Raw genomic sequence first — 117743 nt, 5'->3', positions numbered from 1 at the left:
TGTTTTCCTTCAGTTCAGAATGGTTGTTCAACCTTGGTGAAGGTGTGAGCTCTAGTTGATAATAAAGGAGTTGGCAATTACTGGATTGTTATGGGCATATAGCTGCATACTGATCTCCAGAAGAGAAGAAGAAAAAAAAAGAAATCTGCTTCTTGTCCCAAACACCAGCTGCCGTACAGTTCAAAGAAAGTTTGCCTGCAGTTTTGTCAACTCTAGCAGAGGAAAACTCAAAGCACTGTGAAACAAAATTATCAAAATATATGAAATATATACGCTTTAGGTATGTAACGTTATACCGGACTGTTCTTTCCAATATAACGAATAACAGACCATCGTATATTGGCTCTGTGTGCCATTGCAATGTTCCTACACTTCCCCTGTGTTTTATACACAGCCATCGTGCCAAATGAATTCCTATTTGCATCTGGTTTCCATACTGAGAGAGAATGGAGACGGATCTCAGAAGGGATTATCTAATTAATCCCATTTTTTTTTCATGTGGGCTGCAATATACACCGCAGCCCGCTATAAACACATAATTTGTTCGTTACCTGAACAAACAAAATGTGTTTGATGGATCGTTAACCAGAGAAAGATCTCCAGTTTAGAGTCTATGGTACTTATTTGAGCGTATAACCGTTCTGTACCTATAGGGCATTTCATATTTTAAGGTAGGCTACCATATCATATTCTGATTGATTAATATTATGAGTAAAATTTGGTGGCAAGATTGACATTTTCTGTAATATATAGGACTAATAAAATGTGTTGAGGGGGAAACATTTGGAGAGATGCTTCTCTAATGACAACATGTGTTGGCAACTAATACAAATAGACTTCATCATGTTAGATTATTCATTTAGTTTTTTGTCTCAGTTTTGTTTCATTTCAAATTACTGAAAACATTTTTTGTTTGCATGCTTATTCTTTGCGATATTGGCAATACGACAACTCTTCTTTCTAATATTTACAGGCGCCCTAAGAGGATAACCTGCTGTGCTCAAACAATCAGATTGTGTTGACTGCATTTGTTCTTGTTTATATGCTTGTGTATTCCAGCTGCTAATTACAGAGCGGGAGGTCTCGGCTCATGTCTATCACTTTCTGATTAAGGAGGGAATCTGTTTTCCCCTATGGCCCTGAGAATAGCTGGCATCATTTCTGAGCATTCGTGCCGTTTTGTTGTCATTAAACAGGGTAAGTAGAGTGTCCAGTTATAGCAACACAGACGCTGAGATTAGTATGTGATCTGATTCCTCTCTTGGCCTCATTTGCACTCTGAAGCAAGGACGACAGGAGCGGCGGTAGAAAGAGGGCCGCCACTGCCCTCTGGTGGTGAATGTGGAGTCCCAAATCGATGTGAGGAAGAAGAAGGAGGAGGAGAGGAAGGAGGAGGAAGAGGAGAAGGAGATGAGGAAGAAGAAGAAGAACTCAGATGTGCTCATAAAACTAGTATATATGGTTCTAGGCAGCAACCGTGGAAATGGTTCAAACGGTTCATCTAAACCTGCGATGTTAATGTGCTATCACTTGCTACTGAAGACACACTATTTTATTAAAGCACCGACATAAAAATGCTTTTTGGGAACAGCTGTAAATCAACATAACTGCTCTGCCATACAGTGTTTCAGTGTTTTTTTGGTACATGTTTTACTGCTCTTTTGCAAGTCCATTAATTACAAGCATACACACCCCTCACTTGACAGCTGAGCATTTTCCAAAGCATACCTTTTTCTTTTCTTTTTATAAAACTAAAAGGGGGATTTTTTTTTTAAACCAATGTTATATGGCAGGGTGAAAGCTGCTTTTAGACATTCACATGGGACAGATCACAGAATCACAGAAATCACGTCCAGTTTTACGTTTGTCAAAGCTGTTATAATGGAAAAATAACAATATAGGTTAAATAATTTTGGAAGATCGTGTGACAGATACTAAATGGACCTTGTCTGCTTCATCAACTGCATGTGTTTACCAAGGTCAAGAATAAACCTTAAATCTCAATTTCAAAGTCTGATCCATTATTTATTTGTTTAATCCATTGTGAGTCCGACAGTGTTATAGGCAGTGGTGGAAAAGTATTCAGATCCTTTACTTCAGTAAAGGTATCAGCAAAATGTACTTCCAGCATCAATCGGGATACTGCTGATGTTAAAGATTGTGTTTATCTTAGATAGATAGACGGAAATAATTTGTATTTTTTTTTTTTTTCATAAAGTGAATTCACCTTCCTTGAGACTTTTTTTTTTCTAGTTGGACATATGATGTTATTCTGTTCCCTTTTCGAACAGTGATGAGTGCAGAAAGCTGGAAAACATTGGTGACTTTATACTTTATACACCCCACTCTCATGTCCCCCCCCACTCGCCTCAATTTCTCAGTTTCATAGCTCAGTTTACTGAAGTTCTCTGTGGTGCTCCTTTGTTGGCCTGATGTGAAACTACACAGACTTTCAGAGAACTCTCACCTAGTTATGAATTGTAATCAGTTTCATCCACATCTCCATTTTAAACTAATAAAATATAAAAACGAAACAATTTTCTGCAGTGTGCTGAACTGACCTGTTTGGTTTTATCGTCTCAGTCTGAGATTGAACAGAAGTGAAGCTCTGTACCTCCTCCTAGTGGAGACATTATGTCATTGCATTTGTATGCAACCTTCCAAGGAAAAGTATGCTAAAATAGTTTAAAACTGCAAAATAAGATTGTAAGAATCTCAAGATATCAAGTTGATTTAAGTCTTCAATTTTAAATCCTGAAATTAAATAAACTTTGTTACAGTTTTTACTACAAATGTGTATGTTGTATTTCAAGATAAATCTGTACACAAATATTAGTTGAAGTTGCATCACATGTTGCATTTATTCAATTTTTAACCAGGAGAGATTCTCATTGAGATTACAATTTCTATTTAAAGAGCATCCTGGCCGAGACAGGTGGACACACAAATAATGCAAACACAAAAGTAAAACGCATAACATTTAAAAAAGGAAAAACAAAGGTCAAATTATAGAATAATAAAATATCGCGCATTCAAAGAATTATTGTGTTGAATTACTATTAACATAGACACACTTTAAATGTCCAACCTGACATTAGATTAATTCACTAAATGACAGATTCAGATTAAATCCTCTCCTTGTTTCCTGTCGGCTCCATTTGAAACAACAGGTACACTTCCAAACACAATACATTTGGGCCTGAAGGGTTGAATCCAGACTCCATAATTCCCATGCCACATCGAATTGACGAGTCAGCACTAGCCTTTAAAGCGTGATGTCCGCGGCTCTCTTGACATTCTGTTTCCCGTTATCTGTTGTCCGAGAAGACGACGGCGCACACGTTCCTTGGACAGCTTGTCCTTGGACTTCCTGACCAAGAGGGAAATCTGGAAGTAAAGTAAAAATGCTTTCGGAAACTGCACCAGCAACTTAAGTCAATTTAATTTGTAAAAACTCTGTAAAGAGTTTAGTGGTTAGTGTTTTTTGGGGCCATGTTTTATGCATAAACATGGCATAGAACTCACATCTACAGTTTACAGAAACCCTGTTTATTAAAAATAATTAATACAAATGAACCAGTTTGGAATAATACCCACACATAAACTGTTGTTTGAGACCCAGGAAAAATGGTAAAATGTTCATGAAGACGAATGGCTACTCACAAGAACGATGTAAAAGGAACAAACGTTCATGAAAATTGACATGATGCTGAACAATCCTTCCTCTTTGATGACCTGCAGGTGGAGAGAGACAAAATAATACAATGGTAGCGCTTAGTTAACAAATATGGGGACCAATGACTCACATGGATAGAAAGATAGATATGTTGTTAGACAGAAATAAAGATAAATAGACAGACAGACAGACAGATAGATAGATGTATTTCTAGATAGTCCTTCTCACCAGCAACTTGGACTTCAAGCCGAAGCTAATTTGGTCCAAGATGATGGCTCCACTGCTTTTGTTTTCGTGCCCGGCATTATAGAAGTTATAGAGCAAGTTTAATTTAACGCAGACGTCAGCAGCGGCCCCCGGCACCATGGGGCCCAACACCGGCGCATTGCGGGGAGGGGTCAAAGAGCACATTTGCCCTTCCTTGGTCATGTTATAGGCCACATTGTACTCTCTAGTTAGAGAAAATAATGTACATACAGTGGGTCATGTTAGTGATACATGGATATCAGACTGAGGAAATAATTGAGACATGTGAAGACACATCAAAACCTAAAGTTCTAAAAACAGGATAGGATTTGTTGTGAAATGTATTATCAAGTCTCTTGACAATTATTATTATCCGATGCTCTCGTCTACAGACATGTGAGTGGGAGGAAAAGTTTTTTATCATGGTATTGTTTTGATATATTTCTAGATATATTATATCATACTATATATTTTGGTGTTGGTCAGCCAAAACAAGCTATTTGAACATCAATTATATTGACAATTCATAGACCAAACTATAATCAAAAAGTCAAGAGAATAATTGGTAATTGTAAGTGCAGGCCAGAGAGAGAGAAAAAAAACAAAAAACTACTGCAACTACTGGAAGAGCAGACCAAGTAATATCCTTACGTGCGAATGTCCTCTCCCAGGAAGCAGCATTCACGTAGATGCTCGCGCGACAGCTCAAATGCAATAGTCCCGAAGATGCAGATGATAAGCAGGTGGAAGAAGACCATGTCTGCCATCGTGGACAAATAGTCCACTAGCACTGTCACCGTGTTACGCATTCTGCACAGAGGAAGAAAAAAAGATGCCGTCAGACAACTTTGATAGTTGACCTTCTTATTTCTCCCGAATTAACTGTCATTTTATAATAAGCGGCTTGGAATAAAAGTATGTCTCAGCATTTCAGCATCGTTCTGAGTTTAAAATGGTCTAATTTCAGCTTCAAGCATTTGTTTGGCAATTAAATCAAGATCAGAGTTTAAAATAGCACGTGCTTATGGAGTTATCCTTGGCGTAGCTTATTAGACTTCTCACAGTTCTTCTCGGTCGCTTTGTCAATTTTATTTTAAACAGCTAATTAATTGGTTCATTATAACTCATTAAAACTGTAGAAAATATTACATTGTACATTTGCATTGCACACTTCATTCTGCAACCTGACACATAAGTTAACTACTAACGCTAAAGCATTCAATTAATTTACTTAAGTAAAAACAAGTAGTAACATAATAATACGTCATTACGAAAAATATATAAATAAAGCATGCATTGAATTTATCACACATTGCAGAAAAAAGCCCCTGAGTGTAACACAAAAGGTAGATACAACCATATTCAATAAGTTGACAGGTCTACAGTCACTGTGGGATCACCATGGCAACAAGTGACAGACACTAGCTATATATATATATACATATATATATATATGTATATATATATATATATACACATACATATATATATATATATATATATATATATATATATATATATATATATATATATATATATATATATACATACATACATACATACATACATACATACATACATATATATATATATATATATATATATATATATATATATATATATATATATATATATATATATATATATATATATATATATATACACACACACACACACACACACACACACATTTATAAACACTATATAACTTAAGTTATATGAATAACAACTACTATTGCAATGGGAGTAGATCTGATCATGGAGTCTCTAAAAATATTTTTTAAGTCAATTACAATCATTTTAAAATTAATATTTAGTGTCAAATTATTGATTTCTTTAGTGAGCCAGTGAACAAAACGATTAGCTTTCCATGCTAGCTCATTACAATTAAAGTAACCTAGGTTAGCTATATTAACTAGCTAAGTTAAATGCTTGTCGAATTAATTGGTTCATTATAACTCATTAAAACTGTAGAAAATGTTATATTTTGACCACACTGTGCATTGCACACTTCATTCTACAACCTGACACATAAGCAAACTACTAATGCTAGTCCTGAAAGATTGTTTATTGCACACGTTAGCTGGTAGACAGCTCGAGGCTAGCGTTAGCTTGCACCAACTGCTGTTTAAAGACCAACGGTTTGAGACTAGCATTCCCTTGCATCAACTGCTGTTTAAAGACCAACTGGTGCAGGCTAATTTCATACATTTTTTCAATAACAAACTGCAAAATACATTACAATACATGCATTGTCAATCCAACAAGCCAGTACAAACATACTTACCGGAGAAGAGTCTCTGGTTTGGCTTTGATCAGAGAAGAAGAGTTGATAACTGGCGTTCGCTTGCAAATGTTCGGGTTAAAATGTCTGTTTGAGTTAGGTTAACTGAGCTGACCTTCACAAGAAATGTCTACAAAGGCTCAAACGTTGGTTTTAAAAAACGCATTTCAGTTTCACAGCTCACATTCTGGAAATTAAAACATATTACCAGTTGCCAACATATTTGGAACTTTTATTTTGAAAAATGACCGGAATCATCAGTCAAAATCGAGGCAGAATATCCTGAGATCGCCAAAAAAGCACTGAAAACCCTGCTTCCATTTCCAACATCCCATCTTTCTGCAGTGATAGCAACCATAACAGATTTCACAAAGGGTGAGATTCACAAGGAGAGTGACAGTCTTCGCTATATGCTTTCAGATCACTGCGTTCAGTTATATAAAGTTACAAAACAATATAAACACTTTCAAATTGAATGCCAACATCACACAACACATATATGTATCGAAAAAGGTTTTAGAATACATAATGCAAAACAGCTCTCAAAACTACAGAGAAGCTGCCAGAATAAAACACATATTTAGAGTTTATAGTCTATTATTGTGTGTTACACATTGGCAGCGCTGCCTGACATACATCTCTGAAGTCTTAAGTTAAGACACCGGCGGTAAGATCACACTTGGCAGCAACACTATCATACTAAAAAGGTCTATATAGCCAAGAATACACCGAAATAATACTGAGTGGCTTTCAGAGTTGTCTGTCATTCTCTTTAACTGTGCGTATAAAAGGAGAGGATAATAATTGCAGGTGGGGCGTCATTTCCCAATATGTCATCAGACCAGCAGACCGATGATGACTCATCAATACAATGTGTCATACATTCAGAAAAATCACCAGAGGATAAGCTGGCAGATAGCAGGTGTGATTGCACTATGAGAATGTGCAGCGGGGTGTTGCTAAAAGAAAAGCACCGTCAGTATTTTTTTTCCAGATGTCAAATCTCCTCCAAAGAAAAAGTGTTCCGCGAGATACCAAAAACAGTCCATGTGCACGAGCAGGAGAGGTGAATGAGACGGTTAGTGAGTAAACAGATGGCGCGTAAACGCTCAAATGTATCTAAAACGCAATAAGCCGGACAGCTGGAGCTTGCAATTAATGTCATACTGCATTGCATTCCTTAATTTTGGATAGATAGCCATCTTTTAACAACTTGCATCATGTCATCTCACAATAAAAATGTCAAAACTGCTTTAGCCAACACAAATAGCTTTTTGAGGTATGATACAAATACAGGCATATAGTGCCTCTCTAAATACTACTTTTAGGATTTCAAATAAGAAAAGATAAACAAGCACAACATTTCCCAAACTTTCACATTTTTTTATTTTTATTTATTTAAATGACAACTTACCTGAACAAGGCTGTTTTTGCGTTGCATTATGGGATGCACAGTATATCCGTGATAGGTTCATTTCTCATAGCACCTCCACTCCGTTACCCAATGAGTTTGCGTCGGTCTTGAAGCACGGTACGTGCGCGTGCCCGTGAAGTGCGGAGCGAAGAGTCTCTACCCCGACACGTGTCACGCTGACATAGTTTTGCGATTATTTGCGTTGAGAACTGAACGGTAATCAGAAGAAAAATCACCTCACATTTCTTTTGTTCATTAAATAATGTTCCCAATAATGTCTTCTTCACGACGCCCTTTTGCACTATAGTTAAGGTAATGTTAAACTAACTAACATTATATTTAAATATGTAAAAATAAATTGTATTTTCTAGCTAGCTAACCAGCTTCAGGCTATTTGACGAACTCAGCCAGGTTAGCTAACATGGAAACAGCTATTTTCTGTCGTGATGTTACCAGCGTACTTGCGTAGTTAAACAAATCAAGTTGAATAACGCCAAGTGGCAAATATTTGCAATATTTAAAAAACTGCTCTACCCTGTTTTTTGTTTGTTTGTTTGTTAGAGCTGAAGCTAAAGTTACCTCAGCTTCCACTCTGCAGACATGCTTACTGCCGTGCGGTGGATGCTGTCCAAGCTGGTATCTCCATTGTGGAGGACCGTGGAGGTGGATGAAGGAGGAGGCCTTCTCTCCGGACCCCCAGGTATGTGCAACGTTCCCACAAAGTATAACGCTGGTGAGATAAAGTTCACCGAGTTAGCTTCATCTTTCTGTGTCGCTACGTGTCTAAAACCCAACAACAGATAGCATGCCAGGTCATTTGTTTTGCTCGTCAAGGCACGATCCGCCACCTGCAAGGCAGCGTGGTAACACAGCTGTGCCTCGACTATGGCATGATAGACGGCGCGGTCTATTTCACCAATGAAGAGGTGTTGGGCGGGATGCCACTGAAGGAAGGGGACTTGGTGAACTGCATAGCAGTACAAGATGGTGCCCAAGGTGGATGGAAGGCTATAAGGGTGACGATCCTGCTTCGCTCATGCATGCATTTGTAAACGACATACAATCTATATATTCCTTGTCTTGTTGTCTGTTAAGTTGTTTTTGTGGGTGTTCTCCATCTATTTCTATCAAATATCAGAATCCAAACGTCGATGCATTTTTCCTGTCTTGTTACTCTATGATACTCTATGATGGAAAGTGTCAGACATGCACCCTTTAATCCTGTTATTTAGGTGGAGATGAGTGCAGATGCTTGGGAGGAGGGTGGAAGCGCCTCCCTCGACGATGACAGTTTGCAGCTGCAGCCTCTCATTGGTACAGTCACATCTTTTGATGGAGATAGTGGCTACATAAACCAGACCACATACTTCCCTCGCTGCAGTCTATGGGAAGGTACTGATTCTCATTGTACTTAACACACTCAAATTGAGAGCCTCTTGGCCACATGATGCAACTTACTCTGTACAACCACATTTTTGACTTATTTACCGCTGTTTATATATTATTCTTTTTTACAGTTGATGTTTGGTTAGCTCTCAAACTGAGAGTAGATTAGACAAAGTCACAGCCTCACCAAAATGTAGTAGCACTTGGCAGAAGGCTGATGTTAAATTTCCTACATTATTGGCAGGTTACGAGCCAATGAAAGGAGACTGGGTCCAAGCAAAATATTGTATCAATCCTACCAAGTGGACCACCCAAGCACGTTCTGTGGTCCCTTTACGGTACCGCCGCCTAGACCAGGTAATTTGCATCAATGAATTTCTTGGACTTTACCCCCACTCATTACAACTTAGTACTTTTTGATTACTTCAGTTGCATTTGTAAAAGGCTTTGCACTAAATTTGGATAATATTGATGCTTAAAGGCCTATTCATGTCTGTCTAATACGGTTGAGTTATATTAATACCTTATTTGGTTATAAATAAGTGTCACAACTTATTTCATTCCGCTCCCCTAATCTGAATGATCCACTGTCTCCAGGTGCAGGTGACCAGTCTGTATGGTAAAAATGGAGTGGTGGATGACAGTGTGTTCTTCAGCCTGGACTCTCTGCTGCTGCCTGCCCACTACCAGCCTTTGCCAGGGCACCTTGTCAACCTTGTAGTGGTGGAGAGCAGTCAGTCCTTGTACTGTTGGAGGGCCTTGTGCATGGCCCCCTGCCTTCAGAGGTATTAGACTTTCATCTATTTTTATAGGTCTGCAAATAAGAATTCTTTTCAAATCTTAAAAAGTACTGTAGAAATGCTAATCTGTATTTCAATGTCTTTTCTACTTTTGTATTCCTGTTGCAGTGGGAATATCTCTGCTACACAACTCCCAGAGGCTGAACTCAAAAGCATTTTGGAAAACAAAGGGGGGCTGGATGTAACAGACTATGGCCGGTTTGTGGATCTGATGATAGGGGAACAACAAGAGCTGGTGCTCTGGATACAGTGAGTGACCAAAGAAGAGAGAAAATATTCACATTCAGAGTAAAACTACATACAATAACTAGTTACAGACCTCTGTAAGATAATAATAATAATTCTTATTATTGGCGTTGGTTATTATTGTTTTTAATCTTTGCAACCACCATTAAACTTCTTGCCACCAGAGGTCTTTTGTTACAAATATCCTAAATTTGAGAGAAAATAAGACAACTTTTGAATACCTGTTCCAGAAAAAGGGATTATTTCCAACAGTAGCGCAATACAATGTCTTGATATTTTTCTCACAACAGAAATAAAGGTTCAGAGATCCACAGGCTGAAGTGCTGTGACTTTGCTGGCTGGGACTCAGAGGAACAGTTCACTTTGGTTACTGTCAAAGACTCCACACCACTGGGACAGAAACAGCAGCCTTTGCAGAAAAACTCCTCTGAATCTGAAAACCGCTCTGAATCTTCAGAAAAACAAGTCGATGACGCAAAAGAGGTACACAAAGAAAATGGTGAGGTGCTGAAGGAGACTATCCATTTCCCTGGTGTAAGGAGACAGGAGAGAGATATGGCAATTCCACCAGGAGAGAGGTTGTCTATTGTAGTAGCCTGCCAAGCAAAGTAAGTGTTGTTGTTGTATTGACTCTTGTAGTGACATTAGTGTAAATGCCAGAAGCTGTTGGAGGAGTAATGGATCAAAAAGATAAATGTTTAATGGGAAGTTTGTGTCTCCTGTTAGTATGTTGTCTCTCTTTACAAATACATTCCATGTGGGAAATTGCTCAGGAGCCTGGGAAGCTGTGCTGAGCTGCTGTTGCTGCACTTCTCCTCTTTCACCATCGGGAGGCGCCTTGAGGTCACAGTAGGCAGTAAAGAGGAGAACCTGCTGCAGCCCTCGATGCCCTACACCTGCAGTCCCAGAGATGTACGTCTGGTCTCAACAGTGCCGACTAACGTGATCACCGTCTCTGCGGCAAAAGACACCCCAAGGTATCCGCACAGCTGACTTCTATTGCCTCCTGAAGAAGAGCACCAAGCTAGTAATGAATGTCCTACCTACCTTACAGCTAATTGATAAGTTGATACATTACATCAATAATGGGTAGATTTTATTACAAATTTGTAATTTGAGGGAGCTTCCAAAAGATTACAAAACGTAATTATTTGTCACTTTTTTTAATATTGACTTTCCCCCCTGTAGGCCTTTCAAGCGGCGGCTCCCAAACTTCCTATCTAACTATCCATTGCCCCAGGCTCTCAGAGACTGTGTGGAGGGACAACGCGACGTGCTGGTAGTTCAGCCCTGCCTCGGAGAGGTGAGTTTACCCATGATGAAGTGTAGGTGATCGTGTAGAATAAGGTTCAATTTGCAGATGAAGAGTCAGATTAGGGCTACCTGCACAATATGTATGTTGATCAATAGTGCATTCAAGCACTTTGGATAAGGGAGTCTACTAATATTTATTTACTTTATAAATAGATGATTCCTGAATCAGCATCCTAACAAAGGAGTGTGTCTCTGGGACTCTTAATTTCACTAGCAGGGTTTATGATATTAAAGAACCATCTTTTAGAGCCACACAATTGGCTCCAGTAGCTCTCTACTGTTCTGTCTTGTTCTCAGTGATGAGGCAAAGAAAAAAATGTTGACTTCAGGAATCAGCTGAAATATCACATTGTCCTTCTCCTGCTTTGCCCGTTTGCTCAGGCGCTATCATCATCCAACATGCGTTTGCGTTTCTCGGTCCTTCTCTGGCTGGAAGAGCTGCATGCGGAGCAGGAAATGAGAGAATTCACCATCATCGGGGCCCTTCTCAGGAAAGGAGGGAACTTCCTGCACCTAGAGGTCCTTGGGTTGGCCGAAGGCAGACCAAGTCTCAGTATAGGTGAGGAGGCCTTCGTGGTCTTTCTTTGTTGAATTATTGCAACGGGTCATGTTTTTTTTTTTTTTTAAGAAAACACAAAGGGTTTTGACAAGTTTGCTCTGCAGGTGACAAAATAGTTTTGAAGAAACCACAGAGGGACGGTTTGGTCGTGGAGTACCATGGTTATGTCACAGAGGTACAGAGATATTTGATACTGTGAAGCATTTTTTCAATGTTCTGCATTATCAAACAAAAATACATGCATTATATTTAATCAATGCTCTTTTTTTTAATCTTAGATCAATGATGCTCTTTTTTGACTCTTAGATCAATGATGAAAATGTGAGTTTGAGAGTAAACTCTGAGTTTCATCGCAGCTACCTCGGAGAGCCACTTGATGTTGAGTTTTCTTATAACAGGTGAGAAAAAAGTAATGTGCACTCATAGTTAATTTAGAAATAATGCATCATAGTCTTAAAATCAGTATTTTGACTGCTTGCATCACCAGAGTTACCATGAGACGGTGCCACAACGCACTTGAGCAGACAAAACAGTTTGGGGAGAGTAAGTTATGGTTTTATTCAAATTGCTTTAAGTCTGTGTGCCTCCTTACATTTTTAACATGATAAAGATGACTGATTTATTTTTCAGACAACTCAACTGTACATATAATCACATGCAATATGCAGTACTCTTTGGAAGGCACAATTTATTTTTGTCACATGAATGAAAAATGTTTGGCAATTCCCAAGCTGCCGTCTCATTTAAAAAGCAGTTAAAGTTGTACTACAGAAGGATGTTGAATAAAACAAGTTGTTTTAAAGAGTCAATTAAATGTCTATGCAGCATCTTCTCGCTGACATTGAGGTCTTGATAGCAGCAGAGTTTAGTTGACAAATTCACAATTTGAATATTTACAAGGGTAATTAATACTCTTTGATTTACACATCTGTTTTATTTCACATAAGCTTTTCATGATGGATTAGACCAAGAGATTTTTAATTGCCGTCATTTTCACATTGTTGTGCAGTTCTCTTCCCCTCTAGAGTGACTGTTAGGACCCCTCAATGGACAGGGAAGTGGATAGAGGAGCCAGACCAGAACAAAACAATGGAGAACATAGAGGTGAAAGACGGAACAATTCAAATATATTAATGTCATTCATTTTAGTTTTGATTAAGTGTAATTGTATTTTTAAAAAGCAGGTTCCAACCATGGTAGATGGAAACATTTCGAGCGTTTCCGTCAACATGACGTCTAAGGCCACACAGACTAAAGGTACGCAATTTAGTTTTTGATTTGGTACAAACTATCTGTTCATATCAGATAACATTAAGAACATCAATGACAAATGTGTAATCTCTTCTAGATGGTAGTCAGCCATCTAAACCCATCCCCAGCATGGGGAACTTCTTTAACACGGACCTGAACCCACCTCAGAGAGAGGCAGTGAAGAGCATCCTGGCAGGGGAGTGTCGTCCCCTTCCTTATGTGCTGTTTGGACCTCCAGGCACTGGAAAAACCATCACTCTCATAGAGGCCATACTACAGGTACAGAGCTGCAAAAACTATAGAACATGTCCTTTTTAAATAGGGTTGTATTCATTCAAAGTGTATCTCCCAACAAGCCACTTTTGAAGAAACCCTTTAATTTTGATGTACACAGATAAGTTCCTAACTTTAAGATTGTTGTATTCAGGGTTCTTATGGTCATGGGAAATCTGTAAAAGTCATGGAATTTTAAAATGGTTATTTCCAGGCCTGGAAAAGTCCTCGAAATAAATAAAATCCCAAAGGTTTTGGAAAAGTCATGGAAATTTGTTATATTCATATGTTCATGTCGTTCATTTACGAGTTTGAAATAATTAATATGCTTTTAAAAGAAAGACGCTCAAAATATAAGCAGGCATACATACAGGCATCTATATAAATGTTTATTCTTTTAATCAAACTATTGTCTCATTCATTTGTGTCATTCAAGGTATGCTGTATGCTATGGAATTCTCATTGTTGAATAAAATGTAGTATTTAAACTCTTTCATGTTTACACTGAGATTTCACAAAATGTTTGGTCATGGAAATTTGGTTTAAAGTCATGGAAAAGTCATGCAAATCCATTGGTCAAAATGTGTATGAACCATGTGTATATGCGGCCACAGGAATTAGACCAATAACACAATGTATCTATCAGACAAATACAACTAACAAGGTATAGGTTTATATTGTGGTAAAGTAGAGTACGGTGTATTTGGCAGAGATGGTACTGCAGCGGGCCGAGAATTCTCCATAGTGCTTGAAAGTATGACTATAAAACATGCCTTTGGCGTCTGATAAAAATAAATGCGGTGGTGATGCCTTTTTGTGCAACTAAATGCTTTCATTCACATGATTAGTGTCGAATGAAATAGAAATAAAATAAAGTTGGCATTCGTGTCACTTTAAAGGTATTAGTACTGTAATCCTTTTGACTATACCCATTCCTACATCATCCCTTTGTCATGGCTCTCAAGATTACTCTGTTTGATACACTTCTTTCCACCTCCCAGGTTTACCACTTTCTGCCCAGTAGTCGGGTACTCGTATGTACTCCTTCCAACAGTGCTGCTGACCTCGTCTGCATCCGCCTACATCACAGTGGTTTCCTGCATGCTGCAAGTTTGGCCCGTGTCAACGCATCCTGTAGGCAGGAAGAGGTACTTGACAGCATCAGGAAAAAGACATTCACTGTGCAGTATGCGTGATCAAAGGGAAAATATGCATGCTCCTCTGTGCAGTTCGATCTGTACAGATGCCATCGCCATTTGCCACCAGGTTGGGTGGTACAACTGTCAGTAAATCCTTTGAATAATTGATGAGGTTGTGATAACATGCTCTGTCTGCATCTGCCTTTAGTACATTGCTTTATCACTTAAAATTTGTGCCATGTTGATTTTTTTTCTTTTCTTTCTTAGTCCATCCCAGAAGTGCTGAGACTGTATTCAAGGGCAGGAGAGGACATCCGTCATGCCTCTTTTCACAGGATCGTGGTCAGCACCTGCTCCAGTGCTGGCATGTTCCATAATATTGGACTACAGTAAGACCTGGGCTATAGTAGGGATATGTGTACACAGTTTAATTAAGCAGCTTTTGTCCTGTCTTCTTTCTCTCATCTCAGTTCATTACCTGTGGATTTATTTTTCCTCAGAGTGGGACATTTTACCCACGTGTTTCTGGATGAAGCCGGCCAGGCCACAGAGCCAGAGTCCCTGATCCCTATGAGTTATGTGTCGGAGAGAGACGGACAGGTCAGCACAAGTGGACAGGCACTGACTACATGCACATCTTAAAGACCCTGTCCAGTGCTTCTGTTTTGTGCAGAACTGGGTATCGGATGTAATTTGCACGAGTTGTTTCTAGTGTGGATCCCAAAAAAAAACTAAGCATTCTTGATTGATAATGACTTTTCTTCCCTCACCTGCTTAGATAGTGTTGGCCGGTGACCCCTGTCAGTTGGGTCCAATAGTGAAGTCCAAGCTGGCCACTGCCTTCGGCCTGGGGGTGTCTATGCTGGAGAGGCTGATGGCCAACTCGCTGTACTCCAGACACGACTGGGGATACAACCCGAAGCTGGTTGGTGAACTGCAAACATTTAATTTTTTTAGCAAATGTAAGGTGTTCTTTTGATAGCAAGTATCCTATTTACATTAATGCAGATAATATAAAGCTGCGATGCGACATTTATAGCATATCTTTCTATCTTTTATTTTTCTATTAATTGTATTACCATTGCTGATACCAGTTAGTTGCCAGTGTATCAATATTAGCAAATAACTCATTTTATAAGAAGAATTCTGTGGAGAATATTTGCATGCACTGTATTCATAATAATCATAAAGCTGGTCTTTTACTATTACAGGTCACTAAGCTGATCTACAATTACCGTTCTCATGAGGCCTTGCTCACGCTGCCCTCCAAGCTCTTCTACAAGAGCGAACTGTGTGTTAAAGCACCAAGGGCCATAGTGGAGACTCTCTGCAAGTGGAAAACCCTGCCCAAAAAAGACTTCCCACTCCTCTTCCATGGCGTTAGGGTGAGTGGTCTTTAAATGTATGGACTTAAAGAGCATGCTTCTACAAAGAGCACCAGTTATGTCTGAAAAATGTATACCTGTATACATATGTATGTTGGACTTATTCAAGTTACTGGGAAATTCCACTCCCATATTTATGCTCTGGATTTTCCTGTGCCCTAGGGCACAGAAATGAGGGAAGGTAACAACCCATCATGGTTCAACCCAGTGGAGGCTGTACAGGTCATGCTCTACTGCTGCCAGCTGGCAAAGAAGCTCTACAACCCTGTGGTCGCCTCTGACATTGGCATCATTGCCCCCTACAGGAAACAAGTAAGACGGCACGGTTCATTCGCAAAATGTGTGTTGTGTTTTCTAATATCAAAGCTTTATTACATATTAGTTACAAATGTGAGATGTTCTTTCTTTTTCCATTTTAGTACAGTGGGAGAAAAGCTATTTCTGTGTAATTTCACATTCAACTCCAAGGTAGCTTAAACGGCTTCTACTTTGCATGTTGTAACCCTGCAGTGTCCTCGTTTTTTTATTATTCTCCAGTGTGAGAAGATTCGAGTGCTGCTGGGTAAAGTAGGCCTATCTGACATCAAAGTAGGCTCCGTGGAGGAGTTCCAAGGACAAGAGTTCCTGGTCATCATCATGTCTACGGTAGGCAAAAACAATGTTTTTTGTCTCAGTCCAGATGTGTCAAATGAAGAGGAGATTGATAAAATTCTGAATCCTATTAAAACTATTAGTTTCGGACAAATTTGAGAAAGGTGGGACATCTGTGTGGTTCAGTTTAGCCGTTTAGACTCAATTTGTTGTTGGCACCACCATGTGGTCAGTCAATGTAGTTTTCTTTGGGTGAGAGGAGTGTCGCAGTTTCTGAGATCCTGATCAATTAAGGGCAAAATAGTTTTATTTTGATCTTTTACTAATATCATTTAAAAATATGTTCATTATTGCAGTCTGTTTTTTTTTTTTTTTTTTTAAATCTTTTAAAAAAAAAAAAAATTAAAAAAAATGTATCCACCATTAGCCTTAATCACAGCTTGAACTCAACTGATCCAACAAGCAAGACAGCTGACGTAATAGTTAATGGATTTATCAAACTTTGCAGAGTACCTTGTGGTTAAGTATATTTACTTCTCAGTATGCCCTTTTTTCAAATCTTTAGAAAGATGTTGCATAGGGCTTGGCTCTGGTGACTGGAGGTAAAGACGGCTAAGGCATCAATCATTTCGGTTCCTTGACCTTGTGAGCAAGATGTTCACATGCATTAAAATGTTATGGATCAGGTCTAAATGATGTATTCATGAGAAATTCATTTGTTCTTTGCCTAACTGAAAAAAGAAACGGTTCCTTTTTATTTCAAATAAAGGACCGTAAAAACATTTGAAGCTTCCAATTTACCACTTTGACATGATGAGAAGGCCACCATGAACTTTTTTGTGCCTAAACCTCATCATTAATTTTCTTTCTTTAGCTTGCAACTAGATTTTCACAAGTGTAGTTTAGAATTAGCTAGTGACGAGGGTGTTATTGCTTGTATGTTACTTTTACTGTGGTTACATCAGTAAGAATGGGCACTGCCCTATGTTGTGAGGTATTCTGATGGTAAAATTGCTTGTGCCGATGGGCCATTGGATCATATTTCGCCAATTGAAGGGGTGTTCGAAGATTGTTTTGTCCACCCCTATATATAATGATCTCTGGAATCTGCACCCTGCTGTGCAGTTAGAGAAGTTTCTGGTGGAGTGGCATGTCTCCCTGCTGAGCCCCATTGATCAGCAAGAGTGAATATTCAATCCTGAAGTACAAACCAGCCTCTCTTTTCTCCATATGCCTGCTCATCAAACTTTGTGCGCCACAAGAGTAGTAAACGTTATGGATAGGGCTCTATCAATTTTAATTTCTTTACATTTGAAGCTTGGGATTGAGGTTTTAAGTGCAGCTTCAAATGAATGTTGTCGTATGTAATGTCATCACCCTAACCTATGATTCTGTATTGGTGGTTATATAAATGTAATTCATGGCGCTGTTGGATTGCGTGCGTCTCTTTTTTGTGCGGCGAGCGGAAACAACAGCGACTGTTTTTAGAAGGCTGAATGCCAACAAAGATGGATTGACGCAGATATATTTAGATTAAGGGAGAGTGACAAAGAAAGGGGAAGAGAACTATGACACACTATTTAAAACGTTCCCATAGTTTATTCCATATTTTGGCAATTGCTTAGTTCATTTAATTCTCTTATAATATAGGTGCGCTCTAATGAATCGGTACAGAGTGATGATTTGCAAGGTGCGCTCGGCTTTCTGGCCAACCCCAAGCGCTTCAACGTGGCCATCACTCGTCCCAAAGCCCTGCTGTTGATTGTTGGAAACCCCCACATTCTCATCAGGGTGAGTGACAAAACCCCTTTGATCCTCGGTTTTATTAAACATGTATTTTTGTTAATTAAGAGCTTTAAAATGCCTTGATTCCTCCCCAGGATCTTTGCTTCAGGGCTCTACTGCAGTACTGTTTCATCAACGGGGCGTATCTGGGCTGTGACCCCCCTCCCTCCCTGAGAGACTCTGAGATGTATGTAAATAAATGTGTAAATATGTATGTATGTAAACTTCATCACCCATCATATAGTCCTCATGCATAATGGATATTTACACCCACTGGCTGCTTTATTTAGTACACCTGTACAGTCGACTGCAAGCCAATAAAACTGTTCTGACCCAAGGTCTGCTTTTAACATCCTTTTAATATGAAGTTATTTTGAGACTGTACAATGAAAACGTGCGTAACCCAAGTCATTTGGATTGAAAACTTCATGAATCAATGAATTAGACAGGTAATACCACGTATACCAACTGTAAACATACTTTTGTTATAGTAATAATTAATCTGCTTGCTTTTAGGTTGGTTAATTTTTATTTTTTTTATGGAAAGTAGAAGCGACTTTATTCAGCATAGTTTATTGTGTGATGGAGTAAATGCAAGGAGCTAAAAAAGACCAAGAACATAGACTGTTCTGTTTTAAACACCTTTTTTTTTTTTTTTTTTCTTTCCTCACAGTGTTGCAGAACAGAAAAGGACTGCATAAGAGATGACGTAATCATTGATGTCCCTTGGCTACCTTTACTGTCCGTGTGCTAAGCCCCCCCCCCCCCTCCCAATTCTTCTCTCTTTTGACTGTTCGCATAGTGTAGCTGTCTGGATCAGTGTTAACGGAATTTGTGTGTAAAGAAAATGTTGATTCTGTCAAAGCAAACTTCCATGCGGGGGGTATAAATAAATAAAGATAATGTTCGTGTACACTGCACAATTATTTCTGTGTCCTGTGATTATTAAGTTGATGTGATTGACTGTGCGTAAGATTTTACAATTACACTACCTCCCATATTATGGTTAAATTGTTGTGAATTGCGTCATCGTATTTAAGCATTGTTCATCTGCCAAGGCTGCGCAATTATGCAACAAATGATTTGAAAGCGCTGGCCTGATTTTTAACAGCAGCTGCAGCAACTTGCCAGTGCATTTAGTATCAGATCTTTATTGAGAACGTGAAATTAAACAGAAGTTAATGTTTTTAACTTTTATGAAGTTGAGTGCCTCACCCAGTGTTAGTGTACCGAGTTGATCTACAGCTGTCTGTAGTTTCCGGGGGGCAGGTTGTCTGCTAGTCTCGGCGTAGCAGCGTCTGCCCACAAGGCCCGGAGACTGGATGTGACAATTGAGTGCTACTGACAGTCTGCACAGGGCTGTCAGTCCTGCTGGAGCCCAGTGGGGGACTCTTAAGTTAATGAGTCTCTTACGTGCCAGGAGGAGACAGCTTTCATCTGAGTTTACTGTGTTGTAAGGCAGGCCAGCTCGGACCCCCACCCCCTGTCTTTGATGTGTGTCTCAGGTGTTCACTCTGCTGCCCCTCTCAGCTATGAGAGACCATACTTATGAAATTAAATAAAAAGCTTGGATGCTAACTTCATCTGTGAACATCTTTCTCAGCTGGATATTGAAGCAGGAAGACTGGAGTTGATGTGACATGTTTGAAGTTGTCAGTTGACACCACCTGGACTCTGTGCTCGTACAATATTGAAATGTCTCTATACAGTCTTGCATACACTTTCACCTTAGGAGGAAAATGTTTCACAAAACTGAAGTCTTAACTCTTAACATGTAATGGTAATGTCCTGTTTGCTTGGTGTAAACAGGCCGTCGGTGTCTTCTTTGTAAATATGACTCATTCGGCCTGCTTTTTCACTAAACGTATATTAAATTGAGCAGGAGGACGTGCACTAGCAGAGAAGATTCCTAAATCCAGCGAATATATTGACTTCGGACATGTAGAGGGAAGCCTAGAAAAGTCATGTTTTGGTCCGGAGTATAGCGAGCTAGTAATGTTATAAAGGGACATGTCGACTAGTGTTGTTGAAAGTTCATACTTAATCTTAAAATAAGACTTTTTAAATTTCACATATATTATTTCTCAAATGTTTTACAGCCAATCAGAATAACTTGATTGCTCAGTACCAAAATGGACAAGGTTACTGTCAGGTTTGAATGGTAGAAAATGTTGTGATTTTACTTTACTTACAGCAAGTTGCAGTACTTCTGCTGTCTATCTTCGAGGTGAGGCGTGTTTGACAGACAGGTGCCCGTCCCTTTATCTCATACTCGTATCACCTTCTCATTAACTAAGGCAGGGGCAGGCAACACATTACCAAGACAGACACTGTGTCTACAGGGCAGCCATTAGGCCCAACAACAGACCCCTGCTGGGCTCCTGGCAAGGGGGAGCTTGTTAAATGTGTGGACCTATTGTTCTCCTAAATTGGTCTATGACTCTAATTGCCCAGTTAGTCCCCTCTTACGGGCTGTACTCGTCTACCCGGACTGGAACCAGCCTCCACTCATCAGATCAGGCCGTAAAAGTTGGCTTAGCTGGGGCCGATGGAGGGCTCTGGCTGGCTGCAAGAGAGAGCAATCTTTGCTGCTGACAGGGCTGGCACACAGGCCCAAAAATGAGAGTAGGACCAACTAGAATTGGGTTTATTTTGGCATGTCTGACTCCGCAATGAGCATTGGCACGCTGGGCGGGATAAAGACTTCCTGATTCATGAGGGGAAAGTCCTCAAAAAAAAGGCCCAGAGGCATCAGCCCAGATCTAAATCTAAATCTGGAGACAGACGACATCTAAACAAATCTGTTGCTGCTGTTACGTCGTCCTATTGTTAAATTAAGAGGCTTGAGTCCACGAGACGGAGGGAACGGGACAAATTAGCACGTATGTCTGTGCCCCTGGTCTGGATCTCAGGACGAGATCTCTGGGGTCTTGAATGGGATGTTGGCACATTATGACTGAGGGTGTGTACGTGTCTGCCTCACAGCAGATGTTGCTCTGGTTAGTTATGTTAATGAGTACCATGCAAATTAAACACTGATATATGGTTGGTAGAAACATGTATGTTTATGTCCTCATTGCAGGAACTTGTTCTTTAGTTTAACACAGATCCGTGTGTGGAGAGCCATGTACAGCGGTGGATGATGCCGGGATTGCTTTGTTGATGATGCATGCAACCGATAAGCCAAAGAGGGAGGCTAATGGTATTTTGCATGTGGCTGTGAGTTTGTGTTATTGGGAGATCAAAGCCAGGTGAGCCAAAAGAGACTCTACTTTGCTAATGAGAACTGGAGGCTCTGCCGATGAAACCCTCCAATTAGAAAGCGGGGACACATGAAAGAGCCTGGCAATATGAAGGAGACTGCCTGTCTGTCTCCAGAAACCTCAGTTTCATTTCTAAAGGAACTTTCAGAGAGGGATTTTTGCAAAACCTCTTTATGGATTTGGTGGTTTTTATATATCAGCCAAAACAAACCCCCAAAAAAGTGATATCATTTTCTATTTCACTTACTGTGCTCAAAGCAAATACGTTATTGGGAGTGGTCAAAATAACATTCACTTTTGAGGTAGCTGATTCCCTATTGCAAACACTGCAAAGAGTGTCTGCCAAGTAACAGCATATTGGTATTTGAAGACTAAGCCTTTTTAAACTTCTTTTCCATGAGGTGTTCACGCTGGTTTTCTACCTCCTGGACCTATAAAAGCAAATGAAGCAGATTCTGTGACGGGGCTTCAGTCAGTGAAAGCTGGGCAGTGATTGCCCATTGTGCCCCCTCCTTACTCCCCCTCACACACACACACACACACACACACACACACACACACACACACCCTCTCCAACTGCTTATTACCCCCCGTCTGCAGTCATCACAAAACAAGCCGTTGTCTCCAAACGCATCGTCTCTGCGTCTTTGATAGGTAGTTGATAACAGACTTGCAGGCTGATGGGGCTGGCTGACCTTGCTCTATATAAAGCAAACCACAGCAGCTACAAAGCCATTCAAGGACAGAAGAGACTTCTGACGAGCAGCAACCTCAGTAAAAATCTCATCCATCTACCTCGTGGACTCTCTGGATTTTCTTCGGCATGGCTGTGTTCTTCACCGCGGCTCTCCTGACCATGGCGCGTCCTTCAATGGCGTTCGACATGGGCCAGTCCACTCGCTGCGTCGCCATCCCCGACCAGATGAAAGTCTGCAAAGACGTCGGATACTCTGAGATGCGGCTGCCGAACTTCTTGGGTCACACCGACCTGGAAAGGGAAGTGGTGCCACGTTCAGAGGACTGGAGGCCTCTGTTGGAGACTGGCTGCCACCCTCAAACCCAGGCCTTCCTCTGCTCCCTCATTGCCCCCGTCTGTCTCGACACGTAAGGAGATCTTGTTCTTTTGTTTGTTTATTTCCTGTGAAATACTCTATCATTATTGCAGTCATTTTGCATTCACTGTGTAACATTTTTATTTTGTTATTCTCTCCTCCAGATTTATTCAACCATGCCGTAGTCTGTGTGTGGCAGTGAGGGACAGCTGTGCCCCGATGCTCGCCTGCCAGGGTCAGCAATGGCCCGAGGCGCTTGATTGTGACCGCTTCCCCACTGGGGAAGACATGTGCCTTTCTCACCACACAAAGTTCAACCACTTTACCAAAGGTATGCATGGACCACAGACTCATTATTAGAACTCTATTTCACTTTACTGCCTTTTCATTCCATTAGAAGAATGACCTACCAAGTGCTCGCTCTTTTAGATTTCCTATAATTACTGTTCATTTGTTATCGCAGACTTACCCAAACCCGCTTGCCAAAACTGCCCGTCTGTGGAAGAGGCTCCTGCAATGAAAACAGTCCTGGATAGTTTTTGCCAGCATGACTTTGGTAAGTTTCCGAATTCTTTCACTACACTGCGGTTTGTTGACGTGCATGCTGTATGTACGGGCATGTTTTTGTTCATTATAACAGTGTGTAATTTTCCAAAACCAGAGGATTAATTCCTATTTTTCTCTTCTCCTCAGCTGTGACTGCCAAGCTTCATCGCCGTCGCCTACCCGTGTGTGAGCCAGAGTACAAAATTGAGGGCCGAGTTGAGTTCATCCGCCAGGGACCTCTCCTGCCTTACGACACGCAGCACCTCCTCCAGCAGTGGCTGCTCATCAACCTTCGCTGTGCCAACGTCCTGGTGCGCCCCGGACGCTCACAGCTCTACGTGCTGACCGGTTCTGTACAGCCCGACGGTACCCTTGCTCTCACCCGTCTCTTCCCTTGGCACAAAAAAGATGCAAACATCGCAGTGGCCACTCGCAAGTGGAAGCACCACAGGTGTTGAATGGATTGACGCTCGCATGTAAAAACTGGAGCTCTGAATCTGTGTTTTAACTTTGTTATTTGATTCCCCACTTAAAACACGTACGATTTAAGACAAGATGGAGAGTTTCTCGGGCATTGGGTGTTGGTGAGAGTTTGTGAAGCCTCGCCAAATGGGTCGAAGAACAGACATCAGCACCCTTTGCCTCCCTCTGCAGCTCACTAGCTCATCCCTGCTCTGACAGCACACAGTAATAGAACGCACTAAAACCTGTACATAGTATTAATTAATGTAAATCTATTGTAGATTCTATTTTCTTTAAGGATATTGCTGTATTTATTAAATCCTTTTTATGTGTATGTGGTAAAAGATGACAATAAAATGTTACAAAACTATACCGTTGTATGTGTAATGTTTTATCAGTAACAATTGTGTTGACCGTACTGCTTAGCCCTTTATCGTCCCGTGGCAACAATGGGGTTCTTTATAGAGTCATGAGAGTGAGAGGGTCCTCTAAATATGTGGCCCTCTTTACTGATCACTTATTCCTCCACAAGGTGGCACACTAATGGAGAAGCAGAGCACTGGTTCTCTATTATAGTGACAAGCCCCATTTTTCATTGCAAGTATTAAAAAAGGGCTCAGAGATGATGTGCAACGCGATATAAAAATAATACATGCACGCATTCATTTGAGGATTTTACCCCTTTTTTGCTTGGAAACTTAACTTAATAATATTAATATTGTGCATTGCATTTATATATTAGTCCTGGCATGATATGGAAAGTGGCTCTGTAGAAGACAACTGTAGAATGATTAATTCTCTGTAGATGACCTGTGGTCTCTAGCGTACGATGTAGCGCTAATGAGAAGACAAATCACTCACTTTACATTACAATAGCCTTGTTTTCACCACCGGGCTGAACCGCTCTAGCTCAGGTCGTTGAACAGTGGGCCAATTCTATACTTTTATGATTCTATTCATCTTTATGTAGTGCTCCTGACAGATTATGTCTTGTAGTTTATAATAAATGTGAAAGGGCTGAATGCTTTGAAAGATTTGAATATTATATAATATAAAATTATCTCAAATGTATGAGTTTGTATTGATTTTATTTATCATACTTTGTATTATATAGATCAGTTATATCAACCTTAGGTTGAGTGTGGGCAGCCTGGTGGATCCTGCATCTGTTTTTGTAGTTTTTTTTTAAATTTCTTAATTTTTTTTCTTATTGCACATTTGGAAATACAAGTTTTTATCTTGTACGCCATTAACAAATATTATAATTAAATGAATGAATTAAGCCAATTTATAATTCGTAGTCCCTTTTCCGCCTGGATTCGCTTTGTCTGAGCTCCATTGAGTAGTTACCGAAGCGAAGCACGTGACGTAGAAAGAGAAGAATCACATTGTTAACCACGGATTTGTTTAATCATCAACGTCATCACAGTAGTTATCTTCCGCAGTAGTAGCTCTGGTGGGAAAAGAGCTCTACTCATCATCTGGTCCTCCACCGCAGGAAAAGAACCATGAAACAGGGTAAGCTGGCACAATGATGAATTTAATACTCAAAGATTTTATTTAAATGTAGTGCTATGGTTTTGAATGACTACACCTTCCCCTCCCCCCTCAGCTTTGTTTGCTGTTCTGTTGTACCTGGAGCTTTCCACAAGGGTTGTCGCTGCCCCGATCTGTGCCTATGGGCAGACTGGATGCCATGCTCCTTCCCTGGTTGATCTCTTCGACAGGGTCATACAACAGTCTGCAAGAATGCACGGCATCTCCAGTGATCTGCACTCTGAATTTGTGAGTTCTTTTATTTCAACTCTGACATCGATCATCCATCACCATCCATCAACCTTTGGACCGCCATTCACCCACCATCAATCACCGTTGTTCGTGTCGGCTATTTTTCAAAGCCCTGATATCACTACACGTGATATGTGTGTTTGTCCGAATTGCAGGAGCAATTTTTCTTTCCCATGAAGAACCTCATAGGAAAGCGAAGGTGCCACACACATGGCATACTGACACCAGGCGACAAGGAGAATGCACAAAGGCTAGGGGTGAGCATTCATGTTTCTAATATTAGCGATGTCACTGCATCCTGTCAGAGATTCATAAAGTTGTACTTTACCGCCTCGTTATTGAAGCGACTCTTTCATGTGCAGAGAGAACAATTGACAGAGGTGATCCTGAGGCTGCTTGGGGCTTGGGGTGACCCCCTGTCTCAACTCCACCGGAGCATGTCTCAGGATCAGAATCAAGACTTCAACCACTACAGCTCCAACAAGGCACTGGAGATCAGTGGCATGGTGCATGATCTGAGGGAGGGAGTAGCAATAATGGCTGAAAAGGTAGCAATCCACTTTGTTGTGTGGTCATATCTAACGGTGATTGTTATTGATTGTAAATTAACTCTTGGTTTCTATCTGTCACATACTAAAATATTAAATGATGTAACCTCAATGTTGCCTCTGTTTAACCCCAGATGAAGCGGTTGGGAGTGCTTGGTAACACTGTGGGTTATGTCTCTCCTGGGAGTCTGGTCCATTCTTCTGCCTTCTCCTTCCACAAACAAGGAGAACTCAACTCAATGGACCATCATGACCTCCTCTACTGCTTCCGCAGAGACTCCAACAAAGTAAATAATTATCTCCGTATCCTGAAATGCACCACCCTTCCTGGACTGGACTGTTAATAGTGATGGAGAAGCGGTCTAGTGTAGTATCTTTAAATTTGTCTGAATAGAAATGTCTGTTTATTGTTTGCTTTCAACTACACGTATTGTTACTTAGATGTAATGTGTGCTTTTACTGTCGAGGATTGTCCGTCACTCTTGCAGTATTATTGTGATAGGTGATACAAAAAATATTCTTGCTTTGAGCATTAAGCATTAAATATGAATAAAAAAATGAAGTAAACCTTTATAGTTTCGGGTAATCTTTTTGTTAAAGGGGAACACAAGCTATATATATATACATATATATATATATATATATATATATATATATATATATATATATATATATATATATATATATATATATATATATATTATAGTGTTTTCAATCACATGAAAATGGTTTAGTTCTCGGGAGCCCAACACAGTAGGAATAATCAAAGTGGGAATCAGGATTCACTGAAACACTTTATTTACAGTTGATCTATGTGTTCATGCTCATGCAAAAAAAAAGAAAAAACATATTTACAAAATATACCAAATGATTTGACTTCACTTTTGGATTATGAGCAGAGCATTACTATAAAGCTGACCAAAATAAAAATAAAAAGTCTGGTATGTAAATGCATGAAAGGAAGTGACTCATGTGCATTTAACTGATTACAATTACAGTGGACATTTTTCCTGGAAAGACTTTTCGGTGTAATAACCAATAAATTGCTTCCTGAAGCCGGTGAAACGGAATAAGATGATTGACACACCAGTTGAACCGTATAATAATTATGATGGGACAAGACAATTACATTCATTAAAAAATGAATATTATCAATGTTAGTCTTCACAGTAGCCCTCCCTCCTCCAGTAGCCTTTTTTTTTTTTACAGGTTTTTGTGGATTTGAGAGTCATTGGTTTACTTTCCACTCATTACTATCTCTCATGTATCCCAGGCGCTCTTCTGTGGTGGTGATCTCTCATTCTTTGAGTCAGAGTGTTTCTGCGATGGTTCTTCCTCCTCCTGAGCAAGACCTTGGGCCATGAGCTCATCCATTGGGGAGCGAGTGTTATGAACTTCCTTTTCCTTACAGTTCCTCCACTTCATTCGGCGGTTCTGGAACCAGATCTTTACCTAAAGCGTCAGGAGGATGGTAAATGGTTATCAAGATGGCTAAAGATGTACACCGATCTTTTTACCTGTTTACGGTCTTTTAGGATTAGAGATTAATCAAGCAAAAATGAGGTAATTACCTGAGACTCCTTGAGACTGAGATCAGCTGCCAGCTTGTTCCGGTCTGTCTTGCTGATGTATTTCTGTCTCCGAAAAGTTCTCTCCAGCTCTTTCCGTTGTTCTTCAGAGAACACAGCCCTCCTCAGGATCCCTCTGCGGGACTTAGGACTTATATCAGCAGACCACATTTGAATATTTGCTCCCTCTGAAACATAAAAAAAACATATATTAATGTCAGTGTGTTGACCCCAGCTGCTATATATCAAGATCAGTGGGTATGGGTCATTGATGAGTAGCTATGATTGGTGGACTGGGGGAAATAAAGTGTAACTTCATTGAAATGAGGGTACAAGCATTGGCCAGGGGAATACAGAGCTTGTGTGAACTGAATTTTAGATGAAGCAGCCCATTATTGGCTCACCTCGCTGTGGATAATTTTCCCAAGTGTTTCAAGATGGAGACAATCTTGATTTAAATGGCACAACATCCAATTCTGTCCACAATCAATATGCACACTTTACCAACCATCCCACATTTCCTACCTTTTCAACCCTGGATCATGCCTCTTTTCATCACACTTGCTTTATCACTCACTTTTGATTCCTCTTTTTCTATTTGTCCAATTTAACAAACTGGGGGTGACTAAAGAGAATGGAAAGCCACTTCAACTGAGAAAAAAGGAATTTAGTGAACTGTGAGGAGCAATCCCACGGTACTTCATTCACAGGTGCAGGCACAACAAAAGTCAAGTGGAACAATTGATCCGATCTATTCAAAGTTGCCTTTTTAATCTGTACGACAAATCTGCACATAGACCACCTCTAGGGAGCACATAACAGGTTTGGACATGCTTCTCACTTCTCTATTGGGACTCAATGGCTTTCACTTAAATAGCTGATTACCAGGTCATTCCTGGGCAACGTGTGTGTCTACCCTAGTGGGCCAACCATAGAGCCCTGCGGGACACCAACAATAGAGCCGTTCAATGGAAATGCCATTACTCGATGGCTCAGTGGCCCAACACTAAATCTTTTCACTTGCAGGTATGAAGCCAGTTTGTATGAGAAGATGAGCTCGAAAAAGTCTATAAAAGTCACTTTCATTGAATGCTTTATGTCCTAGTCAAGGAGTCTCCAATGGGTAGGAATGAGAGTTGAAGGACAGGAGAAAAGAGGGGGGTTTGAGGACCAAGCTCTTTAGCCACACAATGGCCGGGGGATGTTCCGGGACCAGCCCTCTTCTGTAGAGAAATGAGCGAGTTTTTTGTGCTTAGCGGAGTTCATTGCTGCAGTGAAAAATTGCAGTGAGGTCGCGTGTGGATGGTGGAGTGAAAGTGCCAATTGGTCACGGCCAGACTTGGCATTGTTGCGTTGCTGGGCACTGTGGGAAAGTGTCAACCTACTAAGAGGACTCCAGGGACCTGTGGGATGAGGGGATGATATGTTTTCTGATTTGTGCTATTTTTCCACAACATTTGACGAGCATCCTAGATTGCGGAAACTAATAACTTCCAAGGTTATTGGAAGTTATTAGTTAGAAGTTACACGTGCTGTGGGATAGTATCAAAATAAGACAGCTGTGCGTCTTAATTAATTTGAGTGTGATACAACATTAGTACTCAAGTTATATGAACTTAAACATTTCAAAACATTTTGTATGTGCAATTACAGGTTTTCTGGATGTTTTCAAATTTCTTGCGGCCTGAAAATGTAACTTGAAGCTATCGGGATTCACAACCAAACATATTAATGCTGAGGGAGTGGTAAACTTAGTATGCAGTAGGAATTCACACCTGGTAATTATAACCCTAGTATGACAGAAGACAGATGTTTATTTGCTCTGCATATTTGCGCGAGTAAAAGTGTGTTTTTGCAAGTACAAAATAGGGGGCCCCGGGGACTCTGAAAAGCCTCGCAACCCACCCCTCTTTCCCATCCTAAACTGCCGTGAATGTTTATGAATAGAGCCGTGCAGAGTTGAACGGAGAATTAGCTCTTTGGCATTGCATCAGTAATTAGCTGTGGAAAGCATGGGAGACCCTGCTGCTAATGCTTTGAAAGTAGCTGAGGCATTGCTGATGAGGCATAAAACACTCACTGGAGAAGACAGGAGGGGGGCTGGACCCACCGCAGCATGCCAGCAGATACGGTGGGCCCCGCAGGAAAACACTGCTCAGTACACCTGCAAAGAGAGACAGGAACAGTCAGATATGGGCATGTGTTAAAAAACAGGTGTGACAGGTGCAATAAACAAGGAACAATACCTGGATCATCGCCATCTTCTGAAGGCATTTGAAGTCCTATTTTGTCAATTTTTTGTAATCTATATCTTTACAGCAGTGCTAATATTTAGCTGATGCATCCAGATTTAACTATGTTCTTATGTATCTAGATGTATTTGATTTGAAAACCAAAGGAAATTGTTTGTAGCATAATTGGGCTCTATTAATGAACACGCTATAATTATAAATTGCATATAATTGTAAAGTTTGCACAGGTTTATAGTAATTTAATTTATCTAATCTTTGCGGTCATTATATATATATTTTTAATATGACTTATTAAATGTTTTGTATTTTGTTTGTATTCAATGTCATCAATTGTTTAATTTTGAAGGAACCAATTATTTCAAAAGTTAAATTTCATTAGTGAGTGAGCCTTCCCCATCAAGCATATAAATTATTATAACCCCCTAAATTAACATTCCAAGTATAGTTCATAATTTAAGTAATAAACCTGGCCTTTTTCGTTGTTCTTTACTTTGGTAGTACAAAGCAACATGTGCTGGGAACATTTGCAAAATCAAAGCAGGGATTCAATTAACAGTAACATCTCTTAAAAAGTAACATATAATCTATAAATTAAATGTTAAACCGATGAATAATTTCAAGGCTAAAAATTAAGAATATATTAAACGATATTTATTAAAAAAATAACAATATTTATCCTTTACATAAATATAACGGGTCATGAAGAAGAAATAAAATCGCTTGCTTTACGACACACTGTAACATTTAAATTCCATGACAATATAATCTTTGATTTTCTTTTTTTTAATTCTGCTTTCATACAAAATCAGTTTACCTGAGTGTGGCAAAAGCGGTCCTACTAACTCTTTCCCCTGACTGTGGGCCTGGCTTTGATAGGCTCCATGCTCACAGCCCCAGATTCTCCTCGGACGTTCACACGGCGCTCGTCTCAGGTGTCCACCTGCCGGCCCTTCCGGACGGACTGAAGGTGTCTGTGACTGCAGCAGATTGTCAATAAGAAAACTCTTTCCAGAGTTCCCGAAGCCGGGTAAAGCAGGAGGAGAGCCAGCCATATTCCTCCTGGTGCAGCTCTGAACTGAGACCATCCTGTTCACACAGTGACCCGAACACTTGAGTTCCCTCTTCAGCAGTCACAGCTCAGTGACACTAAATTCTCCTTTAATCCCTTCTTGAGTGACCAGGCCAACTTCATTAAACTCTGAGGAAAACAAAAGTTCTCTGCTCTTCCTCTTTCGGGCCTGCACTTTGCTACAGGGCTGTGTCGTGATTGGCCGAGAGGCTCTAATGTTCTTCTCAATTCAGATAAGGCTGGGGCCTTTCTGGAGTGGCAGAAGGTGGGTCTGGCTCATTCATTATGTCAACTAGCCTATTAAATGATAGACACCAGAGACAATGAACTGCTGGCCAAAGTTTAACATGCACCAAACAGTCTTCTCCAGTAGTAAATAGTTTTCTCTTTTCTCCAGCCTCCCATTGTGCCTCATTCAAACCCCTGAGCAGTTCATTTGCAATGTGCTTTTTTTTCTGTTTCATTTCAGAAACATTGCTCAGTGAGGGTTTTCTTGATTGTAAAATGATCTAAAAAAACAGACCACCTTAGCGGGAATAAATATGGGTTGACAAAGTAATGTAATCACATTTTAAGTCATTTTCACCTCAAAGATGAGCAAAAGTGCAAGAAGCTCATTAAAAGAAAGCATAGAAATGTTACCTTACGTTGCCTTGATTGATTACTGAATTATCTTTGTGAATTACATTTTAATTTCAAAATCAATTTGGTGGGCTTTTTTCCAATTGCAATAATAGGAATTATATCAATAGTTCCATCACAACTCTGATTTTACTTTTATTCTAAAATCATTAAAAAGAAAGTTATGAATATTTTCAACAAGTGGACGCAATTCAGATATTTTGACATTGTGTCTGAAAGAGCAATGTTTCTCTAACATGACAGAGTTATTTTAATATTGCATCATACAGCCAAAACACCATGTCATTGACCTCATCTGTTTAAAGATGAAAGACAACATTCCAAACCGTTACGTCTTCCACTTTTAGGTGAGTTTGTACTTGCCAGTCAGACAAAACTTATTAACGTATTTTACATTTACAGAGGGGTATGATAGCTCATGGGATTCTGTCTCGGTCAGCATTGAGAGATCCATGTAGCTCCACAGGCTTCAGACTCAGTCACCTAACTATTTATTCAGTACCAGTTGTCAGTATTGTTGAGGCATATTCTACACATTTGAAGGTTGCAACTGTAAAAAGAAGAAAAAAGATGGTCACACAAATGGACAAACATGCATGTAGTGATGTTTTGGTACAAACACGTCCAATGAGAGGCTTGTGTAACCTTTCACACTGCAACTAATGAACCTCAGCATTAGGAAGTCCAACAAGAGGGGCGACAGACCCGGAGTTTAGGCACAGTAAACAGGCATATCCACACTGGTCGGAGGGGTGGGTGGGGGGATGTGTGTGTGTGTGTGTTTGTGTGTGGCAGGGAGCTCCAGTCTGCGCGTGTAGATACCTCATGCTGAGCATGGAAATTGGCCCAGACAGCTCGGCCTATTGTGTGATGGCCAGGGAGCCAAAGGTTGCTTGTAATCAAATTTGAGGTTTTATTCCTCAGACTGGTGGAGAAGGCATAGCGCTCTGTCACATGATGAGTGTTAGCAAGTCTGTGCACTATCTACTTTTGTGTAGCGAGTGTGTGTTGACATGCTCCACATGGACCAGTGGCTGTGATAGTCCCCCACGGCTTTTTGTCTGGTGGAGAGTCATTTGTTTATGTGACAGAGAGAAAACAGAAGGGAACTCCTCTGGCAGCTCGCTGTGCTTTTATTAACTGTATTCATTTACACTTTGAAAAGGACCCTGATTGTGGTCAAGGTATGTTTTATGCGATAACATTGGAAATATATGTGTTTAGTTTATTCTTACGATCTCACTTTCTTTTTCCACTTTAATTAGCCTTTCGGCAACAAATAAGAATGTGCAGCAGTTCTAAAAGTTGTTTTACGAGTGCTCCTGAAAAGTAACGGCGCTCCTGAAAGCATGATTTATTCCCGTTAGAACCATGCATTTCTCTGTGATCATGGACATTTTAGGTAGAACCAATCTCACACGACTTCTGTGCACATTTTAAAAGCCATCGCTAAGAGCGTATCATCATTAAGATTCACCACTTCGTAATTAGCCAGATTCCAATAGAGCTCTCCGGGAGAGGGAGGTATAATTAGGCTATTCTTAAACAGTAGGTCTTGGAAACACCCTGAAGCAAGTTCATGTGAATTTATTTGATGTCCATCTCTTTTTAGAAATGGAGGGAAAAAAAACAGGGGTCCCTTCATTCAGAATCCTCACAATAGCCCTGTTGAAAGCTAGCACTCTGCAGACCGGCTGAGATCCCCTTTCTCTCTTTTTTAACCCCACTAAAGCTCTTAAAAAGATACCGGCCCATTGCACACGCAATTGATATTCCACCACTCGAACTTAATATCGTGAATGGAGGGCCAAGCTCTATGAATCAGGAAGACAATGCGCTTAGCTTAGCAGCAAACTGGCACTTTGTGTGCGGTGTCTGTGCCTCAGAGGAGGAAGTTTCTAATGTGAGCCTCACAATTGTGTGTCTATAGAGTTCTAATGAGCTTCTGTATGCCGAGTGAATGGCTGCTGGCCATTCACCATGAGGGCCCAATGAGCCAGCTCACTGCACACATTCACAATAGGATCCAGGGGCAATGGGAGTGGCTGTGTTGAGCAACTGCACTGCGTGGGCAGTCTATAAAAGATCAACATACGTATAGCCATGCTTCGATTTAGAGTCCATATTAAGCCGGTAACATTTAATAAACATCTTTTTAGCTCTGTCCTCGCTAATCTGGTGTTTTTCTGCTTCAGGGCAGGGGGAGCCTTTCCATGACTCGACCCAAAGTGGATACATGTTAATATGCCTGCTTGGTCTTTTTGTGTGTGGAGAAAATGGAGCTTTGGCAAAACAATGACGTAAGCCTGCCCTCTCACTCACATGGGGGGGTAGTGTGAGGGAAAAGTTAAGAAAAACTCAAATATGCATCCGCATATGATCTCTGGAGCATGTTAAGTCATTTACTTGTTAGGGACAATGCTCATTGACTAAAAGAAAATAGATTGAAAACGTCATCCATTGTCCTTGACCACAGTTCATTCTTTACATTGAAAGAAATAATTGATTGAACATGTTTTATTTTAAGAATGAATTGACTTCATTATCAAGACATATAGCCCTAATATTGCAATATTAAGTGAATCAAGTTTCACCCTTTTCTCTTCATCGGCATTCATCAATTCTGGTATTCATGTATTCCAGGCTTGATGACATTACATCAGGCTACAGATAAACCCTTTGACAAACACATAGTTTAACCTTTGAGGGAGGCCCTGCAGTACAAAGTATATTCATTTTTATATTCATCCTCTACCTTGCTCCTGCAGTTACTTTGTGTTGCCCATATCTGAGGTCATTAAGTATTTAGCCCCGGCATGGTCCAAGGGCGACACTATCTGTTGTACCTCAGTATTGCTACACGCTGATGTTGTCGCTGCAATGCACCACCATGAACACAAGGTGGCACCAAGAGAAGGAAAACCATCTGTTTTTCATTGACGTGAATGCAAATTTGTTTTATAATGTTCCAGGAAATCTTTAATACTATAGTTGTTTTAATTTGCCCACACTTATTTTTTGTAGTTCTTTATATTGCTAACCATGTTGTTGTTTCAGGGTATTACACTTATTGTATTGTTGCAGGTTTATTTTGCAGTCTTCCAGTGACAACACAAAGTTATATACAACTTGTATCTGCGTAGTGACATCAACTTACATTCAATTCAATTTATTTTATTTTATGTAGCCCAAAATCACAAATGACAAATTTGCCTCGGAGGGTGTAAGCACATGCTTAACATTGAATCGTGATGTTGTCAGTTGTTGAATGTGGGGACTCTCGGTTGTCAAACTTTTCTTTCTAAAGTCATCATAACGCGTCCAAATGGTGAGAATGAATATTAAACACGAGCAGACAGATATAATGAATCATTAGAGCGTGTAGCTTTTAATATGATTCTTAATTGTCTGATTTGAAAGACAGGCAAGGTCAATTATGCAACAAACGTATCCCAGGAGTGCCCTGCAGGAACAATAGGGACAGTTTTTCTGCAGATCATTTCAATCCTGGCACAGCAATTCCATTTTGTATATGGCATTAGTATGTCTATATCGTGCTTTCATGGCCACAGCGAATAAGCCTCTGAGAGATAATGTATCACCCATCTGGATCTTTTAGAATACGGACTTCTGCTCTGCTAACTAACTTGTGTGTGTGTGTGTGTGTGTGTGTGTGTGTGTGTGTGTGTGTGTGTGTGTGTGTTCATAGCAGGAAAGTAGGCACGTGTTCGCATTATGTACATTTATCACTTTTCATTCTTGGCTGGCTCCAGTGCTTTAATGGCGCTTTTTTTTTCTTCTGATGGCACTTTAGGAAATGACAACTTGTGGGCATTAGAAAGTAATTGCATTTCCTGTGCCTGTACCCAGAAGGAATATAGTATTATTAATAATGAATAGAGGATTGGGGGCCCTCTCGTGCAGCAGATGTGATACTCTGTGCCGCTGCAGAGCCATTGCCTGCCTTTGTTTTTTAATGACAACAGCCACCCATTAGCTGCACACCGTGGACCTATGAACAGGCTGTGTGAGTGACACAGGCAAGGGCCTATTTGTCAAAGCACATCAGTTTTACATGAATCATAATTAAAGCAAAACATGTTATTGGCATTAGTGAAAATTGGATTGAAGGGGAAGGGAGGATTGATATGACAAATGAGTTGGTGTTAATCTGGAGTCCTTGGGATGGAGTTAAGCACCACACAGGATCTAGAGCTGTCCCTATAATCGTATCTGCTGGCCTCCGATTCAACAGACGAGCACAGCCAACAAAACACTTTCCCAGCGATCCCGGGATTGGCCGGGGTTTGTTGTGGACTTGGGATCGCCTCTGAACAGGCCGTTACGAGAAGGCTGTCCATGTCCATCTGGCAGGAAATTGATTAGCATTCAAGGGAAATGCAACTGTTTCTCTTCCTCTTTAAAAAAAACAACAACATCACTAGCATGGCATGGCTGCTGATAAATGGTCACGTTTCACAATTGGTTCCATGGATGAAGAAGATGCAAAGCTCATTAAGAAATATTCAAAGCACAAAGCATCTGCGCTCTATGGAACGGCATTAACAAGGCTGAGTCACACAGATAGCCAAGCACACATTTTCATACCACCTGCCAAAAAGCCAAACTTCAACTTTACTGGACAACTTAACAAAATGAAAGAACAGCAGTTTACGGGAGGTCATAACTCTGACCGTAGCATATATGGCTCACTCGTACACCTAATTCTTTGAGACAGTTGGTATTCTCTCAGTCATCCTCTGTGTATGAGGACAGATACGAAAGAGGAGTATGAGGCCTTCTACGTCAAACTGGAACAACCATTCATGAACTCCAGCACTTCTGGGCCATTTTATATCCTCTGACTTTGAAAGTGGACATGTAGTATCGCAAGAGAAAGTATACGAGTGAAATGAAATGCTTATATTTTATTTATTTATATTGCACTGAACATCACGCTTGTGTATGAGGCGTATATCATAAAGATACACATATTGCTGCAACCTCATTTGACCAAGGATAACTGTGTGCTCTATCCAAATAAAACAATCTTGTTGGTCAATTCCTGACAACTGTACAATGACTCCCATCCCATGTCCCCTTCATTAGCCGCTTTGCAGTCTATTTATGCACTCAAGAAAGCACCATACGACTCAACTCTGGGTAGCATTACTGTCAGGGGCCTCCTTGAAGACCGTACTCCTGGAGCATAAAATAGGATTGAGCACCATTAAATCATGAAGTTTTGATTTTTTTTAAAAACCAAGGTCAGACTCAGGCACAGACATCATTTCATTATATTCTTCACAGGCGCCCGGTGCTCTTTCTGCTGACTCCAGTACTGACAATGTTTCCCTCTGTAAAGTTTATTCTTTCATTAAAAACAAAACCAAGATATGCAAACTGGTTTATTTTCAAGTTTTTCTATACAATATTTAAAGCATGCAAGGTACAAGAACACTGAGAGCATTTCAATTTCGATTGACAGAGCTCACAGTGTTTACCTGGTATTAATAATTGCATGGCTATACCTGAGCTCTCCCTCTCTGTGTGTGTGTGTGTGTTAATGTGAGTTTCTCTGTGCTTTGTTTAAGTAGCTGGCCGGTCATGCCTTTTTGTCCATGTTTGTGCACACGAGTGTGCTCCACTGGCTAGCTCACGAATGCCTCTGTCGGCACTGTTAGCACTGTTAGCACTGTTAGCTGCGAGCCGCCCGCTCAGTCGTCATTATGTTGAGAGCCTTGTGGAGGCACTGTGATCTGGGGATTTTCCTGCGGTGTCACACAGTATGCCATGTCTATAAGTCTGAATGTTGTATCTCCTATTTTTAACTTGAAATATTGTCATGAATATTATGTTATAGATACATATTTCACATTTTAAACAAATTTGCAAAGTATGTGAAAGTGTTATTCTCTAGGTCCCTTCAACATCCTTATAAATTATAGCAATGTTACTACGGGAAAAAGCTTTGTATTTGACTGATGGTTATTCCAGTTTGTTATGTTTGCTGTCCTGAGATTTCTGCATGCATTTCATCAAATAACCCCTTGATTTAAATCAAAGTAAAAGTTGTTTTCTCATCAAATATGATTGGAAACTTAATTATTCATATATGTTGTATTATATGCTTCCCTGTCGACAGATTGCATTATTGTATGTATTAATCTAACCTTTATTTAACCAGATAACATCCATCCATTGAAATAAAACCTCGTTCACCACGGTGGTCTGCTCTACTGCCGACCTGTGAACTGTACACTAGTTTGGCATTTACCTGGAATGAACGAACTCTCCGCTGTCTCTGTTTTAATTATGCTAAATCACACAGTTGTTTCCAGGCAATGATCGTAGGACAATCATTCTTCACCATCAGCGATTGAGGGGCACTGGAGAGACATTTGGCAACCAACAGGCGTGGTTGCAATCAATACGAGTGGCCCTGATTTGGATTCATCAAGACTTTTTTCTTCTCAGGCCACAAGGGGGCTTCATTGTCCTTCCTTCTTTCTCTCTTCACTCCTCGACGGCTCTCCCTCCATCCCTCCCTCCCTCCTCCCTTTCTCTCTCTCCACTCCTCCCTCAGCGGCCGCAGCTCCCATTCACGCTGCTGTAGGAGCGTCTGTTCAGCTGGTGAGGCAGCGGCAGGTCGCTTTGTGCATCCCTCTCTTTTAGCCACCTGTGCCGCTGACGGTGCCGATGGCGCAAACCTTGCGTTACATGGAGTAATTTGTACGCTGTTGCCCTTGTTCTTCTTCTATCCGGATTTGCTCATTTTTGTGTTGCCGTTGCATCATTTGGGCATCTAAAGTTGTGATGATGCCTCCGCTCAGCATTGGGGATTGGTAATAGCCTTCTGCGCGAGGGTGACACGTCATTCGCATGTTGATTGAACAACACTTGTCTCTCGGAAGTGGACAAAACATGGACTAATTTTCTTTTTTTTTGTATACATTCACCATGGGATTATCACAGCTATTTCTGGTTCTTGGCATATTTTGCGCCTCCTCAGGTAGGACACAGGGCTGTCACTGATTTCAGTAACACTGATTTTTCTCTTGCAACATGTAGACGACAAGATAAGATACAGATAATGCAATTCTGTATTTTGTAAAGATAATTTGCCAGCTGTGCTTCACATAAATAATCAGACCTACTTGATCTAGCAGCTTGCACATAGTACAGTAACCTCCCATCTCTTCTCCTGACACCAGCAGGTTGATGTGTCTTTACAGCATCACAGGTGTCCTTGCCCGCTAACAACAATGACACTCTTGTTTTTGTGTGTGTGCTAAATAGTTGTAGGCTATGGGGTCGACCCTGCCCTGCGCATCAGCGTGTTTGATGAACTAACGCTTGGAGAAGGCTTTGATGGAGTTACTCAGGTCCAGGGCTTTCACAGCGAGTCGAGAGCTTTCCACTTCCAAGGTACAGTAACACACACACACACTCCCTGTATTTGTGTCCGGAGATGGAAGATGAAATGTGTCCAGACGCATGTGAAGCAAAGCTGTCCGAAGTGCTTTTTTAATGAAAAGTGGTTGTCATAAACACCACTGTCCTTTTCCCATTTTGTTGAGACAACTTGTAAGCCAAACAGGATGGAGCCCATTTAAACCACAGATCAGCTCCTCCAGTGGGGTGCCTCGTTGGAAAATCTCAGATTATCTGATAATACTGTCGCCCTTATGCTTGTATTTGATTCTTAACTGTCCGTATCACAACTGTGCAGGAGACTATCAGCAGCAGCATGCGATGGATTTGCGGTCTTCTTAATGGGACTTAGCTTTGGGGGCCCTCAGACTGCCACCTGCCTGAACAATAGGCAATGTTAGGTCTACATGAAAAAGTGGGGTGAGCGGGGCGAGCAGAGGGGGAGAGATGGGTGAATCACGCAAAGAATCATAGACAGATTTAGCATAATCAGATTAGGCAGGGACAAAACCCCGTGTTCACGGAGATGTATGTTGCGAGTGAATGGGCCCCTCGCTAGAATGTACCCATTGGGGATCTTCTGGAGTGTTAAAGCAGTCTGAACACTGACACTCTGTACCCAAACTATGAATGAATGGGTGGATGAGTGACACAGATGTCCATGTTGTCAGTTGTGCGGCAGTGTGTGCGTAGGCTAAATTAATGATGTTATCTATGGCATTTAGTAAATGGCACTGTGGAAAATGGAGGTGTCAAAGCTGCGGTCGTATTTGACTTTTATACGCACCGTTTCGCCAGTGTTACGTCTTTATCATTTTTGATGTCAGACTCATTACAATCGAAATGAGACCGCTAACAGCCCCATCACGGGGATGGAGATGTCTATCACGACCCAGCCAAAAGTATCAACAGAGGGAATTGCTTTTGGCTCCCAAGATCAGTGGCAAAACCAAAGGCGTTCAAATCTTCACAAGTATGGCTCTCAACACCGACCACATCATGTCCCACAGTAACAATGTTGTTTTGGGACAGACGAGAGAAACACCACAATCGTTTGTCGACATTTCTCTTCTCCCCTCCTCGTTCCTGATATCTTCTAATCTCCCCGCACAGCCGCTGAGACAGCAGCACTTCTGCATGGAGCAGCAACTCCAGCACCTCTGTGAAGGCAGCCCATTTGAAGTCCTCTGTGCAGACAACACTCAGAAGTGCTCGACACAAGCAGGTAGCGAGAGGGAGGGAGAGAGAGACTACAAGGAAGACTTGGAGGAAGAGAGGGAGAGAATGAGACACAAACAAAGACAGTGAAAGAAAGAAGCTCCCACGGCTTTTGTCAGGGAATGAAAAAAATCACGCCTGGCACCTCGCCGTCATTACGCACTCTTATTTCCCTGCATTACCTTTGCTAGTTACCCAGGGCGGAGAAAGCGGCGCGTTATTTATGGCAGAGCTCGCCTCCATCCTTCATTTGGGATGTCTATGTTAAGTCAACGGCGGTGGGTGAGGGGGAGGCAGGGAGAGGCGCACCGGCAAAGCAGACCCAGGCCCTGCTGCTTGCTTGTGATCCAAAATAGACAAGGAGAGGCACATACTGTAAAGATGCAGAAAGATTGAGGGAGATAGAGAGAGAGAGAGGGCTGAGATACAAAGAGAATGAAAGGAGAGAAGAGAAACGCGGAGCAGAGCTGTCTGCCAGCTGTTTGATAGACTGTGCTGATTCCACATGTACGGATGCTTGGCTGGCTGGGACCAGCAGATAGGCCCTCGGTGACATTCCGGCGCTCATTAGATAGCAGGCAGAACACATCCACGGCCGTCCCCTCCACTGCCTGCCTGCCCGCCTGCCCCGAAGGGAAGGCTGTTATCTCTGGGTGCTGGGTGGAGGCAGGAGGAGGGGCAGCTGCTGAGAGCTGAAAGAGAAGAAGCAGGGGGAGAGTGTAGTTCACAGTAAAGAAACGTGTATATGTGCACGCATGGGGGATAAGCAAATGTGGTGTTCACATTTGCTGTTCACTATATCTTTGTAGCACTGTCTGCCACAGTGTGTGTGTTTTTTTGTGTCTGAGAAAGAGAAGAGCATTGAGCAGTGGGGGGGTTGCTATTTAGCGCAACCCTGCTGATGCTTTTGTAGGTAGCTGTCAGCGCTACATTGCATGGCATTAACAGAGGTGGACCTCAGGGACGGGCATAATCGAGAGGGAGAAAAGCCCCTGGGCTATGCTTCTCTTACGTCCTGCATGATGCCAGGTGAAGCTCAGCCACGCCACTAAATCACCACCATCATTAGCACTTCCCCCACCGTTTTTAATATCTCGACATCCAGATATCTATCTGTCTCTGTAAAAAGCAGCACGGGGGGCCACACCCAGGAGCCCTCCCTTCCCCCAACACACATACACCAACACGGTCTGCCTCTCCGGCTTCCAGCGCACACGGACCAAACTCATTCGAAGTGCAAACAGCACGATTGCTGGAAGCAGCCTTTCAGCAGGACTCCCCTGTAATTGTATCTGTGTGTGTGTGTGTGTGTGTCAACCCCGTCCGAGGCATACTCCTGCTCAAGACTGTTTGAACACTGCCAGTGAGGTGCTTCTGTGTATGTTGTGGTGATTATGTCCCTGAATGCAGCGACACTGAAGTGTAACAGGATGGAAGAGACTCATTTATAATACAGCAACACTACGTGTGTGAAGGAGGGAGGAAGACGGAGGGGGACTGTGTGTGAATGCGAGTTTGTTATCCTGCATTCATGTGAGTGTCACAGATAAAAAAGTGTTTGCATAGGAATGGTAACAGTGTGTTCCCACTGTATGTGGCTGCACTTGCTAGTGATCTATCTACACAATACACTGGAGTATTGGGCTGTTTAGAGGGATGTAATCTAATGGGTGGGAGAGCGGCTTCGTTCTGTCGAGGGCCAAATTCAAGCGTCTCTATCAGAGAGCAGCTCCACTACTTTGTCCTGCATTGTGTTGAGCAGAATTCTGAGGGAGCTGTTTTGTAGCGAACTCCACATTCAAAGGAAGGACAAGAAAGCAAAATGAGAATTTGCCATCCAGGAATCACTACGGTAATTATCAGTGACAAAAGAGATCAGTGTATCATGCTAAACTTTGACGCTCTCTTTATGCTGTAAGCTTTGAATAAGAGCCACCGCCACCAAAGGAATCACACAGTAGATCTCCCATGTTAATTTTTATGTGTCATTTCTCTCATTGCGGTTTGTTGCACAATGCACTTTGAAACGCGATGAAATGTAGAGAAATGTGCTAGTATCATGTCAATAATGACACAGAGCGAATGAAAGCTCTGCTAATGGGGTAAAATGGGCACAAACAGCCTGATTTGTTTTTAGCACAACAATCTAGGCCTTTAAACAATTAAAATGATTACGAACACTTGAGTGATTTTTGTATCATCCCTCCATAAAATTGGGTGACTAAAAAAGAGTGAAGCCGAAGATATTCTGACTGGATCCACAAACAGCACTAAACGCTGCCCATAATATAACTCAATGTTGTCGTTCCACATACCTTCCTGGAAATGATCACAGCTTTACGTTTCCTAGCCGCCAGTTTGTAACAAAGCTTTTCCGTTAACGTTTGTATTCTCCAAACCCGAGATATGCCACTCCCTCTCAGAGCTCTCCCTCCAAAACAACAGGAGTTGTTGGAATCTCCATTACGAGAAAATGTACTTTCACTTCTAGTATTATTGGAGATTTAAGCAAATTTTGCTTAGATATAAGCACAGGTACTCTTGTATATTTCAAATTAAAGCCGCTTGAAGCTATTGTTTCTTCAATTCAGCTTAGTTAAGGAATAAGTATCTGAAAACAGAGATATCTCAATAACCTTGTGATAGGATATTAAGCCATTTTCACCCTGATGGTAAAGAGCTTGAAGGACAGGTTTCCTTTTCTTTTAAGTTTATCTGAAAAAAATACTGACATGCACATTATATCAATGAACCGTTGGTTGCTTCAGGCCACATTGAAAAGAGATCCCTTCAATATCAATGTACGAAATCCACAGTCCTTGCTCTGTGTAAAAAATCATTCCAAAGTTGAGCTGAAGCTAACATTTCTGCAGTCTGCATCAGTCAAATCAGTTGGGTTTTCCAAAGTTACAGACTTTTTTTAGTATGAAATCCCCTCTATGTGCCTCCTCAGTCTCTTTGCTGAGCCGCAGCTGAGGGATTGTAATACAAAGTGATAATTTGGTTTTAAAAAAAAGAAGACACTTTTGAAAAATACCCAACTTATTGGGTCTGACTGAAGTAGTCTCACATTAGTTTAGGCTGAATGCTTAGTATTTTTGCGCAGAAGGAAGAATTCAAAATTGCATTTGATCCTCTCATCTCTTACATTAAAATTACTTTCATTGCGTTGGGGCTCGTATGGTCGATAGTACTGTTTTAGGATAGACCTAAACAGGAGGCTTTAAAGAGTGCGGAGGCTCATTGTTTCAAGAATTTTCTATCATAATTGATTTTTTTTCTTGGCAACATAGTGTAGCAATCTGCCGTATTCTTATGGTGGAGCTTTGACAGACATCAAATGTTCATCTTGTTAATAATGATAAGGCAGGTGGTATTTTTCAATACCACTTCCTTCCATATATGCTGCAGTCCTTTTTTTTGCAGCATATTCTGTTGCATTTCCCCAAAAAGTTACCCAACCTTTCCCAAACTGTTGACTGACATTATCCCCAACTCCCTGTGGTCAAAGTCTGCTGTGCTTGCTGCTTTCTGAGGCGAGCCTGATCCTATGTTCCACACAGGAGCGCCGGTGACCATGGAGATATGTCTTTCCCTCCAGGGCAGTTATACAGTTGGGTGGCTGTAAGGCTGTCATTAGCTCTGTGTACGTGTGAATGTCAGACAGGCGGTCACTGGGGAGGCGATCTGAGAATTGGGGAGAAATTGCTGGCCAAAGCAGTCCTGGAGGTGCCCTTGGCTCGGTTTTGTATTTGTTCCAGGAGAGTGGAGACACGGTGGGGGGAGATGGCCAGCCGAATGCAGATTGACTGAGCGGGGTGGAATATTCAGGAGCTCTAAGAACTACTAGCTTTCGGGGATAGTCGCTTGTGTGTCTGCATCCATCTTTGTGTTCGCCCATGTTTTTGCATATCTTTGCGCCCGCAATGGGTCTGTGTGTGTCTGTCCGTGTTTCCTACTACACCTGTTTGTGTATGTGCGCTGTGTTGACAGTAATGAAGGGTTTGGAGTTTGCTGCCGGTGGAGAGTTTATCATTACTCTAATCCCTCTGGAGAGATATCCTCTTGCCTAAAATCTCCCACGCATATCCCTCTCTGCACTCAGGCCGGCAGATGAAATGTGTTGTTTGAAATATGCTCTGTCATTTTTCAAATAGAAAACATTAGGTAATAAGAAAATAGACCCTATGTGTTCATTATTTATCACTGCTGATAAATGATTGTATCACTGTGTTTTTCAGGCGCCTCTTGTCTCTATGTGTGTCGTGCGTCTCATGGCTCACTCTTAACTGGTCGAGAGATGACTTATTTGCAAAATGTTGTTGAAGAGTTGTTGCAAAGAGGTAGGCGGTGTTATTTTGTCCTGGCAATTCATTAGAGACCAAAGAATGAAAGTCCTCATTATTCGCATTGAAAAGTGTCTGTGATCGTCTTATCTAATTTCAGTGTTACTGTTGTTAGTACAATTAGATTAGAATTCAAAAACGCAATTAAAATAGAAATAGATTTTGGCTTTGTTTGAAAGGGGGTGGGAGCGGGACTCTACCGCGTTCCAGTAGAAAAACCTTTCTGTGAATACAGGTGGAAGTGAAAGCAGTGTGCGAGAAAAGGATAGTGGCAAAGCTGGGTGTATCTGGACTCTCAAGCTGTGCTGCAGGGCACCTGTTCTAAATGCTGACTGTGTGAGCAATGGATTGGTGCAGCGCTGCCAATGTACGTCCCTGAGAACGCAGCGATGGGAGTGTGAGGGGATTACAGCTGTGTGGGTACGAGGGGTCAAACAAAATAAGACCACATTAGACAGTTTAAGATTAGGAATGAAGCCGAGGGATGGAAATCGTGGCCTGAGTGTAACCATTAAAGCACAATGCACCCAGGAGATAAGATTAGGCTATAGCTGAAAGCTACGCTTGCTTGGGATGCTACTGAGCCCAAGGCTTTTAGAGATCTCCAGTCAGCTGATAAAACGCTGTATGTCTCAAAAACTGTTTTCTCACGATCAGCCGGTCGGCATAGCCTGTAAACAACTAGGATAGATGACAAAAGCTGTGTTATTGTGCTGAAAAAGGTGCTGATTGGAATTTTATGTGCTAGATCATCATTTTCAAGCTATTTTGTGTCTGTACCTCACATCAGAGTGGTAGTTAGGAGCAGGTGGCTGCCCCATCCAGACGCCTGCCAATAGATAATCGACCAAAGGCCTCACAGCAGGACCACATTGATTTGGCAGAAGAGAATCCTGGCTTTCTCCTCACAGCACAAAGCCATCTACTGCTCTTTCATAAATGTTTTTAGGATAGCAGAGATGTTGCCGCCATAGCTGTTTTACTCCTCCTTTGAGTGCCTGTCAACAGCGTTGAGATCATTGTGCTTCTCATACAGGCAATCCTACACAGACCGATCTCATCACTCCATCTGAATGAGAAGATGGCTCCTCCCTCCAATTCCCCAAAGTCCCATCTGAAGCAACCTCATTCCCTTCCAAGTATTAAGACTGGTGATAAGAGTCATCCACTCATAGATCAAAGGCTCATGGCCACCAAGCTGGGAGCAGCCCAGTGGTAGACGCTCCTCAGTCCTCACCATCCTCCCCCACCCCCCGCTTTATCAACCTCCTCTCAGAATGGACCCCGCCCTGACACCTGCTCCCACTGTGCTAATCTCGCTCCAGATTGAGATATCAGTGTACTTTCTGTTCAACACATGGCGCGGCAATAGACTGACCAGCTCATATAGCCATGGATGTTGTAAATCCTGTTTGACTTGAGCTCAATCTTTGCTTCAAAATCTGCAAGAATGACTAACAGCATAGAGCATTTTTCTACAAAGACATTTTATTAAATTCAATAAAAGACAACAAACTGTAGCTTTGATTATAATTCAGTCATTTGGATCAAAAGAAGAAGAATTTCCTATAATTTCTGAGATTATTGTCAACAGTGGTCACATGCATTTGGTTATTAAATGGGATCTGTTGATGGCAGCAGATTATTGCGAGGCAGAACTCCTGTTGCAGTCATTGGACCATCTGTCCCACCTCAGCAAATGACACTGGAATCATACTCCACTGGCAATGCATCTATTGCCTTCTAATCCAGTGAGCATTTCTGTTTAGAGAGAAATTACTCAAAATATGTCCCTGATGGGCTTAAAAGCCTCCAATCGGGTAATGGCTAATGCTAGCACGATAGATTCAGAGTGAAAGTATGAAAACATCGTATCCTATATAACCGATGAGTACACTGTGCGTGCCAGTCCCCATCATGACATTGCTCGCTGTTTTCACATTGCATTGTGTTAATTGGTTACTTACCCACCAGCTGGAAGTAATCTTAATACACTGAGGAAAAGCTGCCTTGCTAGCTTCCTGGAGCGCTTAAGTGTGCCAGGGCATCTTGCATGCATCCCGTAGCTGGAAGTGAACTCTTTGATGTGATTGCTTCTGAGAAATGTCATCATTTATTGATGCCTCCATTAAAGTAGCATAGACGTCTGTGTAGAGTTGGAGAGGAGGAAGGAGGCACACTGATGCAAACAGAAGCTTACGAGCTAACTACACAGAAAACACCACACCAGCACCATCAGCCTTTCTTGCCTCTCCCTAAATCCTTCGCTTCATGTCTGTAGTCCTACACCGAGCCAACGAGAAAGAGTTTTGATCCACTGATACGATTTTTGGGGATTAGCTGATACAAGCTAACATGTGGGGTACAATATTTGGTGGCAATAAGTTATCTGAGGAATTTTATCAAGTGGATAAATTCAAGTTTTTTTTCCGAGTTGAATGACCTGGCCTTGAAAGCTTCAAAGTGGCTCGCTAGTTTCCCAACGCCTTAATTAGACAAATCTCCACATCATTATTTTAAGAAGTGAGGTCACATTAACCTTTTATCAGAACAGGTTTGAGATCAAAATGGTCGACTAACCTGTAAAAAAGAGTAATGTGATTTTTTTTGCAAGTGGTTTAGTGGCTTCAGTCTTGATTTGTCATTTATGAATTCAAAATTCGTCAAGAGTTTATGTGAATACATCAAATATTTACAGCTTTTGGCCAAACGGTCTCTCGTCCTGTTCAGCAAATGTTCCTGTTTCCTTGCGTCCCTAAAATGTCAGTCCCATCTCAATTAGGAACTTGCTCTCAATGGTGTGAATAATAGAGATGATAGTACAGAATATAGCGATGAAAGGGCCTATACCATTCCACATGGGGAACCTGAAATTGCTCCAGCCGGTGAGGCCAGCACCTTGAATGGTGGCTCGCTCCCATCTATCTATAAGTGTCTGTGTTTGAATGGCTGAATGAGAGGCAAATTGTAAAGCGTTTAGGATAAAAGCGCCATATAAATGCAACCATTTACATAATATCTGATATTTCTGTCTTCATCCTAGGGTCTGCCAGGGAAGTGATGGCTCCTGCTGAGGTATCAGAGCAAATGGTCCAGAAGCTGAGAGGCAAGAATGAGTTTACTGTGCTGGCAACCCTCAAACAAGATCACCTCAACTCTGGAGTCATCCTCTCCATTCATCACTCTGAGCACAGGTATGATCAGCTCAAAATACATTCAAAATATAACCACATGTGTTACTTGCAGAAATGTACTGCAATCAAATTGACAAGTTAGTGTTGCATACAATGTGAAAATACATTTTGAAAACGTGCATTCTAGGAAGTAATTTTGAGGTGGATACCTTCGCAGTGTGAGATAGCTGCTTATAAAAGCCCTGCTGATAAACCATAATTGAAGTTGTTTTCTAAATTTAGTACCACCCCCTGTTTCGTCTTATCAGCAGTCTGTAATATGTTGATTGAAAGCTGAATATTTGTATTTCATCAGTATTTAGATGTTTTACACACCAGTCGAGTAAACACAGCAAATCACCCAGTGTGCCAACTTATTATTCACAGTCCATCAACGATCCAAACATTGAGACTGGAATTGCAGATCAAAAACTGATGAGACACTATCTGCAGTTAGCATGCTAATGTTTTCCATTAGTTAGTGGTAGCTGAGCCATTGGATGATCAGAACGGCAATCTGAATCCACATAATGCGTTGATTGAACAGTTTGTACATTAAAGTCAGTCCTGAGAAGAGAGCTCGCAGGGATGTTAATGACTTTCCTCGCTGCTGATTAGCTTTCCCAGCCATTCGCATGCAACAAAGCAGCGCCACATGATTTCATTCGGAAACATGGAAAGGACTAATTCAAAGTCAGACATGATCGCCATTGCATTCATGGAGCCGGGATGAATGTGCATGCATGGTTGGGGGAGAATAAATCGATTAGATTTGGCACGAGATTAATCAATCCTTTGCTACACTTGCATGAGGGTCTATTTTTCTTTTGAATAATGTTTCCAGCAAACGACTCTAGTTTAAATAACTCTGTCTTTATAAACAAAGGTGATGAGTGTGTACAAGCAGCTCTTTCCATTAGTGTCACTATGCTGGGTGAATCTGCTGGAATACTAAAACACCAATGTAAAGAGATCAACCTCTCCATGTGGCCTATTGTCGTTTGTTGCTGATGTTGCACTTAGCAGCCATATAGTACCATAATGCTTGACTAGTGGTGTGATTAAATTCTAAATGGTGCTGCATATCAGAGGCGATGTGAGTGCACTGCTTTGAAAGCGAGTGACGTGTCAGCACTGTGCTGAGAGGAGCCCCCAGTTTAAACCCTCTGGTGAAGCATGCAGGTGTGTTTGTGTGAACAGAAAGAAGGTTTCTGTTCTAGTATTGAGGACTTCAATGCAACATGACCGTAGAATCCTAAGAGAAACTGTGATCGTGTGGCTGTTGCTAGAAGCAGGTTGCTTTTGATTCTGCAGGTTCCTGGAGCTGGAGAGCAGTGGCCAACGCAGTGAGGTGCGCCTTCACTACCGTACCAAAGGCCAACAGCCCCACACGGAGGTGTTCCCCTACAGCCTGGCCGATGACCAGTGGCACAAGGTCTCTGTGGCCGTCAGCGCCTCTCATGTTATACTGCACATCGACTGCAACAGGTAAGATGCCGGGGATGAATTTATATGTTAAAAAATGAGATGCGACAATGAAATATTAAATTGAAAGGTTGTAGTTTGGGAGAATTCTGATGGGAGGCCATCTAGTTGTATAACAAATTTAAACAGAAATTCAGATATTATTTTCTCCTGTGTTTTCATGACTAACTTTAAATTAGGGATGCACCGATCCCACATAACGGATTGGTATCAGACCCGATACTGACCTTCTTAGTCGGATCGGGTATTGGCCATGACCCGATCAATTCACATTAAATTACGTTTTTTTGTCAATATGATTGTAAAATTCCAATGTCTCCACTATCAGCTACATTCATCACGGTAAGCCACATGGTAAATTATTGGCAGATGATCTGATTTAGGGGTATTGGAATTATCATCAGGAAAGGAAAAGTTCGATCGGTGCATCCCTACTTTAAATGATCATCTGTAGCTGTCACACAGCATCTCTTTGTATTCAAAGTTCAAATATATAATTTCCAAGCATCTTTGGTAAAAAAATAAATCAAAACAAAGTGGTCGAAGAAAACGTTTCAGCAGGAAACCCTGTGCTGCTGTACGGTGAATGTGCACTTTAATGTTCATTCATCATTGTTGTGGAATTCTTTAGACGTTAGATTCAAACAGTTGCTCAAAATTGTCTCTGCCCATTCATACAGTACACCCAAATAATGCAACGGTTAGATTATTTTGGCAATTTTTAAACTACCATGAGGTGTACGAATGGGTTGGCCAGTTTCATCGTTGAACACAATTGTCAGTGTTTGTTGGTGGGAAGCCATTGAGGATTTACGTCCTCGCCTCCTAGACCCCCTTTGAACCTCCACAGATCAAGGCTGCATCCGTAATCTATAATAAAGGGGTCAACTCACATCAGGGAACCCTCCTCCTCTACCCTCCTCTTGATCAGGTGTTTGAAGCGGGTTTGGATGCTGCCCTGCTTTGGTGAACTGCCCTTTCTGCCAGGGATGGAAAAATAAATTCATGGTATTGAAGTATAAACATAGCAACTCCCTGAAAAGAGAGTGAGACAGACAGAGAGATGACACATGCATGAAACTGAAACTTATTATGTATTTATTTATAAGGTGTAAATATAAGTACTGCGGCCATAGCCACGCTTTCAGATGTCTCAGGTGAATGGTTTAAATGCTGGTCAAACGCACCTTGAGTTGACCTGCATTATACGTGCATCTGCTGCATGAAAGGAGTGTCACTGTGTGTGTGAAGATCCTCACTGGCACAAAATAAGGAGCAGACGGCAACTCCATGCGTATCAAGGAAGGCATGGGGCGATCTATACCGTCCTCGGGGAAAGAGTTAAAAGCAGGATTTAACAGGGCAGGACCTGCAGTGCAGGGGGTTATTGCTTCTCTAAATTGATGAAAATAGGTGAGAAAGAAAAATGGAAAATCTTTAACGAGACATCGTGTATTTGTTTTTGCAGGATCTATGAGCGGGTCGTGGAAGCCCCGTACATGGACATACCGGAGGACGCTTCCTTCTGGCTCGGACAGAGAAACACTGCCCATGGCTTCTTCAAGGTTCGCACTGGTGCACAAACTCCCCTCTTAGGAATGTTGATTGCTTTCTTGATCTGTGATAAATGATTCAGAATGGCCCCTCCCCCCCCACCCCCAACTCCTTTACTGTATCTTCTCACTTTTTGGTTTTATTTATTGTAGCCGTTGGATTTAACTGCCAGCATTTCTCAAGGCCGGCCATTTTAATTTGAGGGTTGTTCTGCCCACCCTAGGAATTGGCTTTTTTGTGTGTCATTGTTTTATTCCCTCTCCCTTAGTCTGCAGCTAAGCCCAGTGCAATTATCTCAGCCACCCCCACAACACTGATTTGGGAGAAATCATTAAATAGCCTCTGGACTATGCTCATTACGCTTAGTCTATAGTGTTGTTTATCAAGCAGGGAGACACATATCGCCTCTCCCAGACTGGACTGCTCTCTAAAATGTCCCAGCAGGAGAGACATGTTGGGGCAAAATGTCAGCATACCTGCAGCAATAACTATTTTAATCAGCTTGCTAGTGACTAGCTCTGTGTTTGATGGTGCGGTGATGTTTATAGGTATGTGTGCGCATGTGTGTGTGTGTGTGTGTGTGTGTGTGTGTGTGTGGTCATGCTTTTCACATTTTGTCCTGGCTGTTCAGTTTTTGCTGTGTTAATTGGTAGATGAAAGAAGCCTTGGAGGTCACTCACTAATCTTGTCACGTAGCAGCATCTCTCCTCGCCGCTCTCCGAAGCCTTGATTAGTTACGAGGAAGGCCCATCTCCTTTTAAAACACACTGCTTCATTAGCACACATGCACGCACACACACACACACACACACACACACACACACACACACACACACACACACACAAACAGTCGATGTCCGTACGTGGGAGTAAATACTGTAATCAGATTGAGCATATCTGCACCTCAGCTCTGCAGCTCAATAAATATCTTCTTTACAGTTCACGCACATCGTGAGAGAGCTGGATGTATTTTATCTTACTTATCTGGTGACACTGTTGTGGAGTTTCATCAGTGGCGTGTCATTTGTAGTGGATTTATATGCAGATGGAGCAAATTGTTCTACGTCCTAACTTGGAAGGCTGAAAACTATTTCCTTTTAAGTCGGGCAATCCCCGAATGCAGCGAGAAACAGCAAGAGACGTGTTAATCAGATTGGATGTCATCGTCACCGTGACAGGTTATATCTGCTCATGATTGTTTAAATTTAGTAGGAAATGCATCTCAGTGCAGCAGAAGTGAAGCCGCTAGTTGTTTTTCACAAATCCACATTTCCGGTACAGATGGGAGAACCATCGCGGTCCCACATGTTCCTGCGTTGTGCGCTGCAGTAAACAGAGTGTCGCCGACACAGAGGAGTCACTTTGCAGAGTTCAAGATGTCTCGCTTTCTTCCAGTCGCCAGAAGGCGCAAAGCAAAGTCTAGCGACTGGTTGTTTTTATAGTGGTGCATTACAACACAGGTGGTCATTTAGTTAATTTAAAACAAAACAAAAGATGTTTACATCTCTTCATGTATCTTGTATTCATTTCTCCTGATTGCAATTATCTCTTAATTATCTCTAAACCACAAATATTTCTCTTTTCTTTTTGTAAAATCATTTTTGATGACGGTTTCATCCTAAACTCAGGGGTGTAAACATATTTATCCAATCAAATGTGATCTACGGCAACTATTCGATCATATACTGTAAATCAGCGTCTGACCATTAGCTCGTTGATTTTTCGGATATCATGGGAAGTGTTTTTTTTTTGACGTCAAAGAATCTTTGTTTACGAAAAATTTGATATAGTTTTTTATTCAGATAACTGACAGCTCCTTATCCACTTTTAAGTGATCCTATAGAATATAAAATATATTAAGGATGCTCTAACTGCTGTTTCACTGGGACTTAACTACGTACTTTCTGAAAGGCAATAACAGTGTCGCATAGTCTTATGGTTTCATTACAAGTTCCACAGACACAACTTCAATCTGCTTCCATTTCAGCACGTCGCCGTGAGAAATCAGCAAATCATTTCGCAGGATTTTAAATTTATGGCCGGTAAATTGAAGTGGCAAGACAATTTAAAAAACAATTTCGCCTAAGTTGCACAACTCCACTTCTGTAAGGGAAATAAATCCACTCACGGAACGAACCGGCCTCGGTTACCATGGCGACAGAGTATCCGTGTGCATACGGGTATACGCGCGTGTGTGTATTTGTTTCGGCCACAGAACGAAGGGCTATCAATTGAGTGTTATGAATCAAATTGAATCTGTATCTCCTGTTTATGCTTATCAGAAGAGATTGGAGAAAAAAAAAGAAAAAAAAACTCCATCTCCCAACTAAAACTCCTACATCACCGGTCACTTAACTTCCTGTTGGTGTCCGGTTATGAGCGACAACCGAGGAGACACATTATCTCACAACTAACTTCTCTGTCTCCCACTCCCCAGAAAAATACATTTTCACTCACTTTCGGATTTAAAGTTGTTTCACTGTGTTCTGTTTTATGATTGCAGCCGTTATCCAAGGCTCTAATAAACAGGGCTGCTGGCTTTGTGTTTGCATTTCCTTCGGTGCAATCTCGTCTCATGTGGGAAATGTACCATAAGCACTCTTAGACGCCGCTGGCCCTCACGGTCCTTATCCACTTACTACACATTAACATGCTTCATCTCCTTTTTATTGCCTGCATGCATGCCTTGAAGTTGTTGTCCCCCTTGATTGAAATGTTTGGCATGTGTTTGCAGGGAGTGATGCAGGACGTGCAGATCCTGGTGATGCCACAGGGTTACATCTCACAGTGTCCAGATCTGAACAGAAGTGAGTGCAGCTTCCTCCTGAACACATTAAAGAAACATTTCATTGAGTGTTTAATTTAATTTCAATTACCTCTGGCAAGGCACTTGATTGCACTGATTTGCTTTTTTATTCAAATTCTTGAAAAATGCTATCCTCACAGGAGTAAAACCGCTTTAAAACAGCTCAGCTCGTTAAAACTTAGGTTAATAAAAATGTTTTGCAAATAGTAAATCAATTAGGAAAAGGGAGAATTCCAACGGCCTCTCCTGAGGAAGTGTGGTATGTGTGTTCAAAGCAACTTGATGCAGCTTCGTTTATGTCCACGGCTTGAAGTTTGTCTGTCTGAGGAACCCATCCCGCTCATTAAAGACATTTAAATAATTAAAAAAAACATTAATTCATCAAAATTCAAAATTCAAGATGTGTTTATTGTTATAAGCACAGATAACAGACAATTATTCCATACAATGAAAAGCTTATTTTGCTAGGTCCTCCTTACACACAGAATTAAAATAAACTTATGGTAAAAAAAATGATTGAATTATAAATAGAATATCAAAAAACCTTGCTTTAAATGCTAATAGTATAAGAAAATATAGAAAATAAGGCACACAAATATGACAACAGTATTGCACAATCAGTTTCACTGAGTGTATAAAGTGCACTATGCGTTGTTACATCGCATCAATGTGGTTATTTTTGACACGCGGCACTATTGTCTTTGCCTGTCCCCCCATGATGGCCGTTGCAGCTCATGCTAACTATGCAGCTGTGCAGTTTGTTGCAGATAAACTGCTTCCCCGGCTCACAGGGAAGACACACAAACATTTCACAGTTTGAAATGATTTTCACACAGATTTCATGTCCCCACGCATCCAAAAGTTGCCAGAGGACACCGCTTACTGCAGTTTACATGAAATGAGTTCCTCTTGGAGAGAGGACCCCTCTGAACATGTTTACAATAATAGAAAGGGAGGAGAGAAATAGCAGTGAGTTGCTGCTGATTTCCCTTCAAGTAAGTTAGTATATACATACATAAAAATAAATGATAGAAAGATATATATATATATATACTATATATTTGTGCTGTAGACAATTTTTTATGCCAGAATGATTGAACTTTCAAGTTTATATAACATTTAAATTTAATAAGTCATTAGTTATGTCACAATTTATTGAAATAATTATGTGAATTTTATTATTTAAGTATTTTCTTTGCAATTATCATGAATTGCCATGATTGACGGTAATTGTTTTCTGTGCATTAAATCACCGTGTGCCGCATTGTCTCTCGTATCCCAGCATGCCCAACCTGCAATGATTTCCACGGACTTGTGCAGAAAATCATGGAGCTGCAGGATATCCTTGCTAAAACATCCAGCAAGGTAATGTAATGTGATATAATGTCTCCTACTTATACTACATTTACTCCACAAATGTATTATAATCAGTAATTACCATTTTGTATTAACCGTTACGATTACAAATTGTGCTATTGTATAAAATATCCACTTGTTAATGTGCTTCCGACATTAGCATTGATTGCAACAGGCGGTCAGTGACATCTTAACATTAGATGTTGGCTATTGTTGAAGCCTTTTCTGTTCTGATGCAGAAACTGTGTGTGTAAATGGGGTTAATGGTGCCTAATGACTTACTTGTGTGATGCCATTGGTTTGCTTTTGAAGCTCTGCTTTCTACATGTGAATATAGACACACAACGGGGCTGACTCATCTTCTGTCCTTCTTGCCTTTGTTCTTTGGGGGGGGATGGCGTGAGCAGCTGTCCAGGGCGGAGGAGAAGATGAATGGGCTGGATGGCTGCTATTGTGAGAGAACCTGCAGCGTCAAGGGGGTCGTCTACAGGGAGGACGAGGGCTGGACAGATGGCTGCAAGAACTGCACATGCACGGTGGGGTCTCACTGTGTGTGTGTGTGTGTGTGTGTGTGTGTGTACTCTTGGTCCATGGTTGTCTGTTAGAGTTATAAGGAGCAAGGAAGGGCATTCAATTTTAATTGTTTGTGTGTGTGTGCGCGTGAACGAACATACTGAATCTGGAATTATGTGCCTGTCATACTGTGCGTGATTGTGTGGCTGTTGCATGCCTACATAAATGTTTACAGGCATGTGAGAGCATCATAAAATAAATAGATATGTGTGTTGGTCGGTGTGTGGGACTTTGCGTGTGTGTGTTTGTGTTTGTGTGTGTGTGGGTCTTCTGTGCCTGAGAGAAACATGCATTTTTCATCATGTCTGCAACACCGTGTGTTGTGTGTGTATTTTATACATTTTCACGTTCGTCGCTCCCATTGTAGGTCTTGGCTTTTGTTTCTCTACTCTGTTCATCAAGTGTATGAAGGTGGGTGTGGGTGTGTGTGTGTGTGTGTGTGTGTGTGTGTGAGAGTGTGTGTGTGGGTGTGTTTATGGTAGTGTAGAGGTGCAGAGTGCAGGGGCCCCATTGTCGACGGCTTGTATTCTCATTATTTCCGAGCAGGCGAGGCGGGTTGCCCCAGTTACCCGAGAAAATATACTATATTGAAAAACCTCCACAGTACCCAGGATTAGACACATCAACAACAGTGCTTAGTAATGCTCAGCTCTCTCAAGGGTCTACTTTGTGCTACATAAAGTGTGAATAATTGCCAAAAAAGAGAATTAGGAGCGATTGGAGATCTGGGCCTTGTACCACATTAGCAAACAGATTTCACTCTCTGTCAGTCTACTCAGCTTTGGAACATGAAACTCATTCACTGCTACTGAACTCCTCCAACCAGCCAATGAGAAGCCTTCGTGCACCACTACCCAACATACAAAAAAATAGGAAATCACATATCTCTCAGTGCACCGCACCTAATTGCTCTTGACAGATGATAATTATCATCAGGGATTTGTTCTGCCCACTCATCCAATGAAATTGCTTCATTCGCCAGGAACGTTGTGTTTTCCATTCCTGGGCTGCAATTAAGGAATTAGTTAGGATATGTTCCTTACCTTATGTGTGGCAATTAGCTGTGACCTTTAAAATTCAAAGGCCATGCATTAAGATGTTATCAATTATGTGGATCAGGTTCATAAATGTTGCTGTCACAGAGCTTTCATCCGTGGAAGCAATGCTAATTAAAGGCACAACCGGGGAAAAGGAGATGGCATTGAAGTATATTGGATTCACAGGTTGCTGTGGAAAGCGACCGCAGCTTTACAACACAGGGCGTCAACCGTAGAGTGTAAGCATACCCTTGACTTCTCCTCCAGCATATTTACAAAATGCAACCGAGTGGGGGATAGTTAGGGGGCCTGGTCACGCCAGCATTTATTATGCTGAAATTTAAATGTTGAAAAAAAAAGGTTAGGGTTAGAAAATGAAATAAAATTGCAGTTGGCCTTACTGGGTAGCACTTTATAATAACTACACACTATTTAGCATTAGTAAAGCATGAGTAAACACTTAATTTATCATTTATAAAGCATTGTTCCAACATGAACACTCAATAGTAACTCATTAGTATGAAATTTATAAAGTTATAAATGTTTTATTCTTGATTAATAAACTTGACTTATGCGTTTCTTGATTGGGTTTTCATACTTTATAAATGATGGATTCCCCATTTTTTTAATTAATTATTAAGGATTTATAGATGATTAATAAGATAATTTATAAAGTGTTAGTAAATGATAAAAAAAAACCATGCATTTATTTATACATATAATGATTTAGATATGCACTAATAGTTAGCAGTAACAATATCAGTAAAAGTATCATCAGATTTCTTTCCTTGATATTGATGTAGTGTTTGTAAACTGAACATTCCCGTATCTGTTATCCTACAGAAGTCACTGTTTAAACAACTTGTTGTCTTTCTCTCTTTCCCCCAGAACGGCACGGTGCAGTGCGAGGCCATCTCCTGCCCTCCCTCTCGGTGCCCGGCGGGCACAGCGCCCGCCTACGTAAAGGGAGCCTGCTGCAAGGAGTGCCAGCGTGAGTGGAGTACCCTTAACCTCATCACCCTCCTACACTCGTACAATCACGGACACAATTGCGCACCAACACGCAAAAACAAGCAGCACCAGATTTAGAGCACACATCACGCCTCCACAAGGGCTGTCTGACAATTGACCAGGGCTCTGCTGTGTTGCTAAGCTACCTCCTAACATGCCTCTTGAGATGAGTCCATCCTTTTGCATATACATGGACCCGATCAATTATTCACGAGCGGGCTTCAAAACACAGATGGCCACCAGTCACACAGGCGTGAGCCAGTGAATCTGGGATCGCTGCATGTGATGTGAAGTACTTCCTACTTATGGCGGACATGTTGAGGTTTTGAAAAAGTGAAGACGACAGAAATGTTAAATGTCTGAAATGATGCACACTGTTACTGGCAATAGTGTCTTCTTAAATGTCCGCTTTCTAACTTTTGAGCTCTGATATGTTCTTGCTCGATAAATAATTCTATTTCATCACATAGCTACATGGAGGGTCTGTTTTTCTCCCACAAGATTCAGCAATGAACTCTTATTAGCCTCCTCACCGCAGCACTCTGCATCTCATATTCTCTCAATAAAAATGGATATTCAGAGGAAATTAGCTTTTCTCACCCCATCATTCTCCTGGTAATAACCCAAATGAAACTTAAATAAATGTGACGCATTAGCTTTTCAAGAAGTGGAAAGGGCCCGCCTGTCAATGCATAGAGCGAAGCAATGAATTAGCGTAATTCAGTATCAATGCGATTGTTCTCCACTGCGAATTGTACAAGGCTACAGACCACATGAATGATACTTTATGTTTGTATAATATTCCGTCGTCGATCTCACTCCACAGCTTGAGCAAGCTGACTTCACTCGAGAACTTTCTCACCACACACCACTCCCACACGCTGCTGCCGCCGCTGCTCTCCTGCTTCTCTCGCCGAGCAAATAATAGACAAGATTTAAGTCTTTATCAGCAAGAAACCATTGGTCTTGGATTCTAATCAGCTTGCGTCGGCATCATTCCCACTGACCCATGGGGTCACGGCTGGCTGCAACAACCGGGGGGTTTTAAAGTACGTCTCCGAATCTGCTGCCCCAGTTACACAAATATAAACACGTAGCTGGTAATCCCCTTACACTCGACACCCCTGTGCTCACTTATCTCAACGAGGTAGACAAACACGCAGCTAATTACGCATGCTCCGGCTTTGGAGAGAAGAGTGCCGCAAGTTTCCCCACTACAAAGACATGACTCGCTCTCCAATTTAAAGCCTTATCTGGCAGCACGAGGTTTTGCAGGGAGGAGTTCTGAGTCTGTTTTATTTTTTTTGATAGTCTGTGAAGTAGAACGTCAAATGGCTGTTTCAGAAGTCCTTCGCTTTCATGATACACTGCTTTGTAATAGGGCCTGACCTGCGGTGTCAATCATTCCTCTTCCTCGTATCAGCCTGAATCTGTCTGACCCCGGCTCCTCATCCAGCGCGGACTGTCTGACCATGTGACTATTTTCCCGCACAGCCCTCCTTCCCTAGAATAAAATAAAACGTATTTTCCTCAGTCGCAGTGAGAAGCGCTCTCTCTCGCTCCACATGTTAATTATTTCATCATGCTTAATTGAGTTTGATGTGCTTGATTTGGTTTGACTCAATTTACCCAAGGACTTTTACAAAGCTGTAAATAACAAGGACAGATTATATCATACGTGTAAAACAGCACTGTTAGATAAGATTCCTGGTGTTCCGCCAGTGTTCGTGTCCACAATCGAGTGTAGGAGTGTAGATTTGTATAAATATGAATATATTGGGGGGGTAGTGGGATGAACATTTATGTAATGAGAATATGTTATTAGATAGCTTGAGATGAGTAGATTAGCGAGGTAATAAATCAAGTAATTAGCTTTTTTTTGGGATCGTTTTGTAAATGAATACATTTACAAAGACCTTACTTTGGAATCTGGAAATACGAGGTATCTATCATAATTCTTATTTAATGGACAAAAGGGATTCATCTGTTACCATCCCCAAATCTACTCTAATGAAAGTAATCACACAGTTTGTAATGCGTTGAATGAAAACCAATACATCATAGTTCATTAAAGCTAAGGTTGGCAATCTTCTTCAAAAAAATTTCTCGCTAGACGTTCATTTTACACTGCACTGGGTTTTTAGTTGGACAGTTTTTAAAGTATTTCTCGTTTCTCAACATAACCACCCTAACTCTGAACTGAGAATTTATCCAACAACAATTTGAGCTCACATAATATATAAAAATCAAAAACATCTTATAGCAACGTGCATTTTTCTTTTAAAGCGTTCAGTCGCAGATATCTTTAGAGGGTCTGTTTCATGGAATGCATTCACACGCCTTAATAGCAGAGAAAAATACGGCTTTTATGTTGAATATAATATTAATGTAATGTGTTTTCAGGGGAGCAATGTGCTTTTATGTATACGTTTATTTTTGACGTGTTTATTTGTGATTACGCTGATGATGTGTCTGTGTCTACTACCAGCTGTCTGCTTGTTTGGTGGAAGAGAGCTGGTGGAGGGGGATCAAAAGGCTGTGCGGGACTCCTCTGGCAGGTGCCTGCTGTTTGAATGCAGGGTAAGTCATGTCAAGACACACACACACTTAAAAAAACACATACACACTTTCACATACTTATTCTAAATGATTGTACCAATCCTCTGCAGGAAGAGACACCATAATAACTCACGTAACCAAGCACTTCAACTCTAGTAATTTCCACGTAACGGTGCATGGCAGCTCACTAAATACTCATTCCACTGCTACTTTAGCCAAGCCTGACAGCATAAATCAAAACCTCAATGAGCCAGAATGCATGATTGTCCACTCCATTTTATTGATCTGGCCTGTCAGCGTTTTCTTTGTAACATAAAGAAATTGGCCCAATCCCTCTAATTAAGTTTACATTTGTTTCGGCCAGAGAAGTGCACCTGTCAATCACAGGATGACACAGCCATTCTTCAGAACCAATCATCAGATACCACAGTGGTCCCAAACCATATTCATTTCCCCAATTATTCCCGAGTTATTTGTTTTCGTCTGCCTGACGCACCAGATGGGTGGGTCGCTCTCTTTTGGAAGTAATTCACTTGATGACATTATGTCTGGCATGCCCAATCAATCACAGAAAAGTGATTTGAAGTTTTTAATCACCCAACTCTATTGTATCAACCAGCCCCTCCATGCATTCTGCAACGCCCCATCAGAAACTGCAGTTTCAGACAGCTGTCTGGCTTGCTTGCCCACACCTGGCCCATCTGTAGTCCCAGTTAACTGACTGGCAGGCCCAGGCAGATCAAAGAAATGGGGACGGGGTGTGCCGTCAATCAGCCCACTGTTGCAGACTCCGGCAGGCTTCCCCTGACAGCTGCTTGTCACGCCTCTGATCTTCTGTCTGCCTGCTGGCTGCAGGGGGGGAGCAAGTTTGGGGTAGTGGGTGGCAAGAAGTAGACTGTACAACTTGTTTGGAAAGTTGTTTTGGCGACTTGTCGGGGAAGTTTTTTTTCACGCGAGCATATGTACAAGTGGAGGTCCAGACACTTCTTGGACCTGCAGATAGATCCTTCAGTACAATATTTGCCCACTACAAATAGCCAGAAATAGCATATTGTCTTTGTCCAACTGTGTCTGGTGTTAATGATTCTAAATTAGCATCAGTCAGAGGGACACAGATGAGATCATTAGAGAGACCTGCCAAAGGCATGCTGGGGGAAAAGGAACCCCCTAATCAGGTTTTATACTCTGACTAAACACACATGCAGGGATAATCCACAAGATGGATTCAATGTTTGTTTAATAAAGATGCATCGTGAATCCTGATGTAAATCATTGCGAATAGCAGGAGAAGGGACGACGGCCGCTTTTATTTCCCTTCAGAAGTAGTTTGGGAAAGAATTGCTATTGACCAACGAGTAATTGGTTTGTAATGAACACACAGGAGGAGGGGGGGAGCGAAAGAGGAAACACAGTAGATGAATAATTACCTTTTATAATTACATCCAGGTCCTTAGCAAAGGAAGGGGGGTCAGAGTGGACCTAAGAAGTAGCTCACGAGGATTGTTTCTCTGCCCATCACAGGACAGGAGCATGCGGCGCGTGGTCCCCAGTGAGCCGTGTCCCGAACTCAACTGTGCCGAGTCGGAGCAGATCACCTTGAATGACAGATGCTGCAAAGTCTGCAGAGGTATGCAGGAAAGATTATCCGATTCGACATTGCTTCTATGCCGTATAACATTCATTTAATATGGTGGAACATGAGTATTTTAAGTTGTTATTTCCCCATTTTTTTACAACGGTTGCCTGTAAAGTAGGGGATCAATCTAAAAAAAAAAGAAAAAAGCAGTAATACAAAGATTCTTAGGAAATGGACTAAAACAGCCTTTTGCATTTTTATTTCCCTTAAGATCGTGAAGTCAGATGTAACAGATGGAAATATAGCAAATTAGCGTAATTCTGCTCTCATATGACTTGGAAAGAAGCCCCAGTATGGACGCTCAGTGGAAAAGGTTGTGATACTGTGACATAACCTTTGCACTGGCCCTGTATGCCTCCATCACTCCTCTCCTCTTCTCTCTTCTGGGTCTCAACCTTTTCCTCTGCCGGCCTCCTGCAGGTCATGACTTCTGCTCAGAGGGCCACGGCTGCGTGGAGCACTCCGACTGTGTGAACCTGGAGGCAGGAGACTGCTGTGTTTGTAAGGATGGCTTCCGCCCGCTGCGAGACGATAATGCCTACTGTGAAGGTATGGCATGGCTTTGAATAACAACCTCCGACTTTTAGCAGAAGTTTATTTGCCTTCCGAGTGCCTGACGTGGTTGTTTTTTGTGATTGTGCCTGGGCTGCAGCAAAAGGGGTCATTGAGGGGAACCTGCTCATTGATTTTTCTTTATTTCCATTTTATTTTTTTACGCAGAAGAATTTACAGTCGTAACGGCTCTCTGACTGCTTGGTCTCAGCCTGGTTTGATTCAGTTTTGTGAAATAAGCTCAAGGATAACACGCAGATCTTTCACATGGCAGTAGCAATTCAATGGCATTTATTTAAATAGCGTCAAATCATAACAGAAGACAAATACAAAGACATGCTTTATATTGAAATAACATGACGGATAGTTAGAGTGCAGAGTCAGGGAGGTGAATATACATCGACCTTGGACTCTTTATAAGTGTGCGCGCTTACTCTGACTTTCTTTCCTTTAGACGTGCCCTTATAACCGCCAACAACCCCTTGCGCTCACCTTGAAAATGTATACAACTCTTATGCTTCTTTTATTCCCTGCCAGGGCCGTCTCATAGTAGAAGATGTGACGGCTTATTTTACACCTTTCAGAAGAAAGTGTTTACTGCTATTCATCTTGGAACATTATAAAAGGCCGGTTCCACAGACTTGCTTCAGGTCCAAGGTAGATAATCCAGCACAGTAAATACAATTTTAGTTATATGTATTTGTACTTGCTGACCTGAAAGAATTCCCTCAAAAACCACTCGAGCACCATATTTTTATATTTGAGCTGCTTTTGTTAGTTTGATTGTATTTTAACCCCCCAAAAAAAGATATATATAAATATGTACACACTGATTTGCTAAATAATGTAGACATTTGCTAAATACCAATGGAAACACTTTGTTGAATTCATGCTTTTATCACATAATCCTTTTGTGATGGGAGACTGTAATCCCCTCATTATTTGTGTGCACAATGCGCAATAACTGCTTTTCGGAATGCTTTTCGAGAGACTAATGTTTGTCTTCTCAGTCAGTTGATCAATGTGTGATATAAAAACATGCTCAAGGGCTTTATGTTTGCATGCATAGTGTCACTCTGCTGGTGGGAGTGATTATAATCACGCCAGCCACCATCAGTGAGGTCATTCACTACCGACTGCAGATGTCACCACGTTGCACGTTTCTTTACGTAAAAGACAAAGCGATTGATTATACCAGCTCTCTTTTAAAAACAGACAATGTTTTACTTGATTGCCCACTATATGTCACACGTCACACGATTTGAAAATCATGCTTCATACCTCATTGAACAGGCCATTTCACGTTGATGGTGAAGCTATTAAAAACCTGCACGAGAGTTCAAACGTTCGCTCACTAAATTGACGGTGCTTCGGCTGAATTCCTCTTCTCACGTCTTGACTGAATTTTTACTAGATGCATCGTTAAAAAGTGATGACTTTATCATCTCCAATGCTATCCTGCAGTAAAATATGCAGTAAACATCATGTCATAACTGCATCTCGGGTATTAATGAGCAGACATGGCATCAACGTTGTTTAGAATCTTCTATGTATGACCTTGACAGCTGCCTTGTCAATATACAGCCTTCTTGATCTTCCTTCTGGATTGTGTGTGTGCAGCTTCAGAGCATCTGTTTGTGAGTACATGCCTCTGCGTTTTTTTAATCTGCAGTATACACACACACCCTGTAATACATGTTCTGTCACCTTCCTCAAGATGATGCTTATGTGTCAATCGAGGCCCAGAGATCTTTGCTACTGTATCCAGGGTGCTAAATGAAAGAGGCGTAGTTCACAGCTTCTGCAGATCTCATGTTAATTTCCAGATATGAGCAGTTGTCCAGGTAATTAGTCTCAGGGAGTCTGCATAATTGAAGATCTCTGTTTTGAATTAATGGGAAATTGTGCTGTTAGTTGTAGGCGTTGTTCGAATGGTAAAGGCTAACCTCATCTATGCCGGCGGCATAGATGAAAACCAGACAGGGGTGGGTAGTAATTCACATTTACTCAGGCACAAAGTACAACTCTGTGGCACTTTTCTTCTATTTTATATTCATTCAATTTATCTCGCTATGTATGGTATACACCACTGCATTCCAGATGTTCAGACATCCTTTTTTCTTCTTCTACTAATTACTTTGCAGATTAAAATTTTACCTACAAAACATCTGTTACTAAATAAGATGCTTTGCCCAAATAATTTGTTAAAAGTAACTCCACCTCAACCAACAACTTGAAAGTGCTGCTTATACTGTATGTTAATACATCAGTAACAATAATACCAGATATCCGTACCATCTGAGTGAGCAAAACCTTACCTATACTAAATAGTTTGTACGGTTAATATTAGTAAATTAATTTATGATTGCTTTTCCACAGGAGCAGCTTTTCATATCTACTCGACATTTTGTTATTTTCCCGCTATTAGTGCCTTTGCATATTATGCAATATCATCGTAACAGTGATGTAATTTTGAACTTAAGGCTACTAAAATATTTATAAATGTTGTTCATTCTAATAAAAACAATGTGTTAAACTCTGCATGAACGTTTTGTGGTTTTGAAGTAAAAAAATGCTGCACATTGGCAAGTGAAAAATGTAATGAAACTCAAATTATAAGATCATTCATAGGGCATAATGTATTTGTAAGGCTTTATAAAAGTCTTTATACATGTTTATAGTCATGCACGTTGACATATAACAAGTTGTGTAAAGTATTATAAGTGGCAATAATAATATTGTAGTTGTATTTTAGGGTTCGGTGTCTCAGGAAGGGCATCGCGTTGTCCTGATATTGTGCCGACAGACTGGACACATTTGGAATGCAGCTTTGTAGTACAAGTTACTTCAAACTTACATAGGAGCTTATAACAAGCATCTTTGGGTGAGCAGTAGTCCTGACACGCCCCAGAGAGAGGATATAACGAAAGAGATGATTTCCAGGGAAGGCACTTTCCCCGTTTTGAACAACAGCAGTCTATTACTGTACAATAACCGCTAATAAGCTGCCGGTAAGGTCCATCATATCAATGCATAATCTAGGGATGTATAGGAATTAAAAAATCTTCTAGAATTTGCCCACCCAGATGAGAACATGCGCTATAATGACAATGAGTCAGGGGCCGTCCTGCATGAGTACTAGCTCTGGATACTCAAGAACATTTAGCTGATTAATACTTACTTATACTTCTACAATTTGTAATGCAGGTATCTTAGAACATCTTCTAATAGTATTTTTTACAGCTCGGTTGCTTTGAAAAATATATCAACGTTATCACATGTGCAATATCCAAGGACATTTAAGTGGTTCTTGAAGGTGGAAATAAGCATAGAGCAAGCCATTCCCGTGTGAAACTAAGTACAAGCAGACGGACCTGTGCCTCCAACATCAACATTCATCTCAAGAGCAGTCCGACTCTCGCTTTGAAATTGAATGGCAGTGTTTGTATCAGAGGCTGCACAGAGAAACCTGAAATTGACTCAATTTACTGATGTGGTTCTCTTAAAAGCAATTGATTTTTATGTGTTCCTCTGTACCTTACTGTGTGTGTGTGTGTGTGTGTGTGTGCGCGCCCTGTGTTGAAAATGAAAGAACTGTCTTCCCAAAACATGGAGGATACCGTGTACGATGAGAGAGCGTCTTCATATAATAGGTGGGTTATTAGGTGGCCGCGAGGAGATGTACCGAAAGATAAGTGAAATCGTCTGCTTTCAATTCTATATGAGTTTCAATATAGCGGCGCCTGTGAGACGAGATGAGAAGTCCAACTTAGAGGCAATTTTGTGTGTTGAACACAGCATAGAGATCATAAAGCAGAAAGAGCGAAGCCCACAGGAACATAGGTTTTTATGTGCACACATTTTTTACCCTCCTTTCAAAAGTAAAAACAAACATCACAAAAAAAAAGCCGAGACAGATACTAGCTCTTTAAAACAATCCTAGGTCAGAGATGGGCTCGAAATAGCCGATGAGATCACTTCTGTGTAAATTTTTCATAGAAGCAGCAGTAGGGAAAACTCAGGGGGATACTAGCCCTGCCTTTGTGTAAGTCTGTGTGTGTATGTGTGCAGGTGCACGTCTGTGTGTGTGTGTGCGTTTGAGCGCTTAGTTCTCCAACAGAAAAAAAGAGCCCAGTTATTTTTCCACCCTCTTCTCCTCACGACGCAGTTAGACTGAAGGCCTATTTTGCTACATGCATGCGTGTGTTTGGGACAGAATTAGACAGAGGGGCGAGCAGTGGAGAAGTGACAGACTGTGTGATTGTCTCTAAATTGAACAATCAGTATAGTTCAATGTGTTGAGATAATACTATTATTCATCTCCACATTGTAGAGAACTGCAGACAGAGAGACATTTCCCATTGTTGTCTGGTTTTGAAATGCCCTACTTTAGAAAGTCTCTGTTATGATTGCTCAAAACGGAGTGCTGTTTGGGTGTTTTGTGTTGTATCCATATGGGAAATGTCCCGTAAAATCAAGGAAAAAGAAAGAGACAAAGTATGCGACAAGATTTTATTTTTATATAGTGTGGAGTGTGTTATTTTACTAACTCGCTTTTTCAGGAACCGTGCACCAAAGTGTCTCATATTTAAACAAATCCATATATAGATAAGACAGATAATAGACAGACTAGCCGAGGACAAACAAACAGATACACAAACGCATGGACACACACACACACACACACACACACACACACAAACGAACACATGCTGACGCCTGGTGGAGATAACTACAGTGCCTATGTTCATTGTAATGAAGGAACATGTCAGCCAGTGCGTCGCCTGTGTGTAGAGCTCAGTGGAGTATTTTTTTTTAATAGATTTTGGACCACAATGGAGTTTTATGGCACAGACGAACAAGTCAAATCAGGCTTTGCCTTCGCAGGTAATTCTTGTTAGAAGGATCAAGTCATTGTTGGTTTTGGATTAGTCTTAACATTCAAAGAAAATTGAAGAAGAATTGAAAAGAAGTCTAGCTTGCTTGCACACAGAGTGAGGTTTTATCGCCTGTAAGCCACGGCTGTGTGTGTGTGTGTGTGTCTTTGTGTGTGTGTGTGTGTCTTTGTGTGTGTGTGTGTGTGTGTGTGTGTGTGTGTGTCAGCATACCGTGTGTGAACATAGACCGATCCGATTGCCGCTGCTGTCTTTTGAATGTCACAAGGTGGCAGCAGGCTAATTGGCACTGACTGAAGAGCACGGCCTACTCCAAAACCAAATCACTGCTGGGATGCCGCCCCCACCCCACACACACACACACAAACACACACTCAGATAGCACGCAGGCAAACATACACATTCTGACTGGCTGTGCGTGCGCGTTTATACACACCTCACCTCTGTGACCCCGCTGAAATGTCACACAAGACAGACAATCCCACCGTCATCCAGACGGTCCCCTCCAGTGTAAATAACAGTATCTGATTACTGCTTCACCAATATCCTTCAAATGCCACAAGGGAGAAATCTCCTCTCGACTCCTTTTCCCTGGATGGGATCACTCAGTTCAGTGACTGCTTTTCACTTCGGAAGGAATTTTCTTCTTCCCATCCATGACGGCTGTGCACGCTTTATGTCATGATACAAGTGTAGTGGGCTTTGTGTAGTAAAACCTTGGCACAACACTAAAGTACATTTACTCAACTGCAGCTCTTAAGTACAAATCTCAGGTATTTGCTTGCAATGTAGCATTTGTTCCATTGTGGTATTGCTACTTTTACTTCAGTGAAGGATCTGAATATGTTTTCCCACGACTCAGCAAAACAGTTGTTTATTGTTCGATTACTATGGATACGTTATTTTTTTTAAACATCTCGTCAATTCATCAATAATTGTACAATACAATTGAATTTCTGTGATGTAAAGCTAGTTGAGCTCTTTGATTGACGGTTAACCTCCCAGCTATTTTCGGGCATTACACCCAGTAAAAAATAGGCAAAGAAAGTTTTGAATTAATTAATTAATTAAACAACGTATCACCTCATCTGAGTTTTATCTCAATTAATATCCTGCTCTAGATATAGTCAATACAGATGTCTATGACAGGAGGCAAGGCAATTTTATATATAAAACATATTTAATTACAAGTAAAGCCAGTTTGCTTTACATAAAAATGCATGAGCAGAGAGAAGAGTGTCTTTAAAGAAAGACAATGCAAAAATAATAACACATGCATTACTGAACTAAATGTGATCTTGTCATGGCGAAGCAAGTTTATTTGTACATCACCTTTTAACAATGAGGCAATTCAAAGGGCTTGACTGAAGACATAAAGGCACAAGGCAATATACAAACAGCATGAAAAGATTTTCGTAATAGAATAACAAAAAAGCTAAAAACTAATTGTTTCAGTATAAATAAGCTCAAATAGAACGTGACAGAAAACATACAAAATAATAATAATTCGTACTTAAAATGTTTTGGACCCTGATTTAAAAGAAGTGAGAGTCGCAGAAGATCCGCTGGTCATGGAGCTCTGATAGAGTTCGGTGCTGCATGTTACTCATTGTCTAGACTCCTGGCCTACAGACTGCTCATGGTCCATGGCGAGTGATGGATGATGATGCTCTATCAATTTTACGCGTGGTGGAAACTCTTTCCCAGTTTAATGAAAGCCGTGACGGAGAGCGACATCCCATTCACACTGCCGCGCGTCAACACGGCAGTTTGGTCTATATGAGATGCAGCAGGCTTCATTCAAGACGTGCCAAATCCAAGTGTGCTAAGTGCATGTTTAATGTGACATATGGACACACACACACACACACACACACACACACACACACACACACACACACACACACACACACACACACACACACACACACACACACACACACAGACTGCAGTCATTGAAAGGCTGGTAGATGTTTGCAGAAAAGGATCCATGAGTGTTCTCAGTTTGGGTGGAACTTTATGTGGAAATTTATCGGGCTGTCGTGTGTTGAATATGCAGAAAAATACTAGTAACACACTTTTATTGCAATGCCACCAGCAGACACACACACACAAAACTCCTCTTCCACCTTTTCCTTATTTGATGTTAATTGTTCTAAGTCAGGTAGCAGGCTTCTAAGTGTTCACAGTGATTGATCACAGTGAGATTGTCTGGTATTTAGACAATGACGGGCTCTCACTATGCAAATTTCCACTTGTGTTGCTTCCTAATGGGATTTTTTCCACTCAGTCATCTTAATTGGCTCCTGCTTCTGCCAAAATTGGCAGTGAGGTTTTGCACATTTGTGTTGGGTCTTTTGTGAGGCAGTTTATTTTGAAGTGATTGTTCAATTTGGTAAGTTGAAAACATGCCGAAAACTTGTATTTCGTGTTTAGGTAAATAGGCTAGGAAAATAAACTATGCTACGTTTCAAAGAAACCCATTTTGAGCTTTTTCCAGTAAAGCACGCAGGAAAATGATAATAGTGCCAAAGGATTTCTACAATAAAGGAGGAAACTGATTAAAAAAACACCCACACCTTTGTCATCTAAAGCCATTTTCTTCTGAATGTAGGAAAGTATGTTTTAGAGTAATTGTGCTTGTTCTGTTTTTTCCAGACACACCCTAAATACAACTTGAGGCATCACAATATGCTAATAGCCCTACTTATGCACTCCCTCAGCAAATTGGAAAAAGGAAAGTTAAATGAAAAATCTTCCATTTTAAACACTACACAGTAGATTCATTGATTTGTTGCAACTCTAATTGAATCCTTTCATTTTTGAAAATAATTTGAGAAAGATAAATGTGAAAAGTGTGCACTATCGCTTGAATATTAAAAAACCAGTTCAGCATTTCTCGCTTTGTTGCAGAGAGTTCGATAGCACTCTTATATCTGTCTAATATAAAGCTAGCGCCAGCAGCAGTTATCTCAGCTGGATAATGACAGGAAGCAGCTAGCCTGGCTCGACCAGCACCTCTAAATCTCATTAGAGTGGCCTCGATGTGACACATCCAGGAAGTCACTCTGCCTGGCCAAGAAATACCTTTTCAGGCTTTCAGTCTCCATGCTGAAGTAAACTAACCCTCTCCTGTTGTATAGCTTCATATTTGCCTTACTCGACTTCTCATCTTACTCCTGAACTATTCTTTTAAAGTGCTATTAAAGCCACTACAAATATGTATAGATATGTATACTTTTCCATCTTTGGCTACCTGCAGACATATTATCAAGATACAATTCTTGGGACACTGAAAAGAAGGGCTTAAACTAAAACACATGCACTGCATCAATTTTCACTAATATTTTTTCATTTTTCTAAAAATGTATTTCAAAGACTTGGAAATCACGTACAAATGCAACATGTAAAAATCCTCCGGGCCACCAACTGTAACTCACTCCGCTAAAAGCCAAAGAGGCGTCCTGTAACATTCTCTGTCACCTTTCTCCACCCATGAGAAGCCAAGGCCAACAGTGGAGATTATTTGGTTAGTGGGACACAGTTTGGCCGGCAGGGACAACTCTTTGTCTCTTTGCTCTTTCCTCTGACTGCTATAAATCTGGCCACGAGGGAACTAGCTGCTGAAGAATATCAGACAATGTTTTGGCAACCCCCTGCCCCTCTGCCGTTTATTGAAAACCATCTGCTCGAGTAAGCGTGCTGGTGAGGGGAGGGATGGATAGATGAGGAAAAAGGCAGAATGAAAGAGCGATAAAGAGAACGAGAGAGACCACTGGTGGAACGGCACACATTCGGGTGTCTTTGTGGGACATCCTAGAGGCAATGCCAGCGTTATCTCCCGACTCCCAGACCGTGGTGTACTGCAGTATGAAACACAGATAGTGAGGGCGCTCCCTTTTAGGAACTACAAATTACGCAAGCGTAGAAAAATAAGTCGATATTCCCTTTTTTTCTAGTTAGAAATATCAATGAAACATCACAACCTCCAACGATAGAACAAAACGTGGCATCTATAGCATTCATTTTGATATAAACAGATGGATGAATAGCTCTATATGCCAGGTTGTCTTACACAGGCAGTTTGATGCTACATTAGGTCCAACAGCACTAGAGGGCGTCATGACCAGGCTAGCTGTTGTAGGATTTGTTTCAACGGCCATCTGAAATAGTTAAATGTGTTTTATGAAGTTTACTGTTCAAATTCTAACACAGGGATTCCCAAAGTGTGGTGCGCACACCTCCAGGGGTGCGCGAGCTGCCTCTAGGGGGTGCGCAAGAGGAAAAATGTAATGGTGATCTAATGGTGTAATAATTAATATTAAACATAATTTTAAAAAAAAAAGTAGGATTTTTTTAACTATAAAAATTCCCTTTGTAAGATTTACATTTAATTACAATTAAAAACGTACAATTTAATAAATAGATGCACTTCCGGTCCGGCCGCCAGACTGTCTTTCACGTACACACTAGCTAGCCTAGCTTGTGCACCTAAAGTCATTTCATTCATTCAGCAACATTCATGAAAATATGTTAAACTGGCTGAAATCGGGGAAGCTGTCAGGTGGGACATCTGAAGCTATCAGCAATAAAAGAGGAGAGAGACAGAGAGAGAGTGAGGAACCGGAGGCGAGAGAAACAGAGAGGTGCGTTGGGGAGAGACCGGGAGAAGAAATCGACCAGGAGTCGGAGAAAGAGGAGACGGAGCGGTGATGACAATTATCTGGGTCTGGGCTTCACTTGGATTGGCAATGCAGATTGCCCGAAGCCACAGTGCGTGTTGTGCAGTGAGGTTCTGGCTAACAGCTGTCTGAAGCCTCTTATTTGCGCCGCCACCTGAACACCAAGCATGCCAGTGCAAGTCAGAAGCCCCTTACATTTTTTAGATCAAAATTGGAAGAGTTCCAAAACAGCCAAAAACAATTGCAGTCTCATTCATGTGTTGGTCTACACCAGGGATTCCCAAAGTGTGGTGCGCGCACCCCTGGAGTCTCCTTTTTTTTTATTTATATCTGTTTCTGAGCCTATGTGCCACTCTTTGTTCTTTACGTGGCTTACTGTGTTTAAGTAAATAAATGTGAAATGCAATCTGCCTCTGAGCCTGTGCATGTGTCCTCGCCATCCTTATTGCTCTTTAAAAGTGACGCCTTGTGTAACTGACATTTATACAGCGGACTAAATCTTGTAACAAACGCCACGCGCGAGCAAACAGTTCTCGCATTGGTCCGATTTTATGCGGCTATAAATAGGCTATGTTGCGTTTTTTTTTAAGGTGTGGGGGATTGGGGGTGCATGAACCCGGTCGGGATGGTGAAGGGGGTGCGTGGCCTAAAATGTTTGGGAACCGCTGTTCTAACATAACCGACTGCAGATCACTTGCTATTATAATTTTTCTACCTCATGGGGATTTGGACAGAGTTAAACAATGCTTCATTTGTTGGTAATTAAAAAGCTCCAGCTCCCATAATCTTTTTTTTCTTTCTTCAGTGCAGCAGCATATTATATCTTTCCTTACCAATATTCATTATCATTATGTTTTTGCCCATTTGGATTGTATTTAAAAAACAACTTTACAGCAGAAGCACATCTTTTCTTTTTTGTTGACCTCCAGTTCTTTTGCTACAGTGATGCAGTGACATCACCGCTTTGATGTCGTTGCAGGGATAACAGGAAGCACTTGTGACCACGCCCGACAAAATCCATCAGGGATACGCAGCATGAGGTCAGATATGCAGCTTGGGCTGGAACCTGTGTAGACTGAAGAGGTTGGAAATCAAATTATCATAGCCCATAAACTATTTTTTAAATATTGTTCTACTATTTAAAACATGTATGATCCCTTTCTAAATAAATGGAGTCGGCATCTTGAGTGAGGTTTTGTTGTACTCTTTTTTTTTTTTACTCAACTTTTTAGTGATATGGATTATTAAAAATGCTAGTGTGATTTAGTATGAGGCTCTTTCTAAAGTAGCTGTAGCTTGCTATGTTTTTTTGTCTGACAGCACACACTAAACGATCTCCCTCGTTATGCAGAACAAGGACATTTCCTGTAATACAAAGTTACCCGCCCTCCTCAGGTATGACTGTGATTGATTCAGTAGTTGAGACAGCCTTTTTCTATTCATCTATCGGGGCTAAAGATTGACCCCCAAGCACTCCATTCGGCGATAAAAGCCGCCGCTGACTCTTGGCCAGCCTTCTTTGCTTGGCGCATCACGTGTGACAGGCCAATCAAGAAAATGGAGTGCGTTAATGGAGACGGAGATGGCCGCTCTCCCCCATGCATGCGCTCGGTGCAGTGCCCCTCATCATCTCACCTCCTAACATATTGTTTTAGCAAATGTAGCTGCTGTCACTGGAGGCGGGATGGATGGAGTCTTACAGCTAATAGGCTCTAAATCAAAGCCGCAGCACGGACGGCCAATCACAAAGCGGGAGAGCTGTCAACTTAGACCTCCGCTCAAGGTTACCGTTGCGATTGCGGACAGACTGAATTTGTTCTTACTGCCCGTCTCTTTAGCCACAGTTAATACCTTCCACTGCTTTCTCTCCTCGTCTGTTCCTCTGCCATCTAAATCTCAATTGTTCACTATCTTCCACTTTTACTTCACACTGGATCTTTCTCCGTTTAATCCACTACCTTGCCCTTTTCTCTCCACCTCCCTCTGTATCTCTCTCTACTTCACTATCTCAGTCATTCGCCCTCTCCCCGGCTGTCTCATCTCCCAGCCTAGCTCTACAGTGAAGCTTGTCGGGACTCTGTCTGTGTCTCTTATTCAGTTCTTCTCCTCACCTGCCCTGCTTTCTGCCATTTCCCTCTCCTTCCCATTTTCTCCCAACCTCCTTTACATCTCTGTCACAGGGTTTAATTAGTCTCCATTCATTTAGTGAAGGACACGTGTACTTTCATGGTCACTGTCTGCCTGCTTCATTTGTCCGTAAAGTTTTTGAATAGCAGGAGGCAGCAAGTATTGATAAAACTGTGAAAGGAAGAAGACCAAGGGAATGTGAATGCAGTTGTAGGCAGGTGCAGAGCTCTTAGTTTGTGTGTTGTTGGGCGGTTCTCTATCCAAGGACATGCAAGCCGAGTGAATGCCAATGCAAATCTATTGAAATTCAATTTCAAGTGCTCTTCGCAAAAGCACCTGGCACAGAACATATTCAGGGTTCAATGTCCTCTTGCGCGCTACAGACACTGAATACAGTGAATGAATAATAAATTGGTCAATTGTCAAGGACTATGGACCTCGTCTCTCAAAAAGTGTCCATGTTTGACCTGTGCTATCAACAGGAGCAAGGTCTTGGAGCACGTTACACAGCCGGGTTTGTCTAGATCAACTTTGATTTGCATCGACTTGCATTTGGTTGCATCACATTATCAAGATGATTTTGTTTACCCTGGCAGTGCATCGTCTGTCTAATGATTTGGCATGCAGTTTAGAAGACAGGAATAGCTGTTGCTAAGGCAACTGCTAATATGGATCCAAATATGGAATCATGAGAAAGAAATACAATCTAATAAATTATATTCTTAAAGCTACACTAACTGAGTTTTAATTACTAGGATGCCGAAAGCCTTCAAGACAATCTCACAGAAACACGGCCCTGATGGAGCATTGGCGTGGCAAGTTGTGAAGCTAACACGTTAGCAAACAATTGCCCACTAACATATCCAGCAGAGACGGAGCAACATTAGCACTAGCATGTTCCAGACCTCTGAATTGCCGCCCACAGATTTGTTCAGCGATTCAGATACAGTAGGTCTGGTGGTGTGCCCATTGGTAGTGTCCCACGTTTAGAAGAATCAATCTAATCAAAGCTGAATAATTATGAATGGGAACGTTATCTTCTTACATAGCTAAGTAGCTATCTATCTACATTCATGAAAAAACAGCAACAGTGAAGCAGCTGTACATTTAAGTCATTTTACAGAAATAACACATTCATTTGAGCAATGTGGAAAATGCTCTTTGCAACCATAACTGCAACTTCAGATCATAGACAATGTTTGACATTGGTGGGACAGACTTGTCCCTCTCTTCTGATTGGTTAGTGCAACAACATGGACTGCAATTCAGTCCAACTATCAGGCTACATGAGCATATTTGGTTGCGTTTTAGGTCTTGTTTCTTGTCACCAATTCCAGAAGACTGCAATGTTTCCCTTGCTCTACTCCACTTTTTAAAGTAGTCACTTATTTCCTTCCTCTTTCCCTTGTTTTATGTTTGGCAGAGGAGATACACACTGTTTCTGGAAACAGCCACATACGATTTTATAAACGGAGATCTGTCTCCCACAGAATGCATTGGCAGAAGAACCACAGCAGTGAGCTAAAAGTGGCTATAAGCTGAATAGAGCTGCAGAGTTGGGTGGGCGCTATGGTAACTATCCATCTTTCCACATGAAACATTCAGTTTCCATCGGGACTATTCAAATATTCTGGCTGATTCGACCTGTGGTCAGGTTGAAATTGGATGGAGCGATGCTTTGAATTACTTGAGGACACCAAACTCAGTGTAGCCTACTAATTATCGGGGAAATCGAGGGGAAAACATTGCCTATTCCAAGCTGGAATTGCACCAATAATCTAATGAATGCAGAGCAGGCCCTCTAACCACTTGACCACAAAGGTCATAACGAAGCAGATTGTCTGACTTTACCCGGTGCAGCAGGAAGGAGAGTGAGGGAGATGCATGATCTGTGTTCAGCCACACAGACCTGAGTAGATGTCCAATCAGGCAAGATGAGAGGAAAAGTATAGGTGGTTTAATATAACAACTACTGTATATAGAGACACCAGAAACACATGACACACACACTGCATATTTAAGAGTGCAAGGGCATGCCCCCCCATGGTGTACATGCACAGGTGTTTTCACTTATTTTGCCTGATTAGACCTCTTTGTCAGAACTGTGTGATAAGGTACTGACTGCTTGATTGTTTGGTGACCCCATGTGAGTCCCAGCAAACCTTTGCCCAACTGAGCAGAGGTTTAATCAGCCAGGATAATTGAAAACACCTGTGTGCAGTGTGCAGTCTTTTTAGATTAACTTTGCCAGTGGCGTGATTCTTCCTCGACACTCTCTATTTACAGCGTATACAACTTAAAGTATGCTCAAGCACACTGATGAGCTGAATGACCGCAAGAAGACGGGAGTAAAGCAGTCGAGCCTCTGTGTGGTGTGCTTTGCTTTAAATAGATTGGAAATTGAGTGGCGCAACCTTTAGTGCTGCAGCGCCCGCCTCTCATGGACCCTCTGCTTTTTGACCTCTGTCTCCCTCTGATGAAGACAAATAGGCCTTTCCCACTGGCTGTTTGGAAGCTTTAAGGAACCTGCTGTAGCGAGAATCAACAAGCTCACGCTGCATGAGGGGGTTCCCAGGATGTGAAAGACACCTGAACTAGGCCGCGGTATAATGCGGGGGATGTCACCATAACGGTGCTGGAAAGATAGTCTGCGTAATAAAAACTGTCCACCCCGAGAGAGAGTGTTGTTTTAGGAAGTGCCCTCATAAAAATAACGTTTGTGTTGACAAAATCCTCTGGCCGTATCATTATTAAGGTAGCAAAAGAGGAAGTCAGTTGATTATATCAAATATCAGACTTTAATACAGGAAACAGTCACTAACCATTTTATTTTCTTTAAAAGCATGACAAAAATCATTGTAACCATATAATATTTAAGCTCCCTAAACCTTGACTAAGTATTTATATTAACCCTATCCAAACTAAACTAACCAAACCTTAGCCATAGCATTATTATCATATCATCATATCGAGAGATCATAGAACAGATTTATTTATCAGAGATTTGTAATGATTTTGGAAGACACAAACAAATGGTGCTGTCCTGCTGCTGGAGGGCTTGTTGTGAAAATCAATCAGACAAAGCCGGATCATTTCTTTTACAAGGAATCTGCAGTGACTACATGTTAATGTCGTCTTATCTGTAATTATAAATTAATGAATGCCAAAGTCAATTATTGCACGCTGCATCGTCTTTGATGAATACATGAAGCTCCCGAACAGCAACGCCAACTTTGTAGAACCCGGCAAGACAATAAGCTCCAGCCAGCTAATTTATTTTCCGTAATCAGCTGGTGCAACAACAACAAACATGCAAGTCGACAAATATGATAAATAAGCTTAATGTTTGTCACATCAGCATATACAAAATAATTACAACTCTTCACTGTACATACAATTAACTTCAGCCTCTCATTTTCATCATCTTTGTCTGTCACTTTCAAACATTTCAATACTGTCAGCTGAAGTAAAAACTATTATTTAACTATGTGTGTTTTCCAAATGTATTCAGGCCTTCACTTTAAGTGAGTCCTAACTTTTGTTGCACAGCAATTCTGGACTCCCACTCATCTCTCCAAGTTACCAGGACACATTATACTGTATATCAAGGGAAGCTCTTTTCAAAGATTTTGTGCCATAGTGTCCTTCCACCCTGAATATAAATGTTGCGGACAATGTCAACAATACAACATAATACTATAGCCTTCATAACGAGGCCTTTAACACCTCGTTTCTAGAGTGAAAGCTGATGAAGCTGTTAAACGTCACTCAGCTAAAGAGGTTTTGAAAAATACAGAGCAAATCAAAATCGACCATTAGGCTCTGAAGTTGAGGTTTGAGGCTTGAGGTATCAATGCAGAATACTGATTAATAGCATGGTTTGATCTGCACCACAAGTAAGTTGCACTTGATAGCAACGTTAAAGCAAACCACGTCTAAACCGGCTTTGTTCTCCCTCCTTCTCTGTTTTTTTTTCTCTTCAGATATTGACGAGTGCGCTGAGGGGAAGCACTACTGCAGGGAGAACACCATGTGCGTTAACACCCCAGGCTCCTTCATGTGCATCTGCCATACGGGCTACATCAGGATCGATGACTATTCCTGCACAGGTGAGTTCCTCTGCTGATCTTTTGGCAGGCTGGACTCAAGTGGGAGAAGGCATTTGTGAGCTTCAGCTTCCGCAGCAACCATTTTGTGCAGAGACTTGCTGGCGGACTTGAAGTATCTACAAATAAGGGACGATGTTATGTCGTCGTACAAGTGTGGAGACCAGGAGAGACATGCTGAGAGATTCAATAGGAAGATACGTCTTCACTGCAGGTGTCTACTGCACTGGCTTTTAAAGCATTTATATACCTACGGTAGATAACTGCCAGATAGAAATGATTTAATTAGCGCCTTTAGTCATACACTAGAGGATGATGTTTGATTTCATTATGATAAATTCTGCAGCCAAGAGACGCACAGACTTCTAGAGACGGGGAGAGGAAGAGGCAGCCAGACATCCAGATATAAACGTAGTGAGTTATCAGTGTCAGAGTGCAGTGTGAGACAGAGTAAGGAAGCTGCGTATTAGAAAATCATGCTACGACAGAGAGACATAGTTATGATACAACACCTGGAGAACACACTGCGTGCTACACCTCCTCTCCCTTTTTCTGTTCGTCAGACGGCACCTTCTTAGACACACTCGTCTGGGAATCTGTCACCCGACGATTACGCACGGTCTGTTTATTTGATATGCGTAGGGATGAATGTCTGAGTTTGATTTGCTCCTATTGGATTTGCTCTGATTACTAGCACCACATTAAAAGAAAACACGCACACACAAATCAATAACAGCCACTAGTTTATGATTCGGCATGAGCTATCAATAGAGAAAAAAGATTTAGCAGTGAGAGAAAGTGTCTCTGCAATTTTGCATATTTATTCTATCAAACAGTACTAATAAGAATCTCCAAACACTATTATATTTTTGAAATAATCTAGTTGTATGTTATATGATATATTTGCAACTCTGAGCTTTTCAAAAAAGCAATTCCTTTAGTTGTCGTGTGGCAACTTGTATGCTTTGAAAACTTGAAGAAGAAAAATAGATTAACTTCAGAAGTGTGTGTGGACTTGCTGCCGTGATTGTGTGTGAGTGGACAGCCAGTCTGGTGTGTGAATGCACTGTGTGCGTGTGATAAGGAGGAAGAAAGCCACTGAGAACCTGAGAAACAGAGAGACTAAGTGGAGGCGGCAGACCCATTTGTTCCTGATCAAAGTCAAAACCAAAGTCTTTTTCAAAAAGCAAACCAAATCAATCTGAAATGATTGTGTGGATGATTCACGGCCTTTGTTCTCTGTCTGTGTTGTGGGTGATTGTGGAAGTAGCCCCGCTTGTTCATAATAGCTTCTTCCAGTTTGTCATCAGGTTCGGGTAGAAAAACAAACGTATATACCTATGAGAGAAAACTCCCATGTTCATCTTCCTGATTGATCAGGCCAATTGGCTAAACACACCCCATGCTATTGTTTTGGTATTTATTTATATCAGCCTACATCTGTGGTTTTGGGCCATAAAGTCAACGAGACAGTCGGCTACTTCACAAAACAGATGACGGCATATCGTTTTAAAATGACTTTTATTTTGGATATTTTGTGTCTTAATAAACAGCAATAGTGGAAAGATGCAAGGCAACAAAGTTCCCTAAAGGTTGGAACCATGACTATTACATTTATTCATTTTTGTTCAACTTTTATTTATCCAGTATAGTCCCATTGAGACTTTGAATCTCTTTTGCCAGAGGGTCCTGGTCAAGACAGCATCGTGAATAAAAAACACACAAAAATACAGATAACAGACTTAAAAACTGTTAAAAACAACATAAAAACAAAAGAAAATTACATACAGTATAAGAGATAACAGTCTTTTATGTTGTTTTGCATAAATGATAGAAATTAGGGCCAGTAATCTTTTTTTAAATTGTTCACGCTCATAAACAAAATCAAGTTTAAAATGATTCTGTGGCTCACACCAATGAGGGTTCCATGGATAAGGAAGCAGATCGTGTAATGCGGCATTAGTTTTGTGACTCCAACCTAGCGTCCTAACCCTGAAGCTCCAATAACATATATTGTTATTATTATACAATTCTCTGTAATTTCATAGGTTCTGAATCCAGCACAGGGGGATTTTAAGCTTCAGGGAATCAAACCTGACAAAGTTCTTGCGTACCAAAAAGTCCTCAACAGAGGCTTTGAATAAAAAACATACCTGTGAAAGAACTGAGAAAACCCACTTCTCTCTTCACTTTCAAACTAGATTGAATATCTCTTCAACGTATTAAATGGGAAGTATAGAGGCAGACAGGAAACACAGAATGACTTTGTAAAGATATTGTAAGGTGACCTGTCGTACAGCGTCTGATTAAAGTTATAGCTCTGTGGGACCACACGTAGGGCGTGTTACATGAAATATCTGAGTCAGTAATCCTTCCATAATGTAATGTCTCTATCCTTCATCTATAATAAGCCAATATCCTTTCATACATTCGCCTCATTCCTCACCAGTTGTTTGCAGCTTGTGAAACACGTTGCTAAGTAGCTCCCTGTTTGCATCATCTCCGAGGAGGTGGGACTGTGCAACATTTCCTCAGTGTCAGTAATTAAAAAAGCAATTTGCACCAATGCAAACTAATTCAGAGGCAGCGGAGTGAAGGGGCCGGCCGCCGCCCGCGCTGTGCTCCGGAGGATTTAGGCCCACAGCCTTCCTGCCGTGCCACTGGAGTTTGAATTAAAGCCTCAAGACTGAGCAACACAACGAACAGCCTGTGAAAACTCCCATTTCCTGCTACATCTGGGACCCCTGTAGAGCTTCCATCTTCCCCTGTCAATAGAAATCAGGGAATAATGGAGCATAGTTAAGGATTTGAGACTTGTGTCTTTTTATGAGCAGGCTTTTGAAAAGCATAAACAAGTCAGCACTGAGCTTGAGGAATAGATATTTCATCTCCTTTCATGTGCTCTCGTGATTTATTTAGAGAAAGAAACCTCCTTGCTTACGCAGTCTTTTCCATATTGTCTGTAGCAGCCACTGTACCTTATGCAATTTCACTCACCGCGCTTTCTCGAATCTTCTGAGCTGCAGGCAAGTTTTATTGTTTTACTCATTTGTCTTCCTTCCACCGTGTGCTCATTCCTGCAAATCACGATGAAGATTAATACCCTCAAACCCGATGGATTAAACTATGTCACCAGATTTTATGTAGTTTCCTATTAAAATGCCTTCAAGTCACTGTAGTGGAATACACAGCTATGCGTCTCCTTATAAAAGTCAATTTGTGTGATTAAACCAAGGCTTATGCAGAGGCTTCATGTAATGACTTTTTCCCTGCTTCAGTCAAATTGACAACGCAGTCTCCCGAAGGAGTTATTCGACTATCCGCTCCCACACAGCCAGCATCACATACAGCTTGATACTCCTACAGGCACATCTCACCTCTTAACCTGAAAGAAATTATGAAAAAAATTAATAAAGCTGGCACCTCACCAGGTTGCTTGTTCTCGTACGTGTTGATATGCCAGTTGAGTGTCACCTCACCTTCCCTAGTGGCAGTAATTGACAATAATAAAAGGGAAGGTGCTAAGATAGTAGCTGCAGGAATCTACTGTTTATTAATAGCAATTGAACATCTGCCTCTGTTAGAAAAGAGTCCAAAGGGAGTGCTGATTCCACTAAATTGCCCAGAAGAGATATTACAGCTGTGGAAGGAAACATTAAACCGCCCTCTTCAGTACCTATTGACATTGTACATCCGCATGATGTACGAGCATCTTTATCATCCTCAATGGCTTTCACCAATTACGAGTCGCAAATTCAGCAGAAACAATGTCCCAGTATTGATATCCATATCTCCACATGCCTTCCAGTGTCGTATGAGAACCTAGTCTGCCTAGTAAAGAGGATTAAGTTGACTGCAGTTAATTTCATGGCTCATGTGTTTACTGTATGTGTAGAATAGTGGATTAAAGGACTGATCCGTAGATTTAAGCCCGGACAAAACTGCATGGTGCCCGATATTTCTCCTCAGCCTGTCAGGGGGTCAGCGGGCTCAGACAGAAGTCTGTATTTTACATCAAGACCACCTGCAGCGAGACGGGTGGCAGGTTCAGATCCCAGCTGGTGGTAGACCAGAACACGTGGACTTCATGTCCTTGTTTAAATTAAATATATGTCCTGGCACGGCACTGGCTTTAGTGAAGCCTTTAGCAAAAGAAACATCCCAAACTTTCTTTTGCCCTCTTCTTTGACTCGCACTTTATCCTTGATCTTGAAGGTCAAGATTCCTCCTCTTTTCTCCCCCCTCTTCCTGCTCTTCGTCTTTTCCCCGAAGTGCCCGCGGTGCTGCTCGCTCTGTGAGATTAGCAGCTAATCCATGAAAGGTAGCGGATTGGTTGTGCTCTCCCTTTGAATGTTATTACAGAAGGCTGTCCTGAGGTGTGCGTATATGCTAGGTGTATGTGTGCATGCGTGCACTTGTGTGTGTGCGTGTGCAGGGTGTGTGTCCTTGTTCTAATCCTGCGATAACCAGACCTGGGCCCCTGAGGCAGAGGGATGGAGGGAGGGCTGGGTGCAGAAGGGGATGAAAGGATGGACAGGGGCCAAAGGTGGAGCAGGGGGACAACAACAGAGATCAGAAAAGAAGACTTTCAGCCTGACTACTCAAAGGGTATGGCATAGGCGTGGGGTTGGATAAACAGAGTGTTTGCCTCTTTTTCCGTGACATCCAAACATTCGGCTCTGATTTAAGCATCGCATGGGCAGTCTGACTTTAATTGCAGCTGATAGGAAGCTAATGCTGCTAAAGATTCGGCCTTTAAAAAGGTGTTCTTTGGAGTTTTCTTGTAAACAAACGTTGACTTTCGGGTTTTTCTGACCAAAACACATTATGTGTGTCCTTGAGGTCTAATAAACAGGTTAAATGGATTTTCTTTTGGCAGAGCCAGTTCGGGAAAAAAAAACTGCATTGTTTATATCCATTTTACGAGCTTGAAGCGCTCTTCTTACTCGCCTTCATTGGCACATTGCTACCTTTCTTGATACGTTGCCGCCACCAACTGCCGATGTGAACTTTGTATTGTTTGTCCAAACAAACTGTTTTGTGCTTTAGTATTATTTCCCATCTTCTTTGTCCCCCTTGCAAACCAGTTTCCCCTGACAAACGTACCGTGAAGTTCAATTCGAGGCTGCGATGCTTTCAGGAATGCAGCCTGAGGTCAGACCTCGCTGTGGCTGCTGTTGTTTTGGCAGAAGGTAGAGGGAGTCAAGCAGGGGGACAAACAGCCAGTTCCAGAGACGGATCCCTGGTGACAAACTGTTCATAATTGATTGTCTATCTGTCAGCAGCCCGAGCAGCGGCAGTCAGCAAGGAAATACCTGTCTCACACACACACATGCACACAGAACACCTGGCGGCTCTGCTGCCCTGTCTGTTCAGATTGACGGCTGGTGTCCCTACTCCGGCAGATGTGACCTTGTGAAGAAGAGGAAAAAAAAAAGACCATATTCTCTTTCCTCTCCCCTGTGCCCCTATTACTGATTGTATATGCCCATGAGCAGACTTTAATTCTTCCCAACAGCAGGCGAGAGAGGGTGCGTGTGTGCGATGCAGCAACAGGAGCAGAGCAGCGGGCCCTCCTAAGTGCCCTTCAATCCATCTCACACACGCACACATACATCACACCCTCGATGGAGGAGCTCATCACAATGTCACTTTCAATTTGGATGAGCCCCGCGGTCTGTTCAGGAGATGTAATGGATTGGATGATGGCAGGGAAATAGATGATGCGGCTCAGCTCTCCTGCAACGAGCATTCACATTTGTGATGCGTTCACCCTTTCAGGTGCTTTCTTTCAGTCCTCGAATTTCACCGTCTTTCACAATGGCATGCATCTAAGACGTTGTGGGGGATTTACCAATATGTAGGTACGGCATACCAACAAGTATTGTATCTCTGTGGTTGAGCAAGGCTCCTGGGATCTGCTTAATGTCTGAACAAAATTTGCAAGAGGAAACAGCTGAGAGAATAGACTGTATTGAAATTCCCTGCCAGGCGCAGTGTGGCCCAGAAATTCCCCAAAATAACGAGAAAGCGTGCAAGCCGCTGTCCCCAGATTAGTAGTCTTCGTGTTTTCCAAAAGTTTTAACCTTTTCTAAGAGATTCACTTGACTGCATATCCTTTGAAAGTTCTTCCTGCACTGTAAACACATGGTAATATACAAAATGAAAAAAGAAAATCGGGCTAAATGACTAAATGTTTTCCAAATACTTTAGTTAGAGCGAGAACGCTCTTGCAAAAAGGCCTTTCATGATAATTTTTTGTTTTGCATCCTTTTGGGTCCTGATGGGATACGGAGCTTCAGAAGGTTAAAACAAGTCCAGAAAGTTTTCTGCACTTCAGCTGATGTGGTGCTCGGTAAGCAAGTACTTATCAGAAAGCATTATTTATGTGAATCTCGATATACGATAGACAAGTATTTTTCTTTTGTGTGTCTCAGAGGGATAAAGATCTGCCTTTGTGTTCAGGGGCAGGCGAAGGGCGGGCCTAAAAGTTCTTGTTCCTACAGCAGGAAAGACGGCTTAAATGATTTACAATTCTTTAGCTGCTTAATTTACATTTTGAGCCAGCATCAGAAGAGAATTTCCATCGCTTTCGCAGTGAGAGTATCTTGGTTACACCTGGGATTTGAAAGCCAAAACATATGAGACATCTAATACGTAAACACACATGGAGGCCCCAGAATGAGGCCAGGATGGTTGAGTAAGTCAGTGCACCGTGATGGACTCCAGTTTAAGGAGGGTAAACATTCATCTGTGGTGCGAAGGGTTTGTTCACACGTTTAAAACACAGCAATGGAGTCGGTAACAAAAAAAAAAAGAGGAATTATTCAAAAAAGGTCAGGTCGGGTGTCTGGTGTAATTCAGGCTATAAACTACTGCACCTCTTTGACAGCCGAACATAATGTCATTTCAAATCAGTTAAGACCTTCAGATCCAGCAGCCTCCACAGAAATCAGACCATGTTTTTTATGAACAATACAATTTGAAGAAGAAACACCGCGGTATGATCTGATCATAAAAATATAAGAAAACGTCTCCCTTGCAGCTTCAATAAGCTAACATCATTTTGTTTTTTTAAGAGACCTATTAAAACCTTTTTGTTCCCTTCTGTATAAGATGTCAATTAAGTGTGATAGTACTTATCATCCATTACTTTTATGTATTATAAAGGTAACACAAGATGTGGGATGTATAATGACAAGAAGACCACTTAAAAAAATGAAGTTGTATTCACCATTAGCAACCTGTAGCCTTAATGCTCTACTTTCCATTATTTGGGTTGCATTATCCATCCTGCATGAGGATATTATGGGAACAAAGGCGCTAAACAGTTTTGTTTCCATTTGTGTGTTAACACACATATTACTCTGTGGAGAAACATTCAAATGTATACACTGTGTGGCTTTATAATCCCACACCCGGCATCGTAATCCTTTCATGTGCCTGTGCGGCTTTACAGCAGATAGTATCTGACTTTATGGTTCCATCAAGATACTTCAACATATTTTTTACACCACTAAAATGTTTAATTTGGAACTGTAGTATCGCAGGTTTCTCTGTCACCAAGTATTGATTTTCCTGTAAATATGAAGACTGTACACTTTTCTCCTGTTTTTCACACACTGCAGCTGTTTGAACTTGCTTCCTGCTTAACTCCACACTGACTTTATGTTATCATAACACTATTTGTATTGTTTGAGTTTTATAGGAGTCAATTATTCTCTAGGCATTCACTACATTATTTTTTTTTAACCACCTGATTTGGTCTCCTCTCCAGATAGAGGGGAAGATATTTGTTCCCCAGTTGGATGCAGTATGTAGTCATGGGCTGCAGCCATTAGTCAGGCTTGTCAGTGGGGTATTCATAACAAACCATATCACTAACTCCACAGCAGCACCAGTGATGAGAGCATGGGAGTCGCGGTCCTAAGGGGACATTTCTTTAATGCTGGTGTGAAACTCACAGAAAACATTTCTCCTGGTACTTAATGACCAATTGTGCATTTGTACGACACTCAAACTAAAGACCAGTGGCGCATGAATGCAAAGTGCAACGCCTCATTACTGCATACATGTATGGGCAGGAGCGCATTGTCAGTCGTAATTGAGACCAATGCATTCTGCATATTGTGCCAAAAAAGAACAACAAATTACAGCAAAACATCTGAAAGGATGTTTCATAACGGCTCACGATGGGAGATAGAGAAATGGCTCGTCCTCCAGTCGGCTGTTTGTCACCGATGTGTTGTCACCAGACTCGGAGCTGTCTAAGTCATTTAATCCAAGACTGAGTCTCAAATCGCTTTTTCTTAATGGAAAGTAATACAAATTGCCAGCCGGGACAACATTCAGTATCTTTTTCTTATTCATTTTTGATAGTGGACGTGTGAAGATGGGAGTATAATGATGTATAATTTTCCCACTTGCTTTTGTCAGAATGTACATCACAAGCTTGTTTGCGTTGACTCCTGCTGTGCTGTTCTTGTCTTCAGAGCATGACGAGTGCCTCAGCGGGCTCCACAACTGCGATGACAACGCCCTGTGCTTTAACATGGTCGGAGGCCACAGCTGCTCCTGTAAGCCGGGCTACACCGGCAATGGGACGGTGTGCAAAGGTAAGCAGCAACCCTGTTAGTTATTTGCACCAAAAATCTAATTCCAGTGAGGAAACAGTATGTCTTTCCTCTGCAAATATAATCTGCCACGAAAAAAAGAGTCTCTTCAGGAAAAAAAACACAGCTCAAGTTAATAAGTATCATCCACCCAGAAGAATTTATCAGAAATGAAGGACATTTTGCTCAGACGTGGCGTCCTTAAATTATCATATAATGAGCAATAAAACATGAAATGGAAATCATCTTCAATGTCACATAAATCACAGAATAAACAATCTGCTCTCTTCAGGGAAGCCATTAAACACGACTGTTTCTGGCTTACTGTAATGTACCAAAACGTAACTGTGCACACAGATATCTTTGACTTTTACTTAAATTCTGCTTCACATAAGGCTCTACACTGTATGTGTGTGATGGACAAAAAGTCCATCATTGAGGTTTTGTGACCACCTTCCTTTTTACACAAGGAACAATTTGAAGTGAGCAGCATGCAATCTGTGAAAAAAAAATAAAAAATGCCCTGCAAAAACGTCCCAATTAAAGATATTTCTAGTCAGCCGTTTTTTTCCAGGCGTATTCCATGTAGGCGAATCCTCTCACATTAGTTCCACAACCTCATATCCTCACTATGAAAAGCGTGATGTGGTTCTACTCGGCTACAAGCCTTGTGTGACCCAGGTTTAATGAGAGCTTCTCTCTGTGCATTGCTCTATTTGTAATCTATGCTCTTACTAGAAAATGTACTTGACCTTAGTCGGTTAATCAATCCCTTGATTAGAAATCTATTTATAAAAGGGATCCTTTCCTTTCCTTGTCATCGGGAGCACTTATCATCCTGTGAAAACAGTTTTTGCTTTTCTCTGGCTCACAATTTCATGAAGCCCATGGTGATGTCAAATTACTTCCTTTCCCCAATCAACAGGCTAAAAAATATATAAAATGATTCAGTTTTCTATTGAGTACGACAAAGAATTGATTAAAGAGATTAATCGCTTATCAAAATAGTTACTGATCATTTTTCGGTTAATAAAATAATCAACAATACTAAATTGTTGGAGTGACCCGCCCTTTAACAGGATAGGGGCTTCTTTTGTTTTTAATAAGTTGTATTCTTTAGAAGCAGGGCATAATTTGTGTATTCATTTAATTTTTTTCCATTGCATTATGTCAACTTCAATGACTTCTCTGTGTTTCGGAGACACATTAACTAACAGTCTATCCATGGATAATGAACATTTTAAAATTAACCTCGGTGAGACGCATTAATCAAGCGAAATAATAACGTGAGAGCCCGTAATGAATCAACTCACCAAATTAGCTCTTATTCTGTATGCAAATGCATATGCTGCTGCTGGTCTAATTACATAGTTAATGCTCGTTAATCTTTGTGAGTAATGGCTCTCCTCGGCTGGTCTACCTCTAGCTATGTGTGACGGATTGTGCCAGAATGGGGGAACCTGCGTCTCACCTAACAACTGCGTTTGCCAGCAAGGATTTACGGGGAAGAGATGCGAGACAGGTAAGCCTTCATTTCAGTTCCACAAGAAGAGGCGGTATAAAGAGAGGAGATGTTTTTATTTTCTTGTAATCAAGCCGGAAACGGACAAAAGAAAGGAGCAAAGAAAGGTGTTAAAGATCGCAGTAGCTGACCTCGACAAAACAGCTGACAGTTAAAATCTGTAAACACTGAGATGTTTTAGTGCTCACTATATATGATGCGGTCTATGCTATATTCTGTGTGTGTGTGTGTGTGTGTGTGTGTGTGCCTGTGTGGGTTTGCACTCCATGGTGAATAATGAGCTTGTACCTCTTCCAATGTCCCGATGGAGGATTTGAACTGCGGTTGCAGCAGTATGGGAATTACCCCATATTAATCAGCATGGCATTTTTCCTCATCGGCACCGTGCCACATCCAAATTACCACTGCACAAACTCCTGATGCACAACATCCAATAGGGTACGATAGCTCGACCGAGTATTAAGTCAGCCTGTGTTCATAGCAGAGACCGTATCACTGCTGGCCCTCATGCATGGAGATGTGTCAAACACAACATTGTGATAAGGTTTTGGATCCTATTCTGTGTGTTTTCCCCTGCAAATGGTCATTCAAGTAAACCAAGAAAGGCTGTGATCCTGGTGGTTGTGCTAGACCCACCATATAGCAGCAACACCTTTCTCATAACCCCTTTCAACCTTTCGTGGAGTGTCCTTGAGGAGACAAGCAGCCGAGCTAATAGGAAGTCAAGTCATGACGGTTCTCTCAGTGTGTGTGCTTGTGTTTGAGCCAAGCAAACAGGGCTTCTCTGCTTGCTCATTGGTTTGGGTATTGATTGCACATAAAGGACCTTTTTTTTTTTACGAGGCGTCCTTTTTACTGCTCGCCTTAAAGTAAATGAATTTCCTCATAGTGCTGCTCTGAGAAGCTGAGGAAGGGGAAATGTGTGTGTGTGTGTGTGTGTGTGTGTGTGTGTGTGTGTGTGTGTGTGTGTGTGTGTGTGTGTGTGTGTGTGTGTGTGTGTGTGTGTGTGTGTGTGTGTGTAAAAAAAGCTAAGAGAAAGTGTTAAAACACCTCACCGTAATGACTTATCATCCTTCCCGTTTTGCAGCAGAGGGTTCTGAGGACCTAGTAATGGCATGGTTCAGGCAATCACACATTTCATTACCTTCTATAGTGTTTTAGATCCCTGCCTTTCACTCTTTGTCTCCATCTCTCATTTTACTCTCTTTTGTGAGGGTCCTGTGTCTCAAAACACACACAGAAAAGTCCATCAAAGGAGGAATCTTCTAAAACGTACGAAAGATTTGTCCAAGGTGATTCTATTCATCAGTCGGTATTTGAATAGCTTTACAAATTAATATGTTCGGTTGGAAAAATTTCTTTGTTGTGGAATACGTTTCTTTAATATTTCTATTTTCATCACATCAATCATATCAAGGTTAGGTTTTAGATAAGTATTTGTTCTTTATTGATGGATATCTCTGTCCACAAAAAAATAAAACGAATTCCCTAAAATGTCAAAGCACATAAGTACAGAATTTTAAAAGCCCTTATTGAAGTGGCTACGGAAAGAACAAGACCAACAAACAATTGCACACACACACACACACACGCACACACACACACACACACACACACACACACACACACACACACGTGAATTTATTAAAAGCAGCAATCATACATGTGAGAATCTTCAGTCACATTTGGCCCCCTTATTGCACAAATATTCAATACATGTCACACAATGTCACAGCTATGGGAAATGAAGACACATACATATACATTATACATATAGATTGTATTGACCAATTCATACCCTTTTATGTGGACACTGATTACCTGCTTTGTGTAACATTTCTGTCACATCCAAGAAGCACTGCTACAAAACATGTACAAAATATTTTAGAAAAAGAACAAAAGAAAAAGGTATCTAGCAACATATTTGTTGTTTTATTTGTACATTTTCTGATCATTTCTTCCTTCACCCCAATTTATTGCAGGTGAATTAAATATTGTTTATGGTGCACACAACATTAAAACATCCATTTGACCGTCTACCACCCTGATGTGTATATACAATGTTCACATTCAATGCAATGAGTATAATCTCCCAAAATAGTCCATTTGATGACCAAAGCAATACGAAGCTACAGCCAGGAAACAGTTAGCTTAGCTTAGCATAAAGACTGAAAGTGGGTGGAAACAGGTAGCCTGGCTCTCAACGACGAGTTGTGGTTTTTAAGGAAGTTATGTACTGCACCAGTGAAGTGACCATATTTAACATACGAATCATCTCTTTCTCAAAAAAGTCAACCAGCATGATTCCAAAAGTGTTCAAATAGAAGTGAGTGATATGGTTTGGATGAGCCAACCCTCAAAGAAGTTCTTTTCTCCCTTCAAAGCGACTGAAAAACAACTTTATTCAAACCCGTTTCTCCGTTAATACAGTTGTCTCTTTCCTAATCACACCATGAGGGGAATAAGAGGATGAGAGACTGGTGGCTCAGGGATCGGACTGTTTTTTTTTTTTAGGCTTTCCCTCCGCTCATAATTGAGGCTGATTAGAATTCGAGGTACGGGGACGCAAACACAAACAAGCGCTCACGTGCACGCCCAATCTCCCGCACGCTCCTCATGCCTCAGGCGACAACATGTTTGTCACCACAGCTGCCGCTTCAGTGAGCATCTCTCTCCTCCCTCTCTTCCCAATCTCGTCAGCTCTGTGACAGCTACCATCCTCATGCGCTCAATTGTTCCTCAAGTCTTGCAGTCCAGGACCACCGTCAGGGCGCCATGCTACAGGGCGAAAGCCTCTGGCACCGCTTAGAGACTTCAGGAGTCAGTCAGTGTGAAAGGGGGCAGTCCGTCTTATTGTCTCCTCGCAGTGTGACAGGAGCTCCCAGTGAGGGAAGTGTCTTCTGGTGAAGCTCACAGAGATGTATGGAGGTTAATGTACTGTTGGATATGCTGCTCTGCTGGTGGGGAGGATGGGAAGGGAGCAGAGGGGGGTGGGGGGTGAGGATGATAGTTTGTGGCGAAGAGATGGAGACGTACGCAGAGAGAGTGACAGATGCAAAATTCGAGGAGGGAGAGGAAAGAGAAGTAACGACCAGGAGGGAGGGTGAGAGGAGGTGAAGTGGAAAGGACGATACAGAGATGTTTGGGGAAAAACTGACAGATGCAGCGACGGAATGGGAAACGCAAAGCGAGAGATGGGTGGTGGGGAGGCCAGGGGTTAGTGGGTTTTTCTCTGCGTTTGGATGCGGAATGAGGCTGGTGGAGCCGGTGCAGCAGCAAGCAGGAGGAGGAGAAGCGGAGCTGGGTGGATGAACATGGAAAAGCTTTCACTAAGTCTGGGCTCCCCACCCCCAGAATCCTGTGAGCTTTTAGAGGCCTCCCCTGGGACTCCAGCACTTCTGCTGCTGCAACAGCAGACTGACGGCCTGTCATAAGACACCCGAACAGGAGTTCTTCAAGGCGGTGCGGATAGGCACGCGCACGCCTGTGTGAGCACACACACACACACACACATATACGTATGAGAAAGGCACCCAACAGTTTGCTGATTGTCCACCTGCCTCCCAATTTGGACTGTTTGTACGTCGGTGTGTTGCAAGTGTACGTGCGTGTAATAGTTTGTGCACAATTATGAGCATGCGCGCTAATGTGTTTTTCAGTTTGAGTCGAGATCTTCTCGCGACTGCATGTGTGCGCCTGGTGGCTTGTCATTACCATTCAGGGGGAATGGATGGGGAGGGACACGCATTGCTGACAGACAGACACCAGCGAGCGGAGAACTCTGACACGTCATGAATTATGCAGCACACAGCTGCGGCAGGGCACATACGCTTCAGTCGTGGATATAAATGCACGCAGGGCCAGCCATGTAATGTGTGCCCCGAACATGCCGCATAGTCAATGTGGTCGCCTCGGGCTAGCTCCTTATATGGCTCGGGTGAGAGAGATGTGCAAATGCTGGAATATTTATTTATTTAATATTGCTTTATTTTTCAGCAAAAAAGGGCGTCCATTTTCTTCCCTTGGAGGAGTCCAGATACATAGTTGCTACTCTGCCTATTAGGATGTTTCAGTACAAATTAAATGTCTGTTAAAGCCTCCGATGGTTCTTTTTCAACCCACACGTGTTTCAAATGCCAGCCAGAATGAGTGAGGTTATTATTCTGTGTGATTGATTACTTTCCTCTAAATTCATTTTTCTGATGTGGTCAAATCAACTCGTGTTGTTGTTGTCATGCACGTTGCAGTCAATATACTATTTGGCTGTAAATCTTATTTTGTATCCCGTTTCATTTGGGTCCATGCTGCAGGGAATATCTTTTTTTTTGACATTTACATAGTGCTGAGAAGTAAAGTTGTCCACATTTTCCAGTATATATTTTGACACTAAAGATACATAAACATGCAAAGCATACTTTAAAACAGGCAAAAGAGAACCATTGAGCATAATCATTTAAATGTAGTCTAACTTAGTCAACAATCAGATCTTCTAGCTCGCAGCTTCAAATTATGTGGATAATTTTTTTAAACGTATCACTAAAAGCAAGAAAGGGAGATATTGAAAGAGGGAACAAAACATCAGGAAAAGTGGCACTACGGCAAGATGAGATTAATATAATATTGAAGGCAATGTAAGTACAAAATAATTTACTTCAAGGGTGCACTGAGTAATATTGATGAATTCTATGAACTGTGTAAGTTATAAGATAGATCCAGTAGCTTTACACCTCGTTCCAATGAAATGTAGTCATCATTGTGAAGGTTGTTCTGGATGTCTTTACACAAGGTGCTTTTGCATAGCCCATGAAGAAGAGGCATTGGAAATTGAGAGAACATGCACAATTCATGGCCATAAGATGCAAATCAACAAATTTATAAATATGTCCTTGAAAAGCAGGTTAAAAGAAATTTTTCTTTTCCGTCTTTATTTCCATTTTCCTTTTTTTGTAGCCTCCAGGGCTATTTATTTATGTATTGGTTCAAGACATTCACTCACGTTGCATAAATCACAGTAGTCTTGATAACAGTATGTATATAGGCGAAAAATATGAAATAAAACAAAACCGTAAAGGCTCTCAATAAATCATGTTGCAGTTGCATCTGAAAGCAAAGTAATTACAGGAAACTTGTAACCTACGACTCTTAAGAGTTACCATGCTTTTAGAAAATACCTCGCAAGTGTATAGGGAGATTCACAACAAGGGTTTTATGATCATCTTAGCTTTAAGATGCTTTTAGGAAACGGGCCCCAGAACTGTGAAGATTTCCCACCAGCCGATAGATAATTGGACATAACACAGATGCGTGCATATTGACTGCATTGCTGGACTGCTTCTATGAGAAGAACGGGGAGATAGCGTTTGTGTATTTTTTTCAGCTCATTATCTGCTCCTTTCAAGCCCCTCTAAGCTTGTTTGGGTGCTTTGCCACCAGTTAAAATGTTCTGTCACTACGCTGTCAGCTCTATAACTAATGGCCATCCCTGCTGTCCTTGGCTGGCCTCTCCTTCTCAAAAGGACGCAGTGGGCTGCTTAAGGGAGAAGAGCATTTGATCAGATCCTGTGGATGGACACCTCTCCCTTTCATCTGTGCTCACAAGGACTTTTAATCATCAGCGTCACCGAATCACAGGGAGGCTAGTTTAGCATCCACAGTGATCTTTAAGGACAAGGAGAAAGAGATAAAATATTTTTATGTTCAATGTTAATGACGCAATTTAGTTTCGTGACTCCTACACACTCCTGAAGGGTTATGTTCCAGAGCACCATCAGAGACCCTGAGGGGTTTATTTACACCTACACTGTAAATTCACGTTTTATTGGGAAGAAAAGAAACTCATTTTCTCAAGTCGTGATCATTTACCAGCACACTTCTTCATCTGCAGTGATACTCTGATTAAGAGATGTGATCTAAAGAGCGGAGTGTTTTGTTTATATAAGCAAAATGGCTTCTTTTCATCAGAGCTTCCATATTCCATACAATATTCAATGAATCTTTAGAACCTTTTCTTTAACTTTACGTTTCCCTGAGCTCTTTGAGGAAAGTTGAAGAAAGATAAGTTGGAGAAGGAAGAGGGAAGTAAAGCTCGAAGAGGACGTAACGTAGAGAAACAGTTGGTAAGTGAAGAAAGGAGAGGCTATTTCATGATTGGGTAATGAGAGGAGATAAGACGAGAGGAAAAGGGGGCACAAAAAACGGAGGTGATTTATTATGAGATGTAAAAATAGAACGGGGGAAAAAAAAGCAGTGAAGAAGAATATGGGGAGGCAGATGCGAGGAGACAAGTGGATGGCCAGTGAGTTCATGAGGAAGCTTTGAAGGCAGTGAGAGACGGATGTGGAGCCGTGAGGTCACGCTGGCTTATTGACTATAGGACAGAGAGGCGAACAAGGCCAGACAAACAATTTGTTCCCTCAGACCTCATTTACATTGACGTGGAGCTCCAGGAAGCCTGTCAGAGTTCGAGTCAAAAACACAGATAAAAAAAACAGACTGACTCGTCGAGTCAAAACAACAGATAGACACAGAATCAGACAGCCAGAGTCACACGAGCGCGACGATAAATAATGATGAAACGTACAGATAGTCAGGGGAGTGTGATGCGAGGAGATGAAGGTCGGCTGCAAGCGCATCACCAGCCGGCCTGTCCAGGTCCAATTGCACGGGACAGAAAAGTTGCTCGCAGTTGTTGATGCTCCGCTGTTGTATAAGTAGAAATGTCGAGGGGCCACAGCGTGTATTACACAATAGGCAAACATCACAACCTCATCATAGTTGAAATCTCCCCTGGGCGCCACCCACCCGCTCGACTCTCAGGCACAGGTAGTGAATATTTAAAACCGTATTAATTTTTTTTTTTGCGCTGCTTGACAGCTCCCATGATGCATCGCTGCAGCTCTCCCGCTCTTGCCTCCTTTTGCTCCACGATTTACCCACATGGCCTGGGGGGGCCTGTGACTGTTGAAGCTCAAGCGGCTTGTTTAAGCATAGTGATTATGCATTCATTATTTATTTACAGACGGCCTCACAAAGCCCTCACTCCATCACCCCTAATTAGCGTGTCTTAATTAGGCCCCGCTAATGGCCGGAGCTGTCGTTGAGCTGAACGCAACCTGCTGCTTCTACCTAAATGACACATCTCCCAGGGATAGCTTGCTGCCGGAGCTGCCGCACTGGACTGCTACATTGCTTCAAAGGCCAATGAAAATTAAAGTGCTCTTTTACACACACCCCCTCCCCTCTGCTGCAGCATACAGATCTGTAAATTAAATGTCCTGTGCTCTCTTGAGAGAAAAAAAAAATCTGCATCCCGAAGTGAAAGTTTTATATATTATTTTTTCCCGTAATGGAACCATCTCTCCGCTCAAATACCAGTTTCTCCGTCTGTGGGTAAATTCCGCACTGGGAACATCATTTTGCAGGCGTGATAGCTAATTAGCCGGGCCACTGTAGGACATTGAAGTGTAAATGTGAGAGAAATGTCTGGTTCTCTCGTTGCTCCTCTATATCCCCTTTTTCCAACTGGACCAAAAAAGCAAAAACACTAATATCTTGCATTCATCTTCAGTGAGAAAACAATCGGTATTCCTTCCTGACACAGGTATTTACAGGTATGATCCGTCCTCTCTCTAAAAACTTTAATACTTCCAAAAACACAGCAACCGTGCTGAAACTCACTTTTACATGTTTTCAAAGATCAGTTTACAAACGGTGACTTCAGTTCAAGGGTGGAGGAATTTCACAGCCATAGAGAGGGATTGCGTTGTGTGTGCGCTTGCAGCTACCGATTGTTCACAGGGCTTGTTTTCAGTTTTCCATGATTACTCATCCACTCTCCCACTCAAGTGCTTGCAGATATGGATTTGTGTTTCAGTGTCTGTTTCATCTTCAGGAACCCAGTGTGTAACTCAATTTTCCTCTGGCTTCATAATGATTGATTGATTACTTGAGATTTGCTCATTCTCTTAATGAAGACTGAGGACCAGTGACAACCACTCAATTGCACTGCGCCGTACATTAAAGAGCAGGCATCTGTAATCCATTTCTTACCTTGTCGCTGTGTCGCACACGTGCCGATAAAAGCTTTGTACACATTAATATCGACTTAAAGGTTCTGCCGCCTTTTCTCAGCCTTCATTGCAAACGTGATCTGACATGACAAATTCAGCTAATTTTTAAATCCATTCATTGTTAAATGGCATCCGACTTAAAAGCAGGAGGGAAGGTTCAGTGAAGATCCGGAGATGTCTTTGAATAATGCCTCCTGGTGCCTATCAGGATTACCAGGTAGACCTCTATGGGGATGGAAATCAGTTTGAATCAGGTTACGGTACGGGAGATGTACGTGTGGTAGCGGTAGCGGTGCTGCAACACCGTAGAGCTGCACCGCAACCCCCAGGGCTTCCTGTCAGTCAGAGGAGGTGAAAGACACGGCGGGATGGAAGCGACAATGGTGGAAGCAAGGAAAGAATGATGGGGTAAAAGCAGAGAAGTGCACCTATCCGGCAGCAGAATAGGAAGCCGGGAGGAAGCGGAGAGGTTGGAGGGAGCAGGGACAATGAAAGGGAGGGATGAAGACGAGAGGGCAGGCAAGACTAAACTCTAAACTCTGCCTCTTACTGCTCAAAGAGAGAGAAAACTGCAGCGACGTGGAAAGGTGACGACGAGGCCTGAGCTCTGAGACAGGGAATAGACGGGCAAAGTAAAAAGGGGAACACATGGAGAGGCGAAGGCAGAGGATGAAGAAAGAGAAGAGGAGGAGGTGGCCGAGTGGCATAACGAGCCCAGGAGGGTGCAGAAACATCGACTGCTTGTTCCTCACTTTGTCCTCAGAGAGATGCCTTAATAGAGCCCTTGATTCCAGTCTGCCACTCAGGATAACGAGTAGGCTCACTAGTCTCACAGTCTGTTTCATCCTCCTCCTCCTCCTCCTCCTCCTTCCTGTTCTCCTCCTCATCCACCTCTCTTTGTGTAGGTTTGACTCTTGTCAGTTTACACATCTTTCAGTCAGCAAGGTAACTCCAAAATAGCTGTTAATCCGTGTGGCCTTGACCTCTCCAGGAGATAAATTCAGAAAAGCCACATTTGTATGGTTTGTGTGGTCTTTTTTTCCTAGAGTGGAGAAAGAAAAACATGACACGTGTTGTGAAGATACTGCGCCATCCGCATCTGTGACTCAACCGAAGCTGGAGCCTCATGATTCAGAAGAGACGGAGCTCTCAGGCAGCGCCCTTGTCTGATTGTCACCGTCGATGATTTAATTACAATGATCTTCCATTATCATTTACGCCAGATGATGAAAGAGAAGGCGAGACTTTTGGAAGCGTGTTGTATCCTTGCTGTACCTCACACATTCAATCTTGTCAAAGTCCAAGGTGCGGCAACACCGAGTTCCGGCGTCCTAAAACGCCGCCGCACTTTAGAAGCCGAGTTGACAGCAAGCTGAGAAGCAGCGAGCCATAATTGAAGCTGACAGATTTGGGCTCGATAAAAAGAGAAAACGATGAATCTTTTGCTGAGGGTGTAACCCTCTGTTGATATAGCCCGAGACAAGTCAACACCTGAATGAAAATAGCTGAAAATAGCTATTTGCATATTTTTAGACTCCCTTCACCATCAGTGTCTGTTATAAATAGTATCCGTTGTACTCTGAACACTTCCATCCAGCCTTATGGGGGAGAAGAGGATGATCCAAACAAATTCAGCATCATTGTTTTTTTGTTTTTTTGTTTTTTCGAGACCGGCAGACCTCATGCAGCTTTTCCCTTTAAACGCTCTGTGCACTTTTATCACTTTGAAATTCACAGGCAGCAAAGAGCATTGGATGTTTCTCTTCAGGAGTGAGGAGAACTCATATTCCTTTTTTTTTTTTTTTTTTTTTTAGAGATAGGCTTGTTCAGAGTATCTTCTGTAGACTCGTGTCCTTTTAACCCCAGCGTTGCTGACCTAAGGGGAGAAAAGAAGGTGCTCTGCTCTCACCAAACTGATGTAATTAGTCAAATGTGAGCTTCTGCTTGAAAGTCTGCAACGTTGGAAGCTTGGAAGACGGCGGGGAATACATATTCGACAGGTTTTGAAGCAAACCTGCTTCTCAGAAAAATGCGGGTCAATTTTGAATAGATAAGGCCGTAATCTGCAGGACATTTCATCAACAGTTAATCTGCTGGAGAAATTCTATTAAAAGACTGAGGGCTCATTAGCCAATAGATCTTAATCCCATTACTGCCCGGGCGGTGGGGGACCACGAGCCCGTCTGTTTGTCGCTCTATGGGGGATACTGTTGCAGGCAGATGTGGAGAAGGTCAGACGCGGCACACTGCCATTTTCATAATGAGAGCAGAGCATCATGCATCATGCACAAAAAAACATCACAGACCATACAGACACATTTAATCACGGTGCATGTCTGGGCCTAACACATTTAGCGCCACTGTATAATGACGGGTTTTATTTCCTCTCTTGTGTGGGCCTGGCCCTCAGTTTAATTAAATGTTAGCTGAAATATCAGAGTGATCCGTCTCCGTGTTTGTTATTGTGCTCATTGTTGGAAATGATATTAGATTTGTTCTTGGTTGACGTTTGCAGGAGAAGTTGCCCGGCCCCTCGTTGAAATAAAAGCGCTGGATGTTGGCCCCGCTGTAAACAGAAGCGGGGAGCGAGAGAGTGAAAGAGAGAAGAAGAAAAAATCCAGCGGGGAGCGCGTCAGAGCATGTAATCAAAGTCTTTTCATTAAAGACAAGAGCTGAAGGAGGAGGCAGAGTCAAGGATATTTCTAAGTGGAGCTGTGTGAAAACAAACAGGAGCTCCATCTATTGACAACCGCCCACAGGATGTGTTAGAAGCTGCGTTAAAGCCCTTTGATGAGCTTCTCCACACGTCACCTCGTATTAACTCCTATTGTCCAAGTAAAGTTCAGTTAAAGTGTACACACACCTCATAATGTATTTGTTTGTCTGCATGTGTTGGAGGGTTAGACCGTGTTTGATTTTCTTCTTCTTCTTTACTGGCATTTTCAAAAATGCAAGCCCGTTAAATCTCCGGCTTCTAAGAATAGGCTTGTTATATTAGATCCATTCATTCCCGGCTATCTTTTATTGATACAGATGTCCTTCTCCGGCTATGCAACTGTGCTTGATCAATGAAGCCTACGGACTGGATTCACTCAAACGCTAGACATGTTGTTATATCAATTATAAGTCAGTCAGTGTAGAAAATGCCTATCGGGCAAGAATATGGAGCTCAATAGCCGTTCCCTGTCAAGAGCATATTTTGAAACCAACAAAGATAGCGACTGTATATGGATGTCTTATTCTTCTTCTCTTCAGATATTGATGAATGTGCGGACGGCTTTGTCGAGTGTGATAGTAAATCCACTTGTGTCAACTTGCCCGGCTGGTACCACTGTGAGTGCCGTGACGGCTACCATGACAACGGCTTGTTTTCCGCCAGTGGGGAATCGTGCGTAGGTGAGTGGTCCACCTTCACTACTCAAATACACAAAGTGACGGGGAAAAAGGTTTCATTTTTATTGTGAATTTTGGATCGCAACTTGGATAATTCCGTCACTTGTTTCGTTTTTTTTGTAAAGAGGATAATATATCCCAATACATGTTGATTACGTTTTACTTTTTTCTTTTGTGTGCAAAATTTACATTTGTAAATTTTCTTTTGAGGTTGTGAAGCCAATTGGACGAACATGACAAAGTCACATCACCTCCGATTTTAGAGTTATTTCACCCAAATCAGGTTTAAATTCTGCTTCATAGATTTTAGCATTGCAAGAATATCAGTTTTGGGGTCTTATAGCTCCACAATGCCACATTACTAGAAAACACCCAATTTATTTTCCGTTAAATGGCCTCTGATTTTACATCTCAGTCGCATCAAAGATCTCTAGATTTAAGGTTGAGAGATTAGAGAAGCATGCACTGAAAATAGTGCCTGTTAATTAAATAGAACTTCTATTTAATTAATCACGAGTCACCCGCCATCAAAAAACTCTCAGCTTCAGTTTCGTCACACACAGTGGTGTGATTGGATAGGCGTGTCATTATCGGTGTGTTTTCCTCTCGAGACGTCAGTTTTCTTTTTCTGCAGCCTGTTCATTTTCTGCAACATTCTCTCTGATACAGCCTGTCAGGAGAAGTGTCACCTGTCAAAATGGAAACCCTCAATCTACAGCAACATCGAAGCATTGCCTGTAACAATAGTACTAGCGCTGCTCGACTCGTTGACCCCATCTTGCCTGTCAGTGTGAGTTGGCAGAGGCAGTAAAAAAAAGGAAAGAACATTAAAGGCGCTCTCAAAAATTAAAAAAAAAAACCTGCCCGGGCTTCACGACTCAAAGTTATAATTAAAGTAGGTTTCTGGGTTACATTACAGTCGTATACTGTATGTTTCTCCCCAGATCTGAAAATTGTTGTTTTGCTACACTTTACAGCTGCATTTGAGCTGCAACTTGCGGGTGCATAGAGCAAGAGGACAAAGCTGTACTGTATATTCTGGAAATGTACATTTATTTAATTTAATTTAATTGCTACTGTATTCTTGTTTTTTTACTACTGTTTATTGTTATTTTTATTTATATTACTTGATTGTTTTTACTATGTGTCTCTCTTGTATGCAAGGCTGCTGTAATCCTGCAATTTCCCCACTGCGGGACTAAAAAAGGATTATCTTATTTTATCTTATCTTATGTTACTAGTGCAAATGTTACAGGTCTTGTAATGCTTTTTTTATCCTCATATATACACACATATTATATAACCAAACTGTGGTTCTGCACTGAGCATATGTATGATGTCATCTTTTTTTCCTGCTCCCTGCAGATATTAATGAATGCAAGACGGGGAGGAACACCTGTGCCAACGACACCGTGTGCTTCAACTTGGACGGAGGCTACGACTGCCGGTGTCCTCACGGCCACAACTGCACCGGTGACTGTATCCATGACAACAAGGTCAAGCACAGTGGGCAGATCTGGGTGCTGGACAGCGATAGGTGCTCTGTGTGCTCCTGCCAGGTAAGAAGCAGAAGGAGATGGGCATGTAGATCAGAGAGCGAGTGGAGACAGACAGAGAGAAGCCAAAGCAGCGGTAGATGGACTGACTGACTGTAATAGACAGAGATGGACAAGTGGAAAGATGGATGAGATAAGAAAAGATTTAGAGGCAGATAGAAACAGAAGAAATGCGCCCAGTGCCCTTCGAGAGTTGAGTAATGGTGTTCCCTCTCTCTAGTACTACGTGTGAACCAGGCTGCTCTGTGATTACGTTTTCTGTTTTCTGTTTGTTCTCTCTCTGCTATTCTGGTGTCGAAACAAAGAATAACGAAGAATAACTAACTGTACGTTCTTCCCTATGAATGATGACGTCTCCCACAGTGCCAATCAGCAACACAGTCACCTTGTTTTGTCCTGTCATCATACTGCTCCCCTTGAACCAATCTCTGGTAGTTAGAAAAAAGAAAAAAGAACACAGTAGTTCAATGGATAGAGTTTTTCTTATTTTTATTAGACATGGCGTGAAAGACCAATGTCATACCACCTTTATGTAAAAGGTATTACAACCCATGACATTCTCAGGTTCCAGTTTGCTTTTTCATTCACTATTTAAATGGAAAAAGTCTAAATTAAACATTTGGTGATGGCTGGTGTGACGTGTAAGGGGTCTCTCGTAGGGATGACCTCAGAGGTAACTATTACCAACGTTTGTGTCAGTGTCTTTCACCTCATGTTTTGGTTTGATGCCCACAGAAGGCAGCGGGTTTCAGCTAAACGTCACTACAAAACCTAGTGTGCATGCGCTACCTCCCCAGCACCAAACAACAGACAAAGTTAGCAACTAAATGTAGCCGTTAGCAGTTGAAGAGCAGATATTTCGGTCAGGAGTTGGTGGAGACCTAAACAAAGCTAAAAAATGTGTGGATATTGGACTTCACAATCATAAATGAACATCGGGCTTGTTGGACACCAAAAACAGCTCTGGACTCTTTTATGTGTCATCAGGCTTTGCTTGTCTTGTACTTTGTTTACTGCCTACGCTACTAAATGTCGATGGTGATCCCTTAGGGCAAAGTCGTTATTGGAAATATTAGAAGGCAGTGATGTGATTAATCAAATGCCGCTCAAAATGAAAGACTGTCCTCGTCTACACCCCTTTGCGTTTTTTAATACATACAAAAAAATGCGTAAAAAGAGGAACTAAAAGACAAAGAGTGAGTGCGGATGGAAACATGGGCTATGGGTAGTGATTTGTAAAGGTGGACCAGAGCGACTCAGGCTTTTGATGTCATTACGGAGATTGATTTCTGACGCCCCAGACGTGACAAGGCATCTGGGATCAGTTGGTCCAAAACACTCATTCTATCATCCCAAACACATTTTCTCTCCATGATTATCAGGTCAGGGACCAGTCATACTTTGCATTTCAGCATTTCCCTCAACATAGCGCCAAGTGTCTGGCGGTAGTGGAAGGTGATTATAGTGGATTAGTGTCGGCGGTGAATGATCAAGCAACAAATTATTCATTTGATTACAAAGGACCAGGGCAGAAATGGCTCCTTAATTAAATGAGTCATATTAATTGATTTGAGAGATTGAGGAGCTGCCTGTCAAAAATATTTGTATTGAGTGATTGAAGAAGCACATCAGTAAACATGTTATTGTTGAGACGGACACAGCTGGATATTAGACGGAGAGCTACGACTAAGTGAAGGGGCAAACAAGGTCAAACATCACGGAGAAGACAAAGGCTGGGATGTGTCCAGACTGAGGTCATGCAAAATGCAAATAGTTTATCGTTTCAATCTGCCTGCAGCACCAGCGGGGTTTAGCACTCCAGTGCATCTATCAGTGGGGCAGCTAATTTCTAAAACATTTTAGAAATGAAACTACTTTTATTTATTTGGCGGGGAGGGAACACAAATTACATAAACTCTATGTATCGCTGCAGCTCCAGGACAAGTGGTCCAGAATCCTAAATAAGGGACAATAAAGAAGAAAAACTACTGCATAAAATTTGATTTGGACATTGAAGAAACTGCAGGTATAAATGTGTGTCTCTCTCTCTCTCTCTCTCTCACTCTCTCTCTCTCGCTCTCTCTCCTCTGTTATAAAGGCATAAAAATGCCAGGAAAGAAATACGCAGATAGTTTTTCTGTCAATCAACTAATTGATTTATCAACTAATTGTTTTCATGTGTCTGGGACGAACATTACGACATTCATTTCCTCAGACAGTTGCACCTTGAAGTGGCAGCATTAGACGAGAGTGGGAGAGAAGGATGTGACAAAGGTAATGAGTTGAATTCACACCCAGAGCAGTCCTAGTGCATGGAAGGCACCTTAAATCAGCGCAACAACTAGACAGCCAAGTAGCTCTTCTTCAAACACCACACAGATAATCAGGAACCTCACTGTTCATAACATGTATTTCAATCCCGTGTGTCTTTCCCCTCCGACTGAAAAGCCATAAAACAGAGCTTAAAATCAGTTGCTAGGCTACACAGCCTATTACAATATTTATGATCAACATACATGTTTAACGATGCCGTCAAACAAATGGGCCTCGCCTTTGCACGCGTGTACATGTGCCTTCACGTGATATATATATATATATATATATATATATATATATATATATAAATAAATATACATGTTTTTGTGCTCGCCTGACCAGGCCGGCCAAGTGATGTGCCGCAGGATGGTCTGCGACTGCGACAACCCCAACGCCGACCTGTTCTGCTGCCCCGAGTGCGACCCTCGCCTGAGCAGCCAGTGTCTGCACCAGAACGGCCTGCTCACCTATGGCAGCGGGGACACATGGGTGGAGAACTGCCAGCAGTGCCAGTGCCTGGTAAGTACCCCCCCCCTCACACACACACACACACACACACACACAACACACACACACACACACACACACACACACACACACACACACACACACACACACACACACACACACACACACACACACATGTTCATAAAGCTTACATAGCGTGAATTTAGTCGTTGCAAAAACACCATAAGCATCCATCGCTGTGCCACGGTGCCAAAAGAAGAAACAGGAACAAATACTCCAGTCTCTATGGAAATGCTCAAAAATGATAAATACGCCATGTAAAGGAAGTCAAGGAGAGAAGTTGTGTGGCCAGAGATATGCAGTGGAGCTGAATGGAAAGGTTGCAGAGAGGAGAAAATGGAAGATTAGCTTTGCAACTCGTGGCAGAAGAAAAGGAGTGAGTGATTAGTGATTTTTAAAGAACTCAAAGGACCCCCTGCACTGTTGTGTGCTGTGATGGAATTATACATCTTATTGAAGGACACCTCCAAGGTTGAGAGAACAGGAGAAAATGTGTGTGGCTGGAGAGTGGGAGCTGTAACGCCGTGCATCGCCTCCGCGTGCTTCGAGAAGGTTAAGTTGATGGATGAGTATTTGCAGCATGTGTGTTTTTCTGGCGTCGACTGTCCTCTACATGCGCTGCTATTTCTCACACAAAACCCAACAACATGGTGTTCATCGTATAAATCTTTCACGAGTAAGACATAAGCGCTATTTCCTTTGTGGTCTTCTGCTGTGTCGACCTTTTCCACGGTTTACACAGTGCTGCTGTTCAAACAGCGACGCATTTCATAAGTGTTTCCCAGTGAACCTGACAGCAACCGTAAATCCTTCTACCTTCTCTCACCACATAGCCATTATGCATATGAAATGCAAATGTCGTCCTTTATATTCTACCACACTGTCTTGCCACAGCCACACTCAGCCGTACCACACACCCACACTAGTGTCACTCCTTCTGTTCGGTGACTCACAAATCATCCTTACGGTGGATCTCCGACAAGCACTTTACAACTCCTTTTCCTTCCTATTTCTCCCCTTTTCTTGCTACTAAAGATCAGCCATACTAGAGGATATAAGTTGGCTCCACTCTGACAGATTTATGGTTTGAGAAGCAACACTAATGCCATTTCCCCGCTCCCCCCCTCCTCTGCCCCTCTGCCATTATAATGCTGTCCTGATGCCCGGACCCGAGGGTTGCTTTTTAGATTTCTTACAGCGGGCCATTATACAAGAGTTGAAAATCACTGTTCAGCTGGGAAGCACAGTCGGCTGAAAATGGGCTCGCTCGGCTTCACTCTGGCTGAGGCTGTGCTCACTGTGGGCACTTATTGACACAAACAGACACAAACACATTTGAGAATACGTGCGCACACACACACACACACACACACACACACACACACGCAGTATCCAAACACGAGTAATTACATGGTATTCACCATGTCCACACGCGTGGAAGTCCACCGCGACGACACACGCTCCTGCTTTCGTACATCGACGCACGCACACTTGATTAAAGATGGACAGGACCATATGCGCAAAGCGAACGACCGCCAGCCACACAGTGGAGAGAGCAGCATTCGAAGGGGGCGAGGGGAAGAAGGCTGCTGTGCGACGTCGTACCGGGGCTCCTGGTAGCGTGACAGGGACGTGAAATGAACCTTGAATGCTGCTACACTTAGCAGAGCCATGGCTGTCCAGGCTCAGCAGGGGCCTTAAAATCATTCTCCACAAGAACCAAGATGCGAAATGCTTCTCCGTTACCCGTGCAATCATTTGAAATGAAGAATATGGCCTTTGCAGAATGTGCACATACAGGCCCCTTGTGATTTGCTATCTTGTTAAATCCCCAGTAGATCAAAGAAGCACATTTAGTTCGCCATAGGTTGCACTTTAGGTCGAGGCGGATAAAAGAAAGAGCGTGATTACATGCCGGCTGATTCCCAGGCAAATATAAATGTCAGTACTTTTAATCTACTGGAGGCATTTTGAAACAACATAGTGAATCCTTGCATCTGCCTCAGTAAAAGCAGAGAGATTAAATCACAGATACTGTGACCACCGAATGCAAAGCCAGATTGAAATAAGAACCTTCTGAAATATCACAAAAGAGATTAAAGAACGGCTTCGGTTTGAGGTTGATCAAGTTTTCCACGACGCACCGCTCCGTGTGAAAGGAAAATAAAAGCTGATTGTGGAGCAAATCTCTCTCTATCTCTCTCTCTCTCTCTCTCTCTCTCTCTCTCTCTCTCTCTCTCTCTCTCTCTCTCTCTCTCTCTCTCTTCTTTGTGATCATAGGCCACATCTGCATAAACAGACAAAGATGATAATGTCCCTTTTCGCAGCGTGGGACAGATACCCGAGGCTACATTCAATCCCTCCCCCCCGGCTAAGAGCAAAGAGTGACACTCTCAGGGGGGATTTCCCACTTCAAATGTTTACACACTACATAGAGGCAGGGAGTGGGCATTAGCACTGTGTGAGCTTTTGCTTTATAGCCGGCCTAATTTACTACAACATTTCTAAAATGCTGAGCCAGACAATTTTCAGTGATATTAAATAGCCCCGGTGGGACACCTGCATCAAGCCTCTAACTTAATGTGTGTATGTCTTTTGTGTCTGCGTCTGTTGCTTAAATATATATATATAGTCTGAGCCCATATTTCGTTTCTAGAGTAGGTGTGAAGCATAAAGGCTCATGGATTGCAGTGTAAGCAGAAGTGGGTCAGGCCAGAATGATATAGCGAGTAGTTAGGGTGTGTAAAGTTACATATATATATATATACATATGTATGACCTGTTTTCTCAGGCCAATTGAAAATGGCAGCGGGAGGAATCCAATAAGGCTCTCTGTGCTGAAGGTTCGCTGTGAGATTTAATATGGGCGCAGCAATGAGAGTGGGGGACGAGAACAAGTCAGGTAAAAAAGCTGGCGCATACTTTGACTGTCTGGAAAAAAAAAAAAACCTGCTGACTGCGTTGGAAGATTGCTCTGCTCATCTATATTTTCTAGGTACCTTAACAACTTTTTTTCCCATTATCAAGTGGAGACGCTCCCTCTAGCGTGCAAATATACAGCGTCATGAGAAATATGTGTATTTGCATGAATAACTTGTTTAGGGCTGGATAATGTGATTTTATTATTTTTTCTTCGGTCTGTCTATCTTTCTCAAATTGTCTCCCTCCGCCTGTACAGCAGGGGCAGGTGGACTGCTGGCCTCTGCCTTGCCCGCCCGTGGACTGTGAGTTTACCGTGGTGCCTGAGGGCGAGTGCTGTCCCCGCTGTGTCACCGACCCCTGCCAGGCTGACACCATCCGCAACGACATCACCAAGACGTGCACGGACGAGCACAACATCTCACGCTTCAGCGGCTCCTCCTGGATCAAACATGGCACAGAGTGCACCCTGTGCCAGTGCAAGGTAAGGCACCGGCCCCGCTGGCGGCCTCAAAACGGCAAATTACAGTTGGCCCAGTTCAGTGGCAGACAAGACACCACACAAATAAATAGTTTGGCGATTGAGAACCCTCTGTCAGTCAGAGTACACTGTAGTCCAGACTTTGCATTGGGGAGGCAGTTTGTGCATCTTTGACACCTCATGCCTGTGTTTATTACACGTGGGGGTATATTTGTCCGTATGTGTTGATTCAGCTGTCTGTGTGCTGAATCTCATCTGCACACAAAGGTTTTGCAGGTAGAAACACATCTCATCTCACCAAATTGTAAAGGGCAGTAGTCTGCAAAAAAGTCAAGGAGAAAAAATAAAGGAGGTTAATGAAATGAGTAACTCTGTCTACTTTGTATACCACATTGTGATAGTTATTGGCTAGAGAGAAAAATATGATTTGTGATCTTGTGATCCTAGAAAGTGCTTTATTTGTTCGAAAGTAGAGAGTATAACAAATAGGATGTGATGTTCGATTTGAGAACTTTGCTTTCAAAAGTCCAAGTTTGATATTATATGGAAACAAATTAGTATTCACTTTCTTTGTCTGCTATATATTAAACTACAGCTAGTAGCCAATTAGTTTAGCTTAGCATAAAAACTGGACTAGTCAGTCCAAAATGAACAAATCTGCCAGCACCTCTGAAGCTAACTTCTTAGCATGTCGTATCCCTCATTGCTGTTTATCTGGACCAAATATGAGATGTGAAAAATAACAGGGGGTTTGTCCCAAACTATTTCTTGACTGGGATCAACAACTTCCTGGGGTCTTCACTGGTTTCCCCGGCAACCTCACAAAACTTCTGTTTCTTTATTTGTGCTAAACTAAGATGAGCTGCTGACTGTGGCTTCACGTTTAAGATTTGTTTATGAGACTGTTATTGTAATTTTCCCCAACATGTTGAACTATTCCTTTAATCAAAATGAAGTCTTGGACAAATTCCGCCCCTCATTTCTTACCCTCCGACTCGCCCACAGCACAAACAGGCAGTTTGTATCGAGCAAAGTACAGAGCCTCAGAGAAAGCTTTTGTTTTAAGACTTGTTGTACAGAACAATCACTGGAAAAATTAAACTATGCAGGCGAATATTCTCTTCATTAACAATTGTGAGCATACATTGTTTGCCTCAGCTTTAGGACTAATCCACAAAGAGTGCCTCCCTTGTCTGAGTTTCTCAGATGGAATATCTTCTCTGCCTGACGATGATGTCTACATCTTTCAAAAATGATGACAGCCATTAAATACGTGCTATCTTTCAAGAAATGTCAAAGACTTGCATTAAATTCAAATATATGAGAGTGGATTTATTATTTTTGAACAGGTGCAGTCAGATTCATAGCACTCTGATTTGGTCAGTTTGGTGATTCAGCACATGCAGGGCTGTGCCTGCGAACCTTTAGCGATTCAGGGCGTTTATCTGTCCCCCTAGTTTAAAGCGAAATGAGTCTGAGACCGTTCACACTTCTATTCTCAGTAGAATAACTCCGCCTTGGATCGGTTGGTGCCGAAATGACACCCAGAGGAATCTTAAATGCCAAACTGAATCTGCATGCCGCAGCACCGCCGCCACCTGAAAATATTAACCGTTGAGCTTCACAAAGAAAGTTTGATGTGTTTAAAGTGTGACGACGATCCATGAACGTGTTTCTTTGCCTTCTCTCTCTCCTCTCACTTCCAGAATGGACACATCTGTTGCTCAGTGGACCCCATGTGCCTTTAGTCCCGGCAGATCTGAAGGCACCTGTACAGTGTTCTCCATGTAAAAACAAAGTAACACCACCCTTATGTCTCCCCACTGTCCTCCTCACAGGCGTAGGTCTGATAGTGTTTGCATTGTTAGGATTTGATCTGCTGAACCAGATGGATGGGGGACTCCGAACCAGTATAATTTATACAATGTCACATTGTCAAATACAGACAGTTGTAAAAATGTAACCTTCAGGTACTTTCTGATGATTTCTAGCTCTTATTGTGTGCTCTACATTGTAAACCCCGGCCAACTGGTACCTCGTGCACGTCGAGCATTAAGAGTGTTTCTGCAAATAATCTGTGACCCACGTCTGCCCCCTCAACTCCTCTTTATACCAAAAGCAGACCTTTATCATACCAAACAGATGATGGACTACAGTTTCCTCAAACCCACTCTCTTTGTTCTGTCTCTCCACTAAAGAGTGAACCTTTAAGGATCACTGTCCCTCACGCTGCATCATCGCTACATAAATCTGTAAGATATTACTATTACTGGCATGACTGTGCTTGATGTCCAAACATTTTTGCTGATTTCTAACATTCTCAGTGATGATGATACCTTAGATAGAGTAAAGGCAGTTAGCTTAAGGTTCCGTTGCCACATTTATGAATTGTCTATATTATGTGGTGCTTTGTAGCATTTTGTTCCATTTTTCCTTTTTTGTAATCTTTTCTTTCTAAGCTTGTTATTGTGTAATAGTGAAATAAAGTATTTCCATTTACATTTAATTATTGTCTTTGGCTCATGTATTTTGAGTGTGTATTCATTGTGTTTGATTGGCTCGATATATGGGTATTTGGTTCTGTGGTCTTGAATACAGTTTTTATCAGGTTCAGGGTTCTACTTTAAGGCATGCATTATAGAAGGTACGGTGTAAATAATGGATTTATTAAAGTTTCATGAAAAAATAAAATATTACACATTATCAAAGCGAAAGTCTTTGGAAAAAAGATAACATAGTTTAAAAGTTTCATTATTGACCCGACAAACAACAACATGCAAACTATTCTCACCTCCATTCAAGCCCTTGAGATGACACCATTTTGCCAACAACACATATTGATTGTGTTCATTTATCTTGTATAATAGGGGTATTAATGTATTCTGTATTTGTGTTTCCATAACATTTTACACAGCACACCATAGATCTACATGGCTCATAGTTTGCTAAGATGATTATTATATTCATGACGTAGTAAAAGTGCATGGTATGTGTAGCGTTTGTGGCTTGACTCTTTGTATAATATGAATACGAAACTACTGTTTGGTCACACACCTTAAATACAATCTGGATCACATGTTATTGAGTTACCATGAACCCAACGCTTTACAAGTACCACCGGTAATCTCACACTAGATTTATAGTGTTCTGTTAAAATGGTTATCAATACTGCTGAGATGTTGCCTTCCACCACCAGACACTAACTTGGGCGATACACAGAATTCGATTGATTCTGTAAATTGAATAAGTAAAATCAAATTTGTGGCGCTCCTCAATCCAATACTGATGGTGTTGTTACATGATTTGGATTTTAAATTGGGCCCCTCGTGTTGAATACACTTCACCAAACGCATCTTTAGAAGCAGAGAAAGGACCATTGTAGCACACAGACTCCTCTCCTCCCTCCTCTGTCCCGTGCCTCTGGAGATGGTAGTAATACTTGTATCGCAGAAGAGCACTTAAAGCTCCTAATATAATTATCTATCGGTTCGCAGCTGCGGACAAATGAGTTCAGCCTTGAGATGGCTTTATTTCCCCGCAGAGCATCCTCTCCCATACCAACTGATTCTCCGACTCTACCTTGCAGCTGCATACATTAACAAGCACGCAACGTAACGGGGCCCATTTTTATTCCAAGACACTCTCCGCTCGGTTGAGCTTTTTTTCTGCTCCCCGCCCCTCAAGAAACTTTCTACCTCAGGTTTTCCCTGACTCTAAACTCATCCCTGAGTTGAATGATAGGGCAGGGGATGTGGACAGTGGACAGTGGGCAGTTCACAGCGGCTGCTCGTAGGTTGGCAAGGGCACCATCTGGCCTGCTTTGGTCCGGTGGCTTCTAGCTGGTGGCGGCATGGAGCCAGTGGGCACCTGAGTCGTGGTGGCACAGCAGGGCACACTCGTCCTCCAGCTGGCTCCTAAATGTCCAATTTTCCATGGCAGTGCTGAACCCTCTGCAACAGATGCCGGGACCCACAGGGAGTCCACTTTACTGCCTGTCCTATATTCACCGTTAATGACCACACATATCATTGTGATGGTGGCTGGCGAAGCAAGGCAGCAGAGAAAAGTCAGTTCTACTTTAGCAGAGAGTCTAAATGCGTTCGCATGCGATAGCAGTGGGCTTTATGACATTCATTATGTTTTCAGAGATCTGCCATTCTTCAAATGGCTTAAATTGGTCTGTAAAATTCACTGTGCAGTTAAATAGATCTCTGTGGAGAGAGAGCGACGGAACAGGGTTGTGCAATCTCTTGGCAATTATCATATATGCAGTAAGTATAGGGAAATTACATGAACAAGTATTTACTTGTATAATATTTACTTCATGTCACAGTGTAAACTCTGAGTGTTCTGTTTATTTGTCGCAGTTTACAGAAATGTGCAGGATTGACTTACATAACATATAGAGCCTCAGCCAGTACAATAAGGGAAGTCACTTTGAATCGCCGTATTTGTCTGTACGAAAACAAACACGCAGACAAGTACAAATGTTCTGCAGTCCCACGGTGCCTATATGGCTTTGTTTCATGGTTTAACTGTGGCTACAGCTCAAATAAGCAGGATGCCACTGATTCTTTCTGCTTACATTTCTGTAATCTGTAAATTTGGCAAGTGTTTTCATGAGTCCTCTCCAAATTTAAAGCGGTTCTGCTGCTGCATGTATCCTGATATTACATATGGAAACCCGATTTTATGTTGGGATTGATGAACAGGACACGTTTTGCAACGTAAAGCCTGCATTTTTAATACAAGGTATTAAAAAGCTGGAGGTGTGGACATTTGGTTTGCTCCAACAGTTTGGTGCAGACTAAAATATCCCCACAACGTGGTTCCCAGATGATGAATCCTCATGACTTTGTTGATCCCCTGGCTTCTCCCGTAGGGCCACCATGAGGTTGATATATTTGTTATTTGGTGTAATACCTCAACAACTATTTATGGCCCCCTCAGAAGGAATTGTAATAACTTGACCTCTGGCTTTTCATTTAGCACCATTTAAGAAAAAAATAACTGCAAAATGAATGACCTTTCCATCAGCCTCAGATGCAATTTGTGTTGAGTGCCAATTACTAAATCTCAAACGGGCAGTATTGTTGCCATAATCTTGTTTCAATGTATATCATACTTTAAAAGAGAGATTTATTAGAATATAAAATATCATTGTTTAGTGGAGGAATCTAAAGGTATGAAAAGCCACAATTATCCATTGTCAGATTATTTTTACCATGCACATTAACAAGAAAAATATGTAGTTTACTGAGGGAGACTGAGATACAGATAAAGGCGAGTAAGTCAAGATTTTTAAAGGAAAGAATTGACAAAAATGTTGAATACTATTGGAAATCTTTTGCAATTCTACAGAAAATGTCAGATTTTGTAAGTCCTACACATTTTATGAGTCTGACAGCCTCGTGGGCTGGGCCATTTCAAAGATATGACACAAAAAGCTCCAGTTCAAATAAAATGAAGACTGGATTTAAAAGTGAAAGTAGCTGAATTTTTCAACAGTGGATTCTATCACTGGCTGCTACAAAGCATTTCAGCACTGCACCAGTCATTCCTATATTCTTCACTTGATTTGACTGAAGACCCATTAGAATAAAACCAAATCCCCTTTCCCCCATATAGAATATTAAGGCAGACATCATTATCACAAACCCATGTGTGGGGATTCAGTCCTCCAAGTAAGTTGTTGGATATGTTGAGAAATATAGCAACATGTTCCACTGGACGGTATCAGAAACCTGCAGAAGGAATAAGAGAGGAACTCTGTCTCCCTTGTGGCCACTGGCGAGAGAGAGAAACCATCTTGGGCTCGGTGAAAGGACTGAGGGGTAAACCTGCTGGCTGGCCGGGACTGACTGCACTGATACATTTCACAGGGTCTCCCAGAGTCACGGAGCTGTCAGCACAGAGTGATGGGCCATGCCAGGACATGATACACTGATCTAATTGGAGGATAGCTCAAAGACAGTAGAGGAGATTGCAGTTGATCTGTAGCTGTGGCTCGCCTCCTCTGGGGGACTTTTCTGGTTTATATTTAGCCGTAGAGCAGTTGGATTTTTCAAACCGAGTTCCTGTGTCTTTTTTCTTCTTGAATTGGCACTGGAAGACATGTTAACAGAGCAACTTGTGAATAATGGGAAATGTTTAAAAAATGCCTACAGAAAGACCTGAAAAAAAGAAGCTTCTTGTGATTAAAAGCCAAACGCAATCAATCACGAAGGCTCTCAGCATAAAGTGTATTCCCTGCATGCATTGAGGAGGTAGTCAATACCCCGTTAACACAACATGGGCATAAGGCCTCAACATAAGGCCTTCAAAACACAAACATGTTTTGAAAATCACTTCTGATGTGTTCTCTCAATTATTGCATGCTCCTCCGAAAATCAATATCTCATCTTTCAACCCAATAGCAGACTTGGAAGAGGCCTTAGTGAAACAGGTAATACTCTCTGACAATGAAATATATTTTTCCAAGAAAAACAACAAGCAGCTGACCTCAGGTGTTCACAATATAACACGCAAAGCACCTAGCTGACGTTCTTAATATAACACGCAAAGCACCTAGCTGACGTTCTTATTAGGGATCATTTACAGCGAGCGGTGAAGTCGGGTTCAGTGTGGATGCAACTACACTTCAGAGGAAACGTTCACTGCTCGCTGCAGAGATTTAACCTGGTATCACGGTGGAGAGTTAGTCTTTTTAACTGCTGCTCCATCAAACGTCTTTAATAGCTTACTTTTCGACCCTTCAAAGGAAGTAATATCTACTTGCAGCCCCTTGTCATAGATGTCTTACAGTACATACTATGACTATTTTATGCTATTTACTGTTTAACATAACATACAAAATAAACACTGACATTTTATTGACTAACTATACAATTACTTTTTCAGGGCTAACGGAGGACTTTTTTTATGATTGCGTTTTTACAACATACAAAACTATGATTTTTTTTTAATGATTTTCTTGAACTTCTTATAACGCACTATACTATGACTTTTTCATGGCTTTTTTTTCATAGCAAACCATACTATGTCTTTCTAAAAAAAATTTTTTATTACATACTATACTATGTGTTCTTGTGACCTACTTGTTATAGCATTTTATTTTATTTTTTACATTTTGATCACATTGTTAATGAACTTTTCTGACATATAGTATGAATTCTAACTTTTTATAACACACTTTATAACTTTTGTTGTGTTTTGAAATACTATGATTTTTTTTATGACATTATGAAAAACTAGACTTGACCTTTTTTTATTATTTTTTATGACACTTCATACTATGACTTTTTAGATAAAAAAAAATTTCACTGACATGCAACATTCTATAAATCTCTTATTCTAAAGGTATGTTCTAAAAAATGGCTTTTCTTGACAGCTTCAATTGACTAATTGTTTCAGGCCCCTAAAATGGCAAATCTGTACATTTTTCTCAAAAGCAAGAGTATACAGTCATGCTAGCGATCCCTTTTTTTGGTTATACAGAAATCATAGCGGCGCTTTGAGCTAAATGCTAACTACAGCATGCTAATGTGCTCACATTGAAAAGGCTAACATGTTGTGTCAGCTTAGCAGGTTTAATGTTTTCTAACACCTAATTTTGCATGTTAGCAAGCTAACACTTGCTAAGTAGCACTGAATACCAAGTACCGCTGAGCCCCGTTAGCATAGGGACAGTTGGACCTTGGTGGGACATCTGCATTTTGTTGGTCAACCCTGTGTTGTACACGGACAATACATGAACCGTGAATTTGTTTCAATGTAAAATTATTCTTCATTACACACACAATTACAAATGTCAAGCGAAAAGGTGGCGCTAGAGTGAAAGTCAGTCAGTCAACAACAACATCTATCTTTACTAAATGTTAATATTCGTTGGAACACAAACCACCAGACCATCTATTCTATGCATAGAGCCATGCTTTTAACATGGCTAACATAGATCTAACATACATCGTGGCTAACATACGTACATCTTTGAAGTACATTAGAAATAACAACAATAGTCATTTTCGGTAGCAGAGCATTTTCTTTCCTTATGTTTTATCTTATTAATTATCTCACAACCCCTTGTATTCTTTCAACCATGCCTTAGAGTTCCCAACCCTGGTTTGAGAACCACTGCCTGTAACTAATGCTGTTCACTTTTCCTTCCTCAGACGTTTTCAATCCAATCTATAACTCATTTACACGAATACATGTCCTGTAAGCAAATCCTGTCAGAGGAAAAAAAAACACATAACAAATTCAAATTGTTTCCCTCTGGCGTAAATCAAACAGCAGACAGGCCCAGAGCAGGGCTCATACTAATCTGAGCCTGGTGTCATGTGTACGCAGGCTACATATTCAAGTGTCCTTGTGTAGATAGTATCATTAGTTCTCATATCGCCCATATTAATTGGGTCAGCAGCTGCAAGAAGCTTGACCTGTGCTGTTGCTTGGCAACGATTTCCAGAAAAATATAATTTCAAACTTTTCCCGCTAAACAGATCAGCAACTTTGTTCTGATAATTATTAATAAATCTCACAAAGTGGTCCAAAGAAAATAAAGATTATAACAAATTCATTGATTTATTGGTAACACAAGGTTCAACAGACATACAGCACACTGAGCAAACACCGAAAGGAGACTTCCTGTGCCTCAAGGAAAAAAAGCACAAACACACAGGAACTGAAGGAAGTGTCAGTTTTACAACACAATTCAATGAAAACAGTATGAACAACAAAAGAGGAAAACCCTCACTTTAAACCTAAACACATCACATTACAAACAGATTAGATCCTCCTTAAATCAAGAGAGGTTCTGCCCTTTGGTGAGACAATAAAAGCTAATGTCGTCATAGAGCTGTAATGTATAAAAGGATAGTTACAGAACCAATTATGCTAAATAAATTGACCCCTTCACAGAATGGCCTTTGTCAAAAACAAGTGTTGTAGTACATCTACGCACTTCGCCAGCCGCCAGTGCACACATACACACACTCACGCACTCAACATGCACTATTAAGTATAAAACATCCTTTACAGACACAAAAAGACACCTCTGCTTCCACAATGTGTGTGTACACACACACACACACACACACACACACACACACACACACACACACACACACACACACACACACACACACACACACACACACACAGGGAATCCCTGTAAAGAGTCTGGAGTGTACCACCAGAATAATGATTACGTTTTACAGCTTTGTATGTGGAAAATAAATTAATAAATTAAAACATAAAACACATTTTTTTTTATGTATACATTATTCATTAATGGATTACAGGAACATTTAAATGGTGTATTAATAAACCATTTAAAAGCATGTTAGCAGTGTGCCACCTTAAAATTAAACAAAATCCTACCCAGAGCAGCCGGAGAGGCTCTGATTGACCCGCCTCCTGCCAGAGACAGCAGCTGGCCAATCACAGCTCTGTCTGCTGTTTATGGATTCACCTTCAAGATGTATCCACAAAAAAACAGTAAATGTTAATGCAGCAGAAGAATCGTGAGAAGCATTATGATAGGCAGACATAAGTGAATAGAATATACATTTTGTGATTAAATAATTTAAAGACAGAATAAAAACGAATTAATTGGCAGATATTGATCTTTTAATCAATATGATTTTACTTTAGTATATAAATGCCAATAAATTGAATGAAATTATTTCAAACCCATTTATTGACACTGCAGAAGTCTGTAAATATTCCGGTGGCACCCCCCAGGCTACATATACGTATCATCATGTTGAATACACTCACAATTAGGTTGTTATGGAGCAAAGTATGTGGTTGTTTTTTGATACTTTTTTGGGAAATAATTTTCCAGGAAATTACAGTACATTACAGTCCATTATAATGCAGAGTGATGCAAGAACATTCCACTCTGTCGACCATGAATATATCTCTGTTAAATTTGCATAACATCTAATGCAGCAATATATCTACTCAAAATACTGCATTATTTGGTATCATTGGTCCAATTTCTATGCAAAGTACTTACTGAAATGTGCCAAACTTGTACAAAGCAGAGCAGTTAGTAATGCTGTAATAATTGAGTTAGTATTTGCACTTCACAGAAAAAAAACAAAAAAAACAAAGAGCATACTGCTTTGGACCTCAAGCTCCAAATTCTGTATACATGTATGTATTTTAAAGAGTCTTTGGCAGTGAACACTTTCAAAGCCAGCCAATAAATGCTGCAGGTTTCAGTTGCGTTTAAACATCAGGGATTATTTTT

The 117743-nt window shown here is 41.5% G+C and overlaps 5 protein-coding genes across 5 annotated transcripts; 4 read left to right on the top strand and 1 right to left on the bottom strand.

The window, feature by feature from the left end:
- Window positions 1-8220: 8220 nt before the first annotated feature.
- On the top strand, window positions 8221-21309 carry mov10l1 (Mov10 like RNA helicase 1; the record flags this gene model as incomplete). Its single annotated transcript, XM_079223374.1, has 17 exons — window positions 8221-8320; window positions 8455-8582; window positions 9604-9791; window positions 9915-10055; window positions 10343-10535; window positions 10779-11029; window positions 11241-11355; window positions 11748-11925; window positions 13274-13455; window positions 14856-14977; window positions 15089-15188; window positions 15367-15513; window positions 15800-15973; window positions 16136-16285; window positions 16511-16618; window positions 18239-18355; window positions 21262-21309. The coding sequence occupies 17 exons, from the start codon at window positions 8221-8223 to the stop codon at window positions 21307-21309; spliced, it is 2442 nt and encodes an 813-aa protein (XP_079079500.1).
- A 1126-nt stretch (window positions 21310-22435) lies between these two features.
- Window positions 22436-23668, top strand: szl (sizzled; the record flags this gene model as incomplete). The annotated part of the gene is made up of 4 exons (XM_079223784.1): window positions 22436-22716; window positions 22829-22995; window positions 23128-23220; window positions 23358-23668. The coding sequence occupies 4 exons, from the start codon at window positions 22436-22438 to the stop codon at window positions 23666-23668; spliced, it is 852 nt and encodes a 283-aa protein (XP_079079910.1).
- A 1512-nt stretch (window positions 23669-25180) lies between these two features.
- On the top strand, window positions 25181-26352 carry LOC306741120 (prolactin-like; the record flags this gene model as incomplete). Its single annotated transcript, XM_079223373.1, has 5 exons — window positions 25181-25190; window positions 25285-25457; window positions 25616-25717; window positions 25823-26008; window positions 26143-26352. The coding sequence occupies 5 exons, from the start codon at window positions 25181-25183 to the stop codon at window positions 26350-26352; spliced, it is 681 nt and encodes a 226-aa protein (XP_079079499.1).
- A 916-nt stretch (window positions 26353-27268) lies between these two features.
- Window positions 27269-30913, bottom strand: dbx2 (developing brain homeobox 2; the record flags this gene model as incomplete). Its single annotated transcript, XM_079223086.1, has 4 exons — window positions 27269-27460; window positions 27580-27764; window positions 29657-29740; window positions 30643-30913. 4 exons carry the CDS (start codon window positions 30911-30913, stop codon window positions 27269-27271), a joined length of 732 nt encoding a protein of 243 aa, XP_079079212.1.
- Window positions 30914-38499: 7586 nt separating this feature from the next.
- nell2a (neural EGFL like 2a) lies at window positions 38500-109233 on the top strand (the record flags this gene model as incomplete). Its single annotated transcript, XM_079223743.1, has 20 exons — window positions 38500-38551; window positions 38839-38967; window positions 47581-47731; window positions 49025-49198; window positions 50664-50760; window positions 53484-53556; window positions 54838-54920; window positions 55319-55447; window positions 57410-57512; window positions 60021-60112; window positions 61613-61718; window positions 62148-62276; window positions 77967-78092; window positions 86582-86704; window positions 88128-88223; window positions 99548-99688; window positions 101051-101244; window positions 103900-104076; window positions 107264-107488; window positions 109192-109233. The coding sequence occupies 20 exons, from the start codon at window positions 38500-38502 to the stop codon at window positions 109231-109233; spliced, it is 2442 nt and encodes an 813-aa protein (XP_079079869.1).
- Between the last annotated feature and the right edge of the window lie 8510 nt (window positions 109234-117743).

The sequence above is a fragment of the Taurulus bubalis genome (assembly GCF_910589615.1).
Source record: "Taurulus bubalis genome assembly, chromosome: 9".
NCBI lineage: Eukaryota > Metazoa > Chordata > Actinopteri > Perciformes > Cottidae > Taurulus > Taurulus bubalis.
Note: the sequence above shows the minus strand (reverse complement) of the source record. Positions and strands in the feature narration are given on the sequence as shown.